Source organism: Loxodonta africana, chromosome 2 (assembly GCF_030014295.1).
Source record: "Loxodonta africana isolate mLoxAfr1 chromosome 2, mLoxAfr1.hap2, whole genome shotgun sequence".
In the NCBI taxonomy this organism is placed as follows: Eukaryota; Metazoa; Chordata; class Mammalia; order Proboscidea; family Elephantidae; genus Loxodonta; species Loxodonta africana.
In genome coordinates this window covers 170,389-313,502 of record NC_087343.1, presented here as the reverse complement: position 1 = coordinate 313,502, position 143,114 = coordinate 170,389, and the positions used below count along the sequence as shown (strand labels likewise).

Here is a 143,114-nt window from a genome sequence, read left to right as displayed (position 1 = left end):
AGAGTAGCAGGGGCAGTGGTCTGGGTTCCATGGTTTCAGGGGACACCTAGGTCAACTGGCATAACAAAGTGTATTAAGAAAACGTTCTGCATCCCACTTCAATGAGTGGCATCTGGGGTCTTAAATGCCATCTAAGATGATCAAATGGTCTCAAACCACCTGGAGCAAAGGAGAATGAAGAACACCAAGGATAAAAGGAAAATACAAGCCCAAGAGAAAGAAAGAGCCACGTAAACCAGACTCCATCAGCCTGAGACTGGAAGAACTAGATGGTACCCGGCTACCACCAATGACTGCCCTGACAGGGAACACAACAGAGAATCCTTGATGGAGCAGTGGAAAAGTGGGATGCAGACCTCATATTCTAGTAAAAAGACCAAACTTAATGGTCTGACTGAGACTGGAGGGACCCCAGAGGTCATGGCCCCTGGAATCTCTGTTAGCCCAAAACTAAAACCATTCTGGAAGCCAACTCTTCAGACAAAGATTAGACTGGACTATAAGACATAAAATGATACTGGTGAGGAGTGTGCTGCTTAGCTCAAGTAAACACAGGAGACTATGTGGGCAGCTCCTGTCTGGAGGTGGGATGAGAAGGCAGAGAGGGGCAGAAGCTGGTTGAATGGACACGGGAAATACAGAGTGGAGAGGAGTGTGCTGTCACATTGTAGGGAGAGCAATTAGGGTCACATAACGATGTGTGTATAAGTTCTTGTTTGAGAAACTGACTTGAATTGTAAACTTTCACTTAAAGCACAAATAAAAAAAGTTGTTGGTCTTGCAAAATTCAATCATCCAATCTCCAGCGTCATTTCTATCACCAAGACCATATTTTCCAACTACTGATCCTTCTTCTTTGTTTCCAAATTTCTAATTCCAATCACCAGCAATTATCAATGCATCCTGATTGCATGTTTGATCAATTTCAGACTTCGGAAGTTGGTAAAAATTTCTTCATCTTTGGCCTTGGTGGTTGGTGCAACAATTTGAATAACAGTTGTATTAACTGGTCTTCCTTGTAGCGTGTGGATATTATCCTGTCACTGACAGCGTTGTACTTCAGGATAGATCTTGAAATGTTCTTTTTCACGATGAATGCAACACCATTCCTCTTCAAGTTGTCATTCCCAGCATAGTAGACCATATGATTGTCTAATTCAAAATGGCCAATACCAGTACATTTCGGCTCACAAATGCCTAGGATATCCATGTTTATCTGTTCCGTTTCATTTTTGATGATTTCCAGTTTTCCTGGATTCATACTTTGTAATTCCAGGTTCCGATTATTAATGGATGTTTGCAGCTGTTTCTTCTCATTTTGAGTCGTGCCACATCAGCAAATGAAGGTCCCGGAAATTTTACTCCACCCACGTCATTAAGGTCGACTCTACTTTGAGGAGGCAGCTCTTCCCCAGTCATCTTTTGAGTGCCTTCCAACCTGGGGGGCTCACCTTCTAGCACTATATCAGTGAATGTTCCGCTTCTATTCATAATGTTTTCACTGGCTAATGCTTTTCAGAAGTAGACTGCCGGGTCCTTCTTCCTAGTCTGTCTTAGTCTGGAAGCTCACCTGAAACCTGTCCTCCTTGGATGACCCTGCTGGTGTCTGAATACCGGTGGCATAGCTTCCAGCATCACAGCAACACACAAAAGCCGCCACAGTAGGACAAATCGGCAGGCAAGTGGTGGAAGAGGAAAATAAGGGAATAGTATTCCCATAAATTCAACCACTTAGATGAAATGGACCAACTCTTTGAAAGACATACACTACCAAAACTCACTAAAATGTTGTTGTTGTTAGGTGCTGCCGAGTCGGTTCTGACTCATAGCGACCCTATGCACGACGGAACGAAACACTGCGCCACCCTTACAATCATTGTTATGCTTGAGCTAACTGAAATGTATGTGTGTGTATATATATATACGTAAATAACTTGAATAGTCCTACATCTGTTTTTAAAAATGCAATTTGTAGTTTAAAATCTTCCCACAACAACAAAAACTCCAGGCTCAGGTGGTTTTACTGGTACATTCTATCAATTTAAGTAAGAAATAATACCAATTCTCTGCAATCTATAGTAGAAAAATGAGTAAAAGTTTAATATTGCCAACTCATTTATGAGGCCAGCATTACCCTGATACCAAAACAATTAGAAAAAACTACAGACCAATATTTCTCATGAACATAGACACCAAAAATAATCAATTACGCATTATTAAATTGTAGCCAGCAATACATAGAAAGGACGATACATCAGGACAAGTTGGGTTTCTCCAAGGGGTTCAAGGCTGCTTCAACATTCAAAAATCAAACACTAATTCACTATATTAACAAACTAGAGAATAAAATACATGTGATCATCTCAATACATGCAAAAAAAGATTGACAAAACCCAACATCCATTCATGATTTAAAAACAAGGAAACAATTCTTATCAAACTAGGAAGGAACTCCTCCAGTGAGTTTTGCAGAGAGGGGAGCAGAGGATGGCCTAAGACCTGGGGGGCCTGTGGGGTCCCAGAGGGTGAGACTGGGGGGGCATGGGGGTCAGGGGTGAGACTAGGGGTTTGTGTGTGTGGTCAGAATGGGTGAGACCAGAGGGCATGTGGGGTCAGGGGGTCAGAGCTGGAGGGCGTGCTGGGTCAAGGGTGAGACTGGGGGAGGGGGTGACCAGGTAGAGAAGGAGAGGAAGAAGAATGGCTGAAGGATGAGCTGTGTGAGTTGTGGGGATGGGGTCGATCAGCAATGTTGCAGGCAGGTGCAGTGGGGTGAGACCGATGCTTTGGAAGGCCAGGCCTTCTCAGAGGAGTGATGGTGTGGTAGCCCGTGTTGTGCCGGCGCCAGCCGCCCTGCGTCACCATGTGCCTGCTCCGTACCCATCTCCACAAGCGCTTGGCAGGCGAAGCTGCCAAGGCCATCCGACTGAACGCAGGGCCTTTGGCTCAAACAGGAAACTCCCAAGGCCGCGCCCGGCCTGCCCCACCCCAAGGGCAAGCAAGGCATCTCCCCGCGCACCGCACCCGCTGCAGAGACGGGCGTGCACAGTGAACCCCGGCTGACCGCACCACTGAATCCACCGGCCTAGCCCAGCCTCACCCCCAAGGGAAGCGGGCCTCAGGGCAGGAACTGAGGAGGCAGAGGAGATGCCAGGCGCCAGGACACCCCCGTGGGTGAGCAGGCGGGCCCACTCTCCTCACTTTCCCCAACTCGGTTCCCTACTTCAAGCAGCAGGGCCCCTGCGAGGGGCCGCACTGTCCTGCCCGCCCTCAGCCTCAATACCAGCTCCTTCTTGGCTGGCCCCCAATCCACACACTCATGTCTTCCTCCCCCTGCCACCCCCACCCCATTCTCCCTGGTGGCAGCATGGACGTCTCTGGCACAAGAGCTCAGAACCCACCCTCGGACGCCCAGCTTCCTGCTCCGTGTACATTCGGGCCTTGGACCCTCACAGCCCCTCTGCCTCCACCATGACGCCTGGCCCGGCCTGGATCCCTCCCGCTGGCCCTGCCCGGTGACCTCCGCTTAGCCTGCGATGCCCGCCTCAGGGTGCAAAGCGCGCTCACAAAGCCCCCTTCCCTGAAGTCTGCAGCTCAGCTCTGGGGACCTGCCAACGCAGGCCATCATAAGAAGCACCAAAGCTGATGAATAATCTGCAGAGTATTGGGGTGGGGGGCAAGGAGGGAGAAATCACAGGAGCCCCGGGCCCCGCGGCCTCCTCCCACACCCGCTGCCTCTCACCCACCGAGGACTGGGCCTCCTCTCTATGGAATGAGTCGTTACTGAGATGCCCGCTGAGGCAGGACTCCCGGGGGGCGGGGAGGACCCTCCCCTCAGGGCTCCTGGATGCTCGGGTGGCCTTAGAGGCTGTCAGGGAGAGGGTGCCCCCCCCCGCCCCGCAATGCGCTTTGAGTCTCAGAGAAGTAGTTTTTACAGAACCTTTTTTCTTATGGTAAAAATAATATCTGATCATTTTAGAAAATGCAGACAAGCACAAAAAACTTAAAATATCCACCTTCCAACTCCCCCCCCCCAAGATACCAGCACATCTGCAGGTAGGGCCTGGGCACCCCCCCCCCCCCGCCAATGCTCTGTCTGGGAGTCCAAACTCTACCAGCCGTCTCTGCGCCCCTGGACAGGTTACCCCCTCAACCTCTTTACCCCTAAATTGGGGTCACTGAGTTCTAATCCACCAGACACTCCTTGGAAACTCTACAGGTTGTTCTACTCTGTCCTATAGGGTCGCTATGAGTCGGAATCGACTCGATGGCAGTGGGTTGGTTGGTATACCAACCATGCCTGCCGCAGGAGGGTGAAGGGAACAGCTTTGCCTGTACATGGCGCCCCACCCCCACGACTGCTGCTTACTGGGGCATCCCTGCCCTGAGGGCCGCCTCACAAGGGGGCCATGAAAGTGAGTGCGGGGCTGGGACAATACTGGGCAGAGACATGGGCAGGTCACCCCACCAGGGAGAGTCAGACGGGTGGGCAAGCCACCCAGCAAGCAGGAGGGAGGGAACATCCTCCCCGACCACAGCCTGTAGCTGGTCACTAGTGACCATCCCGAGGAGCCAAGGCCCCTCGCTTCCCCTCCATGTGACAGGACTTTGGGCTGCCATAGCTGGACAAGGGCAAATGCCACCTGGAACCAGCCCCTGGAACCCTGGGAGGGACAGGCTGGGAGAAGTGGGCCGTGCAAGGCCTTAGACCAGGATGGGGGGGCGTCCCCTGGTCCATGCCCTGCCTTACTGGGGACCCCCAACAGATCCCAGCTGAACGCTGAGGACGGCAGTGGGAAGAGGGCCTGGCAACTCAGAGGCCCAGGCTTCCACAATCCACAAAGTATCCAAATCTGGGATATTCAGTCACTCCAAATAAGAAAGTAAGAAAATATATATTTTGTGTGCCACTAACAAAAACGGAGATAATTCCAGCAGGAGGACTTCCCCTAAGGACAGGACCCCGATGGTGCTCCCTCCCCTGCCCACGGGGAAGAGGCTCTGCCTGGCACTCCCATCCCTGCCTGGAGGCCCCCTCCATCCGGGTCTGCACCCCCAGCTCTCAACATGCCCGGTTCAGCCACCCAGGGAGGAGTGAGGCCTGTTAGAAGCCCCCTGCCAGCGTCTGCCACAAACATTTTCCAAAAGAAGTTGGGTTAGGGGCCAAGTGCACTAGCAGACTCCCCTAGAGCAGCGGGTGAAATCAGAGGTCAGGGGCACAGGGTTTTTGATTCATGGGGTAGGGGTGGGGGTCCTCCCACAGGGACCTGAGGAAGATGCACTGGGACACGCTTCCCTCAAAAAAACCGTTTTATTTTGGAATGAGAAACTACCCCTAGAACCCCAGCGCTCCTGCGGTCCAGTGGCCTCTGAGCCTCGGGGTGCGAAGGTGGGTGGAGCTGGGCGCACAGAGGGAAGAGGGTCCGGGCTCCGCACGACGGGCATCACCGAGTCTCCCGGGGGTTCTCGGTCCCGGGGACGTCCCCCGGGGATGGCTCAAGGCGAAGCGAGCCAACAGAGCACCCCCCATGGCACTTACCGGGCTCAGCGGGGCCCCTCGGAGGCTCAGGCGTGCCCGCTAAGGGAGCCGGCACGGGTGCAGGGCTGGGGCAGCGTGGCTGCGGGCGCTCTCATCCCGGGACCAGGTGGTGGCGGCGGGCGCGGTAGGGCTGTCCCCTCGCACGCTAGCCCGCCCCTGCTCGCGGCCCCACCCCGCAGCGGACAGCCTGGGGAGGCGGCAGGGGGCGCACGCGTGCAGTCCCGCCCAGCCTGCCAGCGTCGCCTGGCGCTCCGGGCTCTCCACCTGGTCTACCGGCTCGGGGCAGGGAGGGATCCTGCCCTGCGCCTCACTGGAATGCGCCTGTTGGGGTGGGGAGTCGTGCCATGTATCCCTCGCGGCCCTGCGCGCACAGGCCCAGAGTCACCCCCCGCCCTGCACGCGCCCTAGTGGGGGTCCGGCCCCGCGCCCCTTGCAACCCTCCCGGGGTCTTTCGTTGCCGGTGGGGCCGCGCTCTGCGCCTCTGGACACCCCCTGCTCCCGGCCCGAGCTCCGCACCCTCTTCTGCCCCGCGCGCACAGGCCCCGGGAGGCCCCACAGAAGCTGGTCGCCGTTCCCTCTCCCCGCCGCCGGCGCTCCTCGCACCCCGCGCGTGGACCTCCGGCCGCGGTAACGTGGGTACAGCGCGCCCCTCCCCTCCTGGTCCATGGGGTCACTGTGAGAATAAAAAAGGACTGAACGATTTTGTAAACTATAAAATATTAATATAATACTTATTGACCCAAATCGTTCCTCCTGAGTTTACCCGGGGACAACGCAGCAGGCCTAGATGTGCTGCGGGCGAGGCCACAGCATTCGAGGGCGCCCCTCGTCAGGGACATGTGGGGTCCCACAGGGTAGTGTCCGCGCCGGGGGCACGGAGGCCCCCCTACTCCTGGACAGCCCCCCACGCACTCTGACCACAGGCCCCCCCTGGGACCCTCACGACCCTCCCCCACGTCCTTATGTGTCTGCCCAACTTCCGCGGGGGGCGCCCCCAAGCCGCAGCGCCACTGCCCTCACTGGGGCCCGCCGAGGAGTCGCCCGACGCCCCCTCGTGTCCAGTCCTCTCTGGGCCCGCGCTTGGCCGGTCAGCACCGCCGCGGTCTCCATCCAGGCGGCCCAGGCCCGGTGCCCAGCGGCCACTTCCGCCGGTTCTCCTGGTGCGTACTGCCGCCCCCTGCAGTCCCTTCTCAGACCGGTGGATCACGCCTGCCTGGGGTCAAGCTCTGGGTAAACCCAGTCTTCCAGGCGGCCCTTGAGCCTTCCTCCATCCACCCTGGCCTACTGGGTGTCCTCTGAACAGGATAGGCGGGACTGCCTCAGGGCCTTTGCACGGGCAGACTTCGCCTGAAAGGATTTTCCCCAGATATTCCATGCCCAGTCTCTGTTACTGGCTGTCGCTGTCGCCTCCCTGTCCTGTTTTTCACACTGTTGATTCTGCTGGAGTATGCATTTGCTTCCAGCTCATCCACGAAAGTCAGGCCTATCTGCACGCGGTGGGGCGGGAGTGCTGGGGGAGGTCTTCACATGGCTTTTTGACATGCAGACATCCAGCTATATTGTACTTTTAAATTGTTAAACCTAGAGCACTAGATCTCATTTTTGCAAAGTGCGTCATGCAGATAAAAGGTTTGGATGGCTCACTCTGAGATTTCTATTTTTTTTAATTTTTAAATTTCTGTAATCTCTGAATAGTTTTGCAAGAAGCACGTAGTATTTTTCTAATCAGTGCCCGGGGTAGGTAGAATCACGGAGCTGCAAAGGGCAGGTGAATCTGAGGCTGTAGGAAGGCTGGCTGCTTGGGGAGGCCAGGGACCCTGGGCTCTTAAGTGTGGTAGGGGACCTCTTGGAGCTTTCTAGCTCAAAGGGCACTTCCCTAAGTGGGAAGACAGCACCTCCATTTCACAGTGAGCCCCTCCTAGTCTCCAGTCCCGCCCACCAGGGAACCAGCTGGAAAGAGACGGCTCCTCAATGCTACTTCCCGTGGCAGGAGCGGCAGGAGCAAGGCCGGTGAGGCTGCACAGCTGAAAGTACAAGAGAAAATGGCAACCTCCACCCTTCTCTCAAACTGCGCACAGAGCACAGGCCCCACCCCTGGCTGCACCCTCTGCCTCTCCCCAGGGCCCCGCCCCTCCAGACCCTCAGGCAGCCAGGACCCTACAGAAACTGTACAGAAACTGTCAGCTGAAGTCTTGACACTCTTGGCCCACTCTCCTCCATTCAGAGGAGCCCTTTCATCTGCCTGGAATGCCCCCACCCCTCCCTCAGTTGTCCTGTCTCCTCACTTTCTTCAGCTTAAAGGTCTCCTTCCAGCAGGGCCTTGGGCTGGCTACCCCACTATCACCTGACAGTTGGGTTTATTGCCTCTCCCCTTCCCCAGTGTAGTGTCTGTGAGGGCAGAAACTTATGTCCTCCTTGATCCCTGCTTTGGCCCCAGAGCCCAGAACAGCCTTGTGGGTGGAGAGAGAAGGGAGGAGGAGAGGAGCGAGGGCCAATTTTTCTACTGTAGTTTTATTCCCCTTCTTGTATAATGCTCCCCCAACAGCCCAGATAGCATAATGACTCATTTGATCAGTTTGTCACTGTCTCCCCAGAACCTCTGTAAAAGGTCTCTTCATGAGTTTCCCAGAGGTTTTAATAAGATGGAAATCCATCAAACTCCCCACATCCCAGCTGGGTAACACCCCTTTTCACTGCTTCCCATGTTTCCTGAATTGCAGGGCCTTCCTCTTTTTAAGTTTACTCACTTGATTTTGCTGGAGCACATCCTTCAGCAGTTTCCTAGTGCACAGACCACAGGGGGAAACTGTCTTGAAAACTTAGTCACATGTAAAGCCAACTGATGGCTTGACCAAGGAAAGAATTCAAGTTTGAAAATAATTTTCCCTCAGCATTTGAGGCATGGCTCCAATGCCTCATAGGGTCCGACGTGACACTGAGAAGTCAACGCTGTTCTTATTCCTGAGCCTCCTGCGGACCTGGTTTTCCCTCTGGAAGCTTTGGGATCCCTTTGTCTCCAAAGTTCTGACCATTCTTGATGACCTGCCTCAGTGCAGCCGTTTTTTAAAGTTGCAGCCAGGAGGCCAGAGCCAGAGAGGACCACTCGGGGCAAAGGAGGGTATAGGGCACAGGTGTGCAGGATGGCAAAACAGAACTGCACGGTGGAAGGGGTGGAGCTAGAGCTGAAGAAACCTCCTGGGGAGAACAAAAGGCGAAAACAGGGCTCAGAAGAACTAGGTGGTGCCTGACTGCCCCCACCGACTGCTCTGACAGGGATCACAATAGAGGGTCCCGGACGGCCAAAGATTAGGCAGGCCTATAAAACAAATAACACACGTGAGAAAAGGGCTTTTTAGTTCAATCGATAATACAAGACCAAATGGGCAACATCTGCCCAAAAGCAAAGATAAGGCCGGAAAAAACAGGAAAACTGGATGAATGGACACAGGGAATCCCGTGGAAAGGGGCTGACACATTGCAGGGATTGCTACCAATGTCACAGAACAATCCGTGTACAAATTTTTGAATGAGAAACTAATTTGAGCTGTATACTTTCACCTAAAGCACAGTAAAAAAAAAAAAAAAATAGAGAAAAAAGAAAATGCAATCAGTCTGGGCCCCAGAAAGAGCACAGAAAACCTAGAGAGGGAGCTAAGGGGCAGGGTTCAAAGTCAGAGCAGTCGGGCACCCCCTCCTTCACCTCCCTACAAGGCGCCAAGTGGAGGGGTGGGGGGGGGTCCATAGCAGTCTTATTCTGTGGAGATGGAAGGATCCTTACCTAAGTGGTTGAGGCAGATGTGGGGGTGCGGGCGGGGGACAAACATGCACAGGGCAAGGACAGAGTGTGGAAACAAGCAATAGTTCCTTCCTCCTTTCAAGAAAGAGAAATGCCCACTTTCTAAAATAAATTTGAATCTGCCACCCAGACAAAATTTTTCAGGAAATCTAAGAGTTCTCTAGAGAATGTAGCAGAACCTAACTGACTGGTGGGGGAGATTTGGGGATGCATAGCGGGAAGTGTGGGAGATGGGAGGGTGTTGGGGAGATGGGAGGGAATGTGGCGTTGGAGAGGTGGAGGTGTGGGGGAAGAGGTCGGGGAGGCACAGGGGTGGGGGGATGATGTTGGAAAGATGGAGAAGTGGGGGGGCTCAGGGAGGTGGAGGAATGGGGGGAGTTCCACGAGGTGCAGGAGGTGGGACATGGGGAGGTGTAGGGGGGATGTTGGGGAGGTGTGGGGGGACGTCCGGGAGGCATGGGGGTGGTGGATGATATCGGGGAGGTGTGGGGGTGGGGGGAGGTCGAGGTATGGGGGGGAGGTTGGGCGGTGGAGCAGTAGGGGGCAGGTCAGGGAGGTGTGGGGTACGGGGAGGTCAGGGGTGCAGGGGTGGGACATTGGGTGGTGTAGGGGGGATGTTGGGGAGGTGTGGGGGGCCATCAGGAGGTGTGGGGGGATGTCGGGGAGGTGGAGGTGTAGGGAGCAAGTCAGGGAGGTGCAGGGGTGGGGGGAGGTTGGAGAGGTAGAAGTATGGGGGGAGGTCGGGGTGGTGGAGGTGTAGGGGGCAGGTCAGGGAGGTGTGGGGTGGGGGGAGGTAAGGGGTGCCGGAGTGGGGGAGAGGCCGGAGAGGTGGAAGTGTGGGGGGCAGGTCAGGGAGGTATGGGGGTGGGGGCAGGTCGGGGAGGTGCAGGGGTGGGGGGACGTCGGGAGGTAGAGGTGTGGGGGGCAGGTTGGGGAGGTGTAACAGGCCGAGAGAAGGGGGAACATATGGGGGACATCAGGGGTGTGGGGCTTCAGGAAGGCCCTGGGGGCTCTGCCTGGCCCGAGAGCATTTCTGAGACAGGGCCTGTGAGGGGGCAGACTGTGACTCCGGGCTCACTTCTTAGACCTTTTTGATTTCAGAAGCGGAAAGCAAGCCCCAAGTCTGTACCATTCATTTATTGTTTACATCACATATTCCAACGGATACAATAAATGCCTTTTTAAAAAAGTAAGGCACATGAAAAGCCTTATGTGCAAGTTCCGTGTTACTTAAAATTCCTGCGGCTAAAGAGAGGTGTTTCCACGACAGATTGAGACACCCAGGAGCATGCTAGGCGCCCCTCCGTGCAGAACCCGAGCCAAACACCTGTGTCTGATCGCCATACAGCTACGGCTAAGATCGCAAAAGCATTGATTGGCTTATCCACACATGTACAGTGAGGTCCCCAGGGCTAATTACACAGAATTAAAGAAGAGCAGCATCTAACTGCATGGAGCTCGTCCGTCGTCGTCGCCTGAAGCCTGCTCCTTGCGGAGGCCAGGGTCATACGATGCTGAAGACCATGGAGAGGTACTGCTCATAGGACACCTGAATCCAGCCATCCTGGTCTGTATCGTAGCGCCGGAATACGTCTGTCAGTCTCTGGGAAGACAAGGCAGGCATTAGACCCTGTTATCTACGAAGCAGCAAGCACAGAGTGCTCTTGGTAAGAAGAAACGCTGGAGTCACTCTCAGAAGCTCTCATCTTGTCTCCTAGTGGGAAAAGACTATAGAGAATGGCTCTGGGGGGCGGGGTGTTCCTCTGCTTTGGCTGCAGGTGATCGTGGACACCGCCAGGGGTCAGGCCTGTCCAATGGGGGGGACCCTAGGGGTGTGACCGTCTCCCTGGAGGTGACTGGAATGTGTGTGGGGGGGGGGGTAAGGGATCAGTAGGTACGTGAGTTGACGCCCAGCTCAGCTACAGACCATCCCTTCCTCCCTGTGGGTCTCTCTGCTGTGGGTGCCTGAGGACCTGCCCAGAGCCTCCCTCCACCCCCCAGCAGCTCAGACTCTCTTGCAATACAAGTCTGCACTGGGACGGGGTCCATCTAGCACTGCCCCCCCCCGCTGCCCCATCTATGACTCAAGTGACCAGTCTAGGCAGTCAGAAGAGACAAGTGCGGGCACCTTCACACTCCCAACAGGAGCTGCCTGCAGGTGGCAGACACCATCAAACCTAAGGATGACTGAGGAGTCCAGTGACCAGAGGACACGGGCACACACAGTTCCTAGGACACAGAAAACAACTGTCCATGCTCCTCAGATACCACGAGAGCGGCAGCCTGTAGAAGGGCTGGGAGCAAGGCTGGGTGACCCTGCCTCCAGTCTCACTGCTGCTGTCTGACCCACCACCACCAGCTACTAACACCATTGCCACCAACCCCACCGCCATCTGATTCCATTACGCTACAAATCCCAAAGTGATACTGCTCCTCTCCCTCCTGAGCTACAGGGACCACTTCTGACACCCTCACAGTCCCCAGGTCACTTCCTGCTGCCCCTGTAAGCCCACAGAAGGAAGGCCTTCGATTACCTGCAAAACGATGCAGCCTTGGATGAAATCGTCAAAAGCAATCTGCCCTCTTCCCTGCCTGTCGAACTTCCGAATGAGGATATCGTGAAACTGGTCTGAGAGCCGGTATCCTTGGAGAAGGACAATGAGGATTGAAAGTTTCAGGAAAAGTTGGACACTCGGCCCACACCCCATCTCCCTGCTGAAACACCCCATGAACCACTAATGGCAAATGGGCAGGAAATAAACATGCACGTTCATCAAATCGCACTCTGAGAGTGGAGGGAAGGCTCCCAAATGAATCCGTCAGTAACTCCGTCTGCTCCCAGTACCATGAAATGACTTAAAGGCCAGCAGCACCGTCCTGATCTGAGGAAAGACGTGGGAGCCATCGCTCTACTGGAAGCTGACGGCCATTCTACATGAACCCCCAGATCTGTGCCCACTGTCACATGGCGCTGCGCCCACAGAAATCCCATTCCCCAGGGACCAAATTCAGCTTCTTGGGCCCAGTGAAGTTACCATCACAAACAGCCCCTTACTGATGAACTCTACTTCGTTTATTCATCTAGACGAGAAAGTTCTGAGTCACTCAGCTGTTGGAATCATCCTTACCAGAGATGCTCTGGAAGATAGGTTCAGGTGACCCAAAGTGTAAAATAACCATCAGGAGACGGGAGACTGATGGGCAGGCCCCCAAACAAGTCAGCCCTGACACTGGAGTCCAAGACAGTCACCAGGGCTACCGCAGTCACTAACTCCATTCTCCAAGGACTGAGTCCTGCTGGGAAAGGTGTCCTCCAGGGACATCACTGTCGGCAGACGGCTGGGTTTCCTGGTCTCAGACACTCGCCTGTGGTCCATGGCTGCTGATGGGGACCCATGCAGACGCCCAAGGGCAGTGGCTTTACAAGAGGAGGCACCTCACCTCCTTCTCCCCTCCTAAAGCTACGCAGGTTACCGTGGTGTTCTGACTTTTTGAGAAGATGAGATCCAGGAGCCAAAATATTTTTACTGCTTTTTCAGAGTCTTGTTGGAATCTTTGCAAGGAATGTAACCTACTGTCTGGGTGAATTTCACAGTTAATTACCTACATAATCACTTGACCACTCTAGTGATAAAGAGTCAAACACACACGCATTACATACTGCCTTCCAGAGAGACCAGGGTCATACCCAGGTAAATTCAGAGGCCCCACTTCCTGAAAGCTGACACAGGACCCCTCACTGGGTCAAAAGGAGACAGCAGAACTGTGAATGGGCTGCAGTGTGTGAGCAGGCGGGGCTGGCTCAGGTGCCCGGCACGGACAGACGCACACTGACATTAGGTGCACACAAGAGAAGCAGCACCCATCGTTTGGGCTTAATTTCCACCTTCCCTGGTCCCCATGTTAATATTGAAAAACAAAACAAAGAAATCACTAGAAAGGTAAATCTGCAGCAAACGAACTGTAAAAGAAGAAGCTGAGGCTGGCCCAGGAGCCCTAAGTCTCCTCTGATGAAGGTACTGTCCGTAGCACTTGGGGGCCGTGGCCCGAAGAGGGGAGGCCTGTGAGGCTGTAAGCACCGTCCACATCAACCACATCAACGTTTACCTCAATGTTTGCACAGTGAGTTGCAAGGGTGCCAGGCCTCGCACAGTGAGAAAATGACAAACCTGCAGACATACGAGGCTGTCACGTGTCTAGAAATCACAGAAGCTAATTTACCCCCCAATCAGATGCAGCCCAGCTCCCCTGCAGCACTTAGAAATCCTCTAAACTCTCCCTCCCAACCAGGCTCTGGTTCCCACTCCAGCCCCACCCCAGACTGCTGGCCCTCTGGCCCCAGAAGCACTCCCTGGGGCTGCAGTCCCCACACCAGCCCTGCTCTCACCTTTCTCTCCGGCTGAGCACCCTGATCCCTACATAAGGGCAGGGCGATGGCAGGGGAGGGGCTGCCTGAGGGCCCCCCACATAAGGGCAGGGCGATGGCAGGGGAGGGGCTGGCTGAGGGTCCCCCACATAAGGGCAGGGTGAGCTAAGTTACATCCCAAGCTCCAGCCAGAGGCTGCAAAGTCAGCCTCTGACCAAAAGCCCGCCCACACCTGTGTGCTGGGAACCCCTGCTCCTGGGACCCCCATGCCTTTGCCTGAAGCGGTGCAGGAACTCACAGGGCAGAACATGAGAGGAGACAGCCTAAGACCCCGGGGAGGAAGCCAAGGAGGTAAGGAGCCACGTAACACCACAAAACTAAGGCACTTTATGTTAATAAAACCCAAAACCTCAAATATCTAGACTATACTACATTATAATCTCCCTTTTCTTATTTTTTTCTAAAAGCCCTTTTCTAAAAAGCCTTTTCAGCAAAACACTGACGACGTTAAATCCAAGGTCTCTTGACAGCCCTGAGAAAAATTATCACAAACAAATCAGAATCGGAGTGCACTCCCTGAAAGACCTCGACAAGTCTTCGGGTGCCTCAACTTTGCCTTCACAAAGAAAAACCACACCTGCCTCCCAACGCCCTAAGACCCCAGAATCAGCTTGGGAAACACTCTGGTATGCTCTGGAGAGGCACTATGTAAGCACTTGAGCACACACTGTTCATGCACTACGGCCTGGCACGTGTACACAAGCAGGTACACACAATTGGGGCTGGCACATGTACACACAGGCACACACTTAGGCCTCACACACGCACACACATGGGCACACATTGGGCGTAGCATGTGTACACATGCGTACGCATGCACTCGGGCCCGGCATGTGTAAACACATGGGCACTCGGGCCTGGCATGTGTACACATGCGTGCACACGCACACAGGCCTGGCACACGTACACACTCGTGCATGTGTGGTACATGGTCACTTGAGAATGGGGGAGTGCTCTTCCTTTCTGTGAGGCTCAATCTTGCTCATGATTTGTACTGACCAAGAGTTAGACTTTTAACTTAGAAAATTGCTTTTTATGATTATTCAACCATCTTTTCCCTATAAGTAACTTAGTATACCATGATCTATCAAGCTGCCCCGATTTTAAATTACTTCATAAACCACATTCTCAATTTTGTTCGTAACACTCCATTTCACAAAAGATGGAAGACTTGCATAGCCCTTATCTCATTTTGGGTGAAAACTACATAAAATTTTCCGTGTCAAATTTGGCCAAAACCCGCTGCCACTGAGTCGTTCTGACTCATAGTGATCCTGTAGGACAGGGTAGAGCTGCCCCATAGGGTTTCCAAGACTGTAATCTTCATGGAAGCAGACGGCCACATCTTTCTCCTGCTGAGTGGCTGCTGGGCTCAAACTGCCAATCTCTTGGTTAGCAGCTGAACGCTTAACCACTGTGCCACCAGGGCTCCCGTATCTAATATAAAACTTCACAATATAAAGTCATCGTATCAAACATACGCCTGTATGACATAAACCCAAGTGCTACACGGGCTCGGTTAAAAAACCAGTAAGTCGAACAAAGAAATAAAATGTCTGATGGTGCCTGGGTTCCAAAATGAAATATGCTACACAGTCAAGACAAGTGAATTACCAAAACCTGACAGTGCTTGCTTGAGCTCATTCTTGTCAATCATTCCAGAATTGTCCCTGTCGTAGGTGCGGAAAACGTTCTGCCAGTCCGTGATGTACTTCCAGACGCCGGTGAACTCACTGAAGTTCACGCCAGCCTTGTTCTCTCGGTCAAACATGGCTGAAACAGACAAGACACGGTCAAGGCACGTCACGTTCAAACTCAACTTGAGGTAGCAAGGGCCTGGATCACAGCGTGGTCGACGCAAAGCTTCCCCTCCAGCCGAAGCCCTGGGCAGCCCAGCAAGATGGCTGGCCCGAGCAACCACTACGTAAGTACTGGCTAACGGTTAAACAGATGTTACGGGGAGTGTGACTCTGACTGTGCAGAAGAGGTGCACAGCAAAGCCACCGGGAGAACAAGAAAGAAAACAAACCACCACCTCACACGGACCACAGACACACACCAGAGGAGTGGCTGCTGCACACTTCCACAGAGGACGCAGTCGAGGGGCGCCGTCAAGCGGCACCCAGCTCCCGCAGCCCCTACATCCTGGGACCAGCGTACTCTGTCTCCCGCACACAAGGAAGCCGCTTTAACTGAGAACGGGACCCACCACCTCCTGGTCAGCTCTGCCGCTTTAACTGAGAACGGGGCCCACCACCGCCTGGCCAGCTCTGCCGCTTTAACTGAGAACGGGGCCCACCACCGCCTGGTCAGCTCTGCCGCTTTAACTGAGAACGGGGCCCACCACCGCCTGGCCAGCTCTGCCGCTTTAACTGAGAACGGGGCCCACCACCGCCTGGCCAGCTCTGCCGCTTTAACTGAGAACGGGGCCCACCACCGCCTGGCCAGCTCTGCCGCTTTAACTGAGAACGGGGCCCACCACCGCCTGGCCAGCTCTGCCGCTTTAACTGAGAACGGGGCCCACCACCGCCTGGCCAGCTCTGCCGCTTTAACTGAGAACGGGGCCCACCACCGCCTGGCCAGCTCTGCCGCTTTAACTGAGAACGGGGCCCACCACCGCCTGGCCAGCTCTGCCGCTTTAACTGAGAACGGGGCCCACCACCGCCTGGCCAGCTCTGCCGCTTTAACTGAGAACGGGGGCCCACCACCGCCTGGCCAGCTCTGCCGCTTTAACTGAGAACGGGGCCCACCACCGCCTGGTCAGCTCTGCCGCTTTAACTGAGAACGGGACCCACCACCGCCTGGTCAGCTCTGCCGCTTTAACTGAGAATGGGGCCCATCACTGCCTGGTCAGCTCTAGATTTTTTTTTTTTTTTTTAATTAAGATCTGACTTGAGGTCCAAATGCAAACACAAATGTAATTGCAAACTGGTTGAAAAAATACATAAAAACTCAGTCTAAATTACTGCCGCAAAGAAAAGAAACAGTTCAGTATTTTCTCAGGTGTAGAGCTTAACTTAAAGCTAATAACGTGCTCTTGGTTTGGTCAGAAGCACGTTACTGATCAATGAGAAATCTCAGGAGAACCTGACAATCAGTGTTTCCTGCAGTCAGCCAACACACTGGGGTCATGGACTGGTTTCCACATCACTGTTTCAGGTCGTGGGTGCCCACAGGACACGGGAGCATGCTGGACGTGCGAAAGAACTGGGATGTCAGCACAGGGCAAGCGGGTACACGGGGACGCGGGAGCACTGCGCATACAGGAGGTGGACATTCACACGGCAGGCAGGGGCTGCAGGACTCACTGTGCCCCTCTGGCCATTTGTGTACATGGCCAGTGCTGACAAAGCCACTGGGGTGGTAGAAGGGGCAGAGGCACAGGGTTCCAGGTGTTTCCACCAATAGGCAGGTGTGCAGTAGTCCCTCCTCAGGACCCACATCTTCAACGTCCTTCCTCGCCTCAAGGGCCAAGTAGCTATCACCACCCGACGTAAGTTACCATGATGAGTCTTTATGTCCTAATCAACGTGATGCAGCTGTGAAGAGTTACACGCGATAAAAGGGCAGCAGGGCTTGAGGAAAGGAGCCCTGGTGGCACAGTGGTTAAAGCACTCGGCTGCTGTGAGATTGGTGGTTCGAACCCACCAGCCACTAGGCAGGAGGAAGATGAGGTAGTCTGTTCCTGTAAAGATCACAGCCTTGGAAACCCTATGGGGCAGTTCTACTGTGTCCTACAGGGTCACTGAGTCGGAATTGATGAGGTAGTGGTAGGGCCTTGTCATGGATGGCAATGTGCCCCCCAAAAATGTGTGTATCAATTTGACTAGGCCATGATTCCCAGTATTGTGTGACTGTCTACCATTTTGTCATCTGATGTGGTTTTCCTATGTGTTGTAAATCCTACCTCTGTGATGTTAATGAGGTGGGATTAGAGGCAGTTATGTTAATGAGGTTGGACTCAGTCCACAAGACTGGACTGTGTCTTGAGCCCCTCTCTTGAGATATAGGAGAAAGGAGTGGGCAGAGAGACTTGGGGAACTCATAACACCAAGAAAACAGTGCCCAGAGCAGAGCGTGTCCTTTGGACCTGAGGTTCCTGAGAAGGGGGAGATTGATGACAAAGACCTTTCCCCAAAGCCCACAGACAGAGAAAGCCTTACCCTGGAGTCGGCATTCTGAATTTGGACTTCTAGCCTTCTAGACTGTGAGAGAATAAATCTCTCTTTGTTAAAGTATCCACTTGTGGTATTTCTGTTACAGCAGCAGTAGGTGACTAAGACAACATTTGGTACCAGGAGTGCGGTACCGCTCTAACAGATACCCAAAATGTGGAAGCAGCTTTGAAACTGAGTGGACAGAGGCTGGAAGTGTCTTAAAGTGCCTACTAGTAAAAGTCTAGATTGCCTTGAAGAGACTGTTGGTGGAATTACGGACGTCAGATACTTCTGGTGAGGACTCGGAAGGAAGTGAGGAGAGCAGATGGCAAGCAGCAGCAGCAGACACAAGAGACCAATGTGAGACAGCGCTAGAGCCAACCCACGGAGAGAGGAGATGAGAGCCTGCGCACAGGATGCTTCGCGGCAGAGTGGGGTGCCTCTGGGCACTTACTGGTGAAGCTGGGCTTGCCGACCCACGGAGCAAGAGCTGAGTGCCTTCCGGCTGAAGTTTACTGGTGGAGTAGGGTGCCTTCAGGCACTTATCGGTGGAGCTACAGAGCTTTGGAACACTTGCCCCAGCAGGACAGATGCAGGTGACAAGGCCCGAAGGGCTGACGGGCCAAGTAACGGGAAGCAGAAGCTGAAGACACAAGGAACACAGGAAGCCGAGCTGACTCAGTCTCAAAGGTTATGGCCATGACCTCTGGGGTCTCAAAAGGTGGAAGTATGGCTTCTAGAGTTTCTAAAGGTGGAACTGCCATCAGATGGACTAGAGGAATGGTATGTCTAAGGCCAAAAGCCCCACATGTCTGTCAGTTTGTCATACTATGAGGGCTTGCGTGTTGCTGTGATGCTAGAAGCTATCCCACCGGTATTAAAACGCCTGCGGGGTCAACCCATGGCAGACAATATCATTAATATCACATGCAACTAAAATTTTGCTGAAGATAATTCCAAAAGTGGCTGCTGCAGTATATCGACCAGGAACTGCCAGAAATTCAAGCCAGATTCAAAAGAGGATGTGGAACCAGGGACATCATTGCTGATGTCAGCTGAGCTTCCAGCCTAAGACAAACTAGGAAGAAGGAACCAGTGGTCTACTTCTGAAAAGAATTAGTGAAAACTTTCTGAACAGCAGTGAAACACTGTCTGATATAGTGCTGGAAGATAAGCCCCTCATGTTGGAAGGCACTCAAAAGATGACTGGGGAAGAAGTGCCTCCTAAACGTACAGTCAACCTTAACGATGTGGGTGGAGTAAAGCATTCAGGACCTTCATTTGCTGATGTGGCACGACTCGAAACGAGAAGAAACAGCTGCAAATATCCATTTATAATTGGAATGTGGAATGTACGAAGCATGAATCTAGGAAAATTGGAAATCGTCAAAAAAGAAATGGAACACATAAACATCAATATCCTAGGCATTTGTGAGCTGAAATGAGTTGGTGGTGGCCATTTTGAATCGGACCCTCATATAGCCCACTATGCTGAAAATGACAACTTGAAGAGCAATACTGTTGCATTCACTGTCAAAAAGAACATTTCAAGATCTATCCTGAAATACAGTGCTGTCAGTGATAGGACACTAACCATATGCCTACAAGGAAGACCAGTTAATACAACTATTGTTCAAATTTATACACCAACCACCAAGGCCAAAGATGAAGAAACTGAAGATTTTGCCAACTTCCGCAGGCTGAAATTGATGGAACATGCAATCAAGATGCATTGATAATTACTGGAGATTGGAATATAAGAGCTGGAAACGAAGAAGATCGGTAGTTGGAAAATATGGCCTGAGTGACAGAAATGATGCCAGAGGTCGCATAATAGAATTTGGCAAGACCAATGACTTCTTCATTGCAAATACCTTTTTTCACCAACATAAATGGCAACTATACATGTGGACCTTGCCAAATGGAATACACAGAAATCCAATAAGACTGTATCTGTGGAAAGAGACGATGGAAAAGCTCAGTATCATCCATCAGATAAAGGCCAGGGGCTAACTGAACGACATCAACTGCTCATATGCAAGTTCAAGCTGAAACTGAAGAAAATTAGAACAAGTCCATGAGAGCCAAGGTATGACTTTGAGTATATTCCACCTGAATTTTGAGACCATCTCAAGAACAGATTTGATGCACTGAACACTAATGACCAAAGACCAGATCAGTTGTGGAATGACATCAAGGACATCATACATGAAGAAAGCAAGAGGTCATTAAAAAGACAGGAAAGAAAGAAAAGACCAACATAGAAGTCCAAATAGACTCTGAAACTTGCTCTTGAACACAGAGCAGCTGAAACAAATGGAAGAAATGAAGCAAAACTGCTGAAAAGAAGATTTCAAAGGGTGGCTCAAGAAGACAAAGTAAATTATTATAATGACATGTGCAAAGAGCTGGAGACAGAAAACCAAAAGGGAAAAACATACTCAGAATTCCTCAAGCTAAAAGAGCTGAAGAAAATATTCAAGCCTCGAGTTGCAATAGTGAAGGATTCTACGGGAAAAGCATTAAACGAAGCAGGAAGCATCAAAAGAAGATGGGAGGAATAGAATCATTATACCAAAAAGAACTGGTCGACACTGAACCATTTCAGGAGACAGCATATGATCAGGAACCAATGGTACTGAAGGAAGAAGTCCAAGCTGCTCTGAAGGCATTGGCGAAAAACGAGGCTCCAGGAATTGATGGGATATCAATTGAGATGTTTCAACAAACAGATGCAGCCCTGGAGGTGCTCACTCGTCTGTGCCAAGAAATATGGAAGACAGCTTCCTGGCCAACTGACTGGAAGAGGTCCATATTTATGCCTATTCCCAAGAAAGGTGATCTGATTGAATGTGGAAATTATTGAAAAATATCATTAACTCACACGCAAAGGAAAATTTTGCTGAAGATCATTCAAAAGCAGCTGCAGCAGTATATCGACAGGGAACTGCCAGGAATTCAAGCCAAATTCAAAAGAGGACGTGGAACCAGGGACATCACTGTTGATCTCAGATGGATCCTGGCTAAAAGCAGAGAATATCAGAAAGACGTTCATCTCTGATTTCTTGACTATTCAAAGGTATTCTACTGTGTGGATCATAAGAAATTATGGATAACATCGCGAAGAATGGGAATTCCAGAACACTTTGTTGTGCTCATGACGAACCTTTCCGTAGATCAAGAGGCAGTTGTTTGAGCAGAACAAGGGGATACTGCATGGTTTAAAGCCAGGAAAGGTGTGCATCAGGGTTGTATCCTGTCACCATACCTATTCAATCTGTATGCTGAGCAAATAATCCGAGAGGCTGGACTCTATAAAGAAAATAGGGCATCAGGATTGGAGGAAGATGCATGGACAACTTGAGTTATATAGATGACAATCTTGGTTGCTGAAAGTGAAAAAGACTTGAAGTACTTACTGATGAAAATCAAAGACCACAGCCTTCAGCATGGATTACACCTCAACATAAACAAAACAAAAATTCTTGCAACTGGACCAGTAACATCATGAAAAGCAGAGAAAAGACTGAAGTTGGCAAGGTTTTCATTTTACTTGGATCCACAATCAACACCCATGGAAGCAGCAGTCAAGAGATCAAAAGACACACTGCCCTGGGCAAATGTGCTGCGAAAGACCTCCTTGAAGTGTTGAAAAGCAAAGGCGTCGCCTTGAAGATGAAGGTGCGCCTGACCCAAGCCGTGGTATTTTCAATTACCTCATATTCATGCAAAAACTGGACAATGAATAAGGAAGACCAAAGGAGAACTGACGCCTTTGAATTGTGGTGTTGGCAAAGAATACTGAATATACCATGGACTGCCAAACGAACAAATTCATCTTGGAAGAAGTACAACCACAATGCTCCTTAGAAGCAAGGATGGTGAGCCTATATCTCACATACTTTGAACATGTTATCAGGAGGGATCAGTCCCTGGAGAAGGACATCATGTTTGGTAGGGTAGAGGGTCAGCAAGAAAGAGGAAGACCCTCAACGAGATGAACTGACACAGTGGCTGCAACAACAGGCTCGAACATAGCCATGATTGTGAGGACTGCGCAGGACCTGGTGGTGTTTCGTTTTGTTGTACACAGGGCTGCTAATGCGGCAGAAACAACTCCATGGCTCCTAACAACAACAAACTCAAGGGAGCAGAGCTGCCATTCCAGTGGGCCTGGAAGGTGGAGCTGAAGCCCTGGGCCAAGGGGCCTCCACCCAGAATCTGGAGAGTGTAGCCAGTACATAGAGTCTGGAGGACAAGGACATTGTATAAATGGTCTCAGAGGGCAGAAGATTATTTCAAAGCCTTGGGGGCTAATGCAATGTATCCTGCTGACTTTTTTGGTACCTTTTATCCCTTCTTTTCCTCCAGTTTCTCCTATTTGTAATGGAAATGTATAGCTTGTGCCTGTTCTACCATTGTGCTCTGGAAGCAGATAACTTGTATTCTAGATTTTACAGATGAGGAAGAATTTTTGGATTTTGGACTTCGAGTTGATTTATGACTTTTGTTATGGTATGATGGGGTGAATGTGTTTTGCATGTGGCAAGGACGTGAATTTTCAGGGGCCAAAGGGTGGAATGTCATGGATTAACCTGTACCCCTCAAAAGTATGTATATCAATTTGGCTAGGCTATGATTCCCATATTGTGTGATTGTCCACCATTTTGTCATCTGCTGTGATTTTCCAGTGTGTTGTAAATCTTATCTCCAGATGTTGATGAGATGGGATTAGGGGCCGAGGGGCCCTTACGTTAATGAGGAAGGACTCAACCTACAAGATTAGGTTGTGTCTTGAGCTTATCTCTTCTGAGATATAAAAGAGAGACGTGAGCAGAGAGACATGAGGACCTCATACCACCAAGAAAACAACACTGGGAGCACAGTGGGTCCTTTGGAAACAGGGTACCTGCATCTGAGAAGACTGATGACAAGGACCTTCCCCCAGAGCCCACAGAGAGAGAGAGAGAGAGAGAGAGCCTTCCACTGGAGCTGGTGCCCTGAATTTGGACTTCTAGCTTACTAGACTGTGAGAGAATAAACTTCTCTTTGTTAAAACTATCCATTTGTAGTATTTCTATTATAGCGGCACTAGCTGAGTAAGACAGGCCTGTCGTCTAAAGCAGAAACAAACGGCAATGGGCTTGCTGGAAGGTTAGAAGATCATCTCAAAGGAGCCCTCATGCTACGTTACCACTAGAGCTCAGATTACATCAAAAGCCCTTTGTAATACATGGCTGGGCTCCCACGAAAAAGGAGTCATAAGAAAAAAAACCTGGCAGAACTAGGGGAGTAAGCAGTACTCTGGGAGACAGTAAACTAAAAGGACCGCAAATATTGGAGACCAAGCCAAACTTAGAGGACTACAGACATCGCGGACCAAGCCAAACCAAGGGACCACCTCCACTGAAGACCAAGCCACACGAAGGAACCGCAGCCACTGGAGACTGTCATGGATTCAACTGTGTCCCCCCAAAAAACTTGTCAATTTGGGTAGAGCATGATTCCTGGTATTGTGTGGTTGTCCTCCATTTTTCGATTGTAATTTTATGTTAAAGAGGATTAAGGTAGGGTTGTAACACCTTTAACTAAGGTCACAACCCTGATCCAATGTAAAGGGAGTTTCCCTGGGTGCGGCATGCACCACCTTTTATCTTGTAAGAGATAAAAGGAGAAAGAAGCAAGCAAAGAGTGGGGACCTCATAACACCAAGAAAGCAGTGCCGGGAGCAGAGTGCATCCTCTGAACCCAGGGTTCCTGCACGGAAAAGCTCCTAGTCTGGAGGAAGATTGATGACAAGGTCCTTTTCTCCAGAGTCAACAGAGAGACAAAGCCTTCCCCTGGAGCTGATGCCCTGAATTTGGACTTCTAGCTTCCTAGACTGTGAGAGAATAAATTTCTCTTTGTTAAAGCCATCCGCTTATAGCATTTCTGTTATAGCGCCACTAGATGACTAAGACAGAGACCAAGACTTATCCCCTTTGAAGACTTGAACCCAAGATCCCCTATTAAAGGGGTCCCTGAAGGGAACTATATCTCTGGAAGGATCATGAGAAATCCACCTTCCAGTAAAGGAAGTATTTCAGAAATCAGGAGAGGGCTGATTAATAAAATAAACCTTTCCTAAGACTACGCACCATCACTCATCTGTCAGTCTGTTGTACTGTGGTGGATTTCATGTGGTTGTGATGCTGGAAGCTATGCCGACTAGTATTTCAAATACCAGGTTTTAGTGGACCTTTCAGACTAAGATGGACCAGGAAGAATGACCTGACAGTATACTTCTGAAAAAACTGGCTAGTGAAAACCTTATGATTAGTAGCAAGACACTGTCTGATAATAGTGCCAGAAGATGAGCCCCTCAGGTTGGAAGGCAGTCAGAAGGCAACTGGGGAGGAGCTGCCTCCTCAAAATAGAGTTGACCTTAATGACATGGATGGAGTCAAGCCTTCCCCTGATTTCTAGAAGACTTCCTTTGCTGGAGGGTAGATTTCTCGTTGATCCTTCCAAAGATGTAGCTCCCTTTAGGGACCCCTTTAATAGAAGATCTTGGGTTCAGTTCTCCTTCCTCACAGGGGATAAGGCTTGGTCTCCAATGGCCGTGGTTCTTTAGTTTGGCTTGGTCTCTGACGGCCATGGTCCCTTGGTTTGGCCTGGTCTCCGATGCCTGTGGTCCTCTTAATTTGGAGTCACGCTTCATTTGCTGACGTGGCACAACTCAAAATGAGAAGAAACCACTGCAAACATCTACTAATAATTGGAACGTAAAATAATATATTAAGTATGAATCTAGGAAAACTGGAGACTGTCAAAAATGAAACAGAACGCATAAACATCAATATCCTAAGCATTTTTTAGCTGGTATGGGTGGGTACTGGTCATTCTGAATTGGAAAACATCATGGTCTATTATGGCAGGAATTATAAATTGAAGAGGAATGGTATTATATTCATCGTCAAAAAGAACATTTCGATATCCATCCTGAAGTACAATGTTGTCAGTGATAGGATAATATCCACATGCCTACTGAAGACAGAGAACACGACTATTATTCAAATTTACGCACCAACTACTAAGGCCAAAAATGAAGAAACTGAAGATTTTTACCAATTTCTGCAGTCCAAAATTGATGAAACATGCAATCAAAATGCATTGGTAATTACTGGTGATTAGAATATGGAAGTTGGAAACAAAGATCAGTAGCTGGAAAACATGGCCTTGGTGACAGAAATGAAGCCGGAGATTACAAGACAGAATTTTATAAGACCAATAACTTCTACATTGTAAATACCTTTTTTCAACAACGTAAACGACAATGGAATACACAGGAATCAAATCGACTGAATCTGTGGAAAAAGACGATAGAGAAGTTCAACATTATCAGTCAGGACAAGGTAGGGGCCAACTGTGGAACGGATCATCAATTGCTCATATGCAAGTTCAAGCTAAAGGTGAAGGAAAGTAGAACAAGTCCACAAGAGCCAAAGTATGACCTCGAGTATACCCCACCTGAATTTAGAGACCATCTCAAGAACAGATTTGATGTACTGAATACTAATGGCTGAAGATGAGTTGTGGAATGACATCACACATGAAGAAACCAAGAGATCATTAAAAAGCCAGGAAAGGGAAAAAAGAACAAAATGTATGTCAGAAGAGACTATTGAAACTTGCTTTTAAAAGTACAGTAGCTAAAGCAAAGGGAAGAAATGAAGTGGAAGAGTTGAACAGAAGATTTCAAAGAGCGGTTCGAGAAGGCAAAGTAATTACAATGACATGTGCAAAGACCTGGAGTTACAAAACCAAAAGGGAAGAACATAGTTGGCATTTCTCCAGCTGAAAGAGCTGAAAAAAAAATTCAAGTCTCGAGTTGCAAGACTGAAGGATTCTATGGGGAAAATATTAGATGACGCAGGACACGTCAAAAGAAGATGGAAGGAATACTCAGTCACTGCACCAAAAAGAATTCGTCAACGTCCAACCATTTCAGAAGGTAGCATATGATCAAAAACTGACGGTACTGAAGGAAGAAGTCCAAGCTGTACTGAAGGTACTGCCGAGAAACAAGCCTCCACGAATTGACAGAATACCAAGTGAGATGTTGGTAAAGAATGCTGAATATACCATGGACTGCCAAAAGAACTAACAAAGTTATCCTGGAAAAAGTACAGCCGGACTGCTCCTTAAAAGCAAGGATGGTGAGACTTTGTCTCATGTACTTTGGACATGTTACCAGGAAGGACCAGTTCCTAGAGAAGGACACCATGCTTGGTAACGTAGAGGGTCAACGAAAAACAGGAAGAACCTCAACAAGATGGACTGATACATGGCTGGAAAAGTGGGCTCAAGCATAAGAACGATTACGAGAATGGCTCCGGATCTGGCAATGTTTTCTTCTGTTGTATACAGGGTCACTATGAGTCGGAACCAACCCATGGCACCTAATGACAAGACTGCAGGCCTGTCCTCTCTTGGATCTGAGCTCAAACCCATGTTTCCTATGCAGTAAGGGAAACCCAAACCGAAAAACCAACATGGTCACAGCTTGGTTACATCTAGCCCTAGCAGAAATAAATGCAAATCCCCTCTGGTGGACACGCTTACCATTCAGGCCCTGGGATCTGCACATACTGAGTTCAACCAAACATGAACCCACAAAAGAAGCCAGCAAAACTAACAAGACTTCAGGGAAATCAGCCACCATGAATGAGCATCAGCAGAAACAATGCTCAGATTTAGAACAACACCAAGGTCCTCACATACTCACCAGAAACATAACATGGAAATAACTGTATATGTGTTACACTTCAATAAAACATTAACTTAAAAATGTAAAAGACTACCATATAAAATACTTGAATAAAAGATCTCACCACAAAAATGAACATGTAATGAGACTACAAAAAACAACCAGATAAAACTTTAAATATAATTAAATAATAATTTAGAAATTAAATATAAGCATATATATAATTGTTAAAATTAGACACTGGAAGGACGGGCGTTAACAGTAGATTAACACCAGATAAAGAATTACTGAAAGCACACCTACATAGTGAGATAAGACAAGGTGGAGAGACAGGGAGCGCAGAATAAAAAGGTCCAACATCCATTTAATTGGAGCTCTAGGAGGGAATAAGATATGAAGCCAGAGACATAAAAAGCACAGCCAATATTCAATAAGGATAGACAGAAAGCAATCCACACGTCTGCCTGCACAAGCAGAACAACATTATCTTTACTTACATATGATTGACCTGACAGTCACTGGATTAAATGGAGTCCATGTACCTGAAAACAAACAACAGGAATTAAACTTACAGAAAAGCATTGTTAGAGGAAACAGAAAAATTCATAACCTATAATACTACAAGCACAATGAAAGGGATGACCCTCAAACAGTGGTTCTCAACAAGGTAGTACAGCTCCCTGGGGGCGGTCTAGACATTTTTGGAGGTGTTTTGGTCATCACAACAACCACTGGGAGGAGCCATGAACATTCAGGGGCCTGGGCCCAGTCCTACAACGTGTAGAAGTCCCTCTGTTTATAATTACCTGAACCAGGAAGCTCACTTTTGTTTTTGTATATAACCAAGAAACGGCTTTATTTTAATATACTCTGAATTTTCCAGGAATGCTGCTACCAGGAAATTTGAGAGGACTGTACTTAAGTTTGTTACTCACCATCTCAAAATCCTATCACCAAGAACACTGTTTCTCTTAGTCATCTAGTGCTGCTATAACAAATACCACAAGAGGATGGCTTTAACCAAGAGAATTTTATCTTCTCACAGTCTAGTAGGTTACAACCCAAATTCAGAGTGTCCACTCCAGGGGAAGGCTTTCTCTCTGTCAGCTCTGGAAGAAGGTCCTTGTCCTCAATCTTCTCCTGGTCAACGAGCTTCTCAGGTGCAGGGACCCCATGTTCACAGAATGGGCTCTGTTCCTGGTGCTGTTTTCTTGGTGGGACGAGGTTCCTAACTCTCTGCTTCCTTCTATCTCCTGAGAGATAAAAGGTGGTGCAGGCCACACCCCAGGGACACTTCCTTTACACTGCATCAGGGCTGTGACCTGACGAAGGGCAGTGTTACAATCCTACCCTAATTCTCTTTAACATAAAATTAAAATCACAAAATGGAGGACAACCACACAATACTGGGAATCAGGCCCTAACCAAGTTGATACACACATTTTTGGGGGGACATAATTCAATCCATGATACTATTGCTCATGTATGAGTCACCAACACAACACACCTGGAAAAGTACACCTTGGTAGTTGCCACATCATATGATTTCTACATTTACGTGCAAGCATCTGATGACTTCATCATGTCTTCCTTCAATAATTATGCCTAGGCATATATACAGAAAAACACACTATAAAACAATACTTTAGAAATTCCTCCTAAGAAGAGAAAGGGTATATAAAGAAAAAAAAGTTAGGTTCAAACTTAGAAAACTAGGGGTAAATATTAAGGTAACCAAAAAGGAGACTAACTGCTCATTAAAATAAATACAAGAAAAAAAATAGAGACTCAGCAGAAACAAAACGAACTACGACGAGTAAGAGGAAAAGACAAAAATAAACTACTCAGCACAAAAAATTAAGTGGGAAAAACAGTCAACAACACACAAAAAAAGAAATCAAAATGACAGCACTAAATTCATACCTATCCAGAATTATGCTGAATGTAAATGGACTGAGTGCACCAATAAAGAGACAGAGTGGCAGAATGGATTAAAAAAACACGATCCGTCTATATGCTGCCTACAAGAGACACACCTTAGACTTAGAGACACAGACTAAAACTCAAAGGATGGAAAAAAAAATACATCAAGCAAACAACAATCAAAAAAGAGCAGGAGTGGCAATATTAATTTCTGGAAAAATAGACTTTAAAGTTAAACCCACCACAAAGGATAAGGAAGGGCACTATGTAATGATTAAAGGGGCAACATACCAGGAGGATATAACCATATTAAATATTTATGCACCCAATGACGGCGCAAGATACATAAAACAAACTCTAACAGCACTGAAAAGTGAGACAGTGCCACAATTATAGTAGGAGACTTCAACACACCACTTTCAGTGAAGGATAGAGAATACAGAAAGAAGCTCAATAAAGACACGGAAGATGTAAATGCCACAATCAACGAACTTGACCTCACAGACATATGCAGAACACTCTACCCAACACCAGCCAAGTATACTTTCTTTTCTAGTGCACATGGAACATTCTCTAGAATAGAACACACATTAGGTCATACAGCAAGCCTTCAACCAAAAAAACCAAACTCAGTGCTGTCGAGTCAATTATGACTCACAGCAACTCTACAGCCTTAGCAGAATCCAAAACATTGAAATATTACAAAGCATCTTCTCTGACCATAAGGCCATAAACGTGGAAATCAGTAACAGAAAAAGTAGAGAAAAGGAATCAAAAAGTTGGAAACTGAACAATACCCTGGTCAAAAAAGACGGGGTTATATAGAAAACATCAAGGATAGAATAAAGAAATTCATGGAATCCAATGACAATGAAAACACTTCCTATCAGAACCTTTGGGACACAGCGAAAGCAGTGCTCAGAGGTCAATTTTTATCAATAAATGCACACATACAAAAGAAAGTGGCCAAAATCAAAGAATTAACCCTACAACTTGAACAAATAGAAAGAGAGCAACAAAAGAAACCCTCAGACACCAGAATAAAGCCAATAATAAAAATGATAGCAGAACTAAACGAAATAGAGAACAGAAAATCAACTGAAAGAGTTAACAAGACCAAAAGCTGGTTCTCTGAAAAAATTAACACAACTGATAATACCACTGGCCAGACTGACAAAAGAAAAGCAGGAGAGGAAGCAAATAACCCCTATAAGAAATGAGATGGGTGATACTACAACAGACCCAACTGAAATTAAAGGAATTATATCAGATTACTATGAAAAACTATACTCAGACAAATTTGAAAACCTAGAAGAAACGGATGAATTTCTAGAAACACACTACCTACCTAAACTAACACAAGCAGAGGTAGAACAACTAAATAAAACCATAACAAAAGAAGAGACTGAAAAGGTAATTAAACAACTCCCAACAAAAAAAGCCCTGGCCCTGTAAGTTTCACTGCAGAGTTCTACCAAACTTTCACAGTAAATACCACTACTACTGAAGGTATTTCAGAGCACAGAAAAGGACGGAATACTACCAAACTCATTCGATGAAGCCAGTATATCCCTGATGTCAAAAGCTGGTAAAGACACCACAAAAAAAATTACAGACCTATGTACCTCATGAACTTAGATGCAAAAATCCTCAACAAAATTCTAGCCAACAAAATTCTAGCCAACAGAATTCAACAACATATCAATAAAATAATTCGCCATGACCAAGTGGGGTTCATACCAGGTTTGCAGGGATGGTTCAACATTAGAAAAACAATTAATGTAACCTACCACATAAATAAAACAAAAGACACAAGAATCACATGATTTTATCAGTTGATGCAGAAAAGGCATTTGATAAACTTCAACACCCATTCCTGCTAAAAAATCTCAGCAAAATAGGAAAGGAAGGAAAATTCCTCAACATAATAAAGGATACTTATACAAAGCCAGTAGGTTTCTTTTTTTTTTTTTTTTAATACAAAAAGCCAAAAGCCAACATCATCTTAAATGTAGAGAGTCTAAAAGCATTCCCCTTGAGATCAGTAATCAGACAAGGATGCCCTTTATCACCACTCTTATTCAACACTGTGCTGGAGGTTCTAGCCACAGCTATTCGGCTAGATAAAGAGATAAAGGGCATCCAGACTACTAAGAAAGAAGTATCTCTATTTGCACATGACAGGATCTTACACACAGAAAATCTTAAAGAATTCTCCAGCAAACTACTGGAACTAATAGAAGAGTTCAGCAGAGTTTCAGGATACAAGATAAACATACAAAAATCAGCTGGATTCCTCTACACCAACAAAAAGAACACTGAAGAGGAAATCACCAAATCAATACCATTTACAGTAGGCCCCAAGAAGATAAAATACTTAAGAATAAATCTTACCAGAGATGTAAAAGACTTATACAAAGAAAACTACAAAATTCCTCTGCAAGAAACCGAGAGAGACCTACATAACTGGAAAACATACCTTGCTCATGGATAGGAAGACTTAACATTATAAAAATGTCTATTCTACCAAAAGTGATTATACATTTAACACAATTCTGATCCAAATTCCAGCGACATTTTTTAATGAGATGAAGAAACAAATCACCAACTTCACATGAAAGGGAAAGAGGCCCCGGATAAGTAAAGCATTACTGAAAAAGAAGAACAAAGTCGGAGGCCTTACTCTACCTGATTTTAGAACCTATTAGACCGCCACAGTAGTCAAAACAGCCTGGTACTGGCACAAGAGACACACAGACCAACGGAACGGAAGTGGGAATACAGACATAAATCCATGCACATATGAGCAGTTGATATTTGACAAAGGCCCCAAAACTGTTAAACGGGGAAAAGACAGTCTTTTTAACAAATGGTGCTGGCATAACTAGATATCCATCTGCAAAAATATGAAACAAGACCCATACCTCACTCCATGCACAAAAATGAGCTCAAAATGGATCTAAGACCTAAATATAAAACCTAAAGCGATAAAGATCATGGAAGAAAAAATATGGACAACGTTAGAGCCCTAATACATAGCATAAACAGTATACAAAACATTACTAACAACGCAGAAGAAAAACTTGGTAACTGGGAGCTCCTAAAAATCAAACACCTATGCTCATCCAAAGACTTCACCAAAAGAGTAAAAAGATTACCTACAGACTGGGAAAAAGTATTTAGCTATGACATTTCTGATCAGTGCCTGATCTCTAAAATCTACATGATACTACAAAAACTCAACTACAAAAAGACAAATAACCCAATTAAAAAATGGGCAAAAGATATGAATAGACACTTCACTAAAAAAGACACTCAAGTAGCTAACAGATACATGAGGAAATGTTCACCATCATTACCCATTAGAGAAGTGGAAATCAAAACTACAATGAAATTTCATCTCACTCCAACAAGGCTGGCATTAATCCAAAAAACACACAACAATAAACTCTGGAGAGGCTGTGAAAAGACTGGAACACTTATACACTACTGGTGGGAATGTAAAATGGTACAACCACTTTGGAAATCTATCTGGTGCTTCCTTAAAAAGCTAGAAATAGAACTACCATACGATCTAGCAATCCCAATCCCTGGAATATATCCGAGAGGAATAAGAGCCTTTACACGAACAGATATATGCACACCCATGTTTACTGCAGCACTGTTTACGACAGCAAAAAGATGGAAGCAACCAAGGTGCCCATCAACAGATGAATGGATAAATAAATTATGGCATATTCACACAATGGAATACTACGCATTGATGAAGAACAGTGATGAATCTGAAACATTTTGTAACATGGAGGAACCTGGAAGACGTTACATTGAGTGAAATTAGTCAGTTGCCAAAGGACAGATATTGTATAAGACCACTATTATAAGAACTTGAGAAACAGTTTAAACGGAGAAGAAAACATTCTTTTGTGGTTACGAGGAGGGAGGGTGGGAGAGGGGCATTTGCTAATTAAAAAAAATTGCTAATTAGATAGTAGAGAATAACTACTACAGGTGAAGGCAAAGACAGCACACAATATAGGAGAGGTCAGCACAACTGGACTAAATCAAAAGCAAAGAAACTTCCTGAATAAACTGAATGCTTCGAAGGCCAGCATAGTGAGGCCAGGGGTCTGGGGACCATGGTTTCAGGGGACATCTAAGTCAACTGGCATAATAAAATCTACTAAGAAAACATTCTGCATCCCACTTTGAAGAGTGGCGTCTGGGGTCTTAAATGCTACCAAACAGCCATCTAAGATGCATCAATTGACCTCCACCCACCTGGATCAAAGGAAAATGATGAACACCAATAACACAAGGTAATTACGAGCCCAGGAGACAGAAAGGGCCACATAAACCAGAGACTACATCAGCCTGAGACCAGAAGAACTAGATGGTTCCCAGCTAGAACCGATGACTGCTCTGACAAGGAACACAACAGAGAAGCCCTGAGGGAGCAGGAGAGCAATGGGATGCAGATCCCAAATTTTCGTAAAAAGAAGACTTAATGGTCTGACTAAGAGTAGGAGGACCCCAGTGGTCATGGCCGCCAGACCTTCTAAGTTGGCCCAGGACGGGAACCATTCCCAAAGCCAACTCTTCAGACAGGGATTGGACTGGACAATGGGTTGGAGAGGGATGCTGGAGAGGAGTGAGCTTCTTCCATCAGGTAGACTATACTACACTTGAGACTATACTGCATCTCCTGCCTGGAGGGGAGATGAGAGGTTAGAGGGGGCTAGAAGCTGGTGAAATGGACACGAAAAAAGAGCGGAGGGAGGGAGCAGCCTGTCTCATTAGGGGGAGAACAATTGGGAGTATGGAGCAAGATGTATGTAAGTTTTTTTGTGAGAGACTGACTTGATTTGTAAACTTTCACTTAAAGCATAATAAAAATTAAAAAAAAAAAAAGCCTATAGGACCTATAATAAGCAGAAACACTACAATTTGCAGAGAGTTAATATCTTGGTCATAATAAAGGTTACACACCTGAGGGTCAGTCTGAAAGTCTAAACAGTTTACAAAACAGTTTTCTGTATGAACATTTAATAGACCTTATTGGAAATACAATGCTGTCAGTGACAGGACAATATCCATATGCCTAAAAGGAAGACCAGTCAATACGACTATTATTCAAATTTACACACCAACCACTAAGGCCAAAGATGAAGAAACTGAAGTTTTTACCAACTTCTGCAGTCTGAAATTGATCGAACATGCAATCAAGATGCACTGATAATTACTGGTGATTGGAATGTGAAAGCTGGAAACAAAGAAGGATCAGTAGTTGGAAAATATGGCCTTGGTGACAGAAACAGTGCCAGGGAATCGCGTGACAGAATTCTGCAAGACCAACAACTTCTTTATCCCAAGTATTTTTTTTCTCAACATAAACGGTGAGTATACACATGGACCGCACCAGATGGAATACACAGGAGTCAAATCGAGTACATCCGTAGAAAGAGACAAAGGAAAAGCTCAATATCATCAGGCAGAGGGTTAGGGGCCGACTGCAGAACAGAACATCAATTGCTCATATGCAAGTTCAAGTTGAAACCGATGAAAATGAGAACAAGTCCACAAAAGGCAAAGTACGACCTTGAGTATATCCCACCTCAACTTGGAGACCATCTCAAGAACAGATTTGACATGTTGAAAGCTAATGACTGAAGACCAGATGAATTGTGGAATGACATCAAAGACATTATACATGAAGAAAGCAAGAGGTCATTAAAAAGACAGGAAGGAAGAAAAAGACCAAAATGGATGTCAGAAGAGATTCTGAAACCTGCTGTCGAACGTCGGGCAGCTAAAAGCAAAAGGAGGAAATGATGAATTAAAAGAACTGAACAGAGATTTCAAAGAGTAGCTCGAGAAGATAAAACATTACAATGACATGTGCAAAGAGCTGGAGATAGAAAACCAAAGAGGAAGAACATGCTCAGCATTTCTCAAGCTGAAATAACTTAAGAAAAAATTCAAGCTTTGAGTTGCAATAGTGAAGGATTCTATGGGGGAAAATATTAAACGACACAGGAAGCATAAAAAGAAGATGGAAGGAATACACAGAGTCATTATACCAAAAAGTACTCGTAGATGTTCAGCCATTTCAAGAGGTAGCGTATGATCAGGAACTGATGGTACAGAAGGAAAAAGTCCAAACTGCACTGAAGGCACTGGCAAAAAATGAAGCTCCAGGAACTGACAGAATGTCAATTGAGACGTTTTAACAAACAGATGCAGCACTGGAAGTGCTCATCCGTCTATGAGAAGAAATTTGGAAGACAGCTACCTGGTCAACCAACTGGAAGAGATGTATATTTATGCCCATTTCCAAGAAGGGTGATCCAAATGAATGCAGAAATTATCGAAGAATATTAATACCGAGTGTGAGTAAAATTTTGTTGAAGATCATCAAAAGCAGCTGCAGCACTGTAACAACAGGGAACTGCCACAAATTCAGGCCCGATTCAGAAGAGGACGTGGAACCAAAGCTATCACTGCTGATGTCAGATGGATCTTGGCTGAAAGCAGTGAATACCAGAGAGATATTTACCTGTGTTTTATTGATGATGCAAGGGCATTCAACTATGTGGATCATAACAAATTATGGATGACACTGTGAAGAATGGGAATTCTAGAACACTTAATTGTGCTCATGAGGAACCTGTACACAGATCAAGAGAGAGTTGTTCAGATAGAACAAGGGGACACTACGTGGTTTAAAGTCAGGAAAAGTGTGCATCAGGGTTGTATCCTTTCACCATACCTATTCAATCTGTATGCTGAGCAAATAATACAAGAAGCTGGACTATATGAAGAAGAACAGGGCATCAGGATTGGTGGAAGACTTGTTAGCAACCTGTGTTATGCAGATGACATAACCTGGCTTGCTCAAAGTGAATAGGACTTGAAGCACTTACTGATGAAGATCAAAGACCACAGTCTTCAGTATGGATTGCACCTCAACATAAAGAAAACAAAAATCCTCACAACTGGACCAATAAGCAACATCATGATAAACGGAGAAAAGACTGACGTTGTCAAGGATTTCATTTTACTTGGATCCACAATCAACACCCATGGAAGCAGCAGTCAAGAAATCAAAAGACCTCTTGCACTGGGCAAATCTGGTGCAAAGGACCTCTTCAAAGTGTGGAAGAGCAAAGCTGTCGCCTTGAAGACTAAGGTGCACCTGACCCAAGCCATGGTATTTTAAGTCATATCATATGCATGTGAAAGCTGGACAATGAATAAGGAAGACTGAAGAAGAATTGATGCCTTTGAATTGTGGTGTTGGTGAAGAATACTGAATGCACCATGGACTGCCAAAAGAATGAACAAATCTGTCTTGGAAGAAGTACAACCAGAATGCTCCTCAGACACAAGGGTGGCGAGACTACTTCTCACATACTTTGGGCATGTCAGGAGAGATCAGTCCCTGAAGAAGCACATCATACTTGGTAAAGTAGAGGGTCAGCGAAAAAGAGGAAGACCCTCGATGAGATGGACTGAAAGAGTGGCTGCAAGGATGGGCTCAGGCATAACAAAGATTGTGGGCATGGTGCAGGACCGGGCAGTGTTTCGCTCTGTGGTACACAGGGTCGCTCAGTTGGAACTGACTCAACGGCACCTAACAATAGCAACACTGAAGACAGAGGAAGCAAAGCTCCACAACCCCAGTGGCCTTTAGCCCCAGCTGTCTGGGCTACTCCATTTCCAGCAGCCAGTCTACTGTCCCCAGTAACAACACATGGAGGAAATGCCAGCATCACTCAGGCTGTGTCCGGACTCAGAAAACAAGGTCAGCACAACCATGAGTCTTGCCTCAATTTCATCACAAAGAAACAAAGAAAACAAATACACGTTGGCCTGCACGTATACTTGGTAGACATATTTCCCACTATATTTTGGGGACAGTGCGATGGCCAGAAGCAACTACCTAAATGATTCATGCTGGCCAGAAGGAGAATCTGAATTCAGAGACAGCACTAATCACCATCAGAATGTTCAGCGTTTTCCTTCTTAACCTGAGGTACACACGTGATTTCAGGGGTTTTTATCTACCTTCCTTTTAAAGGGGAAAAAAAATCCACCTAGTCTTCAGCTCTGTGGTAACGTGGTGGCCTAGGACAGAGTTTTCTCTCTTAAAATTATGTCCCATCGTGCAGAAACTTACATTTGGGTAATGGAGACTTGAGCAAGCACGTTCGGGCGAAGACTTCACACCCATGAATGCATGTGTGGCTGAAATCCAAACTACCTGCATTTTTTGGGGAAAATTGTGCCTGAATTGTATCATATCTGGGGATCTCTGCACCTCTTTACTAGAGAGATATACTATGTGAGAAGTAAAAATGGGTAAGAATTCCTGTCTGTTTAGGACACACGTTTTTACTGTTGTTAGTTCCTGTTGAATCAATTCAAACTCATGGCGACCCCAAGTGCTACAAACTAGAATTAGAACTAATTCACAGGGTTCTCTTGGCTGTAATCTTAATGGAAGCAGATTGCCAGGCCTCCTCTTCCACAACACCGGGTGGGTTTGAACTGTCAATCTTTACGCCACCTAGGGACCCTCAGGACACACCTACTGGCATTTAAAGAATGCAATTTGGCCACCTAAGATACTCCACTGGTCTCACCCCTTCAAGAGCAAGGGAGAATGAAGAAAACTAAAGACACAAGGGAAGATTAGTCTAAAGGACTAATGGACCACAACTACCAAGGCTTCCACCAGACTGAATCCAGTACAACTAGATGGTGCCTGGCTACTACCACTCACTCCTCTGACAGGGGTCACAATAGAGGGTCCTGGACAGAGCTGGAGAAAAATGTAGAACAAAATTCTAACTCACAAAAAAAAAGACCAGACTTACTGGCCTGACAGAGACTGGAGAAACCCTGAGAGTATGGCCTCCGGACACCCTTTTAGTTCAGTAATGAAGTCACTCCTGAGGTTCACCCTACACACAAAGATTACACAGATCCATAAAACAAAATGAGACTCACGGGGCACACCAGCCCAGGAGCAAGAACTAGAGGGCAGGAAGGGACAGGACAGCTGGTAATAGGGAACCTAAGGTCAAGAAGGGAGAGTGCTGACATGTCGTGGTGTTGTTAACCAATGTTATAAAACAACACGTGTACTGTTCAATCCAAAAAAAAAAAAAAAAAAGGAATTTACAGGTCTGTGGTGAACCTCCAGGTATACCAAAATTCCACGTTTCACTGTTGTTGTCGTCATTGTTAAGTGCCATTGAGTCGGTTCCGACTCACAGCGACCCTATGCACAAAATGAAACACTGCCCGGTCCTGAGCCATCCTTATAATTGTTGTTATGCTTGAGCTCATTGTTGCAGCCACTGTGTCAATCCACCTCGTTGAGGGTCTTCCTCTTTTCCGATGACCCTGTACTCTGCCAAACATGATGTCCTTCTCCAGGGACTGATCCCTCCTGACAACATGTCCAAAGTATGTAAGACGCAGTCTCGCCATCCTTGCCTCTAAGGAGCATTCTGGCTGTACTTCTTCTAAGACAGATTTGTTCATTCTTTTGGCAGTCCATGGTATATTCTATATGCTTCGCCAACACCACAATTCGAAAGCGCCAATTCTTCTTCAGTCTTCCTTATTCGTTGTCCAGCTTTCACATGCATATGATGTGACTAAAAATACCATGGCTTGGGTCAGGTGCACCTTAGTCTTCAAGGCGACAGCTTTGCTCGTCAACACTTTAAAGAGGTCCTTTGCAGCAGATTTGCCCAATGCAATGCGTCTTTTGATTTCCTGACTGCTGCTTTCATGGGTGTTGATTGTGGATCCAAGTAAAACGAAATTCTTGACAACGTCAGTCTTTTCTCTGTTTATCATGATGTTGCTCATTGGTCCAGTTGTGAGAATTTTTGCTTTCTTTATGTTTAGGTACAATCCACACTGAAGGCTGTGGTCTTTGACCTTCTTTAGTAAGTGCTTCAAGTCCTCTTCACTTTCAGCAGGCAGGGTTGTGTCATCTGCAAAACGCAGATTGTTAATGAGTCTTCCTCCAATCCTGATGCCCTGTTTTTCTTCATATAGTCCACCTTCTCATATTATTTGCTCAGCATACAGATTGAATAGGTATGGTGAAAGAATACAACCCTGATGCACATCTTCCCTGGCTTTAAACCAATCAGTAACCCCTTGTTCTGTCTAAACAACCGCCTCTTGATCTACGTACAGGTTCCTCATAAGCACAATTAAGTGTTCTGGAATTCCCATTCTTCGCAATGTTATCCATAATTTGTTACGATCCACACAGTCGAATGCCTTTGCATAGTCAACAAAACACAAGTAAACATCCTTCTGGTATTCTCTGCATTTAGCCAGGATCCATCTGACATCAGCAATGATACCCGTGGTTCCACGTTCTCTTCTGAATCCGGCCTGAATTTCTGGCAGTTCCCTGTTGATATACTGCTGCAGCCACTTTTGAATGATCTTCAGCAAAATTTTGCTTGCATGTGACATTAATGATGTTGTTTGATAATTTCTACATTCAGGTGGATCACCTTTCTTGGGAACAGGCATAAATACGGTCTCTCACAGTCGGTTGGCTAGGTAGCTGCCTTCCAAATTTCCTGGCATAGGCAAGTGAGCACTTTCAGCGCTGCATCCGTTTGTTGAAACGCCTCAACTGATATTCCGTCAATTCCTGAAACCCTGTTTTTCACCAATGCCTTCAGTGCAGCTTGGGCTTCTTCCTTCAGTACTATCGGCTCCTGATCATATGCTACCTCCTGAAATGGTTGAACGTTGAACAATTCTTTCTGGTATAATGACTCTGAGTATTCTTCCCAACTTCTTTTAATGCTTCCTGCGTCGTTTAATATTTTCCCCATAGAATCCTTCAGCATTGCAATTCAAGCCTTGAATTTTTTCTTCAGTTCTTTCAGCTTGAGAAATGTCGAGCATGTTCTTCCCTTTTGGCTTTTTACCTCCAGCTCTTTACACATATCATCGTAATAGTTTGTCTTTTCGAGCCGCCCTTTGAATTCTTCTGTTCAGTTCTTTTATTTCATCATTTCTTCCTTTTGCTTTAGCCGCTCATCGTCTAAAAACAAGTTTCAGAATCTCCTCTGACATCCATCTGGCTCTTTTCTTTCTTTCCTGTCTTTTCAAAGGCATCTTGCTTTCTTCATGTATGACATTCCTTAAGTCATTCCACACCCCTCTGGTGTTCGGTCATTAGAGTTCAACACGTCAAATCTACTCTTGAGATGCTCCCTAAATTCAGGTGGGATATACTCGAGGTCATACTTTGGCTTTCCTTTACTTGCTCTGATTTTCTTCAGTTTCAACTTGAACTTGCATAGGCGCAATTGATGGTCTGTTCCACAGTCGGCCCCTGGCCTTGTTCTGACCGATGATATTGAGCTTTTCCATCATCTCTTTCCACAAATGTAGTCGATTTTATTCCTATGTATTTCATCTGGCGAGTTCCTAGCGTATAGCCAGCATTTATGTTGGTGAAATAAGGTACTTGCAATAAAGAAGTCGTTGGTCTTGCAAAATTCCATTGTATGATTCTCCAGCGTTGTTTCTGTTGCCAAGGCCATATTTTCCAAGCACTGATCCTTTTTCTGTTTCCAACTTTCGTATTCCAATCATCAGTAATTATCAATGCATCCTAACCGCGTGTTTGATCAATTGCAGACTGAACTGCAGAACCTGATGAAAACCTTCCATTTCTTCACCTTTAGCCTTAGTGTTTGGTGTATAAATTTGAATAACAGTCGTATTAACTGGTCTTCCTTGTAAGCGTATGGATACTATCCTATTACTGACAGCGTTATACTTCAGGATAGATCCTGAAATGTTCTTTTGACGATGAATGCTACACCATTTCTCTTCTAGCTATCATTCCTGGTACAGTAGACTATATGATTGTCCAATTCAAAATGGCCAATACCAGTCCATTTTAGCTCGCTAATTCCTAGGATATCAATTTTTACACGTTCCCTTTCATTTTTGACATTTTGCTAGCTATCTTTAATGACCGCTTCAATCAGCCCATGGCTGGAAAAGTGGTAAATCAATCTGTAATATTTACCAACAGTATTAATGACATGTTTACCCCTTCATCTGATAAATTTCCACTTCTAAAAAATTCTCCTGTGACATTACAGACTGTTTGCTACATGCCATCGAGTTGATTCCGACTCATAGCAACTCTAATGACAGAACAGAACTACCTGATAGGGTTTCCTCGGCTGTAATCTTTACGGGAGCAGATCGCCAGGTTATTTTCTCCCAGAGAGCTGCTGGTTGGTTCAAACCGCCAGCCTTTCCACTAGCAGCTGTGCACTTAATCACTGCACCACCAGGGCTCCTTATTACAGAATTAGTCACTGCAATGCATATGCTAATAAAAATAAACCATCTAAGTGTAACAGCAAAACAGAGTAAACTAAATTACAGCAGATACGGACATCTGCATAATATATAATCAAATAATTTAATAAATAAAAAAATTATCACAGTATATTAAATGGAAAAGCAGGATAAATACATATGGTGTGAGAGAAAAAGATAAATACACATGGTGTCTGTGAGAGAGAGGCAGATAAATACATGTGTGTGTGAGAGACAGATAAACATACACGGTGTGTGTGAGAGACAGATAAATACATACGGTGTGTGTGTGTGAGAAAGAGACAGAGAAATACACATGGTGTGTGTGTGAGACATAAATACAGATAATGTGTGTGTGACAGAGAGACAGGTAAATACGTATGGTGTGTGTGTGAGAGACAGATAAATACATATGGTGTGTGTGTGAGAGACAGAAAAATACATACGGGGTGTATGTGAGAAACATAAATATACATGGTGTGTGTGAGACACAGATAAATATATATGGTGTGTGTGTGAGAAACAAATACATATAGTGTTTATGTGTGAGACAGATAAATACAGTGTATGTGTGAGAAAGAGACAGAAAAATACACATGGTGTGTGTGAGACATAAATACAGATGATATGTGTGTGAAAGAGACAGATAAATACATATGGTGTGTGTGTTAGAGACAGATAAATACACATGGAGGGTATGTGAGAGAAACAAATATACATGGTGTGTGTGAGACACAGATAAATACATATGGTGTGTGTGTGAGAGAGAGACAGACATACATATGGTGCGTGTGTGTAACAGACAAACACATATGACGTGTGTGTGAGACAAACAGATAAATACATATGGTGTGTGTATGTGTGTGTGTGTTTAAGACAAATACATACGGTGTGTGTGTCAGAGAGACAGACAGATGTACCAGGAAAAAATACATACCAAACAATGAACAGAGCCTAATTTTTGGTAGTAGGAATAAGGATTTTTCTTTTTTATTCCTTTCTGGAAATTTTTACAGAGACCATTTATTACTCTTGGAATCACAATCTATTTTTTAAAAAATTCCATATTTTCCTTTTTCAACCTGGAAACATAACTTACAAGTATTACCTTCAACTTTGCTATCAATTCCTCTCTTATGTAAGGAATTAATCACAAATTGGAATATAAAACATTCACGCTTATTCCTAAAGCAGCTCTCACTGAAACCGCCAGACAAAAGGTTCTAAATGGATACAAATTTCAGAATCTCTCTCCATAAAATGGTAACATTCCAGCCTGGAGAAACATGCAAAGCCCAACACCAGCCACATGGTTAAAGGAACGACAGAACTACCATCAAAAGGGTAACGACTGTCTTCTGTACGAGCATCTGTATTTTCCATTTCCTACAATCATCACAGAATGTTTCTAAAACAACTGAGACAGTGGTGTTAAGTGGTAGAGTTCTCACTTTCCATGTGGGAGACCGAGTTCGAATCCAGCCGATGCACCTCACATGCAGCGCAGTCTGTCCGTGGAGGCTTTCGTGTTGTTCTGATGCTACACAGGTTTCCGCAGAGCTTCCAGACAAAAGATGGGCTAGGAAGAAAGGCCTGGTACTCTACTTCCAAAAATTAGCCAATGAAAACCCTACGGCTCACAAAATTCTGATCCAAACCGATCACGGGATGGTGCAGGGCCAGGCAGCATTCTGCTCTGTTGTGCACGGGGTCACCATGACACAACAACAACAAATCCTTACTTAGTTGTATCTGGGAAACCGCATTTTGAAATCACCCGACACTGTGCAGGAAACCAGCTTGTTTCAGCGCTCAGGTGGCGCAGGGATGGCGTGGTGTGAGGGGGTGGGGCAGGCCAGGGTGCAAGAGTCTGGGGGGGCGGTCTGCGGGGAGCCAGGTGATGCTGCCTGCATACAGGCGTGGCCCCCCTCCACCCAGCCAGCCCTTAGTGGAGAACCGTCACCACGTGAGAAGGGAACGGAGTTCACACCATCAGGTCTTCCGCATCATCGAGAGAAGCTGGAAATCAGGTTTTCCCAGGATTTGTAAGTGCTGGAACCTACCTCAAGTTTTAACATGTCCTGGGGGCAGGGATGTCTCCTGTGGACCACCACTCTGAGGCCTCTGACGCACAGAGACGCAGTTCCACTTCTGCATAAGAGCAGGGTACAGGGAAGGAGTGGGATTTGGTGGAGATGAGGCAACAGAAAAGAGCCCCAAACTTCAGAATCCTAATCGCATTTCCATTCAAAGGGCTGCCGGGGCTGCCCAAAGCCGTGCAGTGACTTGTCAGCAAAGCCAGGCCCACCAAATCCCAACCCTGCCTCTGCTTCTCTCCAAACCCAGCCTGGGCTAGCTTCTGCGGAGCATAAATGACAGAGTGGGCCAGGGTCCCTGAGACCACCCTCGGGCTCCCTGATTTACCAGGACTGGCAGGCTCCCGAGCTATTACGCTCACGAGTACAGTTTGCTACAGCAAAGGGACACAGAGCACAGTCGGCAAATGGACAAGGCTGTGGAGCCAAGTCCACGCACACCAGGCGTGAGCGAGTGTCCAGAGCCTTGTCCTCATGGAGTCACATGGCCGTGGCTCACTCCTCCAGCAACAAGTGTACCAGCACGTGCAGAGGGCTGCCGACCAGGGACACCAGGCTCTTCCTGGTGTCATCCACTGGAGCCCAGGCACCATAGCGAAAGCAAGCATTGCTCGTCATCGTGTTGTTATAGAAACCCTCAGGCACAGTATGGCTCAAGGTCTTGGCAAGCACTACATCCCTTTCGGTCATGTCCTTCTGAGCTCAGTTCCCCGGAGGTGGCAGGGGCCCGTGGTGAAGACAGGCCCTTCCTGGGTCATGCAGGTCTCAGCAACCCCAGCCTGCAAAGCTGACCCTTTCCCACACATGGGCAGGGCGAAGCTCCAAGTAAACGTCAAATGCTGACCTATGCTGCATTGCCAGGGGCTACAAACACCACTACTCCCTAAAAGAGATGTGCGGTTGGTCGGTGGCGGGGGGGGGGGGTGCAATAGGTGAATATTCTACAGGGAATTATCCTGATTTCTCTCAATTCTTTTAATATAGGACCCCAGGAGAGCTAGAACCCTATCTTAATAAAAAAAACTCCTTCAAAAGGATGTATAAATTGTTTTTTTTTAAAAAATGTACAGCTAAAAAATGCATCCATTTATCAACTACAGCAGGAAGCACAAAAGGAAGCTTGAGTGAAAATTCCTATAATCCCAAGAAATAACATTAAAGTTAAAAAAAAAAAAAAAGAGTACTAAACTGCAGACAGTTTGTGACACGCTTTGAAACAGAAAGCAGAGAACAGTTCTCCTCTGTCCTTCACACTGACCAGCCAGCCGCAGGCCTTGCTGGGAGCAGCTGTTTTTAGGTTTCCTATGGCAACAGCCTCATAAAGGATCCAGTGTGTGGGACAAAGATGACTTCCACTGTTCCTAATAGGAACAGACTTCACTGACGTAGGCAACCCTGCTACTTTTTAACTTCGGTTTTCCACCAGTAATATATCACTTAATTTACTGATACCAAAAACCAAAACCAAACCCAGTGCCGTTGAGTTGATTCCGACTCATAGCGACCCTATAGGACAGAGCAGAACTGCCCCATAGAGTTTCCAAGGAGTGCCTGGCAAATTCAAACTGCTGACCCTTTGGTTAGCAGCCATAGCACTTAACCACTACACCACCAGGGTGATCCAATTTCCTAATAGACTAGTTCTAGTATCAGAACAGAAGCCCAATGCTGGAACAACAAGTAGAAGTTAAAATAAATTCCATCACATCCACCACAGAAAGCCAAGAAGAAGGGTAAGGAGGGTTTGCGTGAGCCCACCCAACACTGAACGTGGACACACGTTACAGCTATGACCAGGGGCCGCTGTGCTGCGCACACATGGCCCACTGTTAAGACACAGCGAGGAGGCCAGTGGGGCGGAGGTTGTAACAGCTTGTTCCCCCTTGCAGGCGGGCGGGAACAGTGGGAGCCCTGAAAACACATGCCTGGGGGCACACCCTGGTGGTGCAATGCGATAGTGACGACAGGGACTTGCACGCTAAGTGTCAGTGCTGCGATCACCTACCTGTGAGGCTCTTAAAGGATTAGCAACTTGTACTTATTAATAATCTGCCTTATTCTTGAAACGTAAAGAAATTTATATGCGATGTACGACAAACACAGCAAAGTTTCATTATATTGGGTGGGAGGAGGAAAGTAAAAGGATAAGAGGAGTAAGAAAGTAAGGATTCTAAGACTAGTTTAGAAAATGTACCTCTTAAAACTCTGACCCTTGGGCCACACGAACCAGAGACTACATCATCCTGAGACCAGAAGAACTAGATGGTGCCCAGCTACAACCGATGACTGCCCTGACTGGAAGCACAACAGAGAACCCCTGAGGGAGCAGGAGAGCAGTGGGATGCAGACCCCAAATTCTCATAAGACCAGACTTAATGGTTCTGACTGAGACTGGAAGGACCTCAGTGGTCACAGCCCCTAGATCTTCTGTTGCCCCAGGACAGGAACCATTCCTGAAGCCAACTCTTCAGACGTGGATTGGACTGGACAATGGGTTGGAGAGGGATGCTGGTGAGGAGTGAGCTTCTTGGATCAGGTGGACACTTGAGACTATGTTGGCATCTCCTGTCTGGAGGGGAGATGTGAGGGTGGAGGGGGTTAGAAGCTGGCGAAATGGACACGAAAACAGAGAGTGGAGGGAGAGAGCAGGCTGTCTCGATAGGGGAGAGTAATTGCGAGTGTGTAGCAAGGTGCATATGGGTCTTTGTGTGAGAGACTGACTTATTTGTAAACCTTCCCCTAAAGCACAATAAAAATTATAAAAAAAGAAAAACAAAAAAACCTCTGATCCTTACTACACATGAGCCACAGACTCCGACTTTAGATCTTCCAGCAGCTGATGTGAATATCAGTTAACTGCCTCTCCGAGTTAACGGACCGTGGCACCCTGGGCTGGTGCTCTCGTGCTCCGACAGGCACTCCAGGGACACCGCAGAGCGATCACGAGCACTGACTTCAGGACCACCCCTAAGAGCGTTAAACCAGAGTCTCAGTTTCCCAGAGCTGCCTGTCGTCACAGAAATACCACAAGGCGGTGGCTTTAAAGAACAAAAATTTATTTTCTCACAGCTCTGGAGGCTGAAGTCCCAGTTTAGGCTGCGAGTCTAGGGGCAGGTCCGTTTTTGTCTATTTCAGCTTCTACTAGGTGCCAGCAACCCTGAGAGCTCCTGGGCTCATGGACGCATCTGTCCTCGCGGGTCTGTGTCTCCGTGTCTCCTCAGCTCCTTCTGTAACTCAGAAATGATTAGGTACAGCACCCACCCTACAGTGGTAAGGCCCCGTTGATGTAACAACAGAAAACTCCTATTTCCAGACAGGTCATATTTACAGGATTAGGATCTCAACAAGGACTTCTGGGAGACACAATCTGATCTACGACAACCAAGCAGTGGTATCAGGGTACCTTAGGAACAGTGTACTGAAAATTTTTTGTGTGAATCTTTAAAATTCGTTTTCTCTTTCCCTTTCAAGCAGCTTCTGGTAGACGTTAAGCAGCAGCTGGCTTCAAAACAACATCCTGACAGATACTTGCTGACGGCATCCTCTGTCATAAGGAAGGGTCCAGCTCCCTGGGATCAGGCAATACTTCTCCCAGGAAGAATGCTGCCCCTCGGATAAGAGCCTAGCACAGGGCCCACGTGTAGCAGATGCTCAGAGATGGCCACCACCACCATCATCATCACTGTTGTTAGGTAACAGGGAATCATCCAAGATCTGTGCTAGCTGAATTAGCCAATAACAGAGGTGGCAACAGCATAACAGTAATAACAGCAGCTAATGGTTGTTGAGCACAGGCCGTACCAGCCATGCTGAAACACTTCACAAGAGAAAAGATGAGTCCTTGCTGGGGTCACACTATTAGGACTGGTAGAGCCAGAATTGGAATCCAGGCCACTGACCCCAGGGTCCACCTCAGGAGCCCTCAGGCTGGAGAGACCACCATCTGAGGAACCAAGGACATGGCTACTCCCTGTAGGTGACAAAGTCTCACCCAGGCCTAGGCCTGGACAATCGTCAAAAACTCAAGCTAACGGAAAAAAGGAGACTGTTCACAAAGGTCATAAATCTCTCATCACTCACTGGAAAGCAACTCGAAATGAACGCCTCGGGAAGCACTACCTCTGAGCAGGGGCACCACGCGCAGTCCCTCACAGTCATCTGGCCATGTTTACTACATGGAATGAAAAATTTAGAAAATTTTAAGTCAGGATTTGCCAAACTGTAGCTTGCTGGACTGACTCTAGGTTCTCCTGACATCTTTCTAGTAACCCTGTCTTTTACCTTCCCACGTATAATTCAAGCACTAGGAACACAAATCAAAAATAAAAAGGTGTTAACAACCATCAAAAGAGAGTCAAGGGAGCAGGATCGTCAGGGTAGACATGAAATGTCTTAATTTCCTGAAAACAATCAAATAAATGCATGTGAAATACACACCAGTGCCTGTGGCCCATGTGTGTTAAACACTGCGGAACAATGTCGGAGATAATCTATGTTCTATAAAGTAAATGCACTAGTCTGTCACTGCAAACACTCAGCTTTACATAAACCATCAGGCAGTAAGGAACCAAACCTGTGTGCCTGGTCTGATGAGGCGGTGAGGGCCGGTCCTCCTGGAGCCTGACCTGCAGCACCCCTACAGAGCCTCTTTCCACAACATAAACTGCCTCCCACTAACAGAGGTGAGCCGTTCAGCACTCCCTAACATCTTAAAACCAACCTTTTTCTGCTTAAATCGCATGCCTCAGGAAAGACAGCGACAACTTTAAGAATTAGGAACAGGGGCTGTGTTTGAGGAGTCAGAGAAGAGCAAAGTCCAAGCTGGGTATCTGGCATTGTCGAAGTTTCTAACAGCGCACGCGGGGCCAGTCCCTGCTGACCCAGCATCACCCCACACTACAGGAACAGCTGCAGCCGGCGCAGCCTCTGCCTCAGCCCGGAGCGTTCCCCACTCCAGCAACCCTCCCTCCTCTGTGCCACCGGCATCCCCAGTCGTTACCCCAGCAACTTGGCCCTGGACCTCCAGAGTTCCCACAGCAACTGCGTCCCTACACAAATGCTACGTGGCCCTTCTCCAAACCCTACGGCCTCCATGGCGTCACCTGGTGACTCCATCAGTGCCCTCCAGGACCTGGATGATCCACCCAAAGGAGCCCCTACAATTCAGTTGTTATTGTTAGGTGCCGTCGAGTTGGTTCTGACTCATAGCGACCCTACGCACAAGAGGACGAAGGACTACCCGGTCCTGCACCATCCTTACAATCGTTGTTATGCTTGAGGTCACGGTTGCAGCCACTGTGTCAATCCACCTCGTTGAGGGTCTTCCACTTTTTCGCTGACCCTGTACTCTGACAAGCATGATGTCCTTCTCCAGAGACCTGATCCCTCCTGACAACATGTCCAAAGGATGTAAGACGCAGTCTCGCCATCCTTGCCTCTAAGGAGCATCCCGGCCGCACTTCTTCCAAGACAGATTTGTTCGTTCTTCTGGCAGTCCATGGTATATTCAATATTCTTCACCAACACCACAATTCAAAGGCATCAACTCTTCTTCGGTCTTTCTTATTCATTGTCCAGCTTTCATATGCATATGATGCGATTGAAAATACCATGGCTTGGGTCAGGCGCACCTTAGTCTTCAGGGTGACACCTCTGCTCTTCAACACTTTGAAGAGGTCCTTTGCAGCAGATTTGCCCAATGCAATGCGTCTTTTGATTTCTTGACTGCTGCTTCCATGGGTGTTGATTGTGAATTCAAGTAAAATAAAATCCTTGACAATTTCAATCTTTTCTCAGTTTATCATGCTGCTGCTCATTGGTCCAGTTGTGAGAATTTTTGTTTTATGTTGAGGCGTAATCCATACCAAAGGCTGTGATCTTTGATCTTCCTTAGTGCTTCAATTCCTCTTCACTTTCAGCAAACAAGGTTGTGTCATCTGCATAACACAGATTGTTAATGAGTCTTCCTCCAATCCTGATATCCTATTCTTCTTCATATAGTCTGGCTTTTAGTATGATCTGCTCACCATACAGACTGAATAGGTATGGTGAAACAATACAGCCCTGACGCACACCTTTCTGACTTGAAAACAATCAGTATCCCCTTGTTCTGTACGAACAACTGCCTCTTGATCCATGTAAAGGTTCCTCATGAGCACAATTAAGTGTACTGGAATTCCCACTCTTTGCAATGTTACCCATAGTTTGTCACGATACACATAGTCGAATGCCTTTGCATGGTCAATAAAACACAGGTAAACATCCTTCTGGTATTCTCTGCTTTCAGCCAGGATCCATCTGAAATCAGCAATGATATCCCTGGTTCCACGTCCTCTCCTGAAACCAGCCTGAATTTCTGGCAGTTCCCTGTCGATATACTGCTGCAGTCATTTTTGAATAATCTTCAGCAAAAATTTGCTTACGTGTGATGTTAACGATATTGTTCTATAATTTCCACACTCGGTTGGATCACCTTCTTTGGGAATAGGCATAAATATGAACCTCTTCCAGTCAGTTGGCCAGGAAGCTGTCTTCCGTATTTCTCGGCACAGATAAGTGAACACCTCCAGCGCTGCATCTGTTTGTTGAAAAATTTCAACCGATATTCCATCAATTCCTGGAGCCCTGTTTTTCGCCAAGGCCTTCAGAGCAGCTTGGACTTCTTCCTTCAGTACCATCGGTTCCTGATCAGATGCCACCTCCTGAAATGCCTGAATATCGACTAATTCTTTTTGGTATAATGACTCTGTGTATTCCTTCCATCTTCTTTTGATGCTTCCTGCGTCACTTAATGTTTTCCCCATGGAATCCTTCACTACTGCAACGCAAGACTTGAGTTTTTTTTTTCAGTTCTTTCAGCTTAAGAAACGCCAAGCGTGTTCTTCCCTTTTGGTTTTCCATCTCCAGCTCTTTGCACATGTCATTATAATACTTCACTTTATCTTCTCGATAGGCCCCTTGAAATCCCCTGTTCAGTTCTTTTACTTCACCAATCCTTCCTTTTGCTTCAGCTGCTCGACGTTCGAGAGCAAGTTTCAGAGTCTCTTCTGACGTCCATCTTGGGCTTTTCTTTCCTTCCTGTCTTTTCAGTGACCTCTTGCTTTCTTCATGGATGATGTCCTCGATGTCATTCCACAACTCGTCTCGTCTTCGGTCACTAGTGTTCACTGTGTCAAATCTATTCTTCAGGTGGTCTCTAAATTCAGGTGGGATATACTCAAGGTCGTATTTTGGCTCTTGTGGACTTGCTCTGATTTTCTTCAGTTTCAGCTTGAACTTGCATATGAGCAATTGATGGTCTGTTCCCCCACGTGTCTGTCAGTTTGTCGTACTGTGGGAGCTTGTGTGTTGCTCTGATGCTGGAAGCTATGCCACCGGTATTCAAATACCAGCAGGGTCACCCATGGAGGACAGGTTTCAGCTGAGCTTCCAGACTAAGACAGACTAGGGAGAAGAACCTGGCAATCTACTTCTGAAAAGCATTAGCCAGTGAAAACCTTATGAATAGCAGTGAAACACTGTCTGACATAGTGCTGGAAGATGAGCCCCCAGGTTGGAAGGCACTCAAAAGATGATTGGGGAAGAGCTGCTGCCCCTCAAAGTAAAGTCGACCTTAATGACGTGGATGGAATAAAGCTTCCAGGACCTTCATTTGCGGATGTGGCACGACTCAAGATAAGAAGAAACAGCTGCAAACATCCATTAATAATCGAACGTGAAATGCACGAAGTATGAATCTAAAAAAATTGGAAATCGTCAAAAATGAAATGGAACACATAACCGTCAACATTCTAGGCATTAGCGAGCTGAAATGGACTGGTATTGGCCATTTTAAATCGGACAATCATATAGTCTACTATGCTGGTAATGACAACTCGAAGAAGAATAGTGTTGCATTCATCGTGAACAAAAACGTTTCAAGATCTATCCTGAAATACAACACTTTCAGTGATAGGATAATATCCATATGCCTACAAGGAAGAATGGTTAACACGACTATTATTCAAATTTAAGCACCAACCACTAAGACCAAAGATGAAAAATAGATTTTTATCAGCTACTACAGTCTGAAATTGATCGAACATGCAATCAAGGTGCATTGATAATTACTGACGATTGAAATGTGAAAGTTGCAAACAAAGAAGTAGGATCAGTAGTTGGAAAATATGGCCTTGGTGATAGAAACAACGCCGGAGATCGCAGGATAGAATTTTGCAAGACCAACGACTTCTTCATTGCAAATATCTTCTTTCATCAACATAAACAGCGACTATACACATGCACCTTGGTAGATGGAACACACAGAAATCAAATTGACTACATCTGTGGACAGACAATTCAGTAGCCCCCAAAATTAAATGATAATGATCTTCTAGATTCCTGCAGGATTCTGCTGTGCAAAGCTCAACTTCTCATCCCTTCCTTAAAGCCCACACCCTAGCTTCCACGGGCACATTTCCTGTTCCCGTGCTCAGTCATACAGCTGCTCAAGTAGCTGTCTGAGGCCCTGGGAAGACAATAAGGAAACCACCTAGAAAAATAACCCAGGAACACCTCCACCACACACAAGCCGTAACAACTCGCTCTTAATGGCGCCTTTACGCTGAGAAGATAAATTTAAGCAGGGAGGCCGGGCCTGCTTCCAAGTCCTGTGGTCGCACTCACCGTTGGACAGGGCCTGCTGCAGCTCGTTGTCGGAGATCACACCGCTCCTGTCTTTATCTACCCTAGGAAATAAAGGGGGCCGGCCAAGCCGGTAGTTAGAAGGCAGGAAACACAAAGCCGGGCAGTGCGAACTCTCAAAGCTCCGTTCCTGGGAACCCAGGCTGTGCAGGCAGCTGCCTCCAGCATCTCACGCGTCTCACCCGCGGGCGTCCTGAGTCCCCGGCTCCTCTCTCCAGCCTCCGCCCCTCCCCGCCCGACTTGTTGGACTCAAAACGCCCACTTTCTCTCTTTTTCCGCAAACAGCTAAGTTCTCCCAAACGTTCTGGTTACGCCCTGCCCAACGGCAGTCCCGCAAGTCTCGGCCCTTCACTCACTTAAGGAGACCGGTGGCTGCAGGAGCTCGGGGCACGGAGGCGTCTACCGGCTCCCGTTCCCCCGAAGCCAGGGTCCCCGGGAGGCCCCCAGTCGGGGCGGAGACGGGAGACCACGATCAGAAGGGGGAGGGGCCGAGGGCGTCGGGGGGGGCGGGGCGGAGGGACCGGGGGAATCCGGACGGAGGGGGGCGCAGGGGCCTGGGGCGCCGGGGGGGGGGTAGTCGAGCGGAGGGGCCGGGGGCACCAGGGAGGAGAGCCCGGGGCGGAGTCGGGGCGGAGGGGCGGGGGCGCCGGGGGGGGACTCGGGCGGAGGGGCCGGGGGCGCCAGGACGGAAGGGCCGGGGCGGAGTCGGGGCGGAGGGACCGGAGGCAGAGGAGCGGAGGCCGGGGGGAGCCGGGGGGGGGGGACTCGGGCGGAGGGGCCGGGGGCGCCAGGACGGAAGGGCCGGGGCGGAGTCGGGGCGGAGGAACCGGGGGCAGAGAAGCGGCGGCCGGGGGGAGCCGGGGGCGCCAGGACGGAAGGGCCGGGGCGAAGTCGGGGCGGAGGAACCGGGGGCAGAGAAGCGGCGGCCGGGGGGAGCCGGGGGGCTGAGGGGCCGGGGGCGCCAGGGCGGAAGGGCCGGGGCGGAGTCGGGGCGGAGGAACCGGGGGCAGAGAAGCGGCGGCCGGGGGGAGCCGGGGGGCTGAGGGGCCGGGGGCGCCAGGACGGAAGGGCCGGGGCGGAGTCGGGGCGGAGGGACCGGGGGCAGAGAAGCGGCGGCCGGGGGGAGCCGGGAGGCGGAGGGACCGGGGGAGCCGGGCGGGGGGGCCGGGGGCAGAGGAGCGGAGGCCCGGGGGAGCCGGAGGGGGGGAGTCGGGCGGAGGGGCCGGGGGCGCCGGGGCGGACTATGAGAACCAGAGGTGGAGAGGGACCAGGGGCGGAAGAGGACCCAGGCGGCGCCGGGGAGGCCGGGGGCGCAGCCCTCACCTCTGGAAGACGTTCCACAGGAAGCTCTGGTCCGGCAACACCGCCCCCGGAGCAGGGCCGGCACCGGCGCCGGGGCGATAGGAATAGGCTGCCATGGGCCGAGCCGCGGGACTGAGGAGCCAGCCGGTGAGTGAGAGACGAAGCGGTGGCGCCACTTCCGCCTCTGCAGGGCGGGGCATGGGCGACAGGCCACTTCCGGTGCTACCGGAAGTGCGTGCGACTCGGGCTCTCACAGGACCCCACGCGGCCAATCCGAGCCCAGCCCGAGCCTCGTGGCAGCCGCGGGGCGTGTCTCCCGCTGCAAACTGCTCGTGTGGGAGCGTATTCCCTACGCGGGCCTGTGAACCGCGATGCTGAGCCTCGTCAGCTTCTCCGACCCCCGTCCTTCTGCCGGGGACCTTCCTCACCTCCTCCCCGCCGCCCTCCTGCCCCGGGAGACTCCTCCCCGCCGCCCTCCCGTCCGGGACCCTCCTCCCCGCCGCCCTCCCGTCCGGGACCCTCCTCCCCGCCGCCCTCCTGCCCCCGGGACCCTCCTCCCCGCCGCCCTCCTGCCCCCGGGACCCTCCTCCCCGCCGCCCTCCTGCCTCCGGGGGACCCTCCTCCCCGCCGCCCTCCTGCCTCCGGGGGACCCTCCTCCCCGCCGCCCTCCTGCCTCCGGGGGACCCTCCTCCCGGCCGCCCTCCTGCCTCCGGGGGACCCTCCTCCCCGCCGCCCTCCTGCCTCCGGGGGACCCTCCTCCCCGCCGCCCTCCTGCCTCCGGGGGACCCTCCTCCCCGCCGCCCTCCTGCCTCCGGGGGACCCTCCTCCCCGCCGCCCTCCTGCCTCCGGGGGACCCTCCTCCCCGCCGCCCTCCTGCCTCCGGGGGACCCTCCTCCCCGCCGCCCTCCTGCCTCCGGGGGACCCTCCTCCCCGCCGCCCTCCTGCCTCCGGGGGACCCTCCTCCCCGCCGCCCTCCTGCCTCCGGGGGACCCTCCTCCCCGCCGCCCTCCTGCCCCCGGGACCCTCCTCCCCGCCGCCCTCCTGCTCCGGGGGACCCTCCTCAACTGCGCCCTCCTGCCTCCGGGGGACCCTCCTCCCCGCCGCCCTCCTGCCCCCGGGACCCTCCTCCCCGCCGCCCTCCTGCCCCCGGGACCCTCCTCCCCGCCGCCCTCCTGCCCCCGGGACCCTCCTCCCCGCCGCCCTCCTGCCCCCGGGACCCTCCTCCCCGCCGCCCTCCTGCTCCGGAGGACCCTCCTCAACTGCGCCCTCCTGCCTCCGGGGGACCCTCCTCACCGCCGCCCTCCTGCCTCCGGGGGACCCTCCTCCCCGCCGCCCTCCTGCCCCGGGGGACCCCTCCTCACCACCACCCTCCTCCGTCCGGCGGACCCTCTTCACCGCCACCCTTCTACCCCCGGGGACCCTCCTCAGTGCTACCTTCTTGCCCCGGACCCCTTCACTTTGGCCCCGTGTAGCCAAGTTGAACCTGGGCCTGTGGCTGTGTCTCTACAGGAGGCGCTCTCCCTGTTATTCGTGGATATACCTACACAAAAGTTTTCTAGGAAATACCGGAGGGGTGCTTTCCTGACCCATGACAGGCTGCTTTGAGGGTGTTACCCAAGAATGGCCTCAGTTCTTGGCTTTGGTGTGGGAAAGAATTTAAACACTGAGACAAGTAGTACAAAGTGAGCAGAGGTTTATTAGCAAGGAGAAGTTTAGCAGTGAAAGTACACTTGACTAGGAAGCCTCAAGTGGGCTACTCAGGTATAGAAAGAATCTGAGTGCCCCCATAGTCCTTTTCTTAGTGTTTTATACCTTTACTGTCTCTTATTCCCGTTAACTTTTAAAAGCCAGGACAGGACCGCCTGTGGAGACTATTTCTTTGGCTTAAGGTTTAACTACCAAGTTAGGGACCTTATCAAGTTAAGGATTTTATCAAAGATCCCTGTAAAGATTATTTACTTGGCTTAAAGTTTAACTGTGTAGGGACCATCTTATTGAGGAATGTCACCACCCCCTGCTTCTTCCTCTGTAGGGACTATGTTACTGAGGAATGTCACCACCCAGCCCCTTCCTCTTCCTGAGTGCAAGCTGTCCCCCTCCCCCTTAAAAGAAAAAAGTAGAAATGATGATCTCAAGGGCTTTCAACTTACTGAAAACCATTAGTTCTTGTATAAAAGCAAATTAATTGAAGCAAATATGGTTCAGTTCTGGGAGGATAAGGAACACGTGTGACATTTTAACTTCTCAGAATTTTTTGGACCCCCCCCCCACCAAGCTTCCTCATACTGGCTTTAACCTGTGCCCCCACTCCTCAGTTGTCTCTGACAAATGAGACTTCTCTGGAGTTACCACTTAAGGTATTTGAAGATAGCGGTTACCCCAACACATCCAAGCCCCTCTCCTGGAAGTTAAGGAGTTTGATTCCTCGCTGACTTGGGATCATGTGATCCCCTTCCTTGGACCCCTTTCCAGTTGGTATATGGTGGCCTTTCAGTGAGTTTCCCCACCCTTCTAAAGACCCCACGACTTCATTCTGGACACTAATTCTAGAGCGCAGTTTAGCACACTTTTTTAGCACGAGCATCACAATGTTGGAAATGCCAAGATTTTGGGCAAACAGCTCCCTTGGGTATTCTTCACACGCTCTGTCAGGCCAGCCTCCTGCCCTTCCTGGGTCTTGTGCCAGGATTCCAAACCAAACTTTTGGCTATCAAGTGGATTCTGACTCGTAGCAACCCCACAGGACAGAGTAGAACTGCATCATAGAGTTTCCAAAGCTGTAAATCTTTATAGAAGCTGACTGCAACATTTTTCTCCTGCGGAGCGGCCGGTGGCCTTTCAGTTCTTAGCCAAGCGTTTAACCACTGCACCACCAGGGCTCTTGTGCCAGGTTTCAAAAAAAAAAAACCAAACTCATTGCCATTGAGTCAATTCTGACTCATAAGAACCACACAGGACAGAGTAGAACAGCACCTTAGCGTTTCCAGGGAGCAGCTGATGGATTCAAACTGCCTCCATTTTGGTTAGCACCCTGGCTACCAGGGCTCTGTACCAGGGTTCAGGATCATAATTTATGTCTATTCCCAAGAAAGGTGATCCAACCGAATGTGGAAATGATAGAACAATATTAATACCACACGCAAGCAAAATTTTGCTGAAGATCATTCAAAAATGGCTGCAGCAGTGTATTGACAGGGAACTGCCAGAAATTCAGGCCGGTTTTAGAAGAGGACGTGGAACCAGAAATATCATTGCTCATGTCACATGGATCCTGGCTGAAAGCAGAGAATACCAAAAGGATGTTTACCAGTGTTTTATTGACTATGCAAAGGCATTCGACTGTGTGGATCGTAACAAATTATGGATAACACTGCAAAGAATGGGAATTCCAGAACACTTAATTGTGCTCATGAGGAACCTTTACATAGATCAAGAGGCAGTTGTTCGGACAGAACAAGGGGATAGTGATTGGTTTAAAGTCAGGAAAGGTGTGCGTCATGGTTGTATTCTTTCACCATACCTATTCAATCTGTATGCTGAGCAAGTAATACGAGAAGCTGGACTATATGAAAAAGAATGGGGCATCAGGATTGGAGAAAGACTCATTAACAACCTGCAATATGCAGATGACACAACCTTGCTTGCTGCAAGTGAAAAGGACTTGAAGCACTTACTAATAAAGGTAACAGACCACACCCTTCAGTATGGATCGCACCCCAACATAAAAATTCTCACAACTGGACCAATGAGCAACATCATGATAAACGGAGAAAAGATTGAAGTTGCAAAGGATTTCATTTTACTTGGATCCACAGTCAACACTCATGGGAGCTGTTGATGTTAGGTGCCATCGAGTCGGTTCTGACTCATATCGACCCTATGCACAACAGAATGAAACACTGCCCGGCCCTGCGCCATCCTTACAATCGTTGTTATGCTTGAGCTCATTGTTGCAACCACTGTGTCAATCCATCTCTTGAGGGTCTTCCTCTTTTCCGCTGACCCTGTACTCTGCGAAGCATGATGTCCTTCTCCAGGGACTGATCCCTCCTGACAACATGTCCAAAGTATGTAAGACGCAGTCTAGCCATCCTTGCTTCTAAGGAGCATTCCGGTTGTACTTCTTGTAAGACAGATTTGTTTGTTCTTTTGGCAGTCTATGGTATATTCAATATTCTTCACCAACACCACAATTCAAAGGTGTCAACTCTTCTTCGGTCTTCCTTATTCACTGTCCAGCTTTCACATGAACATGATGTGATTGAAAATACCATGGCTTGGGTCAGATGCACCTTAGTCTTCAGGGTGACATCTTTGCTCTTCAACACTTTGAGGAGGTCCTTTGCAGCAGATTTGCCCAATGCAATGCGTCTTTTGATTTGACTGCTGTTTCCATGGGTGTTGATTGTGTATCCATGTAAAATGAAATCCTTGACAACTTCAATCTTTTCTCCCCTTATCATGATGTTGCTCATTGGTCCAGTTGTGAGGATTTTTGTTTTCTTTATGTTGAGGTGCAATCCATACTGAAGGCTGTCGTCTTTGATCTTCATTAGTAAGTGCTTCAAGTTCTCTTCACTTTCAGCAAGCAAGGTTGTGTCATCTGCATAACGCAGGTAGTTAATGAGTCTTCCTCCAATCCTGATATCCTGTTCTTCTTCATATAGTCCAGCTTCTTGTATTATTTGTTCAGTATACAGATTAAATAGGTACGGTGAAAGAATACAGCCTTGATGCACACCTTTCCTGACTTTAAACCAATCAGTATCCCCTTGTTCTGTCCAAACAACCACCTCTTGATCTGTGTAAAGGTTCCTCAGGAGAAAATTAAGTGTTCTGGAATTCCCATTCTTTGCAGTGTTATCCATAGTTTGTTATGATCCACACAGTCAAATGTCTTTGCATAGTCAATAAAACACAGGTAAACATCCTTTTGGTATTCTCTGCTTTCAGCCAGGATCCATCTGACATCAGCAGTGACATCCCTGGTTCCACATCCTCTTCTGAAACCAGCCTGAATTTCTGGCAGTTCCCTGTCGATATACTGCTGCAGCTGTTTTTGAATGATCTTCAGCAAAATTTTGCTTGTGTGTGATATTAATGATATTGTTCTATAATCTCAACATTCGGTTGGATCACATTTCTTGGGACTAGGCATAAATATGGACCTCTTCCAGTCAGTTGGCCAGGAAGCTGTCTTCCATATTTCTTGGCACAGACGAGTGAGCACCTCCAGCGCTGCATCTGTTTGTTGAAACATCTCAGCTGATAGTCCATCAATTCCTGGAGCCTCGTTTTTCGCCAATGCCTTCAGAGCAGCTTGGACTTCTTCCTTCAGTACCATCGGTTCCTGATCAGATGCCACCTCCTGAAATGCCTGAATATCGACTAATTCTTTTTGGTATAATGACTTTGTGTATTCCTCCCATCTTTTTTTGATGCTTCCTGTGTCATTTAATATTTTCCCCATGGAATCCTTCACTTTTGCAACTCGAGGCTTGAATTTTTTCTTCAGTTCTCTCAGCTTGAGAAACGCCAAGCGTGTTCTTCCCTTTTGGTTTTCCATCTCCAGCTCTTTGCACATGTCATTATAATACTTTACTTTGTCTTTTCGAGAGGCCCTTTGAAATCTTCTGTTCAGTTCTTTTACTTCATCAATTCTTCCTTTTGCTTTAGCTGCTCGACGTTCGAGAGCAAGTTTCAGAGTCTCCTCTGACATCCATCTTGGTCTTTTCTTTCTTTCCTGTCTTTTCAGTGACCTATTGCTTTCTTCATGGATGATGTCCTTGATGTCATTGCACAACTCATCTGGTCTTCAGTCACTAGTGTTCAGTGTGTCAAATCTATTCTTCAGGTGGTCTCTAAATTCAGGTGGGATATACTCAAGGTCATATTTTGGCTCTTATGGACTTGCTCTGATTTTCTTCAGTTTCAGCTTGAACTTGCATATGAGCCTTGTTCTGACTGATGATATTGAGCTTTTCCACCCTCTCTTTCCACAGATGTAGTCAATTTGATTTCTGTGTGTTCCATCTGGTGAGGTCCATGTGTATAGTCGTGGTTTATGTTCATGAAAGAAGGTATTTGCAATGAAGAATTCATCAGTCTTGCAAAATTCTTATCATTCTATCTCCAGCATTGTTTCTATCACCAAGGCCGTATTTTCCAACTACTGATCCTTCTTCTTTGTTTCCAACTTTCGCATTCCAATCGCCAGTAATTATCAATGTATCTTGACTGCATGTTCGATCAATTTCAGACTGTAGCAGCTGATAAAAGTCTTCTATTTCTTCATCTTTGGTCCTAGTGGTTGGTGCATAAATTTGAACAATAGTCGTAATAACTGGTCTTCCTTGTAGGCGTATGGATATTATCCTATCACTGACAGCGTTGTATTTCAGGATATATCTTGAAATGTTCTTTTTGACAATAGATGGAATACCATTCCTCTTTGAGTTGTCATTCCCAGCTTAGTAGACTATATGATTGTCCGACTCAAAATGGCCAATACCAGTCCATTTCAGCTCACTAATGCCCCAGGATATCGATGTTTATGTGTTCCATTTCATTTTTGACGATTTCCAATTTTCCTAGATTCATACTTCGTACATCCCAGGTTCCGATTATTAATGGATGTTTGCAGCTGTTTCTTCTCATTTTGAGTCGTGCCACATCAGCAAATGAAGGTCCTGAAAGCTTTACTCCATCCACGTCATTAAGGTCGACTCTACTTTGAGGAGGCAGCTCTTCCCCAGTCATCTTTTATTGCTTTCGAACCCGGGGGGGGGGGGCTCATCTTCCAGCACTATATCAGACAATGTTCCAGTGCTATTCATAACGTTTTCACTGGCTAATGCTTTTCAGAAATAGACTGTCAGTTCCTTCTTCCTAGTCTGTCATAGGAGCAGCAGTTGAGAAATCAAAAGATGCATTGCATTGGGTAGATCTGCTGCAAAGGACCTCTTTGAATTGTTAAAGAGCAAAGATGTCACCTCGAAGAGTAAAGCGTGCCTGACCCAAGCCATGGCATTTTCAATTGCATCATATGCATGTGAAAGTGGGACGGTGAATAAGGAAGACCGAAGAAGAAGTGACACCTTTGAATTGTGGTCTTGGCGAAGAATATTGTATATACCATGGACTGCCAAAAGAACAAACAAATTTATCTTAGAAGAAGTATAAACCAAATGCTCCTTAGAAGCAAGGATGGCAAGACTATGTCTTACACACTTTGGACATGTTGTCAGGAGGGATCAGTCCTGGAGAAGGACATCATGCTTGGCAGAGTACAGGGTCAGCAGAAAAGAGGAAGACCCTCAATGAGGTGGATTGACACAGCGGCTAGAACAATGAGCTCACGCAGAACAAGGATTGTAAAGATGGCTCAGGACCGGGCAGCATTTCGTTCTGTTGTGCATAGGGTCACTATGAGTCGGAACCAACTCGACAGCACCTAACAGGGGTAACAAGATTGTTCCAGCCTGTCAAGTTTTTCAAGTCTTGATTCAATTAACCCTGATCTGCTTCATCATTAGCTCTGGTATACATTTTCTGAGTTTTAATCCCACTTGCTTAGTGGAGTACTGAGTGACAGAGAACCGAGGACATGGCGTCTATCAGCAGCACCTGAGACTTTCATCCCTGTGGACACTGATTCATTATTCAGTGCTATGGACACAGCTATAGATCTGATCAGCTATCGATTCTCCAAGATCTATTCTCTTCTGTCCTACATTTCTTTCTCGTTTATGAGGCTACATACTTGAGATTTCTTTCAGACTCTTCAAAGAAATTAAGATACTCTGTCGCTCTGGCATTCGCCTAAAGTGAGAATCTGCAAACCTCTCTTTTATGAGAAACAGTAACTCAGAGCTGTTAAGTAACTTGTCTAACATCAAAAAAAAAAACAAACAAAAAAAACCAGCCATGACGATGAGACCCAAGCCAGGCCTTTCTTTGCTATCCCTACCTATATCACCTCAGTGGCAACAAGGCTAACTCTAAAAAGGGAGATTCAGTACTAGGAAGTTAAGGGCTAAAGCCCCCCCTCCGATGTATATCCCAATAAATGCACAACTGGATGCATCTGGGGCGGAAAATTGGCCTGACATGGTTCTCTTCGCCTCAGCCCTGATCTCTGGCGCTGGTTGACCGCTGCCTCTTGGTCATGTAGGGGTGACCTTGTCTTCTAGGGGTCCTCTTCTTGCCCTGCTTCTCTCAGAAGTGCTCTCCCTGAGGCCCTCGCCTCCCACCCTTGGGATCTGATTCCCTCCTGACCAGGCGCATTTTAAGCTTTCCACTGTGAATATCATGCTCCAGGATAGAGTAGTTGAGAAATAAGCTAAAAAATAACAGTTCTGTTTTCTTTCCTACATTAACACTAATTCATGTATCCGAATATTGGATCAGTCTTTCCTTCGGTCTAATTTCTCTGTGCTTATTTGAAGATGCCTTTTATTGTCCTGAGAGTTTTTCTGAACTTTGGCTCCATCTGCTGCTGGCACGTCTGAGGCCTCACGGTCCATGCCATGTTTGCCTTGTGGTTTTGGCACGTAGCAGGCTCCCAATAAATATTTGTTAAATGAAAGGATGGCCAAATGAGTTATTCCCCATTCTTCTCTCCTTTGTATGTGTGTGAATATGTACCTGTACATACATATAGGCCTGTATTGATGTGTATTTAATGAGTCACTTTGATTTCACTGTCTCATTTTCTCACCAGGATCTCTGCCACTGTACGGTCAGATCTGCACCCTGGAGACCTTTCCTCCTTCCTTCCTCGGTCACATCCCCTCACCCTGCTAGGATGATGCCGACACTTTCTCTGGTGGCTCCCATCTGTTCTGACCAACATTCTTTGCAGAATTCAGTATGAAAGAGAATGACCTACCAGTTCTCATATAACTTCAGTTTCTTACTGAGGAGTAGTGGTCAGTTTACCAAATGCATGCTTTTTAGTATAAGCAGGTATCAGCGGATGTCTGTGTCATCGCTGGCCTGAGGAACTTTCTGCAGCAACAGAATCTTCCAGGTCAGCGCTGTCCAGTATGGCAGCCACCTGCCACAAGTGGCCTGAGCACTAGAAATGGACTAGTGTGACGGGGGAGTGAAATTCTAAATTTTATTAACTTTAATCAATTTAAATGTAAGTGGCCACATTAATCAATTTAAAATAGCCACATGTGGCTGTGATTATCACTATGGACTGTGCAGATCTGAATATTTTACTATTTACCTTACTTTTTTGTTCTTTGATTTAGATTACGGATTATATGTATTTTCTCTTGGGCAGTGTTCTGCTTTCTTCTTATCTTGACACACATCTTTTTTCTTTTTACTTCTCTAGTTTGTCAATTCTCCATGTGTCGGCTGTTTTTGAAACCCACATCTTTTTTTTTTTTAATAATTTTTCTTGTGCTTTAAGTGAAAGTTTACAAATCAAGTCAGTCTCTCACACAAAAACCCATATACACCTTGCTACACACTCCCAATTACTCTCCCCCAAATGATACAGCCTGCTCTCTCCCTCCACCCTCTCTTTTTGTGTCCATTTCACCAGCTCCTAACCCCCTCTATCCTCTCATCTCCCCTCCAGGCAGGAGAGGCCAACATAGTCTCATGTGTCCACCTGATCCAAGAAGCTCACTCCTCACCAGCATCTTCTCCAACCCATTGTCCAGTCCAATCCATGTCTGAAGAGTTGGCTTTGGGAATGGTTCCTGTCCTGGGCCAACAGAAGGTCTGGGGGCCATGACCACCGGGGTCCTTCCAGTCTCAGTCAGACCATTAAGTCTGGTCTTATGAGAATTTGGGGTCTGCATCCCACTGCTCTCCTGCTCCCTCAGGGGCTCTCTGTTGTGTTCCCTGTCAGGGCAGTCATTGGTTGTAGCCAGGCACCATCTAGTTCTTCTGGTCTCAGGATGATGTAGTCGCTGGTTCATGTGGCCCTTTGTGTCTCTTGTGCTCATAATTGCCTTGTGTCCTTGGTGTTCTTCATTCTCCTTTGGAAACCCACATCTTACAAGGTATTTCCAGTATGAAATATTTCCTCCCATGGGCATTGATTGTGGATCCAGGTCTGTGGGGCTCCCCTACAGACAGATGCTGAGAAGGGGACTGGCATGCAGGTTTCCAGGCTGCAGTCCCCAGACATGTCAGAATGCAGATTCTCGAGCACAACCCCAGGACTCACTACCCAGTGGAACACCATAGAGATACGATCTCTGGAGGACCCATTCTCAGAATAATCATGAGAATCTGGTGATGGTCTGATTTGGCTAAGGAGCAGACACACGTGCAGGAATATTCTTAATTCACTGTTTGGATGTTTTACATGTTGCTCAAATGCCCACATTAGTGCTTCCACTTGTTGTTAGGTACCATCAAGTCAGTTCCGACTCATAGCACCCCTATGTACAACAGAATGAAATACGGCTTGGTCCTGTGCCATCCTTACAATCGTTATGCTTGAACCCATTGTTGCAGCCACTGTGTCGGCCCATCTCATTAAGGGTATTCTTCTTTTTCACTGACCCTCTACCAAGCGTGATGTCCTTCTCCAGGGACTGGTCCCTCCTGATAACATGTCCAAAGTATGTGAGATGAAGTCTTGCCATCCTTGCTTCTAAGGAACATTCTGGCTGCATTTCTTCCAAGACAGATTTGTTCATTTTTCTGGCAGTCCATGATGTATTCGGTATTCTTCACCAACAGCACAATGCAAAGGCATCAGTTCTTCTTGGGTCTTCCTTATTCATCGTCCAGCTTTCACATGCATATGATGTGATTGAAAATATCATGGCTTGGGTCAGGTGCACCTTAGTCCTTAAAGTGACATCTTTGCTTTTGACCACTTTAAAGAGGTCTTTTGCAGCAAATTTGCCCAATGCAATATATCATTTGATTTCTTGACTGCTGCTTCCATGGGCATTGATTGTGGATCCAAGTAAAATGAAATCCTTGACAATGTCTATCTTTTTTCCATTTATGGTGATGTTGCTTATTGGTTCACTTGTGAGGATTTTTATGTTGAGGTGTGATCCATACTGAAGGCTGTAGTCTTTGATCCTCATCAGTAAGTGCTTCAAGTCCTGTTCACTCTCAGCAAGCAAGGTTGTTTTATCTGCACATCATAGGTTGTTAATGAGTCTTCCTCCAATCCTGATGCTACATTCTTCTTCATATGGTCCATCTTCTCAGATTGTTTGCTCAGCAGATTGAATAATTATGGTGAAAGGATACAGCCCTGATGTACACCTTTCCTGACTTAAAGCATACAAACTGCTCTGCATGTATTTTCTCACTACATCTATTGGTTGGGTTGAAGCTATTTGAGGTCTCCATCTGTTATTGTCTCCTGAAGAAACCTTCTTTATGTTTGTTGGAACACATCATCCCTGCTGACTTTCAGACTACCTGGCTTTTCTGTTTAATCTACTCGTGTTGTGGAGGTTCAAGAAGGATCTACATGTATTTATTATTATTATTCAGTTTGCTGAGGGTACAGGTCTCTGGGGCTCCCCTACAGACAGATGCTGAGAAGGGGACTGGCATGCAGGTTTCCAGGTTGTAGTCCCCAGACATGTCAGAATGCAGATTCTCGAGCACAACCCCAGGACCTGAGAAGCAGATGTTCTGGGTTAGGCGGGCACTCTGTCTACAGTCACTCCAGGTGATTCCGATGTACACTCAAGTGTGAGAGCCACTGCACTAGGGGGTGCAAACTGGTAGTTTTTATATTCTATCATTCCTTCCTCCTTTATTTGCAGGAATTCTTTTGTGAAGAACCTTTCCTAATCAACAATGATTATTTGGTTACCCTGAAATACAACTTGTAGAGAAAGGCAGGATAATCGTTTATTTTCCTCTAATTGTCCATTTTCAGAGTTAGTGTTCTAGTTACCTTCAAGAGTGACCAATTACATGTTTTTATTTCTGGCTTTTTCTCTTTTTTAACTGTCATTATGAATGCATATTTTTGAAAATGTATTCCGTCTGTTTCCTTCATCTGCAGTCTATCTATAGCAATGGGGAGCCCCTTCATGTCAGTTCCTATGCCCTTTGCCATGACCACAGGTTTGGTGGCTTTTCTTTCTGGCATAGAAAAATGTTTTAGAATGATTTTGTGCATTTCCTGCCCCAGCCCAAGCATCACTCTTCTTCACAGAGCTCTGGTTATTTTTATTGGGATATGGTATTTAGAGACAACAATCTAGGTACATGGGGTACCCACTGCTACTGGGGCATAGTAAAGAAATATCTATTTTTTAAGAGAACAGAAAAAAACAGTGAATTTACACTTATATTCCACCACGTGTTGGTCAGTTTGTTGTACTGTGATAGTCTGCACATTGCTGTAATGCTAGAAGCTATGCTACTGATATTTCAAATACCAGTAGGTTCACTCATGGTTTCAGCTGAGCTTCCACACTAAGACAGACTAGGAAGAAAGGAATAGTGATCTACTTCTGCAAGTTAGCCAATGAAAACCTTATGGATCACAACAGAATACTGTCTGATGCAGTGCTGGAAGATGCGCCACTCAGGTTCGAAGGCACTCTAAGTACGACTAAGAGGTGCATCCTCATAGTACAGTTAACCTTAATGATGAGGATGGAGTGAAGCTTTCAGGACCTTTATTTACTAATGTGGCATAACTCAAGATGAAAACAGCTGTAAACATCCATTAGTAATTGGAAGGTAGAATGTAAGAAGGATGGATGAATCAAGGGAAACTGGAAGTGGTCAAAAATGAAATGTAACACTTGAAAATCCTAGGCGTTTGTGGGCTGGAACACACTGGTTTTGGCCATTTTGAATCAACAATCATATGGTCTACTATTCCGGAAATGACAAAGTGAAGAGAAACAGCACCAAATTTATTGTCAAAAAGAACATTTCAAGATCTATCCTGCAACAATGGAGAAAAAAAAAAAAAGCTTATGAGCCTGTTTATGTACAACCAAACACCTCATGGAATTTGGTTCCCTGGTTTGTAGGTTTAGGGTCATGTTTCCATGGTGCATCCAAGTTAATTGGCCTAATAACATGTTTAGTGCTTCTGTTCTACCTTCTAGTTTGTTTCATAGTGCCTGGGGTCTTAAAAGCTTGCAAGCGGCCATCCAAGGTACAAAAATTGGTCTCTATCTGAAGCAATAAAGGAAGGAGAGTGAGGAATAGGAAGAAATGGAATGCGTGCTAATTGCCTCCATGAACAACTGCCTCCTTTGCCATGAAAGAAGAACTGGATGTTGCCTGGCTACCATTACTGAACATTTTGATCAAAAATTTTTGTCTTGTTTATGTAGTGCTGCTATAACAGAAATACCACACAAGTGGATGGCTTTAACAAAGAGAAACATTTCCTCACAGTAAAGTAAGCTAAAAGTCCAAATTGAGGGCATCAACTCTAGGGTAAGGCTTTCTCTCTCTTCGGCTCTGGAGGAATGTCCTTCTCATCAATCTTCCCCTGGACTAGGAGCTTCTCCGCATGGGAACCCTGGGTCCAAAGGATTTGCTCTGCTCCCAGCACTGCTTTCTTGGTGGTATGAGGTCCCCCATCTTTCTGCTTTACTCTCTCTTTTATAACCCAAAAGAATTTGGCTCAAGGCACAACCCAATCCTGTAGATTGAGTCCTGCCTCTTTAACACAATTGCTGCCATCCCCCCTCATTAACATCATAGAGGCAGAATTTACAACACATAGGAAAATCACATCAGATGACAAAATGGTGGACAATCACACAATACTGGAAATCATGGTCTAGCCAAATTGATACACATAGTTTTTGGGGACACAATTCATGACAATTCTATAGAAGAATCCTGGTCAAAAAGTGGAAAATGCGGAATTGCAAATTCTCATGGAATCCAGAATTTCTGAGAGCCAAGGAGACTGGATGAACCCCTATAACTATTGCCCTGAGATTATCTTTAAACCTTAAGACTTAAACCAAAAATATCCCCTGAAGTCTTTGTAAAACCAAATAGTCTAACTTAACTAGTAAGGAATGTCTGCCTTGCACATTTGTGCTATTTTAAGATCTATCTACATGGGATCAAATTGACAATAGAACTTGAATTATTAGATAGGAACCTTAGGGGGCAGTGAGTTTATGTTAATGGAGAAGGAACAACTCAGAAAAGGTGAGACTGTTTGTACAACTTGAGAAATGTAATCAATGTCACTGAATTGTACATGTGGAAATTGTTGAATTGGTGTATGTTTGTGATCATTAAGTCTGAGTGTCAACTTGGCTGGGCCATGATTCTCAGTGGTTTGGCAATTATGACGTAGTTTGACAGACTTATAATGATGTAATCACCTCCATGATGAGATCTGATACACTGGGATCACCTCTATAATGGGATCTTCCAGAGTAGCCAACTAGTTCAAAGGGAGTTTCTTTGGGGGTGTGGCCTGTATCCAATATAGGTGAACCTTCTGGGAAGGCTTGCAGGCTTTTGTTTGCTCTAAATCCTGCAGCTGGTTCCTGTTCATCTGATCTCTGACTCTTGGGACTTGAGCTAGCAGCTTACCTGCCATCTTACCTCCAGTCTTGGATTTACCAGACCCTGTGGCTACATGAGTCAGAAGAAGCCTCCAGTCTGACCCGTGTACTTGGAACTTTCCAGCCATTTACTTAATATAAATCTCTCTCTCTCTCTATTTATACACTGCACTGGTTTTGCTTCTCTAGAGAACACAGCCTAAGACAATGTTTTGCTGTGTATCATCTCAAAAAAAAAAAAAAAATCCTGAAGTACAATGCTATCAGTGATTAGTTACTATCCATTCGCCTACCAGAAGATCAGTTAATACCACTATAATTGAAATTTATGCACCAACTACTAATGCCAAAGATGAAGACATTGAAGATTTTTACACACTGCTTCAGACTGAAACTGATCAAGCCTGCAATCAAGATGCATGATAATTACTGGTAATTGGCATGAGAAGGTTGGAAACAAAGAAGGATCAGTAGTTTGAAAATAAGACCTTGGTGATAGACACGTGTGGTGTGATGGATTGCTTTTGTGCGGACTTTCTTGCCACTGTCTCGTAACTCTTACCCAAGTGATTGGGCGGGACTATGCAGATAGGGTAATTGTGGCTTAATGATGGGATTGGCCAGTTTTGCCATCCCGCTGGCCTTGAGGTGGGTCATGAGAGGTGTGCACCACCACCAAGAACAGCCAGGAGTGGAGACCACATCCTTTGGACCCAGGATGCCTGAGCTGAGAAGCTCCTGGAACCAGGAGACAGTGAGCTGTAACTCTGAAGACAGCAAGAAGCAGTGGCAGGGGAGTTTTCCATCTCCATCTCTTTGCACTTGTCATTATAATACTTTACTTTGTCTTGTCGAGCTGCCCTTTGAAATCTTCTGTTCAGTTCTTTCATCAATTCTTCCTTTTGCTTTAGCTGCTCGACGTTCGAGAGCAAGTTTCAGAGTCTCCTCTGACATCCATCTTGGTCTTTTCTTTCTTTCCTATCTTTTCAGTGACCTCTTGCTTTCTTCATGGATGATATCCCTGATGTCATTTCGCAACTCGTCTGGTCTTCAGTTACTAGTGTTCCATGAGTCAAATCTATTCTTCAGGTGGTCTCTAAATAAAGGTGGGATATACTAAAGGTCATATTTTGGCTCTCGTGGACTCGCTCTGATTTTCTTCAGTTTCAGCTTAAACTTGCATATGAGCCTTGTTCTGACTGATGATATTGAGCTTTTCCACCCTCTCTTTCCACAGATGTAGTCAATTTGATTTCTGTGTGTTCCATCTGGTGAGGTCCATGTGTATAGTCGCCATTTATGTTGGTGAAAGAAGGTGTTTGCAATGAAGAAGTCGTTGGTCTTGCAAAATTCTATCATTCAATCTCCGGAATTGTTACTATCACCAAGGCCATATTTTCCAACTACCAATCCTTCTTCTTTGTTTCCAACTTTCGCATTCCAATCACCAGTAACTTATCAATGCCTCTTAATCGAGATGTTTCAACAAACAGATGCAGCGCTGGAGGTGCTCACTCGTCTATGCCAAGAAATATGGAAGACAGCTTCCTGGCCAACTGACTGGAAGAGATGCATATTTATGCTTATTCCCAAGAAACGTGATCCAACTGAATGTGAAGTTATAGAAAAATATTATTAATATCACACGCAAGCAAAATTTTGCTGAAGATCATTCAAAAACGGCTGCAGCAGTATATTGACAGGGAACTGCCAGAAATTCAGGCCGGTTTCAGAAGAGGACGTGGAACCAGGGATATCATTGCTGATGTCAAATGGATTCTGGCTGAAAGCAGAGAATACCAGAAGGATGTTTACCTGTGTTTTATTGATTATGCAAAGGCATTCGACTCTGTGGATCATAACAAATTATGGATAACATTGCCAAGAATGGGAATTCCAGAACACTTAATTGTGCTCATGAGGAACCTTTACATGGATCAAGAGGCAGTTGTTTGGACAGAACAAGGGGATACTGATTGGTTTAAAGTTAGGAATGGTGTGCATCAGGGTTGTATGCTTTCATCATACCTATTCAATCTGTATGCTGAGCAAATAATACGAGAAGCTAGACTATATGCAGAATGGGGCATCAGGACTGGAGGAAGACTCATTAACAACCTGTAATATGCAGATAACACAACCTTGCTTGCTGCAAATAAAAAGGACTTGAAGCACTTACTAATGAAGGTCAAAGACCACAGCCTTCAGTATGGATTGCACCTCATAAAGAAAACAAAAATCCTCACAACTGGACCAATGAGCAGCATCACGATAAACAGAGAAAAGATTGAAGTTGTCAAGGATTTCATCTTACTTCGATCCACCATCAACAGCCATGGAAGCAGCAGTCAAGAAATCAAGAGACGCATTGCATTGGACAAATCTGCTGCAAAGGACCTCTTTAAAGTGCTGAAGAGCAAAGATGTCACCTTGAAGACTAAGGTGCGCCTGACCCAAGCCATGGTATTTTCAATTGCATCATATGCATGTAAAAGCCAGACAATGAATGAGGAAGACTGAAGAATTGGTGCCTTTGAAATGTGGTGCTGGCAAAGAATATGGAAGATTCCATGGACTGCCAAAAGAATGAACAAATCTGTCTTAGAAGCAGTAAAACCAGAATGCTCCTTAAAGCAAGGATGGTGAGACTGCGTCTTCCATACTTTGGACATGTTGTCAGGAGGGATCAGTCTCTGGAGAAGGATATCATGCTTGGCAAAGTACAGGGTCAGCGGCGAAGAGGAAGGCCCTCAACGAGGTGAACTGACACAGTGGCTGCAACAATAAGCTCAAGCATAACAATGTTTGTAAGCATGGCACAGGACTGGGCAGTGTTTCATTCTGTTGTGCATAGGGTCACTATGAGTCAGAACCGACTCAAGGGCACCTAACAACAACAACAGATATATCAAAATAAAATATAAAAGTACATAAAGAAAAAACTGAAATTAAATAGAATACTGAGATGATTAAAATAAAATAGAATGAAACAATGAAAATCGAGAAATAACAATGAGTATAAATAACAAGGAAACCCTGGTGGCATAGCGGCTAAGTGCTATGGCTGCTAACCAAATGGTCGGCAGTTCAAGTCCGCCTGGCGCTCCTAGGAAACCCTATGGGGTTGCTATGAGTCAGAAACGACTCGATAGCACTATATAGAATATATAATAAAGTAAAATAAGTATTTGCAACACTTGATGAAGACGTAATTTACTTAATAACGCTAATAAATTACCAAGAGAAATATGCCCACAGGAAAAAAATTCAAAATGTTAATGGACGTATATGCAGAGATGCTTGACATCCAATGTATTTCTCTTAAAAAACAAAACCAGCTGCAGTGGAGTCACCTCTGACTCATGGAGACCCCATGTGTCAGCAGAACTGTGCTCCACAGCGATGTCTGTGGGGGCACCTCTGCGAAGACTGGAACCACCAATGTTTCAGTGAGCAGCCCAGCACATTAACCATTGGTGCCACACTGGGACTCCTCAAAGAAACCACAAGGGTCAGAGTCAGAGGAAAAGATGTGATGAGGAAAGCAGGTCAGAGAAAGAGAGAGGGAGAGAGAGAAGGACTGGAAGGTGCTACCCTGCTGGCTCTGAAGACGGAGGAAGAAGGGACCATGAGCCAAGGAAAGCCATTTTCCTGCATCAGGCTGGAGAAGATGGAAGGCGTTAACTGACACCCAGTGAGGGGCAGGCCTCTGGTGCTGCTGCCATGGAGTCGGTTCTGACTCAAAGCGACCCCAGGTACATCAGAAGGGAACACTGCCTGGTCCTGCACCATCCTCACAATGTTGCTATGCTCGAGCCCACTTTGCCGCCACCGTGTCAATCCATCTCATTAAGGGTCTTTCTCTCTTTTGCTGGCCCTCTGCTTTACCAAGCATGGCGTCCTTTAGGGATTGGTCCCTCCCGATAACACGCCCAAAGGATGTGAGAGAAAGCCTCACCGTTCTTGCTTCTAAGGAGCATTCTGGCTGTACTTCTTCCACGACAGACTTGTTCATTCTTCTGGCAGTCCATGGTATAGTCAATAGTCTTTGCTGCCACCATAAATCAAACGCATCAGTTCTTCTTCGGTCTTCCTTATTTATTGTCCAGCTTTTTTGCACGCATGAGGCAATTGAAAATACCATGGCTTGAGTCAAGTGCACCTTAGTCCTTAAAGTGACGTCTTTGCTTTTAAACACCTTAAAGAGGTTTTTTCCAGCAGGTTTGCCCAATGTAATACCTTGTTTGATTTCTTGACTGCTCCTTCCATGGGCATTGATTGTGGATCCAAGTAAAGTGAAATCTTTTACTGGAGTGAAAACTGCTGAGAGCTTTTCAACAGGAAGGTTGGTGGTATCTACCTCAACTTTACATACACACTCCCCTTGATGAGGAATTCAACTAGTGGAAATTTTTCCTAGAGAGCATAGAAAACAAATGCCCACAGATGTATGTCCAAGAAAGCTCATGATGGCATTGTCTGCAGCAAGACCCTGGGAAAAGCCAATCCTTGATCACGAAGACAGTTAAACAGAGGGCCGTAACATGGCTGCTCCATACTAGGGGAAAATGCCTGAGATGTATGGAGTTAAAAACCATTTCTCAGACTCCTGCGTGGCCGTGGAGTCTTCATCTCTGAATTTCAGCATCAATGTTCTAGTTACTGTGCTATTCCGGTTGTCTGCTTGATTTTTCAGTGTTTCTGTGGAGGGACGGCCCTTGGAGTAGACAAAATCATACAGTATGTACTCACTCAACAAGATTTAGAGATTCATCTGTGCTGATGTGTGTACCAAGACTTTATTCCTTTTCATTGCTGAGTAGTACTCCATTGTATGGACATGCCACTCCTTGCTTCCCCACATGTACAGGTTTCTCAAGCTGCCTACTGCCCAACAAGACATCAGGTTGTCCTCCCACACCCCTGAAATTTAATGCTAAACACAGTATGCAACTGACTTAAAACTCCTAAGTTATTTCTAGAGGCTAGGTAGATTTCTATCAGCCCTCTGCTTCTGTCATTTGCAGTCGGAAAATAAACAGACACTGGCTTTGTACTGTATCAAATCCAAACTTTCCTCTCTAGCTGTGAAGCATCCCCCGCCCCGCAACCCCAAATCATTTTAATAACGTCCACAGCACCTCAACATTCTCTAGAGTCTAGCCTAGGGCTTGGAAAGAAGAAGAAATGAAGGATTTTTACATTTGAGGAACACCATCATTGCTGTGTATTAAACATGGGAAGAAAATGTACTGTCTGTCCATAAACATCACTCAAGGGCACAGAAACATGCTTTCTTATGATACCCAATTCCCAGTAACAGCCGTGTTCTTCAAATCTAAAATTTATGCAACACTGCCTTATGAAAAGCTTTTCTTACTAAAGGATGCCTTAAGGAATACGTTCATAAGATTATTTTCTAAGAAAAATTTTGGAAAAAACATTGTTCAAAGCAAACCAAATCTACAAAAAGAACAGCATAAAAATAAGAGAAATCCATTTACTTCTATGTCAGTTTCACTTAATATTTGGTTATTTAAATACTTTAGAGCTCACTTTCACGTGTTTAACCATTTGCTTACTGAGAACGTGAAGGAAATGCCAGGTTTCTTCATCTGCTGTCAGGTACCACCAAAATTCATTTTTATTTCAGAATAAATTAATAAATGTGCTTCAGTGTGACAGAGTATAGTAGTAGTTCAGGTTAACAAAAATGCTTGAGGTCAAGATTTTAAGTGGATGTGGTGGAAATAAGAGAAAGCTGTTCATTTACGTTTTATTGAAGAACGGTGCCCACTTTTATCATTTCAAAAGAATGAAGTAAGAGACAAAGGCAGGCTTAATTCTTCCTGGCAAGCTGCTGGCCACTGGGCAGACAATCTACTCGAGCGCTAGTCCTTACTTATCAGAGTACATAATTTTAAAAAGACAGTGGCATGCACACACGCCAGGGGATAGTACACATAATTACAAGAGCAGGTTTCACGAACATCAGCCTCATCAGTAGGAGCGAATAGCAGGCGGCACTGTGGCACAGTCAGTTTCGTTTAAAGTTTTGTCAATTACAGGTCTGTATTCCAGAGTGACCTTAAAAACAAAAGCCAGTCATCTGTTAGAGCACAGAAATGTACAAACAGATCTCTCTCACAGTGTTTGTAAAAAATTAACTATAAAAATAGGCTTGCAGACATACAATCAAGAACTTAAAGATAAAGGTATTCACTAGAGTATTTTTTAATAACACGAATTTGAAAATGACCTAAACGTGCAACAACGTGCTATGTCAGTCATGGTGAATCCATGTAATGACATATCGTCATTAAAGCAGCTCCGTATAGATTTTACTGCTTTACAAACGCTCCTGTCAAGAACTAGGGGAAAACATAGTCATATTTTAATTACATTTAAAACACGTATTTACTTTCAGATTTTTCTTATTTGTATGTATTTGTATACATACGTACTCACATAAGAAAAACTATACACATACACGTAAAACTTGAAAATGTTTCAAAATAATAACGGCTGATCACTGAATCGTGGGTAATGGGTGTTCATTTTTTCTTTATATTTCTATATTTTCTAAAATGAAGGTGTAGCACACAGTATACTAGGTGTGACTGTGAAAATTCCTGACTGCATGAACTGAACAGCACATACCAGGCACACGTATACAAGGTGTGACTGAATATTCCTGACTGCCTGAATAGCACGTCCCAGGCACATGTATACGAGGGGAGGATGACAGAGCTTAATGTCTACAGGCCTAGACGAGTGACAAGACTGTCCCTTGAAAGCTATGAAAAACTCAAGTGTAAAAACTTTGTATCTTAATGCCTGGCACAAAAGCCAAACAGGTGAACTATATACCACTGTCGTGGCTGGGTACTCCCTGTGTATCCACCCCACCCCATTATCTCTCTCTCCCTTCTCTGCTGCCTCTGTGTCCAGGGGGGCTGCTTCCAATGGTTGGCCAGCACAGGCCAGGGGAAGGGGTGGGGGCTAAGGGTCTCTTCCCTGCTCCCTCTGCTCCGGCCACTATGTCCCTCCCCAGACTAAGCTCTCGCTGGGTCCGGTATCACTGTTTGCACTCCTACCACTGCAGACCTGGAGCAGCACTGAAGACCTCCATGCCAGCTGGCCCTTATTGCAGCGGGAGCTTGACTGACCCAAGTCTGTCTTTCTGCTCCAAGCACGTCCAGGTGCTGCCTCCCCCAGTTCATGACCTGTACACGCTGTACTGTGGAACGGGTCAGACAGGGCAAACTGAGAGAACAAAGACCACTCATACCTTCCCCGTCTTGACATCGACATAAGAGAGGGTGTGCTTTCTCCAGTGCTCTGCAAATGGTTTCTTCTGCTGCCCTTGAACAGGTTTAGAATAATCGTACTCATCAATCCGCACCTGAGGCAAGAGATAGAACAGCACCTCAGAAGACGCCATCAACAACTCTCCCCCAGTTTCCATCTCCTAAGGGAGAGCCAAGACAGGAAACGGCATGACAGGACGCGTGAGACAGCAACACTCCTCGCAGGCCTACGAGGTCTCTGTGGCCAGAGCAGACCTCACTCGTGGAGGGAGCACTCCAGGCCTCCTTGTCCACTTTCCAGTCCGTTTTCCTCCCCCCTCTACGATCCCTAACTAGAAACGCTAATCGGCCATTTGCTTACATCAGGTACCTAAAAAAACACTGAACATGGTACAACTAGGCACCCAAACGAAGGTCAACTGCAACACCACACAGGGACCCGTCTACAAACCATCAGTCCTCTAGTCATCACTCTGTGCCGGGTGCCTCGCTCATCTCTGCTCATCCCACCTTCACTGAGACCCAGGAGGTTGGCATTAGTCCTGACAGCGGGGCAGGGGCAGGTTTGGGCCCAGCAACATGAGCCCAGAGTGCATGACAGTGCCAGGAAGAGCACACGCCACTGCCTGGGGGCCTTCGTGTAGGTGCACCTTGTAGTCCTCCCTGGCGTGGGCACCGCGAGACTCCTTCCGGGCCTCGGCCCCATAAATGGTCTGCAGTGCACAGAGCATCAGGTTCTGCAGCTCCAGGGTCTCCACCAGATCGGTGTTCCAGGCCATTCCTGGGGACACAGACAAGTCATCCTGAGCGGCTGACAGGTGGGTGGATGGGCCAAGCCCTATAACCCCAGGTGACCTGCTGTCCCCATGGGCTCCCTAGAACTCAACGGGATGCACCAGAATGTGTAGCCGTTACAGCAGTAAGCCCAGACCACTCGAACAGCAAGCCCCGCCTGCCCCACGGACGCACATACTCCCAGGTACGCACTCACCCCTGTCGAATGTCTTCAGGTGCTGCAGGTCCCCGTACAGCTGGGTGATCTTCTCACAGCCCTCCTGCAGCACGCTGCCCACCCGGAACACTGCCGCATGGCTCTGCATCGACTATAACACAAGGCACCGTGGTCAAGATGAAGCCCCACCATAGAGCCACGACCTCCGGATCCAATAGTTTCTTCTGCTCTTCCTGTTTTTCTAAAATACTTATGCAAATTAAATGGGAAACTAGGAAACACAGACAACAGGTGTATCACTCTGAATTTTAAAAATAAGTTTTGATTAAAGCTTTGTAAAAATGTTTCCATGCTCCCGTAAAGTGTAGGCCTTGCAACGAAGGAAACCCACGCCACGTAAAACGAACATTCGCATCTACAGCAGGCACTCTGTGGGACACGGGCCGGTGTGGGACACGGCCAGGACAGGCAGTCTAAGCCGCCTCCTGAGCGGAGAAGTGGAACAAGTGCAGACAGAAAGGGCCCATCGCTGGATGTGCCCCCAACGAGAGGGCCGCTCTGGGCAGCCGCAGGACGTCACCCGCCCCCACGCAGTCCATCAGCTGGTGGCAAGTTTTTGTGGTCTGGTGGTCAGCATCAACACGCTGGTGGATTCCCTCAGAGGCACCCACCAGGTAATGCTGGGAACACAGCAGCTGGCGCCGACTAAGTGGAGGACGAAGTACGGGGCCGGACCTTTGCTGCCATGATCTTCACCCATTTCCTCATGAGTCACTGGTCTTTTCGCTATTTCTAACAGCTCACCGTATGTTAAGGAAATCAGCCCTCTGCCCCTCCCAAAGTCCTTAGCTTATCATTGGTTTTCTGACTTTCAATAGTGTTACTGAAAATGCTACATTCTTATGCAGCCAAATGTTTCAACATCTTCCCTTATTTCTGGATTTTATGAGATGCTTAAAAAGGCTTCCCCAATCCAAAATTACAAAAAAGAATTTGCTTTTTTTCTTGTGGTTTTAAGGTTCCAATTTCTACATCTAATTTTTTGACGCTTTTGAGATGTATTTTGGCATAATGACGCAGCAACCCCATTTTATTTTTCACTAGTTAAAGGAATTGGAAATCAAAACCCCTTCTTCTGCAAGACATCGTAGGGTTTTCGGGCTCAAATGCGCAGCAGACTACTTTCAGAACTACCGCATGAAGAGGCTGAGGGAAATCAAGAGACCCAAAGCTTTTGCTGGCTTCATGATCACTTGATTTTGAGAAGCAAATCAGATACAATCCGGTGTCACAGAAATGACAGGATACCAGGTTAATGCGTTCTTGAGTGGCCTTGGCCCTGTTAGACCTGGGCCCCAGTCTGTTCCCTGGCGGGCGAGTGGCATGACCTCGGCAGAGACCCAAGCTCCTCCAGCCCTGCCTATCCGTCCAAGAAGCAGAGACAGTCTGCCCCTCCCAGAGCCAACACAGGGCTGACGTGTGAGGGCCAGTGTTAGGTCCTTCCCAAAAGTATACTCCGGTGGGCTCCCTACTGTCCGCATGGGCATCCTGCACACACCGGTGCTGCAGGCCTTGCCCTGGACTCAAGGGGGCATGATTCCGCTGCAGCACGGGATACTGCGGTGGGTCCTCGTTGTTCAGTTATCCTGAGTATTGTAATTATCCGTGTTACCAGAGAAAACTGCAGGTTCAATGGGAACTAACGCTTTGGTCCGTGTATGCAGTCTGTGTGCAGAGAGCATACACCTTTGTACACTCATTAAAAGAATTTATTTTCTGTTTTACATATTATTTCTACTGATCTAAACCTGTTATCCAGAGCAGTAGCCGCTAACCACAAGTAGTTATGTTAAAACAAATACAAGTCAGTCCCATAGCGACACCAGCCACGTTTCAAGTGACCAAGAGCCATGTGTGGCTGGTGGCTGCCACATAGGACAGAGGGGTGTGGAACACCTCCACGTACACAGAAAGCTCTCCTGGGCGGGGTGATCTGGAGGGTAAAGACTGACAGTAAGTGCTGCCTGGATTATGGCTTCCACAACTTCCCATTTTCCCCATCTTCCTGATTTCATTTGGGGGCAGGAGTGGGTCCTGTTTAAAGACATTTCCCAGAGTTGTTGGAAGCTGGTGTGATGACGTGATTTTGTTCTGGGCAATCAGCTGTGAGCACAAGGGTCATGCTGGGCTCCCGGGAATCCTGCTTAGGGGAAACCAACCCAGCTGGGAACGGAGTTCCTTTCGACCTTCCCGTTCTTCCTCCTTCAGGCCTGCAATGTACGTGTACATGGTGGCTGGAGAGCCAGAGGCTGCCTGGGACTGTGTGTGGCCAAGGCAGACGCCACATGCAGAGGCAGGGGGCACAGAGAGAAGGCATTTGAATCCCTGAGGCTGCTGGGCTGCTGCCACAGCCCTTCATGTACACAGCAACTGCACATGGGTCTCTTATGTGCTGCAGCTGAACAGAATCCTAAAGGAGAGTACCAGGACACATCCACTGACTGGTCCCCCAGCCCCAGGGCAGGTGGGAGACGTTCCACTGTCCTCACCAAGAGCTGGGTCCTTACCTTCTGCATGCTGAGTCGCAGCTCTGACGTCCTTATGCTTCCATTTGCAAATCTCAACTTGTCCAGATTTGCAACAGACTCTTCCCCAGCATTTGGTTTAATCGGGGGAACTTTATCTCCTAATTAAAAAAAAAAAAAACTAGAATTTAACCTTTGAAAAATAAACATTTAGAGAAAACAGATGGATTTTGATGACCATGAAGGAGTCTGGGAAACGTAGTGGTAACCTGGCCAACAACCTGCCTGGTCCACCCCATAACCAAGGAGTCATCTGTTTACTTGGGGCCAATTACAGAGAAGACAACCTTTGAATGAAAATGGCAACTATCTCTAATACTAAAATACCAGATAGATGCATTAAAAAAAAAAAAAAAATTTTTTTTATGCAGTGACCTTGTACTATACTACTTTGTAGAGTGAAAAAAATGACATCTTCTAGACAATGGTTTTCAATTTTTCTGCCTCGATTTCTAAAACATTCCTTTTCTCTTTGTCAGAGGGGGAACCTGGAATTTTCTGCTTTGCCTCAACACATTTGACCCCGGTCGTCCCTGCTATGAAATTGTGCTTGTTAGCTGACCCGTAAAATGAGAGGCAATGTGCTCTGCTCCTGAGGAAACTGGGACAAAGCTGTGGCCGTTCTCAGGCAGAACCCTTTTCACAAGCTGCTTATGCAGCCTGGCTCCAGGACGTCTGCAGATTAACTGATACGTTTGCAGTTACTGTTCCGAACTTCAGCTATACAAAAACCCCTTGCACCACCCTGGCTTCAGAGCACTTTGTATCTTCAGATCGTGCCACTCCAACGACAGCTGTTACTGTTCCCCAATAACTTTCTGTGAACTTCTAACGGAGCGCCACGGACTGAGTTGTGTACCCAAAATACCTGTCCGCTTGGCTAGGTCATGATTCCCTTGTACGACTGTATGACTGTCTACCATTTTATCTGCTGTGTGATATCCTATATGTTGTAAATCCTATCACTATGATATAATAAGATGGATTAGCAGCAGTTATACTGACGAGGCCTACAAGCTTAGGTAGTGTCTTACGCCAATCTTTTTTGAAATATAAAAGAGAGAAGCAAGCAGGGAGACGCGGGGACCTCATACCACCAAGAAAGCAGCACTGGGAGCAGAGCGCGTCCTTTGGACCCGAGGTCCCTGTGCTGAGATGCTCCCAGACCAAGGGAAGACTGATGACGAGGACCTTCCTCCAGAGCCAACGAGAGAGAAAGCCTTCCCCTGGAGCCAGCGCCCTGAATTCAGACTTTTAGCCTACTGGACTGTGAGAGAATACTCTCTTTGTTAAAGCCATCCACATGTGGTATTTGTTTTAGCAGCACTAGATGACTAAGACGCAGAGTACGAGATTTTCTTCTTTGACAGAATGCAGGGCCACACGGGGAAACGGTACTAGATCTGGTGTTAGGAGACAGGTATCGGAACGAGGCCCAAGTCCCAGCAACGAGAAACCAGGGCTGCCGCTCAGCATGTTCGCCTTCAGAGCTGTCGCTCCCTCAAGTGAGAGGGCCAGATGAAGACGGAGCCTTTCACTGTTATCTGCATCATTATGACTACTGATACACAAGGGGGCACGGTATCTTATTTATCTTCAGCTTGGATGCAACTTAACTAACGACCATATTTTTTTTTCAATTTTTTTATTGTGCTTTAAAGTTTACAGTTTGTTAGTTTATTTATACATAATCGTTATGTGACCCTAGTGACTCTCCCTGTAATGTGACACCACACTCCTTTCCACCCTGTATTTCCAGTGTCCATTCAACCAGCTCCTGTCCCTTTTTGCATTCTCATCTCGCCTCCAGACAGGAGCTGCCCATTTAGTCTCATGCATGTACTTGAGCTAAGAAACACACTCCTCCCAAGTATCACTTTATGTCTTATACTCCAGTCTAATTTTTGTCAGAAGAGTTGGCTTCAGGAATGGTTTTAGTTTTGGGCTATCAGAGAGTATGGGGGCCATGTCTTCCAGGGTCCCTACAGTCTCAGTCACACCATTAAGCCTGGTCTTTTCACTACAATTTGAGTTCTGCACCCCACTTTCCTCCTGCTCCATCTCAATTGTGTTCCCCGTCAGGGTGGTCATTGGTGGTAGTCAGGCACCATCCAGTTCTTCTTGTCTCAGGCTGAGGTACTCTCTGGTTTATTGGCCCTTTCTGTATCTTGGGCTCATATTTTCTGTCTTTGGTGTTCATTGTCCTTTGCTCCACATGGGTTGGGACCAATTGATGCATCTTAGATGGCCCCTTGCTAGCTTTTAAGACCCAAGATGCCACTCACCAAAGTAGGATGCGGAATATTTTTTTTCTCATACAAAAATTTATCTATACCTTGCTATATACTCCTAACTGCTCTCCCACAATGAGACAACACACTCCATCCCTCCGCTCTCTCATTTCATGTCCAGTCTACCAGCTTATGATCCCCTCTGCCCTCTCATCTCCCCTCCAGATAGGAGATGCCAATGTGGTCTCATGTGTCTACTTGATCCAAGAAGCTCACTCTTCACCAGCATCATTTTCTATCCCATAGTCCAGTCCAATCCCTGTCTGAGGAGTTGGGTTTGGGAATGGTTCCTGTCTTGGGCTAACAGAAGGTCTGGGGAGAATGATCTCCGGGGTCCTCCTAGTCTCAGTCAGACCATTAAGTCTGTTCTTCTTACGAGAATTTGAGCTCTGCATCCCACTGCTCTCCTGCTCCCTCAGGGGTTCTCTGTTGCGTTCCCTGTTAGAGCAGTCACCGATTGTAGCCGGGCACCATCTAGTTCTTCTGGCCTCAGGATGATGTAGTTTCTGGTTTATGCTGCCTTTTCTATCTCTTGGGCTCAAAATTACCTTTTATCTTTGATGTTCTTCATTCTCCTTTGCTCCAGGTGGGTTGAGACCCAACTGATGCACTTAGATGGCTGCTTGCTAGCATTTAAGACCCCAGATGCACTTTCCAAAGTGGGATGCAGAATGTTTTCTTAATAGATTTTATTATGCCAATTGACTTACATGTCCCCCGAAACCATGGTCCCCAAACCTCTGCCCCTGCTACACTGGCCTTCGAAGCATTCAGTTTATTCAGGAAACTTCTTTGCTTTTGGTTTAGTCCAGTTGTGCTGACTATGCCTCTATTGTGTGTTTTCTTTTCCTTCACCTAAAGTAGTTCTTAACTATTACCTAATTAGCGAATACCCCTCTCCCTCTCTCCCTCCCTCCCCCCCCTCATAACCATCAAAGAATATTTTCATCTCTGTTTAAACTATTTCTCAAGTTTTTATAATAGTGGTCTTATACAATATTTGTCCTTTTGCAACTGACTAATTTCACTCAGCGTAATGCCTTCCAGATTCCTCCACATTATGAAATGTTTCACAGATTCCTCAATGTTCTTTATCGATGCATAGTGTTCCATCGTGTGAATACCAATAATTTATCCCTTCATCTGTTGATGGGCACATTGGTTGCTATCTTTTTGCTATCGTGAACTGTGCTGCAATGAACATGGGTGTACATGTATCTCTTCGTGTAAAGGCTCTTATTTCTCTAGGATATATTCCAAGGAGTGGGATTGCTGCATCGCGTGGTAGTTCTATTTCTAGCTTTCTAAGGAAGGGACATACTGATTTCCAAGGTGGCTGTACCATTTTACATTCCCACCAGCAGTGTATAAGTGTTCCAGTCTCTCCACAGCCTCTCCAACATTTATTGTTTTGTGTTCTTTGGATTAATGCCAGCCTTCTGGGAGTGGGACGGAATCTCATTGCAGTTTTTTTTGTTGTTGTTTTAATTTTTATTAAAATTGTATCATAATATTCCATTGTGCATGAAATGAAATTCAATCAACTATTTCCCTGTGATTGGACAATCCGGCTGCTTTTTGACACTAAAAAATATCTTGAAACAAACATCCTTCTACATGTATTTGTATGTACTGCAGCTTTTATTTATTTATTCTTTCAATAATTTTTATTGAGCTTTAAGTGAACGTTTACAAATCAAGTCAGTCTGTCACATATAATCTTATATACACTTTACTCCATACTCCCACTTACTCTCCCCCTAATGAGTCAGCCCTTCCAGTCTATCCTTTCGTGACAATTTTGCCAGTTTTTAACCCTCTCTACCCCTCCTATCTCCCCTCCAAACAGGAGATGCCAACAGCGTCTCAAGTGTCCACCTGATACAAGTAGCTCACTCTTCATCAGCATCTCTCTCCAACCCATTGTCCAGTCCCTTCCATGTCTGATGAGTTGTCTTCAGGAATGGTTCCTGTCCTGGGCCAACAGGTTTGGGGACCATGACCGCCAGGATTCCTCTAGTCTCAGTCAGACCATTAAGTATGGTCTTTTTATGAGAATTTGGGGTCTACATCCCACTGATCTCCTGCTCCCTCAGGGGTTCTCTATTGTGCTCCCTGTCAGGGCAGTCATCGGTTGTGGCCGGGCACCATCTAGTTCTTCTGGTCTCAGGATGATGTAAGATTCTGGTTCACGTGGCCCTTTCTGTCTCTTGGGCTCATAGCTGTTGTGTGACCTTGGTGTTCTTGTTCTTCATTCTCCTTTGATTCAAGTGGGTTGAGACCCATTGATGCATCTAGGTGGCCGCTTGTTAGCCTTTAAGACCCCAGACGCCACATTTCAAAGTGGGATGCAGAATGTTTTCATAATAGTATTATTTTGCCAATTGACTTAGAAGTTCCCTTAAGCCATAGTCCCCAAACCCCTGCCCTTGCTCCGCTGACCTTTGAAGCATTCGGTTTATCCCGGAAACTTCTTTGCTTTTGGTCCAGTCCATTTGAGCTGACCTTCCGAGTACTGAGTATTGTCCTTCCCTTCACCTAAAATAGTTCTTATCTACTAACTAATCAGTAAATAACCCTCTCCCACCCTCCCTCCCTCCCCCTCCCCGTAACCACGAAAGTATGTGTTCTTCTCAGTTTGTCATTGCGGTTTTGATTTGCATTTCTCTAGTGGCTGATGGTCATAAGCATTTCATCATGTACCTGCTAGCTACCTGAATGTCTTCTTTAGTAAAGTGCCTGTCCATATCTTTTGCCCATTTTTTAATTGGGTTATTTGTCTTTTTGTAGTTGAGTTTCTGCAGTATCATGTAGATTTTAGAGATCGGGCACTGATCAGAAATGTCATAGCTAAAAACTTTTTCCCAGTCTGTAGGTAATCTTTTTACTCTTTTGGTGAAGTCTTTGGATGAGCATAGGTGTTTGATTTTAAGGAGATCCCAGTTAGCTAGTTTCTCTTCTGTATTGCTAATAATGTTTTCTATACTGTTTATGCCATGTATTAGGCTCCTGACGTTGTCCCTATTTTTTCTTCCATAATCTTTATCGTTTTAGATTTTATATTTAGGTTCTTGATCCATTTGGAGCTCGTTTTTGGGCACTGAGTGAGGTATGGGTCTTCTCTCATTTTTTTTTTTTTCTGCAGGTGGATATCCACTTCTGCCAGCATCATTTGTTAAAAAGACTGTCTTTTCCCTAATGAACTGATTTTGGGCCTTTGTCAAATATCAACTGCTCATATGTGGATGGATTTATGTCTGGATTCTCGATTCTGTTCCATTGGTCTATATACCTGTTGTTGTACCAGTACCAGGCTGTTTTGACTACTGTGGCCGTGTAACAGGTTCTAAAATCAGGCAGAGTGAGGCCTCCTACGTTTTTCTTCGTTTTCAGTAATGCTTTACTTATCCAGGGCCTCTTTCCCTTCCATATTAAGTTGGTTTGTTTCTCCATCTCATTAAAAAATGTCGCTGGAATTTCGATCGAAATTGCATTATATCTATAGATCGCTTTTGGTAGAATAGACATTTTTACAATGTTAAGTCTTCCTATCCATGACCAAGATACGTTTTTCCACTTCTGTAAGTTTCTTTTGGTTTCTTGTAGTAGTGTCTTGTAGTTTTCTTTGTATAGATCTTTTACATCTCTGGTAAGATTTATTTCTAAGTATTTTATCTTCTTGGTGGCTACTGTAAATGATATTGATTTGGTGATTTCCTCTTCGATGTTCTTTTTGTTGCTGTAGAAGAATCCAACTGATTTTTGTATGTTTATCTTGTAATCTGACACTCTGCTGAACTCTTCTATTAGCTTCAGTAGTTTTCTTTAGTAGTGTAAGATCATGTCATCTGCAAACAAAGATACTTCTACTTCTTTCGTACCAATCTGGATGCCCTTTACTTCTTTATCTAGCCTAATAGCTCTGGCTAGGACCTCCAGCACAATGTCGAATAAGAGTGGTGATAAAGGGCATCCTTGTCTGGTTCCCATTCTCAAGGTGAATGCTTTCAGACTCTCTCCATTTAGGATGATATTGGCTTTGTAGAAATGCCCCTTTATTATGCTGAGAAATTTACCTTCTATTTCTATTTTGCTGAGTTTTTATCATGAATGGGTGTTGAACTTTGTCAAACGCCTTTTCTGCATGAATTGATAAAATCATGTAGTTCTTGTCTTTTATTTATATGGGGGATTACATTGTTGTTCTAATGTTGAACCATCCCTGCAAACCTGGTATTAATCCCACTTGGTCATGGTGAATTATTTTTTGATATGTTGTTGAATTCTATTGCCTAGAATTTTTTTTTGAAAAGTTTTGCATCTAAGTTCATAAGGGATAACCAAAAAACCAAATCCACTGCCGTCAAGTCGATTCCGACTCATAATGACCCTATAGGACAGAGTAGAACTGCCCTGTAGAGCTTCTAAGGAGCACCTGGCGGATTCGAACTGTAGATGTTTTGGTTAGCAGACGTAGCACTAAAACACTACGCCACCAGGTTTTCCTCATGAGGGATGTAGATCTGTAATTTTCTTTTTTTTTTGTGGTGTCTTTACCTGGCTTTGGTATCAGGGATTTGCTGGCTTCATAGAATGAGTTGGGGAGTATTCTGTTCTTTTCTATGCTCTGAAATACCTTTAGTAGTAGTTTTAGTAGTAGTGTTAACTCTTCTCTGAAAGTTTGGTAGAACTCCGCAGTGAGGCCATCCGGGTCGGGGCTTGTTCTTGTTGGGAGTTTTTTGATTACCTTTCAATCTCTTCTCTTCTTATAGGCCTATTTAGTTGTTCTACCTCGTTTGTGTTAGTTTAGGTAGGTAGTGTGTTTCTAGGAATTCATCCATTTCTTCCAAGTTTTCAAATTTGTTAGAGTACAATTTTTCGTAGTAATCTGATATGATTCTTTTAATTTCATTTGGGTCTGTTGTAATATTGCCCATTTCATTTCTTATTTGGGTTATTTGCTTCCTCTCCTGGTTTTCTTTTGTCAGTTTGGCCCATTTATCAATTTTGCTCGTTTTTTCAAAGAACCAACTTCTGGTCTTGTTAACTCTTTCAATTGTTTTTCTGTTTTCTATTTCATTTAATTCTGCTCTAGTTTTTATTATGTGCTTTCTTCTGGTGCCTGAGGATTTCTTTTGTTGCTCTATTTGTTCAGTTTGTAGGGATAATTCTTTGATTTTGGCCCTTTCTTCTTTTTGGATGTGTGCATTTACTAAGTTGACCTCTAAACACTGCTTTTGCTGTGTCCCAAAGGTTCTGATAGGAAGTGTTCTTATTCTCATTGGATTCTATGAATCTCTTCATTCCATCCTTAATGTTTTCTACAACCCAGGCTTTTTTGAGCAGGGTATTGTTCAGTTTCCAAGTGTTTGATTTCTTTTCCCTGCTTTTTCTGTTACTCATTTCTACTTTTATGGCCTTTTGGTCAGAGAAGATGTTTTGTAATATTTGATGTTTTATATTCTGCTAAGGCTTGCTTTATGACCTAATATGTGGTCTATTCTAGACAACGTTCCATGCGCACTAGAAAACAAAGTATACTTGACTGCTCTTAGGTGGTGTGTTCTGTGTATGTCCATGAGGTCAAGTTGTTTGATTCTGGCATTTAGATCTTCCATGTCTTTATTGAGCTTCTTTCTAAGTGTTCTGTCCTTCACTGAAAGTGGTGTGTTGACGTCTCCTACTATAATTATGAAGCTATCTCACTTTTCAGTCCTGTTAGAGTTTATGTATCTTTCAGCCCTGTCACTGGGTGCACAAATAATATGGTTCTATCCTCCTAATATACTGTCCCTTTTATCGTTATATAGTGTCATTCCTTATCCTTTGTGGTGGATTTAAGATCTGTTTTGTCAGAAATTAATACTGCCACTCCTTTTTGATTGTTTGCTTGATATATTTTTTCCATCCTTTGAGTTTTAGTTTGCATCTCTTGTGGGGGAAAAGAAACATTGTGTTTATCCATTCTGCAACTCTCTGTCTCTTTATTGGTGCATTTAGTCCATTTACATTCAGCGTAATTATGGATAGGTATGAATTTAGTGCTGTCATTTTGATGTCTTTTTTTGTGTTGTTGACAGTTTCTTTTTCCCACTTAATTTTTGTGTTGAGTAGTTTATATATTGTCTTTTCCTCATATTCATCATTGTTGATTTTGTTTCTCCAGAGTCTTTTTTTCTTGTATTTTATTTTGATGTGTTGGATAGTCTGTCTCCTTTGTGGTTACCTTAATATTTACCTGCAGTTTTCTAAATTTAACTTTTATTTGTTTGTATCGCCTTGTCTTCCTCTCCATGTGAAAGATCTATGACTACATTTCTCAGTCCCTCTTCATTGTTTTAATGTTGTCTTCTTGTACTAATAACATTGCTGTTTCCCTGTTTTGAGCATTTTTCTCTCTTGATTTATTGTGATTTCCCTGCCTGGGTTGAAATCTGATTCCTCTGTCCAGTGTTCTAGTCTTGGGTTGATACCTGACGTTATTGGTTTTCTAACCAAAGAACCCCCTTTAGTATTTCTTGTTTTGGTTTGGTTTTTATGAATTCCCTAACCTTCTGTTTATCTGGAAATGTCCTAATTTCACCTTTATATTTAAGAGACAGTTTTGCTGGATATATGATTCTTGGCTGGCAATTTTCTTCCTTCAACACTTTATATAAGTCATCCCATTGCCTTCTTTCCTGCATGGTTTCTCCCAAGTAGTCGGAGCTTATTCTTATCAAGTCTCCTTTGTAGGTGACTTTTCTTATATCCCTAGCTGCTCTTAAAATTCTCTTTTTATTTGGTTTTGGTAAGTTTGATTACATTATGTCTTGGTGACTTTCTTTTAAGAACATTTTCTTAATCAAACTTTGTTATGCCAATTGACCGAAAAGTCTCCTGAAACCATGGTCCCAAACCACCATCCTTGCTACTCTTGTCAACTAGGGGCCATATTTAATTGGCAGGTTAATCAGGATTGTGCAAGTTTCTGTATTATCACTTTCACCAATTTAAAAAGTCATACAAAAAGCATTTCCTGTATAAAAATGGCAGAGCTGGTATTCACAGTTGCAGTAAAATGAGTTCCTTTATGTGGCCTCTTGCTTTGGTTCAAACAGCTTGATAATTTTTTCCCCTAACCCATGAGAAGTTACCTTTGCCCTAGTTTTCTACCCCAGAGGATTTGTTACTTTTGTCCAGATTGATTGACATTTCCTGGGTAAGCTATAAACTTGTGGCTTGATACTTTTTGTCTGGTCCTGGGCTGTATAGCCTGAGCTGTGATTGGTAATCAGCTTGCAGGGATTTGACTACAGGCTATGCAAAGAAGTGACTATGGCCTAGTGTGCAAATGAAGTATCTGTGGCCTATACACAGAGGATTGGTCAGTTCACAGCCGTGGTGGAGGGCCATGCCTTAAAATTGACAATGAGTTTGCTTATATATGCAGCCAATACCAGAGAGATGGACAGACAAAAGAAGAAAGAAGAGAGAAAAGAGAAGGAGCAGAGTGAGAAAGGAGGTGAAGAACCTCCTAAACAGCTGTAACACAGGTGAAAGGCTGTTAACACTGAAGATAGACAGTAAGAGACCTGGAAAGGGCCTTGTGGCAGAGCGGCGGCAACAGGCCCAGAAGCAAAGTCGGTAGTGATGGCAGAGACCTGCCGCTGGGAATACAGGTAAGAGAGCTCAACACAGCTGCTACGCTGGCTGTGAGCTGGGTCAGTTGGTGCTGGAGAGGACGACGGCAGAGACCAAAGCACAGGGGCCTGCCCTGAAAGGGTCAAGAGAAGGCCTGCACAGCTGAGGGGGTACGCACGGCAGAGACTAAGGCACAGAGGCCTCTCCTGAAGGGGCCAAGAGGAGGCCTGCACAGCTGAGGGGGTTTGCCCAGCAGAGAGACCAAGGCACAGAGGCCTGTCCTGAAGGGGCCAAGAGGAGGCCTGCACAGCTGAGGGGGTTTGCATGGCACGAAGAAGGGTCTGCTTGCTTGCACGGCTGAGAAGGTAAGGGAGCTGTCCTTCACTGAAGAAGGGAGGGATGTGGTCTCTTCGGGGGAGCCTTCCAGACTTTTGCCTACGTGCTTCCTGATCCTGACTGTTGCCTAAAGATCCTGATCCCAGGTTGTACCCCGTTACTTCCTTAATAAATCACTTAACAATAAAGTATGCTCTCTTAGTTCTGTGTGACTATTACAATGAATTATCGAACTCAGCAGAGAAGTAGAGGGTGCTGTGGGGAGGATAGCTGGTTTTAGAGTTGATAAAAAGGTTAGAGTGGAAGTACGTCGACTTCCATCTCATAGGGATCAAATCTGGGCTGATCCTGGTCATTATCTCCCCTGAATTAGACAGGTTCTGATGCTACTACTACTCATATTTCAGAGCACTGAACACCAATGAAATGCTCTGGAGAATGTGTGGGCTGCGGCTCCAGTCCCTGAAGCCAGAACAGTGCCTCACCCCGACCCTGATGTCCTTCTGTGCAGAGCAGGCAAGGTGAGGAGAAAGGCACTTCAGAAGCTCAGAGCAACAGAAACGGTCCTGCTGTTCATGGTACTTAACCAGACTTAATTAGTGCAGATAATACTGTTTTCTCCTGCAAATTATTTTAGGTTACCACAAGAAGAAAGGAAATCTTTTCTGTCTTTGAACAGGGAACCATGACCCAATCCTTTGTTTCCATTAAGTCACCCCTTTCTCCTTTGATAAAGACTAAGTATATTATGCTTTTAGAAAGGCCTATTTTTCTATACTCACCAACAAGTTCAATATCCATCTGCCCCTACAGTTTAAAATATTTCATTGCAAATAGTTCGTATCAGACAAATAATATATAATAATCATAAAACAGTTATCAGTGAGCTGATTCTGACTCAGGCAACCCCGTTTGTGTCAGAGCAGAACTACTCTCCAGTGGGTTTTTAATTGCTGTAACCTTTCAGAAGTAGATTGCCAGGACTTAATTCCGAGGCGCCTCTGGGTGGTCTTTAATCTCCAACCTTTAGTCAGAAGCCAAGTGCTCAGCTATGTGCATCAGTCAGGGGAGCTAAGATGTGATAAATTTACTCTCAAAATAACAATTTCCCAATAGTGACTTTTCCAAGCAAAACAATGAATGTGAAAAAAAAATCTGACCAAAAAAATTTCCCTTCATAACCATCAATACCTCTCCTCTACCATGTCTGGTTTCAATTCTACCACTGTGTAATCTCTGGATTTCTCTGCTCCTTCACTTCTAGAAAACACCAAAAGCTAGGCTACCACTGTACGATCATTAAGCCAATCTCCAATTATAAACCAAGACTGCAGCCTCTTGCTGAACCTGAGCTAGCCTGTCCGTCTGAAGATAGCATGCACATACCGGGTTTGTAGGACTCTGCGATACTCAGGGCACAGGCCCTGCCGAAGACAACCAGGTCCAGGAGCGAGTTTGCCCCAAGGCGGTTGGCACCATGCACCGAGGCACAGGCAGCCTCTCCACAGGCGTACAGGCCTGGCACGACCTGGTCCTGGCCATTCACGTGCTTCAAAACCTGTGCAAGGACAGAGTTAGGGCAGGATGTTACTGCATCAGTGTCTCTTACGGGCAGTCCCCACAGGCGTGCTTCTCTAGGGTCTGTCTGCGTCTCAGTCAGTCCTCCACGGACCACTGAGCCCTCAGCCCCACACTCTCCTCCCTCCGCCCTGCTGGTTGGCCTTTCTGAACGCTCCCTCACTCTGCCTGAATAGTACCCAAAACCTGGCACTTGTGACCTCAATCCTGTGTCAACACCCCAACTCTGGCTGTCTGGACCCCCTTTACACCCAGACTCTGTGACGCATGATCCGTGCAAAGGCAGCACAGCAGGATGGAAGGATGCTAAACTCAGAGTTGGAATACTGAGTTTCAGGCTCGTCACTTATTACTCATCAATAATGTAAAACTAACAATTCCTACTTACCTACCTCGCAGTGACTATGTACTATGGCGGAATTAACAAAGCTCAATAACTAATTGCTATTAAAGAACAAACGAACAAACTGGAGTACAACTGAGGCCTCTCCTCTGCCCTTCTGCAGCGCATGTGGGAACAAGCCGCAGCCTCAGACGGCACGGCTCTCTGAGAAGTGTCCACCTCCCCTTAATGAGCACCAGTTGGGCACCCCAAGCTGTCACCTGGCCCCGGTAGTTGGTGGGGATGCCGCCCATGTTGTAGTGCACTGTTGGGAGCACAGGGATGGGCTCCTTGGTGACATCCACGCCGGCGAAGATCATGGCTGTCTCCGAGATGCCCGGCAGGCGCATGGCCAGCTGCTCGGGGGGGAGGTGGTGCAGCTGCAGGTAGACGTGGTCCTTCTCAGGACCACAACCTCTGTGACAAACAAGGCAAGAACACTAAGAGTTACATTTCATTATAGCGAATTCAAGACCTGAAATTACTGAGTCACATGATTTCCCTGCATTTGTAGCAAAACACGGTTTATGATCTCAGGGAATTATTTCTCAGAACGTCAGCAGTTTTACAAGGAACAAAAAACAGTAAAAATAGTAATTTTATAAGATAAACTGTTAAACTGTTAACTATCCTAAATACTGACTTTATCTTTGTTTCTGTGTCAATAAACCTTTAAATACAGTACAGATACACAATCCTTTATTAAAGGATTAAAAACAAAACAGTGCGGCATTGTCAAACATGTTCTTCATAGGAGAAGCAATCTCCCACTGCTAAACACGGACACAAAACCCGATTTAGCCTTTACCACGTACATCACGTCCATCCTATCAGCTGCCTAACACAAAACTAATGGTGTTAATGCTATACTCAAGGAGCCCTGGTGGCGCAGTGGTTAAGTGCTCAGCTGCCAACTCAAAGTTTGGTGGTTGGAACCCACCAGTTGCTCCGCAGGACAAAGATGTGGCAGTCTGCTTCCATAAAGATGACAGCCTTGGAAACCCTATGGGGTGGTTCTACTCTGTCCCACAGGGTCTCTCTGAGTCAACTGACTCAATGGCAGTGGGTTTTGTTTTGGCTGAATGCTATATTCAGGCAAGGTGTTTTTCTAGAAGAGGGAAAACAACATTCCATGCTCATCCAGAACCTAGGAAGGATCACTCGCCCGGCGTACATCTTCTAAACATCTACTGGATGCCAGGCACTGCTGAGATGCCAAGAGGGTGGTGAACACGTGGCTTCCACACCAGGTTTGGGGGAAGCACAATTTGCTACGTTTTCCTTGATAAATGCACTAGAAAGTCCTCTTGCGCCCAATACTCCGAAGAACCATTTGACTTCTCTTCACCTTTTATATTAAAATGTAGAACCTCTACACTTTGATATAAAGGCTGTCTCTCATTTCAAGCTGAAGAGTCATCCCACAACACCTTGCAAGTGTCACCATACGCAAGGAATGGCGTTAAGCACTAAAACAGCCAGAAGTTGCTTCTGAAGGGCAATTAACCCACATACCTCAAAGGTTACCAAAACCCCCAGCAGTGTTAACACACACAACATGCAGGGCTCACATGCTAGTTGGCCAGGTTGAGGGTGTGTGCCCCCCACTGACTCTGGGGGTGTCTGCCTCTCTGTTACATACCTATTATGTTCCACAAATTTGAGAAAAATTACCATCACATTGGTTAGAATTCTAAGAATTTAGGTCTTTAGAGAAACTTCACAAACAGGCACTAACCAGAGAATCTTAATGAAGTTAACTGTGCACCCACATCTGCACAAGCATACATGGGCAGGGCGTTCACCACACGTGTCTGCTGCACGTGCACGTGTTCACCGCACGTGTCTGCGTGTTCACTGCACGTGTCTGCGTGTGCGTGTTTACGTGTCTGCGCGTGCACAGATAGGGTGGAGATGTCAACTGCGTGTGTGTGTGGGCGCGCGCGTGTGTGTAAAATGACATCTCTGCAGAAAGTTTAAACAAACCTTCCTTCACGGATTTCTAGCGTCATGGAGCGAGACACGACGTCTCTGGAAGCCAGGTCCTTTGCAACAGGTGCGTATCTCTCCATGAACCTCTCACCCTGACTGTTAATAAGGATGCCCCCCTCTCCACGGCACCCTTCCGTGATCAGACAGCCAGCACCGTATATGCCTGCAAAAAGACCCAATTAAACATTTATAACCTACCGGTAACCGTGAGTTGTAATTCAAATGCATAGCATCTTTCTCAAAACATTCCTGGATAGAGAAAGAAGAGTATGAAAAGGGCATTACACTCAAAACAGAATAAGAAGACGGGAAAGGATAAGGAAAAGTAGAATGTTTCCATCTCAGAAAGTACCAACCAAACTAACAGTGAGAAAGATGCTGTGGAGAGCGGGGCTGACCAGGGGGAAGGGGAACCCCACGAATGATGAACAGAGAGCTGCCGAAAGCTAACAATATATTTTTAATTTTTTACAACAACCAAATATATGTTGAATGTTTCAAATTTTAATTTTTGGACATTCTTTTGCACCATGAAACTGTGGTGACTATTTTCGATAAGAACAGCCAGCTTGGAAGACTCACATCTGAAGTAACCAAGCGACAGTCACTATGGTCAATGCCAACACTGGACTTGCGGACTTCTAGCTCATTCCATTTTACAATGACCCCCAGAAAATTAGTAACTTGGCCCAGGTCACTGAGCTGGGAGGGGCAGAACCCAAACACAGGCCTGGCCAATGTGGTCCATCTGCCTTCTCAAACACGCCTTGGTGTCTTACTGATGAGAATCCAGGAACCCAAGGTCCTGAATTTTAACAGAGGAGACTGAAAAAACTTAGATGTGACTTGAATGCAAACCTACTTTTAGTTCACAGTTATTTTGCTTTCAAACAAGAACGAGAATTCCTGCACTTTACCTGGCTCTCGGTGTCCCTAACCTCATGGTGTGTTTTCAGGGGTTTATTTCTTACATGTTAAAAGGAAGCATAAGAAATGCAACTCTAAATAAGTCACAGGAGGGTTCATAGAGCAGCCTCTGTGAGGTTTGCTGGATAAACACAGTAATTAGAAAGGACAGATGCGTTTTTTCCACCCACGGGGACAGGGAGAATGCAATGACACAAGAGGGGCCTGGCCTGACTCTTGGGCTCTGTGGCTGTGATGTGCCCCACAGAGATCTCAGTGCAGGTCTTGTCTGGTGATAGACCGTAAGAGACGACAAACAAAATTTGAACAAGGTGAAACACAGACTAAAGGACAAAGCCTGGTGCTTAGAGTGCCTGCGGACAGTGCGAGAATGAATCTAATCCTGGATTCTTTCTGTTTTGCTTGTCCTTTCTCCTGCTTCTGGGTAACACTTTAACTTCAAGCTCATGTGCTAAAGACATAAACCTACACCTCAGCCTAGACCTCCCTTCCCAGTCCCATGCTTGTATCTCCAACTGTCTGTTGGATTCTCCCACACAGCTGAGATGAGCCCACCCCAGGACTGGCCCTCCCCACCTTGAGCCCTCGCTGTGGCCGGGTCTGTGGGCCACACCCAATACTGACTATGCTTGTCTGGCTGTGTACACAGCAGCAAGCAGAATGGAGCCCTGCCCACACAGTGCAAACTAATGGGTGTGATGGACACTGGAAAAGCGTTTATTCACGACTGTGGTGAGGGCCACGACCACGAGGCTTGAGGAGTGCATAGGACAGTGCCCTATGTTGCTCTGGGGAGTCAGGAGAGAATATCTTGAGGAAACAGCACTTACACTGGGACCTGAGGGATGAGAACGAAGGTGTTGGAATAATCCTCTCCTACCTGTGGGGTGGAACTGGACAAACTCCAGGTCCTGGCAGGGCAGGCCTGCTCTGGTGACCATACCGGTCCCGTCACCGGTGGTGGTGTGGGCAGAAGTGCAGCTGAAGTAGGTGCGCCCGTAGCCCCTAAAAGAGACGCGACTCCGTCAGCACATCTTTGAGGGCACTGCAGAAGGGGTAGGGCAACAGAGAGTGGCCCATGCAGCCAGCCCCATGTGTGCGCTGCTCCAGGACACAATGTCCACACAGCTCCCCGACCCCCGCCCCACCGTGGAGCAGTGTGCCTGCGGTGACACTGCTCTGGAGTCGGGGGTTGGAGGGCATCCACTGTATTTTCCTCTCTAACACTGCCTGAATGTGTCCCTGATGAATACATGTCACTTTTATAACTAAAATTTAAAAATGATCAAAATAACACAGTGTGTAAATAAGACTTACTTATTTTCCTCGTGGGAACAACCAGCAGTAAGTATAAACACAGCACCCTTGTACGCAAGGGGTGTCACACAGGCGTGTGCCAGGCAGCTCTCCAGGAGCAGCTTCTCCTCTGACCCTGCAGTCCTCCACCCGGACTGGGCGACCACCACTAATGCCCACCAGGCCACCTGCGCGTGCCCACCACTGGGGCAGGTGCTTTGCTGTCCCCTCTACAGGCGAGGAACTCAAGCTGGCAAAGGTCAGTGCCTCCACAAGGCCATGTCCACAGCCTACATCTTAACCACCATTTGGTAGTACCTCTACTACTGCTTGAGTAAAGAAACCCTGACATCAACTGCTCTATAAAAACGGTGACAAAGTGAGGGTTAGATCCCTACCCAGTGGCAACAACAGTGTTCTTGGCACGTATGCGATGGATGGACCCGTCTTCTATGCACAGTGCAATGACACCACGACACTCCCCATTCTCCATCAGAAGGTCCAAGGCAAAATACTCAACAAAATAGCTGGTGTCATATCTCAGAGACTAAAAGAAAAAACAAGACCCACATTTTAAATTGAACTTAGGATGAGTACTAAACCGACATTTAAAGTGATCCTGATATGAACAGGTCAAGGAACAACGGGGCCACGGAACACAGTGCACTTCAACGACAGCATGCCACATCACGGACAGCGAAAAGGCTTGCTACGTCCAGCAGCAGGAACAAAACACGGAGACAATGCTGGCGTTTCAGCGCATGCTCTAGAAAGTGAAGCCGCAGGCTCCGGATCCCTCCTGTGCTCGTGACACGGTCTTACTTCTGTAAGCACCAGGCTCTCTGCCCACCTCCTGCAGGCAGCTGCACAGAAGCTAAACCCCCTTAGGAAGTGCAGAGCCGAAGCCCATGGACCACGGGTCACAGTCCAGCTTGCATTGCACTATATGGGTGCTACCGGCCACGTGCAGCTGGTGGCTGCCCGACTGGACAGTGCAGAGAGGACACTTCCACCACTGCAGAAAGCACCGTCCTGCATAGGCTGGTCAGACTGGTCGACCAGGGTGGGCTCCGCGACACGAACACCACCTTCCCCAGGTGGGCGGTCTGCACACGTCTCAGAGCCCTTGGCAGCGGGAAGCCACTGGTGCCCTGACACTCACCAATCAATGATCTGTACAGAGTCAGGGCATCAGTCTACGTCCATGCCAAGCTGGTCTGACTACCCAATGACCACTGCCCCTCCAATCTGATTCCAGCTTTCACAGGCAAGCCTTAAAACAAACCAATTCAGGAACTCAGAGGTGGTGAAGGGCCTTAAAATATCTGCTCTGATATTACATTTCCAGAACAAAGAGTTGCAAGTTTCAAACCTTGCAGGTAATAGTTATCAATCGAATTTTCCAAAACAGATAAACATGTAACTTTCTGCCTGTTGTCCATATGTGCTGCCTGGCCAGAGCTACCTGCCTGCCTGCTGCCTTACCCGGCCATACAGCGTGTGCAGCAGTGAGTGGCCAGTCCGGTCGGCCACACAGCAGCACCGGTGGGCCTGCCCGCCCTTCCCGAACTTGAGGCTCTGCCCGCCAAATGCACGCTGGTAAATCTTCCCATCTTCGGTTCTGCTGAATGGCATGCCATAATTTTCTAGCTGTGAAGCATAAAAAAAAAAGGAAAAACCATAATCTAAAGCAGTCAAGACACTCATGGCTGATTTACACTGAACAACCTTAATGCGGATCGGCAAACCCAGAGCTGGCATACTCTGTTTATGTAAAAACGTCGACACTTTAGAAAGACAAAAATCTCTTCCTGAGTAATTTGAATAATTAAAGGCAGAAAAAAATTCCCCTTGCTATATCAGCTCATTCCCTTCTTTTGGCACATCTGCCTTGGTCCCCTGGCCTCACTGGAATAGTCTGGCCCCAACCCGTTACCTCAACCACCGAGGCGGGAGCCTGCTCTGTCATGTAGTGGATGGCATCCTGGTCCCCCAGCCAGTCCGATCCCTTCACGGTGTCATAGAAATGCCACCTCCAGTCGTCCTCCTCCATGTTGCCCAGAGCGGCATTGATGCCCCCCTAAAGACAGAGCACACCAGGGAACAGTACACGACAGCTCACCCTCTCCCCGGGCCCCAACCAAGCAGACTGTCTGATGTTCTAGCCTGAGGCAGGCTCATGCCGGCTGAGGGAGGCAGTGAGGTATGACAGGCCCCAACCAGATTCATCCCTCAGCAGCTGAGTGACATGGGCCAACGTCCAACCTCTCAGCCTCTGATCTGTCAAGTGGGGATAAAGCTACCTTCCTTGAAATGCTTCTTGAAGGATTAAGCGAGGGGTTATATGTAAAATGCTTAATACTTTAAAAATTTGGTTTAGAATCTGGCACATAAACCTACTCAATTGTATGCCCAAACGTGCCAGGGCCAGAGCAAGCAGAGAAGAGAGCTATGGCAGGAAGTGGGACCGGAGGCTACTCACGCCACGTGGGCTTTCAAAGAGCCAGGCAAACTCCTTCTCTTACCTGGGCTGCGACAGTGTGGGACCTGGTGGGGAAGAGCTTTGAGATACATGCTGTATTGAACCCTGCTTCTGAAAGGCCAAACGCAGCTCGCAGACCTGCCCCTCCAGCACCGATGACAACTGCGTCAAACTCATGATCCACAACTGGATACTGAGTCGAAATCTGAGAAAAGAAAAACCCACTCGTCAACCTGCTCTTAGCTGTGGCTACGGTGAGGTCGCATGAAGGAAGTGAAAGTCAGAAGAAGCGACAGAGGAAAGCAAGGCTTATGGGCCAAGGGCCTCCACTTGTCCTGGGTCTGAGCACAGAGGGCAGGGTGCCTGCCAAAGGAGGAAACCTGCTGTTAGCTATAGTGCCGAAAACACAAAGGCACACCCTCAAAATCATCTGCTTTTGAGAAAGCTTAACGATTAAGACCATAAGTGTCAATTCTGGTTACTAAGTGTGATACTTAAGGCTGTGTGTTGACTTGGCTGGACCGTGATTCTCAGTGGTTTGGCAGTTATGATGTAGTTCGGCAGTCGCATAATGACGTGATCACCTCCATGATGGGATCTGCTGCGAGCAGCCAATTAGCTGAAAGGGAGCTTCCTTGGGGGTGTGGCCTGCATTCAACATAGGTGGATCTTCTGGCAAGGCTTGTGGGCTTTTGCTTGCTCTGGATCCTGCAGCTAGCTCCTGTTCATGTCACTTCCCAATCTTGGGACCTGAGCTAGCAGCTTACCTGCTGATCTTGTGATGCTCCACACCCTGTGAGCCAGAGGCCTGCTGTCTGACCTGTGGATCTTGGATTTGTCAGCCCCTGCAACTACATGAGTCAAGAGAAGCCTCCAGCCTGACCCATGGACTTAGGACTTTCCAGCCTCTACAACTGCGTGAGCCATTTCCTTGACATAAATCTCTCTCTATATTAACAAGCTGCACTGGTTTTGTTTCTCTAGAGAACCCAGCCTCAGACACTAAGGTTGGGGGTAGCTGAAGCAAAGAGAAGCAACAACGCAAGTCAAAACATCAGCTCTAGGTAGTTTTTTCTTTCCAATGGTCATTTCTTCATTTTTTTGTCTACGGCCGCACACGTGCTTAGACTGCCCAAGTTCGTGATGCAGGGTGGGTCATGCTTCCTCACCTGGGATCCATACGTGACGACCTGAAACTGAGAGCCACAACTCAAGTCTGTGTTTGCGACTGAGGGGGTGACGAGGACTGACAGGAGCTGCTGTGAGCTTATGGGAAAAGTGCTTGTGACAGTCACTACACGAAGGCAGATGGCATTGTGAAGAGCTATTTAAGAAGCAACAGAGAGCAGGACAGGCAAGGTGAACACAAGTATCTGTGCCAGAGGGCTGCACAACCCATTCTGAACAAACTTCAACTATTCCAGTTAAGTACTGTTAACTTGTACTTTGTTATTTTGTTGCTTTACTTGATTTAAATTTAAATCTGCCTTATACATACTACACAAAAGCTACAAGCAAAAAATATTTATAACTATTTTCATATCTGTACCACAATTAATGCGTCGTTATACAGGAAAGGAGCCCTGGTGGTGGAATGATTAAGCGCTTGGCTGCTAACCACAGGTTGGTGGTTCGAACCCACCAGCAGTTCCATGGAAGAAAGGACCTGGCAATCTGCTCCCATAAAGATTTCAGCCTAGAAAACTGTATGGGGCAGTTCTACTCTGTCCTGTAGGGCCTCTGAGTCAGAATCAGCTCGATAGCACACAACAGCAACAACATACTAGAAATAATCTGCCTGTGCACTGGATGCCTGTGAGAATTTCCTCCTCTAAGAGACCTGTAAGTTACTCATATATATTAGAACTTGGTACAGATCACAGCTCCTCTAACCCCAAGAAAAATGTTTATAAAAAGGAAGAAAAAGCCATGGACTTACTGAATCTGAAACTTTAGCAGATGACCTTTTGTTTCCGTCGACAGTGAAGTGAAAACGGCGTGCTCTTATCTGGGAAGTTGCTGGGCTCTGCTGAGACAAACAAGGAGTGTGAGCATCTCCAAGGAGAGAAGAGTCAGAAACACAGGCGGGAGGAGGATCTTCCTTATAGCTTCCCCTGGCAGACTGTGCTCACTCAGCCAGTGATTTAAGCTTTCCATGCTCCCCAGGTGCTAGTCATCCACAAACCCCTCAGGGCAGGGCCAGGGAAGGACAATGAGGGAAGGAGAGTGTGAGGAAGCAGGGGAGGCTCAGCCACACCCCACCTTTCTCTCCACCCAACTTGACTCTAGGAAAATCTGTTCTGGATTAAATTTGTCTCAAACTGAGACTGACTGAAACTTCTAATTCAACACAAGATGACAGAGGGAGATTTCCACTTTAATTTCTTAGTTTGTGACAGTGGAGAATAGCAAGGACATTCGCACTGCATTCTATATGCAGGAGAGCTTTGCAAACAAGGAGGCACTTTCATGGATCTATCAGGAATTCTAAATGTTAGAGGTTTGTTGTCCACTGGAAAAGGCACTAGGCATACAGACTAAACAGCACATGGGAAGACCTATGTCCTGGGACACCTGGTAAAAGCTAGCGGGTGCAATATGTGGGCTAACCCTTCACTGAATATGAGAGTGGGGAACCCTGCTCCCCACTCCCTCCTCAGGTGAGGTTACCTCTGCCAGGGCACTTTCCCCTGGCCACTGCAACTCTCACTAATGTTCCACCCTATACACATTTATTCAAGAGATACTGGTATGTACGAAATCACGGCCAGAGTACAAGAGGTGACATTCTCCATGTGCTAAGACTGGCCAGCCACCTATGGGACAGGCTGTTTTCTGTTCTGGTGACTGCACTTTAAAAGACCACTGATAAAATGAAGAGCTCTAGAAATGTCCTAAAGAACAGTTTTAGGAAATAAGCACATATAGCAACAAGAAGAAGGGATACAAGAGATGCTTTCAGGTATTCCGCAATTTGGAAGACACATGATTCTGTGAAGTAAAAACTAGGACAAACAAGTGGGGCGTGCAGGCAGGAGGGCTTTATAAAATATAAAATGAACTCTAAACAGAGCTGTATGAAAATGAACAGACCAGCCATTAGGTGAAGGTGCTCAGGTAGGGCTGGACACCCTGATTTCCTGTGGGGTCCGTCATTTGTGGGCATCCTACCTCTAGGGTGCCTTCTAACTCACAGCTCCAATCACAAAGTGGTTTCTTATATTTTTAAATAGATGTTTAAACAGATATTCTTGAATTCCCCAATTTGCATTTTAAGCCCCTTTGTTTTTACTGACATAAACCAATTTAATTTTTTTTTCAGAAAGTGAACTAAAAAGAACAAAGATTTTCTTCCTTAGTATAATTTTTTCCAATGGTAAAATCATATTTTAATGAACAATTAAGCCATTAAAAGAGTTTTAACACAAATGTTCTTAAAAGTTTTAGAAAATATAATTATACGGTAACAGCAAAAAAACAGCTATAACTGAATATGCAACGTAATTTCAAAAACTTTATTTTGAAAAAGAAAGTAAAATTAAAATAGAAACAGCGAGGTCCCTATTGGTTTCTTGTTCACGTACACACACACACACACACACACACACACACACACACACACACACCCCTAGCCTGAAAAGCAGCAGCCAGTATAATGAAATCTTTAGCAAATTACCACACCATCCCAGTGAACAGTGACACTAACTTTTGCATCTGTATCTGATTTGGGGGAGATTTTAGAAATTTAGGAGCTCAATTTTAACCCAATTTCTGTTTTTAGATAAAATTGATTTTGTGTAATTACATTAACTAGTCTGTCTCTTAAGGAGAAATTACCAGACATTTTCTAACAAGGCAACATGAAGAATGAGGAAACCTACCTATCATAACACTATTAGGAATACCTGGACTTGGTTTAAGACGGTGGACCAGTTACACCTGTGTATTTTCTCTCCCTCCTGGGACTTTACTAAAGAGGATGATAAAGAAAAAAGGATAGAGTTTTACTAAAATGGAATGTAAACACTATTAATCTCAATAGCATTAAAGTACAGGTGACTGAAGCTCTGCAGTAGAAAGGAGAAAAAAGTGAAGGACGAAGAGATGCTAACATCCCTGTCTAACAAAGTGGAGGATCCTCATAAATCATGAACAAGAGATTTGTTTGTAAAAACAAGATTTAAAATTACAAAAGTAATCTAAAAGGACCTAAAAATAGTCACATAGCTATGCTGGGAGGAGGGAGCAAGGGAAGTAGGGTAATTTAGTGAACTAAATCCTTACCCATCAGCAAGTGGAGGGTTAAAATCAGTAAAAATGAACCTGCGTATTAGCTAGATATGGGTACTGGGTCAACGGAGCAGTGGTGGTGCAGTGGTTAACCAGAAGGTCAGTGGTTCCAATCCACTATGGGGCAGTTCTACTCTGTCCTGTAGGATCCCTAGGAGTCAGAGCTAACTTGACCACATCGGGTTTGGTTTGTTGGCACCAGGCCAACAGCAGAAACAATTCAGAATTGTTCTCATAAAAGGTGGTGGTGGTGGGGGCAGAACGGCAGGATAGAGACTTTCTTTTTATTTACACGGCCTTCGGTACTAGTTGATTTTTTATAACGATGCGTGTATGTGTGTGTAATACTTTTCATTAAAAATTTAAATGTTTATTATTTTTTAAAACAAGGAAGCTTAAAATACTGTTCACATGGTTACTGAGCCCTGACCATGAGCCTGGTCTGGTATGAGGACCCCACAAAGGTTTCACACAGGTTACCTCTCAGAACCCTCACCACCCGGGAGGTGGCCGGCGTTAACCCCACTGAGAAACTCCATCCAGGGTCCGCCTGTCTGACTCCAGATCCTGTACTTTCCCCAGTATCCACACAGACCCTTAGGGAAAACGCCAGAGTCTCTGAACTAAGATTAATACCCAGGTTAGGTATCAGGAACACATTAGTTTTCAAATGTGACTTTAAAAACTAGACTGGAGCCAGGAAAACACTGCACAGGATGTAGACTTGCGTGGTACTGGCATTACAATCATCCTGGGAAGGAGAAGACTGCTATGAGGGCCTAAACAATGCAATTCTACATACACCATTAAAACATATTCAAAACCATCCTTTAAAGAAATTGATTCACACTAAGACAGCATCTTGGATGCCCACGTAACAGGATTTGAAAAACTTCACCTAGAATGAGCTGTTAACCGCTGTTAATTAAGGTCCTAGGTTTTCCTTTTCCCTCTGTATTAAACTACTTGAGTTTACAAATCCTGTCAGTGCTCTGGGGCAATGAAAAGGAAACAATAGTAGAATGAGGTGAATACTTTTGTAACTTGAGAGCAGCAGTAAACACAGAATGACCCGGAAACACCACAAAAAACTGACCAAAATGATTTAAAAAATTCTCTGTGGACTCAAATTATCTAATTATCTTTATCCCGTATTTTCCGCAGAAATTTCTGAACTGGCCATAATAAACTTTTTCCTTCCCTTCATCTGCGAATTTGTTCCTCTGTAAACTCTTGATTCTTCAAGAAAAGGAGCCAACCTTAAGCTCCGGGAAGTACGTTTGAGAACGAAAAGTAGTTTTCACTCCCTTCATCGAGATGAGAGTTAAAGCCAGTAAAGACCCAAGCCCGCCTCTCACCCTGAGGCGCCCCTGGCGGCTCAGTTCCGCCCTCGCCCGCGGCCGCGACCCCGAGCACCGAGCGCGGAGCAGCCGGGTGCCCCGGCCGAAGGCAGCTCCGAGAGCAGAGCACGGTCCGTCCCAGCCGGCCTCGGGCGACGCCGACCTGCTCCCGCGCTGCCGGCCTGACGCTCGGCGCTCTCCCCGCCGGTCTGCACCGACGACGTTCCCGCCGCGGACGAGACCCGACAGCCCGCAGCTGCCGCCCAGCCGAGCCCTCCGCAGGGACCGCACCGAGGCCCAGGGAGCTCAGGACGACGACGCCGCCGCCGGCCGCCGCCGCCCTGTGACCTTGGGCGGAGCCGCCTCCCCGAGCCGACGCGCCGCGACCTGGAGCGGGGACGACCTCGGGCTGCCGGTCTGACCCCGTGCTGCCGGTCTGACCCCGGGCCTGGACCCGTGCGGCGGAGGGATCCGGCCGGGGCGGCGCGCGAGGTCGTGACCTTCACCAGGACGCAGCGCGGCGGCTCTGCGCCGACTCCGCCCGGGCTGGCTCCCCGGCCGTCCCCCGGCTGCTCCCCGGCCGGCTCCGTCCGGAGCCCGCACCCCGGGGACCGTCGCCCCGCCGCGTCCCGACCCCAGTGGGCGCGGGGACCAGCGGGCGCAGGACCGGGCTCCGCTCGGCCGGGACCGTCCCGCCGCCGCCTCGGCTCCCGCCCGCCCGCCCGCGGCGCCGACTCACCGCCCGGATCAGCGCCAGGCGCCGGCCGCGCAACAGCTGCGACAACACCCGGGCCCCCGACATGTCCGCCACCACAGCCGCTCCCGCCAGCCCCCCTGCGGCAGACTGCGCCTGCGCACCGCGTCGCTCCGGGGGCGGGGGAGGGGAATGAGGGCACCGCGCCTGCGCAGAGCGGATCGGCTGACGGGGGACCGGCGCTGAGGGGAGGGGGTGGCTCCGGCGAGAGAGACCCCGGCGCTGAGGGGACGCGGAGGAACCGGCGAGAGAGGCCCCGGCGCTGAGGGGACGCGGAGGAACCGGCGAGAGAGGCCCCGGCGCTGAGGGGACGCGGAGGAACCGGCGAGAGAGGCCCCGGCGCTGAGGGGACGCGGAGGAACCGGCGAGAGAGGCCCCGGCGCTGAGGGAACGCGGAGGAACCGGCGAGAGAGGCCCCGGCGCTGAGGGGACGGGAGGAACCGGCGAGAGAGGCCCCGGCGCTGAGGGGACGGGAGGAACCGGCGAGAGAGGCCCCGGCGCTGAGGGGACGGGAGGAACCGGCGAGAGAGGCCCCGGCGCTGAGGGGACGCGGAGGAACCGGCGAGAGAGGCCCCGGCGCTGAGGGGACGCGGAGGAACCGGCGAGAGAGGCCCCGGCGCTGAGGGGACGCGGAGGAACCGGCGAGAGAGGCCCCGGCGCTGAGGGGACGGGAGGAACCGGCGAGAGAGGCCCCGGCGCTGAGGGGACGCGGAGGAACCGGCGAGAGAGGCCCCGGCGCTGAGGGGACGCGGAGGAACCGGCGAGAGAGGCCCCGGCGCTGAGGGGACGCGGAGGAACCGGCGAGAGAGGCCCCGGCGCTGAGGGGACGGGAGGAACCGGCGAGAGAGGCCCCGGCGCTGAGGGGACGCGGAGGAACCGGCGAGAGAGGCCCCGGCGCTGAGGGGACGCGGAGGAACCGGCGAGAGAGGCCCCGGCGCTGAGGGGACGGGAGGAACCGGCGAGAGAGGCCCCGGCGCTGAGGGGACGGGAGGAACCGGCGAGAGAGGCCCCGGCGCTGAGGGGACGGGAGGAACCGGCGAGAGAGGCCCCGGCGCTGAGGGGACGGGAGGAACCGGCTAGAGAGGCCCCGGCGCTCTCGGCTCGGAGGTAGGTAGCGGCGCTCGGTGGCCGGGCCGCCTAGGCCATGTTGGGGGCTGGGGTGCCGGCATCGGCCTGTCTGACAGCCCCCTGGGTGGTGCCGGTGTTGCCAGGTGGAGGTCGCGCCCTCCGGGGACTTCCGTCCGCGGCGACCGGCGGCAGGAGTGACCGCAGATGGAAGGCCCCCGCCGGGAGTGACGTCGAGGCCGGCCGCCGCCTCCGGTCGGAATCCGACGGGGCGGTGGTCGCGCTGGGACTGGGCGTCGGCCGCTGGGTGCTCAGAGCCGGGGGGGGGGGGGGTCAGTCCGAAAGCCGTGCGAACGCCTTGGCTTACAGGCTCTTTACTAACTTCCCCCTGATTTTACCTTTGAGTCGGTAGTGGTTTTTTTCGGAAACCCTGGTGGCGCAGTGGTTAGAGGTACGGCCACTAACCGAAAAATGGCAAGTTCGAAGCCACCGTACGCTCCTTGGAAACCCCGTGGGGCGGTTCTGCTCAGCCCTTTAGGGTCTCCGTGAGTCGGAACCGACTCGAGTGCAACAGGCTTTTTTGGTTCCTGAACATAGTCTTCACGAACATGATTTTGATATATTTTACTGAGTAAGTTTACAACAGACCATTTACGTTTTGTTGACTTTTAGGTTATTTCCAAATGTTCACTAGTTTAAATAACACCGTAAAGAATACAGTTATGTAAGGGTTTATTAATGATTATTTACTTAGGCTACATGCCCCAGAGGTGGACTTTTCTGGCTTGGGGAAAAGGAATATGATACTTCCCAGATGTTTATTGAAATTTATTTAGTTTTAGTATGTTCACATACTTAATTTTGTTATTCTGTGGTTACCACAGTCCTCTTAATATTAAGTTCCGAGCCGTATGTTCTTTGGCATTTTTCTATCGCCTGTTGTAATTTCGTATCTTTACACTTTAAAGAATTATTTAAAAATCTATTAAAATTTTAAAAAATTGAATTAAATTCGTTTTTTCTTATGTGTTCTGTGCTGAATTTTTTTGTAATGAGTGTGTATCACTTCTGGCAAATCACATAGAAACCAGCTAAAAGCGCTCACTATTCTGCTTTGAAAATGCTCATCCTAGTGTAAGTACTTGGAGTCCTTGGGTGGTGCAGTTAAGGAGCTTAGCTGCTCACTGAAAGGTTGGAGGTTCCAGTCCATCCAGAGGTGCCTCAGAAGAAAGGCCTGGCAATCTACTTCTGAAAAACCTAGCGACAGAAAACCCTATCGATCCCAGTTCTACTATGACACTCATGGGATTGCCGTGGGTTGGAGTCAGCTCGACTGCAGCTGGTGGGTAGTGTAGGTACTTAGGAAATTCATACTAACATTAGACCTGTGCTTTGTTATTGAGCACGTACCATGACCTTCAGCTGACTATCTGTAATCTTGGTGTTCATCACCCCCAGTGGAAAACATGGAGGGGTGAAAGCCTTCTCTGGCACTACCTCGAGTCCACACACACACACCCTGTGCCTACGGGAGATGCTCTTCACTGCCTGAAGCCACTAGTGTTTTCACACCTTCCAGCTTTCCTCACACAACTTCTTCTAGAAGACCCTTTCTTTCTGTCTCTGCCTGTTGAAATGATGATTATCTTTTAAAATAGCTCATGTGAAAGAGTATGTACAGCAACATCCCACTTTGGTTGAATTGATGATAAATCCTGTGTACAACCATACTTTTAAACGTACCTATAATAGAGAACTTACTCTGTTCTGCCTGTGTTTGAGTTATTTGGGACATTTCTCTCTCCCCCACTTTACCCCACTATATTGTGAGCTGCTTTTGTCTAAAGCCTTGTTTTTCCTCAAACCCCATAGGGCTCAGTGCTGTGCTACATATGTGTAGATGATATAGTGATATAATTGTGACATATGTATTTTTTTCCTTTTATATGTTAATGCTTTTATTATTTACTTAAAGGTATATTTCAATGAATGACTTAAATGACCCCCCAAATTGGAATATCCGGCCCAATTCCCGGGCTGAAGGAGGTGATGGAAGCAGATGGAATTATGCCCTGTTGGTTCCAATGCTGGGATTGGCCGCTTTTCGTAAGTCATGGTTTTCATAGCATTTACATTTTCTGGCCTGAACATGGAGCACTGCTGAGGGAAGCAAAAGGTGGGGAGCTGAAAGACCCGAGTCTTTGGAAACTGACGGTGCGACTGCACACCCTACTTTAGTCTTGGGAAAATTATTTCATCGTCCCGAGCCCCAGTTTCTCTGTCCAAGGGAGGTGGCTAATCACACTTAACCTCAAATCGTCGTGAGAACTAAATGAATATTTACAAGCATTTTGTGCGGAGTGGCTTTTAGTAAGTGTGAGCTTCCTTTCAGGGATTCACTGCTCTGATCGTGGTTTTCTTGCTTCACTTGCTATCACAAGGAGTGATGGGGAAGAATAAGGCATAAAGGAAAACCACTTTTGGATGTCTGTTTAATGTTTGGGAAATCAATCTTTGGTAGACTTCATCCATGAAACCAAAAATTCTCTCTAGTTTGAACTAACTTTGCACCACTTCTGGGAATTTACCAGTCACGTACAGATTGACTTTCTGGCCCTTAGCCACATCCACTATTTGATAAATTCCCTGATGTTCAGGATTTGGTTGGTTTTTTATTTTTTCATATCCCGTGGTTTTTGGTTGGCACTTAAGAATTTGAGTAATTGAATAATCAGTTGGAAGAAAAGCAAAAATAGCCCTCTAATTGTAGTGATCTTTTTTATATTGTGGCTTTTTGTGGGCCAAGATTTCTTGGTCCAACAGGTTTAACACTGAAGTGGAGGCTGACAAGAGCAGCTACTTGTAATTCAGTAGATCTGCACCAGGCTCTGCTTCTTGGTGAAACACAGGCTGATCCAAATGCAGCCCTAAGGATACTGCCACTTAAAAGCTCACTAGCCAGCAATCTTGCAAAACACTTGGAAAGACTACCTGTTGCCTGTGGCTAGGCTGATGAATTTCTACCTTGGTAAATGAATCAGAAGGCTTAAAATTTCATGTAATAGTGTAATAATTAATTGGTATTGAGATTTCAGGAGGTCCTGACTTTCATTTTCTGTTTGTTTTTCAGATGGCTCTAGCTTTTATAATCTCTCATGATAACCTTTACTTTTGAAATTCTTGCCTTCTTGTTCTTTTGAAATGATGTTCTCTATCCCTTAGAAAGGCTGAGGAATGTTTTATTTTCTCGGTTATTTTGCTTAGGTAATATCATGAGAGATAACTTCTGACTTTGCATTCTTACAAGGATTTTCTAGAAATGTGTTATTACACGTTGAAAAGTTATATTGTAGTATATGGTGTTAACCACTCCCTTAGCATGGTCTAGGAGTAAAGGCGGAATACTTGGTAAACGTTATTGCTTAGTTTATTGACGAGAGAGGCTAGTTTTAGCTTGATCATTTAAAATATTGAACTACATAACTTTTAACACAGTATAGAGGTCAGTATAATTGTGCCTGCCTAAAAGAGCAGTGATCCCTGGCAGAAATTCTTACCCTGGGTAGCTCCCCTGATGAAGTGCTTGAAAGGTAATTTCTTTACAAGAAGAATCTGGGTGGCTGAGGAAATGAGGCGTAAGCCGCCATCCATTGGGAAAATGTTGAGTATTCCAGTCCTTTGGCAGATTTCTCACTTCTCCACACCTCTTCTGTCATCCTGTTCTTCCTACAAGGAGCCCTGGTTGCACAGTAGTTAAAGCGCTTAGCCACTAACCAAAAGGTCAGCAGTTTGAACTCCCCAGCCGCTCCATGGGAGAAAGATGTGGCAGTCTGCTTTGGTCAAGATTTACAGTCTTGGAAACCCTATGGGGAAGTTCTCCTCTGTCAAATTGGGTCACTATGAGTTGGACCCAACTTGATGGCAATGGGTTTGGTTTGATATTTTTCCTACTTTTCTGTTAGCCTTTCTGTTTCTTCCTTCCCCATCTCTCTCCGCATTTTCTTCTTACCTCTCCTGCATGCCCTTACCTCTTTTCTTTCGTGTCCTGGAAAACACATAGTCTTAGAGCTGGAAGGGACTGGTAGAGTTCACTTAGTCCAACTCTGTTTTTTTAATTTAACGTTTTATTTTGAGATAATTGTAGATTTACGTACAGCTATAACAAAGAAAAAAAAAAAGTTTTTTTATAACAAAGAGTGCAGAGAGATCCAACTTCCCCCTTGATCCATCTTCCCCCAGTGGTGGAACTGCAGCACAATCTCCCAAACAGGATGCTGACATGGACACAGTCGAGATATAGGATGTTTCCATCATAAATATCCCTTATGTTACCCCTTTATAACCACTCGGACCACCCTCCCACCCTTATCTCCTCCTTAGCCCTTGTCAACTACTAATCTGTTCTCTATTTCTATAATTTTGACATTTCAAGTATGTTTTATAAATGGAATCATACAGTATATAACCTTTTGAGATAGGCTTTTTTTCACTCAGCATAATTCTCGAGATTCACTCAGGTTGTTCAGTGTATCAGTAGTTCCTTTTTTTTATTGCTGGGCAGTATTAGATACAACACAGTTTAACCTTTCAATGAAAAACATTCAGTTATTTCCAGTTTTGGGCTGTTATGAATAAAGCTGTCGTGAGCATTCATGTGCAGGTTTTTGTGTGAACATACGTTTACATTTCTCTGAAATAAATGCCCAGAAATGTGGTTGGTGGGTCATATGGTAGTTGCATGTTTAGTTTTTTAAGAAACTGTTTCCCAGAGTGGCTGTACCATTTTACCTTTTCACTAGCAATATATGAGTGATCCAGTTTCTCCCCATCTTTTCGGCATTTGGTGTTGTCACAGTTTTTTATTTTACCCATTCTGATAGGTATGTAGATCAACTAGAGGGCTAGAGGTTAAGGGGAGGGGACACTAGAGCAGGGGACCGCTCCCTGCTTTGCTCACACAGAGGGACAGTTGCTATTAGGGACTAGATAAGATTCCTAAGGGACCTGGGGAGAAAAGAACTGAATGGCAAGGAGCACAGCTTGGTTGTTGGTAGAGGAAAAGGAACCAGTGCAAGCAGCATGGATGAAGAAGTAGGAAGAGAACCTGAGCAGCTGATAGAAACTCCATTGGTTCCAAGGTGGGGTGTTGAATACAGTGTAAAAAATGGCTTTAAATTCAGTCATTAAAATGGTTTTGATGACCTTGCGAGAGCCATTTCATTGATACCAGAGGAAGGAAGTCAGACTGTCAGGGGGTTAAAGGAAGTGGGGGGTCAGGATAGAAGGAGAGAATTGCATGAGAGCAGCCTGGCTACATTTTGAGATCTTAGTATAAACACTGCGTTAAAACTCTATAAACTTGACCTTGTTGGCTTTTGGACCTCAGGCTTTGAAATTTTTCTGAACAACCCTTCTCTTCTCCAGGGGACTCAAATCCATGCTGCTTATAGCATGCACAGGCTGAGCAAGCCTTCTCAGGAGCATTGCTCTGACACTTATTAAACTCAGGCAACAGCCTCACTAGAGGATGCGGTTGATTCCCTCTAGCGCTGAAAGATCACTGTACTGTCTTTGGCTTTATTAGTGAAGCACACCAAACTCTCGTTGTTACTAGGATGTGGAGAGAGCTGAAGACTCCGCATGAAAGGAGCATCCAGAATCCAACAGACTTTTGCAGGCACTGAGACTCCCTTTCTGTGTCCTGGGTTCTGTGGGGCACTGAGTTTCTCCAAGCAGCAGAAGACAAAGACAGGCTGCTCTTCAGTTTGCCAGGCTTATCTCTCCAAACCCTCACTCCTGCCCTGGTGTGTGTGAGCTCCAGCTTGGGGAAAGCAGACCAAACCATGCCTAGAGGTTGAACTTCTCATCCACCTTATTTTTATGCACCCCTGTCAGAGCACAAGCAGGCATCTTGGGCTTGAGCAGAACACACCTGGAAATTGACTCAGTTCTATAATAACCTGGCCAATAGCATTTGAAGCCTACCCATATTCGTTTTTTAAATTTTGCCGTGATACCTGGAGGCACTGGGGCAAATAGTGATAGACTTAACAGCAAGAAGAAACAGCTGTAGATTTTCTTAGACTCTTAGAAGACTGAGGGGGGAACTCTTGCCATACTTGTTTTTTAGGCCTACACAGCCCTTGCCTGATTTTAAGATAACTTTCCATATAACGCTCCATACATTCAAAGTGACAAAGTGTTATCTTGTACCTCTGAGGTCTTAAGCTTTTACTGAAATGCTGTCTTTGTGTTTTCTTTAAGTAAAGATTACAGAACTTCAGCTTTGAGTTTTCATTCTGTAATATTTTTCTCCCCCATTTACTCCTATCAGGTTGGATTTGGTCTAGGGAGTCCCAGAAAGAAATAGAAAAGGAGAAAGAAGCATTCCGTCAGAGAACAGCTGCTTTCCAACGAGATCTCGAGGCCAAGTACCACGCTATGATCTCAGAAAACCGCCGGGCTGTCGCACAGCTGTCTTTGGAACTTGAAAAGGAACAAAACAGAACAACTAGTTACCGGGAAGCCCTTATCTCTCAGGGCCGCAAGTTAGTAGAAGAAAAGAAGCTTCTGGAAAAGGAACGGGCTCAGGTCATGCAAGAAAAGAGGCAGTTGCAGCCCTTGAGAAGTGCGTACCAGAGCTGCCTGGAAAGGGAAGAAGACTGGCAGAGGAGAGCTAGGCTGCTGCTGAGGGAGTTTGAAGATGCTCTAGTGGAGAGACAGAACATCTACTGCAGCCTGGTCCTCCCTCGCAGCAAGCGGCTGGAAATAGAGAAGAGCCTGCTGGTCCGTGCATCTGTTGACCCAGTTGCTGCTGACCTGGAGATGGTGACTGGTCTAACTGACATATTTAAACATGATACGTACTGTGGGGATGTCTGGAACACCAACAAACGCCAGAATGGGAGGCTCATGTGGCTGTACCTCAAGTATTGGGAGCTGATTGTCGAACTGAAGAAGTTTAAGAGAGTAGAGAAAGCCATACTGGAAAAGTGAGACAAAAATGAAATGGAGCTTTTTCATTTGGGGGTACCCAGAGTCTTCCGTTTCTTCTGCAGTGTGTCTTCCCTGTCAGGCCTCTGGGGGACAGGCTTCCTCTTCCACGCTCTTCAGCTATTGAGAGTATGGTTTCTCTGGAGAATTTTTTTAAGCTGTCAGTATTTTATTTGCTATGATCTCGTGTTTTAGTTCTAGGGTGAAAGTTGTTTTTTAAAAAAGTAAAATACAAAGTTGATCTCACCATAAGTACTTTTTTGATCTATTTTTATCGCTCCCTAAATTATGTTTCTTCCTTGAATTATTTTTCTCTCTCCCAAAATTACATTTAGAAGTTGTCAGATTATGGATAAAAGTGCTTAACAGATGGTAGTAAAAAGTAGCCATATTATATCCTCAAGGTTTTATGTTGCTTTGAAGATCTCTCCCACTCCAATGGAAAAGCAAACAAAATTCAAAACCCACCAAGTGTTTTTGTATCCAGCTGGTACCCTATAGTATCTGTTTGGAATTTGGCCTTGTCTATATTTAATATGCAGGTGTTTATTAGCAATGATGTATAATAAAAAATGCTTGCCCTTTAAAAGTCATAATGCCATTTTTTATTTATGTGATTCTTTACTCATTACAAATTTTTTAAAATACCTTATCTGTTTTTACCACAAACTGAGAGGGAGGCAGGGCACTTACTACCCCATTTTTCACAGAACCAGAATGGGCCTTTACTGTGTGCTTTTTGCATCCACTCATGAGGTGATACTCCCTCACAATCTCATGTGATGAGCATTTCTGTTGCCCTCGTTTTACAGGTGAGGGAGCTGCAGCTGGGGTACACAAAAGTTAAGTAACCTGCCAAGGTCATACAGGTGGTCATGTTGGATCCGACATGAACCCAGGCACTTTAGTTTCGTAGCTGTTAGTGACCTGTGTACGATTATTTAGTAAGTGGCCATGCAAGGTCTGGAGCAAGGTTAGCTACCTGTTACAGATCCCATGCTCTCCTGCTATCCCAGTCTGTCTGCGTACACTGGAATAAGACAAGCTATTAAAAACGTTAAGGTTATTGGAAACTTAGTTCAATTCAGGGTAATAGTCATAACCATAAGAGCTACTCTTGGTTAAGTACATGTTGTGCTCTAAGTCTTACATAATTTGTGGGGTATGCACGTGTTGTTTTTAGTCCTAGAACTGTTCTTCATACCAGGCTCAGAGGGCTGAAGTCAGTTGCCTGAAATGGACATGGGCCTTCAGCTCCAGGATCTTGGCCAATGTGCTCTGCTCAGAGGGCATGATGCTTCTTCCCTGACCACTCAGCATGTCTTTCTGCTATATCACCATCACTTCATCTGATCAAAGGAAATTTCTTTAGGCAAATCTGGACTAGAATGTTTCTCTAGTAATCTAGTGGATTCCTGGTGGATTATACCCTTGTTTAACGAGTTAGTTGATGTTCTAGTTCCAGTTATTCCACTGGTTTGCTGTGTGTCCTTGGACAAACCACTTAATGCTTTTCTCTTGGTTTTATCTTTAAAACAAGGAAAATACAGTCACGCATTTTATGGATTTTTCAAGGCGTTGTGAACTCTTCAGTGTTACTCTAATATTCAGCATGCTCTCAGCCTTGCTCCCTTCAATGTTTAGATAAATATGTTGGGATAATTCACACCCATTTGGACACTGGCTCAGTACAGCAAAATTAGTTTCCCATAGAGAATTAGGTTGTTGTTGATGTTGTTAGGTGCCATCAAGTCGATTGCGAGTCATAGCAACCCTGTGTACAACAGAATGAAACACTGCCCAGTCCTGCACATTCCTCATAATCGCTGTTACACTTGGGCCCATTATTGCAGTCTCTGTGTCAGCCTATCTCATTGAGGAACTTCCTCTTTTTCTTTGACCCTGTACATGTCCTTCTCCAGGGACTGATCCCTCTTGATAACATGTTCAAAGTATGTGAGACATAGTCTTGCCATCCTTGCTTCTAAGGAGCATTCTGGCTGTACTTCTTCCAAGGCAGATTTGTTATTTCTTCTGGCAGTCCATGGTATATTCAGTATTCTTCACAATACCATAATTCAAAGGCATCAGTTCTTCTTCGGTTTTCCTTATTCACTGTCTGGCTTTCACATGCATACAAGGCGATTGAAAATACCATGGCTTGGGTCAGGCACACCTTAGTCTTCAAGGTGACATTTTGCTTTTCAACACTTTAAAGAGGTCTTTTGCAACAGATTGGCCCAGCACGATATGTTGTTGATTTCTTGACTCCTGCTTCCATGGGTGTTGATTGTGAATTCAAGTTAAACTAAATCCTTGACTTCAATCTTTTATCATGATGTTGCATATTGGTCCAGTTGTGAGGATTTTTCCTTTATGTTGAGGTGTAATCCATACTGAAGGCTGTAGACTTTGTTCTTCATTAGTAAGTGCTTCAAGTCCACTTTCAACAAGCAAGGTTGTATCATCTGCATATCACAGGTTGTTAGTCTTCCTCCAATCCTGATGCCCTGTTCTTCATATAGTCCAGATTCTGGAGTTATTTCCTCAGCATACAGACTGAATAAGTATATTGAAAGGATATAACCCAGATGTACATCTTTTTAAACCGTGGAGTATCCTCTTGTTTTTGAACAACTGCCTCTTGGTCTACGTACATGTTTCTCATGAGCGCAATTAAGTATTCTGGAATTCCCGTTCTTCCCAGTGTTACCCATAATTTGTTACAATCCACATTTGAATGCCTTTGCCTAGTCAATAAAACACAGTTAAACATCTTCTTGGTATTCACTGCTTTCAGCCAAGATCTACCTGACATCAGTGATATCCCCCATTCCACGTCCTGTTCTGAATCCAGCTTGAATTACTGGCAGTTCCCTGTCAGATGTAATGCTGCAACTACTTTTGAATGATCTTCAGCAAGGTTTTACTTGCGTGTGATATTAGTGATATTGTTCGATAATTTCCGCATTCTGTTGGATGATCTTTCTTTGGAATAGGTATATACATGGATCTCTTCCAGTCAGTTGGCCAGGTAGCTGTCTTCCAAATTTGTTGGTCTAGGCGAGTGTTATGGATTGAATTGTGTCCTCCCAAAAATGGGTGTCAACTTGGCTAAGCCAGAATTCCCAGTATTGTGTGATTGTTCACCATTTTGTCATCCGATGTGATTTTGCAATGTGTTGTAAATCCTACCTCGATGTTAATGAGGCAGGATTAGAGGAAGTTATGTTAATGAGGCAGAACTCTATAAGATTAGGTTGTATCTTGAGTCAATCTCTTTTGAAATAGAAGTAAGGAGACAGAGGGACCTCATTACCATCAAGAAAGAAGTGCCAGGAGCAGCGCATCCTTTGGACCTGCGGTCCCTGTGCTGAGAAGCTCCTAGAGCAAGGGAACATTGATGGCAAGGACCTTCCTCAGAGCTGACAGAGAAAGAAAGCCTTCCCGTGGAGCTGGCACCCTGAATTTTGACTTCTAGCCCCCTGGACTGTGAGAGAATAAATTTCTCTTAAAGCCATCCACTTGTTTTTCTGTTGTAGCAGCATTAGGTAACTAAAACAGTGAGTGAGCACCTCCAGCACTGCATCCATTTGTTGAAACATCTCCATTGGTCCATCAATTCCTTGAGCCTCACTTTTCACCAGTGCCCTCAGTGCAGCTTGGACTTCTTTCTTCAACACCATCGGTTCTTGATCATATGCTACCTCCTGAAATGGCTGAACGTTGACCAGTCCTGTTTGGTACAGTGACTCTGTGTATTCCTTCCATCTTCTTTTGATGCTTTCTGCATCATTCAATATTTTGCCCAGAGAATCTTTCCATGTAGCAACTCAAGGCTTGACTTCTTTCTTCAGTTCTTTCAGCTTGAGAGATACCACGCATATTCTTCCCTCTTGGTTTTCTAACTCTAGGTCTTTGCACACGTCATTATAATACTTTGTCGTCTTGAGCCGCTGATTGAAATCTTCTATTCAGCCCTTTCACGTCATTGTTTCTTCCATTTGCTTTTGCTGCTCTGTGTTCAAGGGCAAGTTTCAGAGTCTTTTATGATACCCATTTTGGTCTTCTGTTTCTTCCCTGTCTTTTGAATAACTTTTGCTCTCTTTATGTATGATGTCCTTGATGCCACCCAACAACTGGTTTGGACTTTAGTCGTTAATATAAATTAATATACGATGTGTCAAATCTGTTCTTGAGATGGTCTCCAAATTCAGGTGAGATATACTCAGGGTTGTATTTTGGCTCTTGTGGAGTTGTTTTAATTTTCTTCAGCTTCAAGTTGAACTTGCATAGGAGTAATTGATGGTCTATTCCACAGTCAGCCCTGGCCTTGTTCTGACTGATGATATTGAGCTGCTCCATTGTCTCTTCCCATAGATGCAGTCAGTTTGGTTCTTAGGTATTCTATCTGATGTGGTCCACGTGTATAGTTGCAGTTTATGTTGTTCAAAAAGGATAACTTGCAATGAATAGTTCATTGACCATGCAAAATTCTAACATGCAGTCTCTGACATAGTTTCTATCACCGAGGCCATATTTTCCAACTACTGATTCTTCTCTGTTCCCAACTTTCACATTCCAGCCACCAGTTCCTATCAATGCATCTTGATTGCCTGTTTGATCAATTTGAGACTACAGAAGTTGGTAAAAATCTTCAATTTCTTCATCTTTGGCCTTAGTGGTGCATAAATTTGAATAATAGCCATATTAACTGGTCTTCCTCGTAGGCATATAGATATTATCCTATTACTGACAGTGTTGTACTTCAGGATAGATCTTGAATGTTCTTTTTGATGATGAATGCGACACCATTTGTCTTCCGTTTCTCATTTCAATACTAGTCATTTCAGCTAACTAATGCCTAGGATATTAATCTTTATGTGTTCCATTTCATGTTTGATGCCTTCCAGTTTTCCTAGATTCATCTGTTATACATTCCATATTCCAATTACTAATGGATGTTTGCAGCTGTTTCTTCTAATTTTGAGTCATGCCACATCAGCAAATGAAGGTCCCAAAAACTTTACTCCATCCTCGTCATTAAGATCGACTCTACTTTGAGGAGGCAGCTCTTCCGCAGTAGTATTTCAAGTGCCTAACCTGAGGGGCTCATCTTCCAGCACTATATCAGACAACGTTCGGCTGCTATTCATAAGGTTTTCCCTGGCCAGTATTTTCAGAAGCAGACTGCCAGGTCCTTTTTCCTAGTCTGTCTTAGTCTGGAAGCTCTGCTGAAGCCTGTCCCCGATGGGTGACCTGCTGGTATTTGAAATACAGTGGCATAGGTTCCAGCATCACAACAACACGCAAGCTACCACAGTACAACAAACTGACAGATAAGTGGTGGAGAATTCATAGATTTAAAAAAAAATATGTTGCCATCTAGTCAATTCCGACTCATAGCAACCCTATAAGACAGAGTAGAATTGCCCCATAGGGTTTCCAAGGAGCGGCTGGTGGATTCGAACTGCCGACGTTTTTGATTAGCAGCTGAGTTCTTAACCACTGTGTCACTAGGGCTCGTAATTCATAGATATATAATTCTTGTGTATATTTTGTTTGTGCACACACACGTAACACACAGAGAAAGACAGAGTGTTGATTTCAGGATTATAAGGAGACAGTTCTGCCATTATTGCATCAGAGATGTGATGTTACTACAGAGACGTGATATTACTGTATTACTAAAGAAGACTCACTTAAAACACCAGAAAATTTGTGTTCTTAAAAAGAAGTTATGTTTGATTAAAATGTGTAACTGACTTTATTTCAATGTTGGATTGTTTAACAAAGTCTAACTGCTTAATAGTTTACTAAGATCATCTTTCTTTTTAAAGTAAAGAGAAGGGAGGAAAAGCCTTTCTAGTTCATTTCACTGTCTTGACTCCACTGCGTAAAAGCAAATCCATAATGAGCACACATGGATTTATAAAGAATAAGTGCCACATGCGTTCCCGTCATGAGGAGCTGCCTACTTAATGCAGGTATTTCTGTGTGAGCAGAAGGGACGCCCCGCAGCACTTAGGCAGTTATCCTGAACAGAATGACTGTAGTATGTGAGTGGAAATCATATCTTCGCCGGTCCTTGTGTGGCTGCCCGCTCAGCCAGGTGGTCAGATGTCTTAGAGGAGACACGGGGACCCTGAGCCAGGACAGGGACGTCTGTCAGGCAGTTCAGGTGGGGCTGCTGCTGGGCCTGCTGGGTCTGCTTGGCCAGATGTGGGTCCAGTCCTGTTTGAGTACCTGAGCTGGGTTAGGTGGGTCACTGCCAAAAGTGCCCCTCTCTTTATTCTACATGTGGCAAAAATAGTTGCTATATTTCTGTATAAATTAGGACTCCGGTTGCGAGGAACAGAGGTCAATTCAAGCTAGTTTAGACAGTTAAAAGGCATTCATTTTAAGGCTATTTTGTGAATCAAAGGGCAGGAATGCAGGTGGAGTTAGACCTCTGAGAGGGACTGGACATGGCAAATCAGCACCTCTTGGGAGCCTAGGGGTGGTTCTCCTGTCCCAGACCTGCACAGCTGCCTCAGTCTTCTCTCCCTTAGTGTGTGGAGAGTGGCCACACCCACAGCTCCTGGGCTTGTGTGTTACCCCAGGAGACCCCTTGATTCACTCCTAGCTCAGGTTCATCAGTGAATCTCACCCAGTCAGGGTCCATCATCTGTCCATCCGCCCTGGCCCCATGGCCACCAGCGTCTAGCCTGTGAACACGCATCCGTAGAGAAGACAGCGCCCATTACTCCAGTCCCCTCTTCCCCATGGTCTGCATCTGCCAGGCTGGCATCCTGGTGGGGAGCCAGATCTGGGGGGCTGGTGAGGATGGGAGGTGCCCTTCCCCTCTGCCCAGTGCTGTTCTGTGCATCTTTGCCAGAGCTTCCCCGTGGGCTTTACATCCAGCACCTTCCGCTGCCCCCACCTGTGGAGAAGCTTATGGCTAAGGACAAGAGGTGAATCATAGCACCTTTCCAGACTTCAGGGCTGCCATCCCACAGGGCTCTCGCTTGCCACCCTGGTCCCTGTGTCTGCTTCGCTCAGCTCCCAAGTTTCGCACAGCAGTAAGACACTGACTTTGTCCCCATTAGCATCATGATAGTCTGGCTTTAAGCTCCCGGGACTGTGATCACCACCAAACCCCAAGAAGTAAGGATATGCTGGCACCAAGCGTCTCTTCCCCTCACTGCTTGGTTCACAACCAAAATGATGACAAAAGCAAGGCCAGTCCAAGGGTGCTGGGTACAACCAAACCACTTTATTAAAGGCAAGATGTGTGAGGTTTCAAAAAGAAATAGGCCACATGGAGCACAAGGAGCCCATTGGGGTACTGTCTTACAAAAAGCACTTTTGGTTCCATGTTCTTGTAACCCAATTCCACCCAAATAGTCCCTGTGACATTCCAGAATCCTCTGTCCTCTGTAAAATTCCTGCTTCTGTACTGCAACTCCCGCCCCAAACTGCAGCCCTGCCCTTCCCAGCCCACCGGGCTGTGAGGCAGCCAGCCCTTCTGCCCTCACAAGCGTGCATGTATGAAATCAGCAAGTATACAGAAACCAAAGAGTAGTGGTTTCCAGGGGTGCAAGGGAGGGGAGAGGAAGTTTGCTCAGGGGGCACTGAGGTTCTTGGAATGATCTGGAAACGGATAGTGAGAACAGCTGCCCAACTTGAAGAATGTGATCAATGTTGCTGAACTGTACATGTAGAAGTTGTTGAGGTGGCATATGTTTTAAGTATATTTTCACCAAAATGCAATTTTTAAAAAATTATAGCTAAAAACGTTTCTGAATGCCATTAAGAAAAAACTGTATCAGAATCAACCACTCTTCTGTTTTATTAGTGCTTAGTCATGCTGATACTTGGACCTTTGTACAAGTCAGATCTTGGCAGAAACCAAGTCCAGCTGTCTTCCTTGCCCCATGATTAGCCACTCCTACCCCAAACCTGCCAACGTCAGAACCCAAATTCCCCCCGGGGGCACTCTTACCCCTCAGAGGCCTTCCCGGCCAAGAGTCTGGCTGTTTTGAAGACACGAAGGTTGTAGGGGGTGGTCATCGCAGCCCTGTCCTCGCCCTCCAGGCCAGCTGTCCCTGTGGTTCCTTGTGGACTGGAGCCAGCAGACAGCACACTTGAAAGCCACACTCACCTTCTTGCACCATGGTCATGAGGGAAAAGCAGCGCGAGTGAGAAGTGCCATCAGCAGCCCACAGCCGTTGCTCTGTGCTGAGCTTGCAGCAGGTGTCTGTCAGCTCAGCAGGGCCCACACCAGGACATGAGCCTCCTCCCATGCTGAGAACCACTGTGGGGTGCAAGGGCCTACCTAGCCCTCCCCCTTCCGCCCTCCCTCCCTCCCTCCCTCCCTGTTCTCTGCTGCACTTTATGTTGGAGTGCCCCTTCCTTTCCCTGTCTCAGCCACCTGGGCCGTGGCCTCAACAATCACCCCGCAGTTCCCAAGGCTTTCTGCTCCCTGCCCTGGAAGGGTTTCTCCTGCTCACCCTGGTGCAATTCCCTTTCCTGGGGGCTTTTCCTGGATTCCAAGATCCCTGCTGTGCTGACACTGAGTCTGCCATGCCGCCTGGAAGGACGGTTGCGACAGAGTCCCAGTGGTGGTGACGGAGGCTCGCTGTGGCCCCCACACCGATGCTTAGCTGCCCCATCCTCGGCGCCATCTCCAGGGCCTACTCCATCTGCTCTAACGCTCTAGAAAACTTCTCCAGAGCACTCTTGAAAGACTGCAGTAGGAAGGCCCCCAGCTCCTGGCTTCTTTCTTGGATGTTGGGGTCGAAGGTCCCGAAGAGGGGTGTGGAAGCCTGGATGTCATCCCGGCCAGCCCGCAGTAGCATCGCACGCAGCTCCCCCGCCACCTCCTCATACTTCTGCTGGTCAAACTTGGACATGGCCAGCTGATCCTGCGGGTAGGTGGCACCCTCGGGGTAGCAGTCCTTTGGCACTGGAAACTCGATGCACCGCAGCCCAGGGAGCTCACAGAGGGCAGCAAAGAGGCTCCGCAGAGCACGGGCTGACAGCGGGTTCCCCAGGAGCCGGAGCTCCTGCAGCTGGAGGCAGGGGCTCAGGCCCAGGACAAGCCTATTCACGTGCTGGTCCCCGATGCCACACTCCTCCAAGGTGAGGGCCCGCAGTGAGGGGGCGGCACGGCTGAGCAGCCGGAAGAAGGTGGATGGGTACAGGCTGACCAGGTCGTGACCACTAAGGTCCAGCACCTCCAGGTGGGCAGCGTGGGGGCAACTTGCCAAAAAGGCCATGTCTGCATAGTTCAGGGCACAGTTGGCCAGGTCCAGGGTCCGAAGTGGGGTCTGCAGGGGGCTGCGGGCAAGGTGGAAGCAGCAGAGGTGAGAGAAGGGTCTCAGGAAGGAGGACTGAAGTGGGGGTGGGGGGGATAGCCATCAATCACTGATTGTCTATCCCAGGGGTTGGCAAGCCGCAGCCCAAGGGCCCAGTCTAGCCAGAGGCTGGATTTTGTACACCTGCAGGCTATGAATGGTTCTTATATTTTTAAATAGGTGGAAAAAAAAAAAAAGACACCTGACAATGGCTTGAAGTTCAAATTTCAGTGTTCATAAATAAGTTTTGTTGGAGCACAGCCAGACTCATTCGTTTGCCTATTGTCTGGGTCATGTGACAGACTTTAGGCCCACGGAGCCTGGTGTACTTGCTGGCCTTTGCAGAGAGTTTGCTGGCCCTGGCCCTTCCCTGCCCTGCCATACATACAAGGGCACTCAGACGAAGACCAGAGGTGCCCAGAAAGGAAATCGAGGGCCGGGGAGTAGGGTTTAGATCCAGTTCTACTTTGTGAGTTCTGGTGGAAGGTCCCACAGGAGGGGCTACCAAGGCAGGCTTCCTGGAGGAGACAGTGTGTGAACTGACCCTCGTAAGTGGAGAGGGGCGTCTCCTGCCTTCCCCGCCAACCTGTCCACCCATACCTCTCCCACCATCCTCCAGGGCTGGTCTCCATCACCCTGCCCCTCCGCGTATTCACATTGCAGGTTCTGTGGGGAAAATCAGCTGCCTCCTGTTTGCAGAAGGCGGTGCCCGTGCTGGGGTTCAGGGTAAACAGGCCGCTGTGCGTTTGTTTCAGTGCCACACTGTTTCCTGAATGCGTTATGTGCAGGAAGGTTATGCACGCTGAGGGGTGAAGAGCACAGTGAGAGTGAGCAGGGAATAGAGTGCCTGGCCCTGCTCTGAGCAAGGCCTTGGGGTCCAGTCCAGGGTCATCTAGGCCAGGGGCCTGACCAGGCCTGGCTGTGTGTGGAATTCACCTGCCCTGCACCTTGCTCAGAGTGGGTGGTCTTCTTGTTCCAACTGCCCTGTCCGCTCCCTTCTCAGGCCTGTTGTGTGGACCCCAGGAGCAGGGTGAGTCTTGGGAAGCATGAGGCTCAGGACCTCCAAGGGCTCTTCTTGCTCAGGAAAAGCCAAGTCCTTCCCTCTGCTTGCCTTGGCCACTCCCTCCTTGCATGCACCCTCGAGCGCCATGCTCCCACCGCAGGCCCTCTGCACCTCTGGTCCTCTGCTGGCCTCCACCCACTGCCCCAGCCACCTGCTTGAAGGCCACCTGACCACTCACTTGAGACTCCATGCCCTAGCTGCCTCTCCCTGGAAGGCCTGAGGTGTGAGGAGGGGCCCAGATGTCTGCTGGGGGAGCCCCTAGCCAGCCCAGGTCTACAGTTTCTGGGTTTTCTTTGTGTAAAAGAAGTAGCCAAAAAAAAAAAAAAAAACCTTTGCCAGCGAGTCGATTCCAACTCATAGCAACCATACAGAACAGAGTACAACTACCCTGTAGGGTTTCCAAGGAGCAGCTGGTAGATTTGAACTGCTGACCTTTTGGTTAGTAGCCATAGCTCACTGTAGCTGTTAACCACTGTGCCACCAGGGCTCCCAAAGAAGAAGACCAAAAAAAAAAAAAAAAAAAAGAAAACCAAAAAACCCTATCTGTTATCGTCAAGTCGATTCTGACTCACAGTGACCCTACAGGACAGAGAAAACAAACCAAACCCATTGCTGTTGAGTCGATTCTGACTCATGGTGACCGTATAGGACAGAGTAGAACTGTCCCATATTGTTTCCAAGGAGCACCTGGTAGATTCGAATTGCCGACCTTTTAGTTAGCAGCCCTAGCTCTTAACCACTACACCACCAGGGCTGGATTCCCTAAATGTGAAAAGTACACCTTCAAACTCACTGGCTCAAGAAATGAAAAGTTGACTTTTTAATAAGTTTTTATAGATATACTTGTGGCCCAAGGACCCCCTCCCCGTGCTGTGTTCTGTGTGGTGCCCCCCCCCCCATTATGGGCAGGACCTGGTGGCTGGCTTTTAACCGAGAGAACACTAGCAGAAGCAATGGGCTGTCACTCAAGATCAGGTTACAAGGACCACAGCTTCCATCAGGGGCTCTCAGCCTCTCCCTCAGTCTCTCTCGTCACCAGTCACAGAGTCATGAGGACTCTCAGGCAGCCTGCAGGAAGCCTTTGTGGTGAGGAACTGAGGGCCCCACCCCACCAAGCCCTCAAATGAGACCACCGACCAGCCAACAGCTGACAGCAACCTCCTGGGAGACCCCCAGCCACATGCACCCAGCTGGGGTTCCTGATCCCTGGCACTGAGAGACGATGCTTGTGAAAGCCACTGAGTGTTGGGGAACTCATTACACTGCAGCAGATAACTGGTACAGTGCCCTAGAGGGCATTTCCAAAGATTTGATTACGTGGTTACTTCTCTTTTCTTTCTTTGCTATCGGGTAACTTTCTCTTTTGCTCACTAACTGGAAAGTCTCCTCTGAATTCTCTCTGCCTTCCCAGGTTACCCACATGCCGACCACTCTTCTTCTCTTCCCCCTGGCTCTGAGGGAGGGACTGCTGGGGGTGGCCTGCCCACTCCAGGGTTGGGGGTGGGGGACAGGTAGAAGCTGGTGGCCTGCCCACTCCAGGGTCCCGAGGCAGGTAGGAGCTGCCGGACTGCCCACTCCAGGGTCGGGGGTGGGGGACAGGTAGGAGCTGGTGGCCTGCCCACTCCAGGGTCATGGGTGGGGGACAGGTAGAAGCTGGTGGCCTGCCCATTCCAGGGTTGGGGTGGGGGACAGGTAGGAGCTGGTGGCCTGCCCACTCCAGGGTTGGGGTGGGGGACAGGTAGGAGCTGGTGGCCTGCCCACTCCAGGGTTGGGGTGGGGGACAGGTAGGAGCTGCTGGCCTGCCCACTCCAGTGTCCCAGGGCAGGTAGGAGCTGGTGGTCTGGTATGTAAACAGCTCCCATCTTCCCACTCCTGGTGCATCTGCAGCCTAGCCCTCTGCAGGGTATGCAACCGTTGTGTCTGCCCTGGTGCCCCTGGCCCGCCCTCGGCCCTCACCCCCCACTCACCCCAGCAGCTGCTGGACCTTGCCAGTGAGCGTGGAAAAGGCCACACTGAGCTCAGTGAGCTGGGTCATCTGGCTGAGCGCCCTGGCGATGGCAGCCAGGTGGGAGTCCTCGTCGTGGGGGCCGGACCCCTGGGCCAGCGGCGGCGCGTCGAAGGCCTTGGCGGGCAGCGTGAGCGCCGTCAGCCGGGGAAAGCGCACCTGCGCCAGGAGCTGCTCCACGTGACCGGCATGCAGCCGTACGTTGTGCACCACCTCCAGCCTGCGCAGTGCCCCGGGGCCCGCCAGCCGCAGCACCTGCAGTAGCTGGGCCGGGCGCAGGCTGTCAGCCCTGAACGAAGGGCAGAGCAACCGCAGCGGCGCGGTGCCCGCCTGTCGCAGGGCGCGCACCACCGCCTCAAAATTGCCTTCGGTGACGAAAAGGTCAGCCAGCACTTCGACGGTGGGGCTCCCAGCCACGCGTGGCTCTGCCTGCAGCTCCAAACAGGCCCGGGCCAGCAGCTCCGTGCGGCCCCAGCGGCCCAGCGTCCGTCCGCAGCGGCACCGCGGCTCCTGCACGTCGCGCAGGCCGGTGAGGTCCGCCAGCCGCAGATGCGTGCGGCCCTCAGCGCGCAGCACGTGGCCCCTCAGGCCGCGCACGCAGGCCTCTAGGCAGGGCCGGCAGGGCCGGTCGCGCAGGTCCTCGGGATGGTCGGTGCCCGGCCCCAGCAGCGCGCCGAGCCGGAACTCCTCCAGCGGCCAGCGCACCAGCAAGGCCTGCACCAGGTCCACCTGCTCCAGCAAGTAGCTGGCCTTGAAGAGCAGAGGGTAGAGGTTGTGGGCCACACAGTCCAGGCTCTGCAAGGCCACCGGCGCATGGGCCGCCAGGGCCTCGGAGGAAAGGCAACGCAGTGACCTCATGGTGCCACAGGCCCCCAGGCAGGACGGCTGAGGACTGGGACCCTCTGGAGGGAGTTGGTCCTTCACGCCTATTTTTAGCTGCAGCTGCTGTGAGTGCAGCCAGCTCCTGCTGTCATCTGACGTCTATTTTGGTCCCAGACATTAGTTTGCTTGTGGGGGGGGGTGGCATCCATCTGCGGGCTGGCAGACACCGGGCCTGGACTGCCAGCAAGGGCTCAACCTGCCCCAGGTCAGGTCACACCTCAATGTTTAGATGGTGATCCTTGGGAGGCCTCCTGCAGGTGGCCAGCCCCAGGCAGCCTCCCCTGGCTAACCTGCCGGAATCGGCTGCACTGGGTCCTGCTCATCACCTCTTCTGGCCCATTCAAAAAAGGTCAGGCCCAGCTGGGCTCTGGGGGCCAACCAATGTTAACCTTTCAGAGTGGGCCTTGGGGTTGGGCCCTCTCTTTGCACTCCACCTGGGAGTCAGGTGGGGCCAGGGACTGGGGAAGGCACCTGTGATGAGGGTCTGGCACTTTGTCTTTCCCTTCTCTGCGCCTTCATTCCCCCAAGGACCCTGGGCAGCCCGAGTCATGGAAGGGCACTGTCCAGAGGCACTCGGACACCCCAGTGATGCTGTCCAGCCCAGCAGAGCCGATGCCAGCCTTGGCAGAGCTGTGGACTCAGGTGGAAGGTCTCAGAGAAGCTGCCTCCCCCTGAGCCTTAGTTTTCTTGTCTGCCAAATGGCTATCCTGTGACCACACTGCAGGAAATACCAGATTCCACGTGAAGGCATCTGTGAACAACAAGCCCTTTCCAAGCATGGCGTCCACATCAGCCCCCAGCACCAACAGGCGTTTGTAGTCACTGATGATGTGACCCCCCTCAGGAGCACCATCATTTGGGGCAAGGCTACTGGGGCAGCTACTGCTGACTCCGTGCTCCTTGGTGGACAGGTGTTTGTAGGACAACGTTCCAGTGGTGGAACCCAAGCATCGTCAGGAAGGAGGGTGAGGTGTGTGTGTGGGGACTGCACCCTGCTGTCACGCTGAGGAGTGCCCGCGCTTGGCCAGGCCTGACATTGACGTGGACGTGGCGATGCAGAGCCTCACCCTGCTGCCCAGGGCTGCTCAGTTCTGAGTCACCCACTGGGTGGGGGGGCTGGCCCCTTTGAAAGAGGTGCTCGGGTGATCCTGGACTCCTAGCTCAGTTTCCAGGACCCAACAAGGGGAATGGGAGGAAGCCTGAAAAGTTGCATTTATTTTCCTTCTTAAAGTTTCAAACAGGTCAGTATTGAAACAAGGTAGCAAAAGTAACAAAAGTTTCCCATTTGGCCTCTGACAGGCAGTTTCCAAACCTACCTTTACCTGTTTATCTGCCCGTTTCTGCAGTGGCTCCAGCATCTGGCTCCCTGGGCAGGGAGCCTGGGGGAGGCGTGGGGCCAGCAGAGAAACTGCTGCCAGTGAGGGGTGGTCCTCTGGGCCACACTGTCCACGTTCATCAGACCTCCTGCCCTAGGCCTAGTCAAACTCGCCCAACTCCTGTGCCCTGGGGGCTGTGGTCTGCACCCCCCCAGCTGGAGTCAGGGGCTCGGCTCTGGGCCCCCACTGGGAAAGCACTGAGGTGAGCAGGTTATGGCTGGTCCCAGGCTCACTGGTGGTAGCTGCGGCCCCAGGGCTCCTCAGACCTAACTCAGGCACTTCCTACGCTAACTACACAGGACTGTTAATAGAGAGGCGGGACACGACAGTGTTTCCAGGCACCTCTGGATTATACTCAGATGTGCAGAGGTGTTGCTGACCCTCCATGGGTGCCACGCCTGGGGACTGTCCTTGCCCACTGAGACTGAAGAAACCCAAGCCTATGGTTGGGAGGTGTCCCACCAGGACCAGGGTCTTCAAGCTTCCACCACGCCCCTCCAGAGTGGGGGTGCTTCCACCATATCCTGTGCCTCGTCCAGAGTAAGGGTGCCGTCCAGGAAGGCCAGGAGGCCGGGGGTGGGTCATCAGGAACACCCCTGCTTGAGCGTTTCACTTGCTGATGTCACGTGGTGTCCGTGGTCACAGCTCCTCCTGCCCTTGAGCCGGCCCTTGCTGGGTCAGTCACAACTGTCAAAACAGATTGTGTTACAGGCCGTTCAGCGTTCACTCACATCCCCATCACGTAGCAGGCACCGTCAGGACCTCCTCCACCTGGCTGTGCTCAGCCAAGTCTCATGATCACAGGGGCAATGCCACCTGAGGGAGTGTCCAGTTGGCTGGGCAGCATGGGCAGCCTAGAGCTCTCTCTGGGCCCTGAGCTGCAGGGACCACCCGCTATGAACTGCACACTCTTTCCTCCCCATTCCCCTGAGCGAGCATCGAGCAGGTGGCCAGGAACTAGCAACAAGGGTACAGGGGAGAGCAGGAGCAGATGTGGTGGAGTAAAGGGGCCATGGACCGAATGTGGACTTGTAGGGGGCAGCGACCTCACCCATGTGTGGGGGGAACATCCTTGTTTGCTCTTCCCCATGCTGCCCAGACCTCTGACACTCAGAGGCCAGCTTTTGGACAGATCAGCCACATTGTTATTAAAGCCATATGGGACCTTGTGAAGAGGACGGGCCATAGGAATGAAGGCACTGCCACCAGCTCCTTCTCCCAGGCTTCAGAGAGAAGCAGTGTTTTCTCTGCAGGGTCAGTTTCACTCAGCATGAGGATGGCCAGTGAGCTCGTATGTCTCCGCCCTAGTAGGAGCATCCCACGGGGTCTCCATGTTTTGAGGGGGAATTTCATGTGTCACTGTGGCTTGGCTATGGTGCCCAGCTGTTTGCCAAATACTTGTTTAGAATTTGTCCTGGGAGTATTTCGTAAATACGGTTAACATGTATAACCAGTTGACTTGAAGCAAAGGAGATGTGAGTGGGCCTCACCCAATCAGTGGAAGGTCCTCAGAGCAAAAATGAGCTTTCCTGGGTACAGGGCATCTGCCTCAAGACTGTAACAGACCCTGCCGGACGCCCTGTGATTTCACTCACCAGCCCCACGACCCCATGAACCACACCCTTAAAAGAAGCCTCTCTCTGTGTGTCCTATTGGCTCTCCTTCTCTGGAGATCCCGTCTGACACGGTGGATACAGAAGTTTGGGCCCTAAAAGATGCCAGTTGCTGCGTTTGCAGTTCTGACCCCGTGTGCCTCTCGCATGCAGGCCCTGTGGGAAAAGGAAGCCCTCGTGGATTTCATACGTAACGTGTGGAAAACAGCCTCTGCTTCACAGACACACAGAATCCACACTTAGCGACATTCGTCCTGGACCCAAATCGCATGCAGTTCAAGAGGCCTTCAAAGAGCCGGGTGGGGCAGCGGGCAACCTCACTGGGAGGCTGGTCCTCTGCCTCTGACTCCTGCCCCCGAGAGCGTAGACTGCAAGCTCTTCCGTGAAGGCAGGGGTCTCAGAGCTATGAGTATGTGACCCTGCGGAGAGCAGGACACCTTCCCGGGAGTCTTCGGACTGTGGCAGCGCAGCGGCTGGGGGTGAGCAGGTGGTGGCAGGAACAGCACAAACTGATTTGGCCATTGCGCCCTTGTGCCCACTCCCCGTTCCCGCCCCTGCATGTGAGGCCCCATGCCCCTGGCCTCCATGGTTTCAGCTTGAGGGCATTCTGAAAACAAGAGCCTGTGGGAGGCATTCCCATCTGACTGGGTTGGCCCAGGCAGTACATCCTTTCTCCAAGGGCTCCTTGTGCTGAGGGCTGTGTCCTGCCCGCTGCCAGCAGGAGAGTCAGGCCAGCACCCAGATGCATCTGGATGGTAGATGTCGGGGCTCACAGTTCTGGGAATGGGTCGTGTGGCGCTTGACAGGCTGGTCACCCTGTGGCCCCAAGGTCTCAGTGCAAGTGGTAGGCCCTGGGCTCCAGCTGACCCTGACACAATGGAGCGCTTGTGGGCACCCTGGGAGGAGGTCCTCGCCCTGGGACCCTCCAGGCTGGGTTGTTGTCACCACTGGACAAGCTTGCAGGCCCCTCAGAGGAGCTGCAGCTTGGGGCAACGGAGGTAGAGGGGTGCCAAGCAGTGGGTTAGTGGGAAGGGGTGCCCAGCTTGGAGAAGGTGCTGTCCCTGGAGGTGCGGTTAGAGTGCCACGCAGGCAGGCTGATGTATCTGCGACAGGCGGTGGGACGTGCAGTCAGCCAGAGTCAAGTCATGGTTAGGAATGCCCTCTCATCTCCACTTCGGTTACTTGGGGTTTAGCCAGGAAACCAGCTACTTACAGAATTTTCCACCTGCCAGTCAGAACACTGTGGAGAGGCCTGAGACGTGGGGGGCTTTGTTCTGACGAGAAGGAGGGATCACTGATCAGAACCAACCCACTTGCTGCTTATCACGTGGCGCAAGGACCTGCTTCCCAAACTCCAGGCTCAGAGAACCCTTGAAACCAGACCTTTCCTTTTTCTCACACTGCCCGGGACCAGTAGGGGGCTTCTTCCAAGACCTGGGAACATGCCTGGGGCTGAAGCAGGCCACACTGAACCTACAGCTCCAGTAACGATAGAAAAAAGGAATGGCCTCTGTGAAAGAGATCTTGGTGACAGGATCTCTGCCTGAGGAGCCCTTTCCTGCCACCTTGTTGCCGGTTCTCTGTGAAGTACCAGGGATCTCCATCTGAGAAGCCCTTTCCTGTCACCTCAACACCTGTTCTCTACAGAGGACTGGGGATCTCTATCTGAGGAGCCCTTTACAATCACCCTTATGCCTGTTATGCCTAGACCGGGATGCACACCCCAGGGTGGGGCCTGGGGTTTCCCCAGTTTCTCTCAGGCCCTAGGACAATCTGCACAGAGAAGGTGCTCAACAGACATTGCTGGTTTTGAGGACTTACAATGGTGGTGGCTGGGTGATCACTGTCCTCAGGAAGGGCCCAGCACAGTGGTTGGTCTGGACCCCACATCTGTAGCAGTGAGCCCTTTGATCAGCCTTGTCACGCAAGGCTAATAGACCACCTCCGCCACCTGTCTGCTCAGCCCTTCTGGTGCTCAGGCCCCTTCACCTGAGCAGGACCTGGCCAGGACTGGGGGGCTCTGAGAAGAGGGACAATGTCTGGAGGGCCTCTGAGAAGAGGAATGGTGTTTGCGGGGCTCTGAGAGGAGGGACCATGTCTGGGGGGCTCCAAGAAGGAGGGACAGTGTCTGGGGGCTCTAAGAAAGAGGGACGGTATCTAGGGGGCTCTGAGAAGGAGGGACAGTGTCTGGAGGGTCTCTGAGATGAGAGACTGTGTCTGGGGGTGTCTAAGAAGGAGGGACAGAGTCTAGGGAGCTCTGAGAAGGAGGGACAGTGTCTGGGGGGCTCTGAGAGGAGGGACAGTGTCTGAAGGGGCTCTGAGAAAGAGGGACGGCATCTGAGGGGCTCTGAGAAGAAGGGACGGTGTCTGGTCTGCCCCAGAATGGGGCTGTGCCCTGAGCTGGGAGCCAGCCCTGAAGGGGTGTATTATCTAAGCTCAGGACTACTTGTGGGGACAAGCAGCCCCAGAGGCTCTTTGGTTACAACTGCCTCACTTGGGGGTCAGGGGTTGGGGGCTTCTCTGGGGGTCCATGGGGTCTTGCCAGCCTAGGTGGATCCTGATTGCCCTCAGTACCTAGAGTCTCGGCCAGAGAGATACTCACTGAGGTTGTGAATTGTCCGCCACTGAGAAGCTGCTGAGAACTCCCGCCAGGAAGAGCTGGGGAGGTACCCTGTGAGGAGGACCTGGAACCTGGGGTGGAGGCACTGTCGTCTTCCAGCTTCGACAGCCCTGGGTGAGGGGGGCTGTGCAGGCTGCTTGCGCTGTCCCCTGAGGTGTCTTGCAAGGACCCAGAGCTCTCAGTGGCTGTGGACGGAAGGGTTGTGTGAGGGCCGGCTGGCAGGCAGCACCCCAGCACCCTGGATAGCTGGTTGCTCCTACCATTAGCCCGAGCCTCCTGCTCCAGGAGGCTGTGGCCCAGCGCCCTTCCCACGCTCAGCTGGCTGACATCTCACAAATTCTAAACTGGCTCAGTTCTTGCCAGTGTATACACTGTCTCTCCTAACAGCCTATTTTCTATCTCTGGCATCCTGCGCTGTGCCGCCCTTTGAGGCTGGTTCTGCTGGAGCCTGCATCAGGGAGAGCAAGAAGCCCATCAGGTAACTTGGCCCCCTCCCCCTATGAAGGCCCAATCTGAGTGCTTTGCTCCTTGACACCTATGAAACTAGGATAGTGTCTACTCTTAACTGATTCATACACGGAAACCTGTCTGCTGGTGCACGGAGCTCCTAGAAATCTGTGGGCCACAGGTGCCTGGGTGGTGCAAACAGTCTGCTCCTGAATGCTATCTGAAAGGTTGGTGGTTTGAACCACCCAGGGGCACCACAGAAGAAAGGCCTGGAGATCTGCTTCCGTAAAGATTACATCCAAGAAAACCATGAGGAGCATTTCTACTCTGTGACACACGGCATCGCCCTTAGTCAGAATCCACTCAATGGCAATGCGTTTGGTTTTGGATTTTTGGCTTATTCTCTTCCATTGATTTATTTGTCTATCTTCATGTCAGTCTCACACTGTCTTCAGTATTGCCGCTTTATAATGTCTTGAAATCAGGTATTCCAACTTTGTTCTTTTTCACAATTGTTCTGGCTACTCTAGGTCCTTAGCACTCCCACATGTCTTTTAGAACTGGTTTGTTTCATCACTGCTGTCATCCGTACCTTTGTTCCTCTGTACGTACGTGCCATTTTTCACTGGCTGCTTTTAGGATTTTCTGTTTATTGCTGATCTGGAACAACTTGATAATGATGTGCCTTGTGTATAATTTTCTTATTTCTTGTGCTTGGGGTTAATAAAGCTTCTTGTATGTGTGATTTATAGTGTTTACCAAATGAAAAAAATATTCACCCATTATTTCTTCAAATGTTTTTTTTACACCCCTGCCCTGGGAACTCCAATTAAACGTATATCAGGCCACTGGAAGTTGTCCAACAGCCAACTGATGTTCTTTTCATTTTTTTTTTTTGGATTCTTTTATCTCTTGTGTTTAATTTTGGATAGTTTCTACTGATATGTCTTCAAGGTCACTAATGTTTTCTTTCGCCCAGTCTAATCTTCTGTTAATCCCATCCAGTGTATTTTTTCATCTTAAATATTGTAGTTTTCATCTTTACAAATTTCACCTCAGTGAAGTCTTGTCTATATTTTCCATCTTGACTTAACTTTTCTGACATCTGGAATACAATTATAATAACAGCTTTAATGTCCATGACTGATGATTCTAACATCTGTGTCAATTCTGGGTTACTTTTGCCTGATGCATTATTCTCCCCGTTATGGCTTATGTTTTCCTGATTCTTTGTGTGCCTCATGACCTTTGTTTGAAAGACAGGCTTTGTGAATTCTACCTTGTTGAGTACTGGACAATTTAGTCTTCCTTTTTTTTTTTATACATCTTCCTCCACCACGTGCCTGTTAGTTTGTTGTACTGTGGTGGCTTGCATGTTGCTGTGATACTGGAAGCTTTGCCACCAGTATTTCAAATACTAGCAGGGTCACTCTTGGTGGACAGGTTTCAGCAGAGCTTCCAGACTAAGAGCAACTAGGAGGAAGGACCTGGCAGTCTGCTTCTGAAAGAACTGGACAGCGAAACTTCATAAATAGCAGCGGAACATTGTTTGATATAGTGTGGGAAGGTGAGCCCCTCGGGTTGAAAGGCACTTAAAATACAACGGGGGAAGAGCAACCTCCTCAAAGTAGGAAAAAAAAAAAAAAATCACCGTTGAGTTGATTCTGACTCATAGTGACCCTATAGGACAGAGTAGAACTGCCGCATAGGGTTTCCAAGGAGCACCTGGTGGATTCAAACTGCCTTCCTTTTGGTTAGCGGTCATAGCTCTTAACCACTATGGCACCAAGGTTTCCCCTCAAAGTAGAGTTGACCTTAATGATGTGGATGGAGTTAAGCTTTTAGGACCTTCATTTGCTGATGTGTCAAGACTCAAAATGAGGAGAAACAGCCACAAACATCCGTTAATAATCGGAAAGTGGAATGTATGAACTATGAATCTAGGAAAGCTGGAAATCGTCAAAAATGAAATGGAATCAACTTGACTGCATAGGCATATACAGAACACTCTACTCAACAGCATCCAAGTATACTTTCTTTTCCAATGCACGTGGAACCTTATCTAGAATAGACCACGTATTAGGGCATAAAGCAAGCCTAAACAAATCCAAAACATTGAAATATTGCAAAGCATCTTCTCTGACCATAAAGCCATAAAACTAGAAGTCAATGACAGAAAAATCAGGAAAAATAAATCAAACACAGGGAAACTGAACAACACTTTGCTCAAAAACGATTGGATTTTAGAACAAATTAAGGATGGAATAAACAAATGCATAGAATCCAACGAGAATGAAAACACTTCCTATCATAACCTTTTTTGGGACACAGCGAAAGGAGTGCTCAGAGGTCAATTTATATCAATAAATGCACAGATACAAAAAAAAGAAAGGGCCAAAATCAAAGACTTATCCCTACAACTTGAACAAATAGAGAGCAACAAAAGAAAGCTTCAGGCACCAGAAGAAAGCAAATAATAAAAATTAGAGCAGAATTAAATGAAACAGAAAACAGAAAAACAATTGAAAGAGTTAACAAGACCAAAAGCTGATTCTTTGAAAAAATTAACAAAATTGATAAACCATTGGCCAAAGTGACAACAGAAAAACAAGAGAGGAAACAAGTAACCTGAATAAGAAACGAGATAGGCGCTATCACAACAGACCCAGCTGAAATTAAAAGAATCATAACAGAGTACTATGAAAAGACGTACTCTAACAAATTTGAAAACCTAGAGGAAATGGACAAATTTCTAGAAACACACTACCTACCTAAACTAACACCAACAGAGGCAGAACAACTAAATAAACTCATAAACAAAAGAAGAGATTGAAAAAGTAATTTAAAAACTCCCAACAAAAAAATCCCTGGTCCTGACGAGTTCACTGGAGAGTTAACACCACTACTCTAAAGGTATTTCAGAGCATAGAAAAGGAGGGAATACTCCCAGACTCATTCTATGAAGCCACCATATCCCTAATACCAAAACCAAGTAAAGACTCCACAAAAAAGAAAATTACAGACCAATATCCCTCATGAACTTAGACGCAAAAATCCTCAGCAAAATTCTAGCCAATAGAATTCAACAATATATCAAAAAAATAATTTGCCGAGTAGGTTTCATACCAGGTATGCAGGGGTGGTTCAACATTAGAAAAACAATCGATGTAATCCATCACATAAATAAAACAAAAGACAAGAACCACATGATTTTATCAATTGATGCAGAAAAGGCATGTGACAAAGTCCAAGACCCATTCATGATAAAAAAAAAAAAAGCTCTCAGCAAAATAGGAATAGAAGGAAAGTTCCTCGATATAATAAAGGGCATTGATACAAAGCCAATAGCCAACAACATCCTAAATGGAGAGAGTCTGAAACCATTCCCCATGAGAACAGGAACCAGACAAGGATGCCTTTTATCACCACTCTTATTCAACATTGTGCTGGAGGTCCTAGCCAGAGGTATTATGCTAGATAAAGAAATGGAGGGAATCCAAATTGGCAAAGAAGAAATAAAAGTATCTCTGTTTAATCACTAACTTCATATGGAAGGGAAAGAAGCCTCGGATAAGCAAAGCATTACTGAAAAAGAAGAAGAAAGTGGGAGGCCTCACTCTACCTGATTTCAGAACCTATTATACAGCCACAGTAGTCAAAACAGCCTGGTATTGGTACAACAACAGACACATAGACCAATGGAACAGAATTGAGAACCCAGATATAAATCCATCCACATATCAGCAGCTGATATTTGACAAAGGCCCAGTGTCAGTTAATTGGGGAAAAGGTAGTCTTTTTAACAAAGGGTGCTGGCATAACTGGACATCCATTTGCAAAAAAATGAAACAGGACCCATACCTCACACCATGCACAAAAACTAACTCCAAGTGGATCAAAGACCTAAACATAAAGACTAAAACGATAAAGATCATGGAAGAAAAAATAGGGACAACCTTAGGAGCCCTAATACAAGGCATAAACAGAATACAAAACATTACCAAAAATGATGAAGAGAAACCAGATAACTGGGAGCTCCTCAAAATCAAACACCTACGCTCATCTAAAGCCTTCACCAAAAGAGTAAAAAGACCACCTACAGACTGGGAAAGAATTTCCAGCTATGACATCTCCGACCAGCGCCTGATCTCTAAAATCTATATGATTCTGTCAAAACTCAACCACAAAAAGACAAACAACCCAATCAAGAAGTGGGCAAAGGATATGAACACACACTTCACTAAAGAAGATATTCAGGCAGCTAACAGATACATGAGAAAATGCTCTCGATCATTAGCCATTAGAGAAATGCAAATTAAAACTACGATGAGATTCCATCTCACTCCAACAAGGCTGGCATTAATCCAAAAACACAAAATAATAAATGTTGGAGAGGCTGCGGAGAGATTGAAACTCTTATACACTGCTGGTGGGAATGTAAAATGGTACAACCACTTTGGAAATCTATCTGGCGTTATCTTAAACAGTTAGAAATAGAACTACCATACAACCCAGAAATCCCACTCCTCGGAATATACCCTAGAGAAATAAGAGCCTTCACACAAACAGATATATGCACACCCATGTTTATTGCAGCTCTGTTTACAATAGCAAAAAGCTGGAAGCAACCAAGGTGTCCATCAACGGATGAATGGATAAATAAATTGTGGTATATTCACACAATGGAATACTATGCATCGATAAAGAACAGTGACGAATCTGTGAAACATTTCATAACATGGAGGAACCTGGAAGGCATTATGCTGAGAGAAATTAGTCAGAGGCAAAAGGACAAATATTGTATAAGATGTCTATTATAAGATCTTGAGAAATAGTATAAACCGAGAAGAACACATACTTTTGTGGTTACGAGGCGGGGAGGGAGGGAGGGTGGGAGAGGGTTTTTTACTGATTAGTTAGTAGATAAGAACTGCTTTAGGTGAAGGGAAGGACAATACTCAATACATGGAAGGTCAGCTCAACTGGACTAAATCAAAAGCAAAGAAGTTTCTGGGATAAACTGAATGCTTCAAAGGTCAGCAGAGCAAGGGCGGGGGTTTGGGGACCATGGCTTAAGGGGACTTCTAAGTCAATTGGCAAAATAATTCTATTATGAAAACATTCTGCATCCCACTTTGAAATGTGGTGTCTGGGGTCTTAAATGCTAACAAGCGGCCATCTAAGATGCATCAATTGGTCTCAACCCACCTGGATCAAAGGAGAATGAAGAACACCAAGGTCACACGATAACTAAGAGACAGAAAGGGCCACATGAACCAGAGACCTACATCATCCTGAGCCCAGAAGAACTAGTTGGTGCCTGGCCACAACTGATGACTACCCTGACAGGGAGCACAACAGAGAACCCCTGAGGGAGCAGGAGATCAGTGGGATGTAGACCCCAAATTCTCACAAAAAGACCAGACTTAATGGTCTGACTGAGACTAGAGGAATCCAGGTGGTCATGGTCCCCAAACCTTCTGTTGGTCCAGGACAAGAACCATTCTCGAAGACAACTCATCAGACATGAAAGGGACTGGACAGTGGGTAGGAGAGAGATGCTGATGAAAAAAAAAATTTTTTTTAACAGTGAGCTATTTGTATCAGGTGGACACTTGAGACTGTGTTGGCATCTCCTGTCTGGAGGGGGGTTGGGAGGATAGAGAGAGTTGGAAGCTGGCAAAATTGTCACGAAAGGAGAGACTGGAAGGGCTGACTCATTAGGGGGAGAGCAAGTGGGAATACGGAGTAAGGTGTATATAAACTTATATGTGACAGTTTGACTCGATTTGTAAACATTCACTTGAAGCTCAATAAAAGTTAATTAAAAAAAAAAGTGTCTCTGTTTGCAGATGACATGACCTTATACACAGAAAACCCTAAGGAATACTCAAGAAAACTACTGAAAGTAACAGAAGAGCTTAGCAGAGGGTCAGGATAAAAGATAAACATACATAAATTAGTTGGATTCCTCTACACCAACAAAAAAAGCATCGGAGAGGAAATCACCAAATCAATACCATTTACAATAGCCCCTGAGAAGATAAAATACTTAGGAATAAATCTAAACAGAGATATAAAAGACCTATACAAAGAAAACTATAAGACACTACTGCAAGAAACCAAAACAGACCTACATAAGTCAAAAAACATACCTTGCTCGTGGATAGGAAGATTCAACACTGTAAAAATGTCTATTCTGCCCAAGGCGATCTATAGATACAATGCAATCCTGATCCAAATACCAGTCACATTTTTTAACGAGATGGACAAACAAATCACCAACTTCATATGGAAGGAAAAGAGGCCCTGGATAAGTAAAGCATTACTGAAAAAGAGGAACAAAGTGGGAGGCCTCACTCTACCTGATTTTAGAGCCTATTATACTGCCACAGTAGTCAAAACAGCCTGGTGCTGGTACAACAACAGATACCTAGACAAATGGAACAGAATTGAGAATCCAGACATAAATCCATCCAGATATGAGTAGCTGATATTTGACAAAGGCCCAAAGTCAGTTAAATGAGGAAAAGACAGTCTCTTTACCATATGGTACAGGCATAACTGGATTCCATCTGCAAAAACATGAAACAAGACTCATACCTCACACCATACACAAAAACTAACTCAAAATGGATCAAAGACCTAAATATAAAATCTAAAACAATAAAGGTCATGGAAGAAAAAATAGGGACAACACTTGGAGCCTGAATACATGGCATAAACGGTATACAAAACACTACCAACAATGTACAAACACCAGAAGAGAAAGTAGATAACTGGGAGCTCCTAAAAATCAAACACCTATGCTCATCCAAAGACTTTACCAAAACAGTAAAAGGACTGCCTACAGATTCGGAAGAAGTTTTTAGCTATGACATTTCCAATCAGTGGCTGATGTCTAAAATCTACATGATACTGCAAAAACTCAACAACAAAAAGATGAATAACCCAAATAAAAAATGGGCAAAAAATATGAACAGGCACTTCACTAAAGAAGACATTCAGGTAGCTAACAGATACATGAGGAAATGCTCAAGATTATTAGCCATTAGAGAAATGCAAATCAAAACTATAATGAGATTCCATCCCATTCCAACAAGGCTGGCATTAATCCAAAAAACACAAAATAATAAATGTTGGAGAGGTTGTGGAGAGACTGGAACACTTATACACGGCTGGTGGGAGTGTAAAATGCCCTTATACACGGCTGGTGGGAAATCGATTTGGTGCTTCCTTAAAAAGTTAGAAACAGAACTACCATAAGATCCAGCAATCCCACTCCTTGGAATATATCCTAGAGAAATAAGAGCCTTTACAAGAACGGATACATGCACACCCATGTTCACGGCAGCACTGTTTACAATAGCAAAAAGATGGAGGCAACCAATGTGCCCATCAATGGATGAATGGATAAATTATGGTATATTCAGCTAGCAAGCAGCCATCTAAGATGCATCAATCGGTCTCAACCCACCCAGATCAAAGGAGAATGAAGAACACCAAGGACACAAGGCAATTATGAGCACAAGAGACAGAAAGGGCTACATGAACAACAGACTACATCATTCTGAGACCAAAAGAACTAGATGGTGCCTGGCTACAACCGATAACTGCCCTGACAGGGAACACAACAGAGAGCCCCTGAGGGAGCTGGAGAGCAGTGGGATGCAGACCTCAAATTCTCATAAGACCAGACTTAATGGTCTGACTGAGACTGGAAGAACCCTGGTGGTCGTGGCACCCAGACCTTCTGTTGGCCCAGGACAAGAACCATTCCCAAAGCCAACTCTTCAGACATGGATTGGACTGGACAATGGGTTGGAGAGGCATGCTGGTGAGGAGTGAGCTTCTTGGATCAGGTGGACACTTGAGACTATGTTGGCATCTCCTGCCTGGAGGGGAGATGAGAGGGTGGAGGGGGTTAGAAGCTGGCGAAATGGACATGAAAAGAGAGAGTGGAGGGAGAGAGCGGGCTGTCTCATTAGGGGTAGAGTAATTGGGAGTGTGTAGCAAGGTATATACAAGTTTTTGTGTGAGAGACTGACTTGATTTGTAAACTTCCACTTAAAGCACAATAAAAATTATTAAAAAAATTATGATATATTCACACAATGGAATACTATGCATCGATAAAGCATGATGAATCTGTGAAACATTTCATAACTTGGAGGAATCTGGAAGGCATCATGCTGAGTGAAATTAGTCAGTTGCAAAAGGAGAAATATTTTATGAGACCACTATTATAAGAACTCGAGAAATAGTTTAAACAGAGAAGAAATTATTCTTTGATTGTTATGGGGGGGTGGAGGGAGGGAGAGGGAGAGGGAGGTTGCACTAACTAGATAGTAGACGAAAACTAATTTAGGTGAAGGGAAAGACAACACACAATACAGGAGAGGTCAGCACAACTGGACTAAACCAAAAGCAAAGAAGCTTCCTGAATAAACAGAACACTTCGAAGGCCAGTGTAGCAGGGGTGGGGTTTGGGGACCACGGTTTCAGCAGACATCTAGGTCAACTGGCATGATAAAATCTATTAAGAAAACATTCTGTATCCCATTTTGGAGTGTGGCGTCTGGGTCTTAAACGCTAGCAAGTGGCCATCTAAGATGCATCAATTGTTCTCAACTTACCTGGAGTAAAGGAGAATGAAGAACACCAAAGACACAAGGTAATTATGAGCCCAAGAAATAGAAATGGCCACATAAATCAGAGGCTACACCAGCCTGAGACCAGAAGAACTAGATGGTGCCTGGCTACAACAGATGACTGCCCTGACAGGGAACACAACAGAGAATCCCTGAAAGAAGAGGAGAACGGTGGGATACAGACCTCAAATTCTTGTAAAGAGACCAGACTTAATGGTGTGACTGAGACTAGAAGGACTCTGGAGGTCATGCTACCTGGATCTTCTGTTAGCCCAAGACAGGAACCATTCCCAAAGCCAACTCTTCAGACAGGGATTGGACTGGACTATGGGATGAAAATGATACTGGTGAAGAGTGAGGTTCTTGGATCAAGTAGATACATGAGACTATGTGGACAACTCCTATATGGAGGGGAGATGTGAAGGCCGAGGGGGATAGAAGCTGGCTGAATGGATGCAGAAATATAGAGTGGAGAGAAGGAGTGTGCTGTCTGATTAGGGGGAGAGCAACTAGGATTATATAGCAAGGTGTATGTAAGTTTTTGTATGACAGACTGACTTGATTTGTAAATTTGCACTTAAAGTACAATAAAAATAATAATAAAAAAATAAATGGAATGCATAAACATCAATATCCTAGGCATTAGTGAGCTGCATTGGACTGGTATTTGACATTTTGAATGAGATAATCATATGGTCTACTATGCCGGGAATGACAAATTGAAGAAGAATGGTGTGTTCATCATCAAAGAACATTTTTTTCCTGAAGTACAGCACTGTCAGTGATAGGATAATAAATCCATGTGCCTACAAGGAAGATCAGTTAATATGACTATTATTCAAATTTACACACCAACCACTAAGGCCAAAGATGAAGAAATTGAAGATTTTAATCAACTTCTGCAATCTGAAATTGACCCTGCATGCAATCAACATGCATTGGTAATTAATGGTGAATGGAATGCGAAAGCTGGAAGCAATGAAGGACTGATAGTTAGAAAATATGGCCTTGGGGATAGAAACAACGTTGGAGATCACATGGCAGAATTTTGCAAGACCAATGACTTCTTCATTGCAAATACCTTTTTTCAATAACAAACTGTGACTATATTCATGTGGAGCTGGCCAGATGGAATACACAGGAATCACATTGATTACATCTGCGGAAAGAGACAATGGAAAACTCAATATCATCAGTCAGAACAAGGCCAGGGTCGACTGCAGAAGACAGCATCAATTGCTCATGTGCAAGTCCAAGTTGAAGTTGAAGAAAATTAGAAGTCCATGAGAGCTGAAGTACAACCTTGACCATAAAAAAAAAAAAACCCACCTGAATTTAGAGACCATCTCAAGAATAGATTTTATGCATGGAACGCTAATGACTGAAGACCAGACAAGTTGTGGAATGACATCAAGGACATCATACATGAAGAAAGCAAGAGGTCATTAAACAGACGGGAAAGAAAGAAAAGACCAAAATGGATGTCAGAAGAGACTCTGAAAGTTGCTCCTGAATGTAGAATAGCTAAAGCGAAAGGAAGAAATGATGAAGAGCTGAACCAAAGCTTTCATACGGTGGCTCGAGAAGACAAAGTAAAGTGTTATAATGACATGTGCAAAGACATGGAGATAGAAAGCCAAAGGGGAAGAACGCACTTCGCATTTCTCATGCTGAAAGGACTGAAGAAAAAATTCAAGCCTTGAGTTGCAATATTGAGGGATTCTACGAGGAAAATATTAAACAACGCAGGAAGCATCAAAAGAAAATGGAAGGAATACACAGAGCCACTGTACCAAAAAGAATTGGTCGATGTTTAACCATTTAAGGAGGTAGCATATGATCTAGAACTTATGGTACCGAAGGAAGAGGTACAAGCTGCACTGAAGCCACTGGAGAAAAACAAGTCTCCAGGAATTGACGGAATACCAATTGAGATGTTTCAAGAAAGGGAGGCAGTGCTGGAAGTGCTCACCTGTCTATGCCAAGACATTTGGAAGACAGCTACCTGACCAACCAACTGGAAGAGCTCCATATTTGTACCCATTCCAAAGAAAGATGATCCAAAGCAATTCAAAATTATGGAAAAATATCATCAATATGAGACACAAGTAAAATTTTGCTGAAGATCATTCATAAGCGGTTGAAGCAGTGCATCGACAACGAAGTATCAGAAATTCAAGCTGGATCCAAAAGAGGACATGGAACAAGGGATATCATTGCTGTTGTCAGATGGGTCCTGGCTGAAAGCAGAGAATACCAGAAAGATGTTTACTTGTATTTTATTGACCATCCAAAGTGTGGATCATAACAAACTATGGATAACATTGTGAAGAATCCCCCAAGTGTCTGTCAGTTTGTCATACTGTGGGGGCTTGCGTATTGCTGTGATGCTGGAAGCTATGACACTGGTATTCTGATACCAGCAGGGTCACCCAAGGAGGACAGGTTTCAGGTGAGCTCCCAGACTAAGACAGACTAGGAAGAAAGACCATGCGGTCTACTTCTGAAAGGCATTAGCCAGTGAAAACCTTATGAATAGCACTGGAACATTGTCTGATATAGTGTTGGAAGATGAGCCCCCCAGGTTGGAAGGCACTCAAAAGATGACTGGGGAAGAGCTGCCTCCTCAAAGTAGGGTCTACCTTAATGACGTGGATGGAGTAAAGCTTTCGGGGCCTTCATCTGCTGATGTGACATGACTCAAAATGAGAAGAAAGAGCTGCAAACATCCATTAATAATCGGAACCTGGGATGTACGAAGTATGAATCTAGGAAAATTGGAAATCATCAAAAATGAAATGGAACTCATAAACATGGATATCCTAGGCATTAGCGAGCTGAAATGGACTGGTATTGGCCATTTTGAATTGGACAATCATATAGTCTACTATGCTGGGAATGACAACTTGAAGAGGAATGGTGTTGCATTCATCGTCAAAAAGAACATTTCGAGATCTATCCTGAAGTACAACGCTGTCAGTGATAGGATAATATCCATACGCCTACAAGGAAGACCAGTTAATATGACTATTATTTAACTTGACACACCAACTACTAGGGCCAAAGATGAAGAAATGGAAGATTTTTATCAGCTGCTGCAGTCTGAAATTGATCGAACATGCAATCAATATGCATTGATAATTACTGGCGATTGGAACGCGAAAGTTGGAAACAAAGAAGAAGGATCAGAAGTTGGAAAATATGGCCTTTGTGATAGAAACAATGCTGGAGATTGAATGATAGAATTTTGCAAAGCCAATGACTTCTTCATTGCAAATACCTTCTTTCACCAACATAAACAGTGACAACATACATGGACCTTGCCAGACGGAACACACAGAAATCAAATTAACTAC

The 143,114-nt window shown here is 46.9% G+C and overlaps 5 protein-coding genes and 1 long non-coding RNA gene across 10 annotated transcripts in view; 1 reads left to right on the top strand and 5 right to left on the bottom strand.

The window, feature by feature from the left end:
• AHRR (aryl hydrocarbon receptor repressor) overlaps window positions 1-5,647 on the bottom strand; it is a 140,751-nt gene extending 135,104 nt beyond the window's left edge. For both annotated transcript variants that reach the window (XM_064270268.1, XM_064270274.1), the window contains exon 1: window positions 5,537-5,647. The gene's annotated coding sequence lies outside the window, so the exon portion shown is untranslated. The remainder of the gene's footprint in view (window positions 1-5,536) is intronic.
• A 4,802-nt stretch (window positions 5,648-10,449) lies between these two features.
• Window positions 10,450-53,246, bottom strand: PDCD6 (programmed cell death 6). 3 transcript variants are annotated; one of them, XM_064270258.1, is made up of 6 exons: window positions 53,079-53,244; window positions 51,738-51,799; window positions 27,162-27,206; window positions 15,379-15,531; window positions 11,867-11,976; window positions 10,450-10,935 (listed from the first exon to the last, which is right to left on the bottom strand). In XM_064270258.1, exons 1-6 carry the CDS (start codon window positions 53,171-53,173, stop codon window positions 10,837-10,839), a joined length of 564 nt encoding a protein of 187 aa, XP_064126328.1. In that variant the 5' UTR covers window positions 53,174-53,244; the 3' UTR covers window positions 10,450-10,836. The 3 variants fall into 3 exon arrangements, with proteins under 3 accessions (XP_064126328.1, XP_064126327.1, XP_064126329.1); XM_064270257.1 differs by having other exon boundaries at window positions 15,373-15,531; window positions 53,079-53,243; XM_064270259.1 differs by lacking the exon at window positions 27,162-27,206 and having other exon boundaries at window positions 15,373-15,531; window positions 53,079-53,246.
• Window positions 27,213-50,778, bottom strand: LOC135228005 (uncharacterized). The gene is made up of 3 exons (XR_010318238.1): window positions 47,154-50,778; window positions 28,172-46,300; window positions 27,213-27,917 (listed from the first exon to the last, which is right to left on the bottom strand). It is a non-coding gene; the product is annotated as an uncharacterized LOC135228005 (long non-coding RNA).
• Window positions 53,247-73,173: 19,927 nt separating the features above from the next.
• On the bottom strand, window positions 73,174-103,817 carry SDHA (succinate dehydrogenase complex flavoprotein subunit A). Of its 2 annotated transcripts, XM_064270250.1 has the most exons (15): window positions 103,691-103,817; window positions 99,261-99,347; window positions 97,365-97,526; window positions 96,776-96,919; window positions 96,325-96,489; window positions 95,238-95,386; window positions 94,424-94,548; window positions 92,611-92,779; window positions 90,846-91,041; window positions 90,051-90,222; window positions 78,397-78,515; window positions 75,869-75,980; window positions 75,528-75,658; window positions 74,859-74,972; window positions 73,174-73,654 (listed from the first exon to the last, which is right to left on the bottom strand). In XM_064270250.1, exons 1-15 carry the CDS (start codon window positions 103,751-103,753, stop codon window positions 73,568-73,570), a joined length of 1,995 nt encoding a protein of 664 aa, XP_064126320.1. In that variant the 5' UTR covers window positions 103,754-103,817; the 3' UTR covers window positions 73,174-73,567. The 2 variants fall into 2 exon arrangements, with proteins under 2 accessions (XP_064126320.1, XP_064126315.1); XM_064270245.1 differs by lacking the exon at window positions 96,776-96,919 and having other exon boundaries at window positions 103,691-103,795.
• An 890-nt stretch (window positions 103,818-104,707) lies between these two features.
• Window positions 104,708-119,300, top strand: CCDC127 (coiled-coil domain containing 127). The gene is made up of 3 exons (XM_003422772.4): window positions 104,708-104,812; window positions 106,746-106,876; window positions 111,105-119,300. Exons 2-3 carry the CDS (start codon window positions 106,756-106,758, stop codon window positions 111,764-111,766), a joined length of 783 nt encoding a protein of 260 aa, XP_003422820.1. The 5' UTR covers window positions 104,708-104,812; window positions 106,746-106,755; the 3' UTR covers window positions 111,767-119,300.
• Window positions 119,301-120,388: 1,088 nt separating this feature from the next.
• Window positions 120,389-128,562, bottom strand: LRRC14B (leucine rich repeat containing 14B). Its single transcript, XM_003422781.2, has 5 exons — window positions 128,362-128,562; window positions 126,368-126,430; window positions 125,783-125,950; window positions 124,132-125,150; window positions 120,389-121,084 (listed from the first exon to the last, which is right to left on the bottom strand). The coding sequence occupies exons 1-5, from the start codon at window positions 128,560-128,562 to the stop codon at window positions 120,439-120,441; spliced, it is 2,097 nt and encodes a 698-aa protein (XP_003422829.1). The 3' UTR covers window positions 120,389-120,438.
• Window positions 128,563-143,114: the final 14,552 nt, after the last annotated feature.

Coding starts and splice junctions, on each gene's coding strand:
- PDCD6 (XM_064270257.1), bottom strand. CDS start 53,173: ATGGCAGCCTATTCCTATCGCCCCGGCGCCGGTGCCGGCCCTGCTCCG. Junction 51,800..53,078: donor CTGTGGAACGTCTTCCAGAG/GTGAGGGCTGCG, acceptor TTTATTTCCTAG/GGTAGATAAAGACAGGAGCG. Junction 10,936..11,866: donor AAGGCTGCATCGTTTTGCAG/GTAATCGAAGGC, acceptor TTGTCTTCCCAG/AGACTGACAGACGTATTCCG.
- CCDC127 (XM_003422772.4), top strand. CDS start 106,756: ATGAATGACTTAAATGACCCCCCAAATTGGAATATCCGGCCCAATTCC. Junction 106,877..111,104: donor GCTGGGATTGGCCGCTTTTC/GTAAGTCATGGT, acceptor TACTCCTATCAG/GTTGGATTTGGTCTAGGGAG.
- LRRC14B (XM_003422781.2), bottom strand. CDS start 128,562: ATGGCCAAATCAGTTTGTGCTGTTCCTGCCACCACCTGCTCACCCCCA. Junction 126,431..128,361: donor GGCAGAGGACCAGCCTCCCA/GTGAGGTTGCCC, acceptor CGCCTCCCCCAG/GCTCCCTGCCCAGGGAGCCA. Junction 121,085..124,131: donor AAGGTCCAGCAGCTGCTGGG/GTGAGTGGGGGG, acceptor CCTTGCCCGCAG/CCCCCTGCAGACCCCACTTC.
- SDHA (XM_064270250.1), bottom strand. CDS start 103,753: ATGTCGGGGGCCCGGGTGTTGTCGCAGCTGTTGCGCGGCCGGCGCCTG. Junction 97,527..99,260: donor CTGCTAAAGTTTCAGATTCA/GTAAGTCCATGG, acceptor TTCTTTTCTCAG/ATTTCGACTCAGTATCCAGT. Junction 74,973..75,527: donor ACGCCAGGGAGGACTACAAG/GTGCACCTACAC, acceptor CTCTTGCCTCAG/GTGCGGATTGATGAGTACGA.